Consider the following 144,179-nt stretch of genomic DNA (forward strand, 5'->3'; position numbering starts at 1 on the left):
ATCTTTTGTAGTAAAAAAAAATATTGTGTTCTCAAAACCTGCTATTCATGCTTCATCCCCCAAACCCTTTTAAATCCTTTTTTTCCCCCAGTCATCTCTTTCGAAACAATCATCCCTGAATTAATTAATGATTAATTTGCTGCCTGCTTACTATTCAACACCAGAGACACTGCCAGTTTCCAGAATTTTCTCTTAGGCTTTCTTTGTGAATTGTATCACGTTGACCTCCCAGAAGTGGGCAGGGAGATGCCTGGCCGTGCATGCTTCCCTGTGGGGACACGGCCATTCTGGAGCAGACCCCTCACCATCCTGGCACTGAACTCAGCACTTTTGATTTTAACTTTTGTCAAATCTGTTTCTTTTTTCTTTGTTTTCAAAGAGGTAGACACAGATATATTCCAGGAGCTTTTCCTCCTGTTCCTGTCTGTACATAAGATTTATTAATTTATTTATGAGATTTATTACTTTATTAATTTTGATGTATGTAAGAACTTTTCTGAATATTCTTCTAACAAAGGAAATGAGTGCAAATGTATATTCTGTGTACTTTTTATTTTCAAGCAATGTAACACTTTCCTTTTTTTTTTCATTTTGAACTCACTCAAAATCATGGACTCACTCAAAATCCTACCTCCCAAAACTGCAAAGGCAGCCCCTGTCACCCTTCACCCAGCATCCCCCAGGGGCACTGCTTTATATAGCAATTGCACTACATCAGAAGCAGGAAAGTAACACTGGTACATTAATCAGACAGCAGATTTTATTCTATTTTTACCATTTGTTGTCCTACATTTGTATCAGTAACATGCAGCTCTAAGCAGTTATATCTTACGCATGTGTTTGTGCATTCATCATTGACTGATGATATAAAACCTGCATCACCACAAAAACTCCTTTCATATCACTTCTTTAACATCCCATCCCCCAACCCTACCTCTGTCCATAGCATGTACTAATCTATTGTTCATCTCCACTGTTCTGCCATTTTGAGAATATTGTATGAATGGAATCATACAATAATCAATCTCTTGAGATTACCTTTTCCTGCAAAGAACACTGTCCCTGAGATTTACCTATTGTATCAATAGGTTTTTTTCTTTGTAATTACTGAGTAGCAATCCATAGTATGAACACATCAAAAATGTTAATCATTTGATTATTGAAAGCTTAATCATTTATTGAAAGACATGCATCTGGGCATAGTGGTGAATGCCTGAAATCCCAGAACTCTGGAGGCTTGAGGAAAAAGTATCTACAGGAGTTTGAGGCCAACCTGGGCTATATAAGTGAGTTCAAGACCAACATGCACTAAACCTTATCTCAAAAAAATAAGAGGAAGAAGAAGAGGAGAAGGAGAAGGAGGAATAGGTTTTTCTATTACAAATAAAAATGGTAGAAACGTATAGGTTTTCATGTGAAAATATGGCTTCCTTTCTCTGATAAAAAAGCTAAAGAATGCCACTGTTGAGTTGTACAGTGTTATGGCTTGGACCTAGATGGCCCCCAAAGCCTCATGCAGTCACAGATGGTGCCTTTTCAGAGATGGCAGGATCAAGAGCTTATGACTGACTCATGATACAATGCTAGGATTAAGGGTCCTAGGATTAAGGGTGAATGATTGCTAACTCAGCCCATGATTGGCTTGGCACTGCCCTAATCCTGGTAGCCTAGACAGAATACAAAATGGCAGAAAAAAGGCTGCTAAGGTCTCTTTATTTTCTTTGCTACCTTCTGTTTGCCATGAACTGTTTCCTCTCTGCAATACCTGTCTGCCATGCCAGCCCACCTTAAAGCCAGCAAATTATGGACTAACGCCTCTAATAGTTGCAAGACAAATAAACCTTTCCTCATTTAATTTTGAATGTAGGGGATTTTGTCTCAGCAATGAGAAAGGTAAGACAGAACTTGGTACTAAGAAATGGGGTCACTGCTGTGACTATTCCTGATCATGTGGTTCAACAGCCTCTGGGACTGGCTTCTGGGAAGAGTTAGAAACGATTGGATTCGGTACTTCCAGCTGTAAAAGTAGACCTTGAATGCCCTAGGCCATGCTTGAGGGGAGATTCTAGTCAGCATTCAGAAGCCCAGAAGGCTGACAGAAATCCTGCCATCAAAAACCAGGCTTAGGAGGTTTCTGCTGGGAAGATGGACTGCACTGGCTGTTGGATTCCATACAATGTGTGTTAGAGCCTGGTAGAAAGTATGTGTGTATTTTGCTTGTGTCCAGAGACTTTGCCTGAGACTGAGATTAAGGACAGTAGACTAATCTGACAGGAGAAACCTGAAAGGAAACTAATGCTGAAGTGGTGGCGTGACTACTGTTGGGGGCTTTTAGCCAGATTTATGTTGAGAATCAAGAGCAAAGAGCACACAGAATGATTCAAAATGTGAGTCTGGCCAGAAGGGAAAGTCCAGTAAAGTTGCACGTTGCAAAGACAGAACAAGGAGAAACTAGTCACTGAAAAGACTAGCAAGAAAAAGCCAAGTATTTCAGAAGACAATGGAAAAGATGGCCTGAAGACATCACAAGAAACAGCAGGACTCCAGTCTTTACAGTCTCAGCGTTACAAAGGACTTTGTTTTGAAAAAGAAAACCCCAAAGCACCATGTTCCAAAATGGGAGCAGCCATTTGTGCCTTGGGATTAGGTTCAGAGTTCTCAGCAACCCAAGCACTGGACTCCTGAGCATCATTTGGCCTCTAGCCCAGAAGATGGCTTGTGAATATTTCCATGTTGCACCAAACTAATGATAAATTATCAGTGGAAGGCTGGGAATCAAGAAATAAGCAATTTTTATTCAGCTAGCTGGGTGATATGGTCAGATCTCCACCATGACACACATCCACATAGTCTTTGTTATCCAGAAATTTTTATAACTTCCAAATAATGGTGATAACCTTATCACCTTTCTGGGAATTTGCAAGTTCCTCAGTTACCATGGCAACCCTATCATTGTACTTAAAAGTCTCAGGTGAGTCTCCTGAACATCTGGGTCCTTAATCAACCAGAATATAGACAAGGGTTACCTTGACCACCATTTGTCTTTTTTATGGTTTTATGACTAGTAGGGATGGAGATTCTCAGGAATGTAGGACAGAGTTCACTTAAAGGATAATGACAAACTAAAATGGAGTCTAAGAAATTGCCTCCACATCCATACACAGGGGAGCAACTGAGGAGCCAAAGCCTCAGTAGGAATCCTTGTTTGAGGGATTTAGGGAAGCTCTGGGTGGTCCAAGGAGAAGGCCACAGAATGCACAGTGGCTTAAGGTCCAGTAGCATCTACCAGTGTCCTCTAACAGACTCTGTTAGAGGATCTGTGTCTAGATATCCCCCCAGAGCCTCATGGTGTCATCAGTGGGCTTTTGAGAGGTGACTGGATCCACAGTGTGATGCTAAGATCAAGAGTGTGTAAGATTAGTAAATCAGTCCACTGATTGGTTTGTCACCGCCATAATCCTGGTAGTCTGGATAAGACCAAAGGCCCACAAAGACGCCATTAAGGCCCTGCATTCTGCCTGCCACAATCTGTTCTCCTTTGCCAAGCTACCAGGCATTGGAGCCAGCTATTCGTTGATTGAAACCTCTAAAAACTATATGCTGAATAAGCCTTTTGCTGTGGGGTTCAAGTATTTTCTCTCAGCAATGAGAAAAGTAATTAAGAATTTGGTACCAGGGAAGTAGAGTTGTTGCTGTGATTATATCTGACCATGTGGTTCAGAATCCTTTGGGAATTGCTGTGGGAAGATTTTTGAAAAATTTAGAGATGTTGGCTGGAAAAGTGTAGCTGAAATGCCTGAAGCTGTGCTCATTGGGAATTCCAGGCCGAGCCCAGAAAACCAGGAATCTGGTAAGACCAGTGTGAAGACGTTTGTGCTAGGAAGAGTTATAACATAGGCTGCTGAACTCCAGATGGTGTGTTTTATGCCTTGGAAGAAAGTTTGTCTGCATTTTGCTGATGTCCAGAGACTTTGTCTGAGACTGACATTACTAGCAGCAGACTAATTAATCTGGCAGGAGAAATTTCAAGGCATTTTAATGTTGAGTTGGTGGCATGCCTACTGTTGTGGCTTTTAGCCAAATTTGTGTTGAGAATCAAGAGCAAAAAAAACCCCAGAAGTATGATTTAAAAGTGATTTGAGTTTGGCTAGAAAGGAAGCTCCAGTAAAACTGTGGGCTGCAAAGACCGAACAGAGTAGACCATGATTGTTGAGAAGGAAAAAGAGAATATAAAAATGAGTACATAATAAGAAGCAGCAAGAATCTACCCTTCACAGCTCCTGGCACCGTATTTCAGAATGGCAGCATCATAGGGAAGTTGTTCCTTGAGATTTACTTCATAGGCACTTGATCCCTACAGAGAAAAGAAAATGTAGCCTGGCTACTGCTCCAGCTGGTAGCAGACCTTGGTATTATCCATGCCGTGCTGGTTTTAGGTGCATGCAGAATGCATGAATTGTGGGATCAGAAAGATTTTCCCCCAGATTTCAGAAGAAGGTCTGGAAAGCCAAGCAGTGTGAGATGGTAGAGTGTGAAGCTGTGAGTGTAGCAGTGAACACACAGGAAGTTTGAAGAAGCCAGGAACATGGGTTGCCTAGGAAAACCACAAGGAGAGAAAGAGCCAGTCCAAGAGAAAGGCTGTGGGAGCTACACACACAGGAAGCATGTAGTGGATTGATAACTGGTGGTCAACTTGTAATACCAGATGAACTGAATCAGTGTGGTGCTTGATGTGGATGGCCCATCTGAGAGTTGCTGCCAACATAAAAAGGGAGCACTGAAGAGGAGAAGCAGGAGCTTTTGGTTCTTTTGGGATTGCTGGTTCTCTTGAAGGAGCCAGTTACACTGGCTTCCCTGATATGAACTTGGCTGTTACCACTGCAGGAGCTTGGGATCTTGTTGCTGAGAATGGCTATATTTCACTTTGGAAAAACTCTGGTTCTTACTTTGAGCATTACTTCCTGGCTCCAGAAGGGGAGGTATGTGCTTCTTGGTCTCCATGAGATGCTTATTAAGCTGGCTTCCTGATATGAACTTAGCTGTTATCATCGGAGGAGCTTGGGACCTTGTCATCACTGAGGATGGCTGTGATATTTTTGGGAGAGCTCTGTCCGTACTTTTGAGTGCTGCTTCCTGGCTCCAATGCAGAACCCTCAGCCTACTGGCACAGATCCCTCATCTCACTAGCACAGATCTTCTGGCTTCCACCATTGACCTTTGGGCCTTTCCAGCACAGATCTATGAAACAGACTTGCATGAGTCATTGGTGTGGGCTCTAGGCCTCCAAGTGGACTCATGGGAGGCACTGTCATGGGCTCTAGGTCTTCAGTTGAACTCATACAGGATGTTTCCATGGGATCTAGGCCATCAGCTGGATTGTCTAGGTCTTTATGTGGGGGCAGATTTCCTGCACTCTTCTTTTTGTGTTTGATTGTGGGTGACTTTTATAAAATAACCTGTAAATTATGTCCTTTATCATCTTGCTTTCCTTATAATCCCTGATTACAACAAAGTACTTGTAGGAGAGGAACCACCAAAGCCCTTTGGAGTTTATGACTATCACATATTTCCTCAGATGCTGTACAAAGAACTATGGGACTTAATGTTTGTCCTGTTGGATTTTGGTCTTGCTTTGAGGCCATTCTTTGTATTTCTCTTTCATTTATACAGGGGCTCACAGTGAAGAGTTTGGCTTAAATCTCAGAGGAGACTTTAAGACTTAGACTTTTCAGCAAAGCTGAAACTGTTAGAATTTTGGTGACTCTTGCAGATGGACAAAATCCTTTTTACATAAAAAGATGTGCATAAGTCTTTGAAGGGCGAGGCATGCGTAAGTCTTTGAGGGGCCAGGAATGTAATGGCTTGTGTCTAGATATCCCCCAATGCCTCATGCAGTCATAGGTGGGATTATTCCAGAGGAGGCTGGATCTAGAATATGTTACTGATTAATGGTGCAATACTAGGCTTAAGGGTGTGTGATTATTAAATCAGTTGACTGACTGGTTTAGCACTGCCCTAATCCCAGTGCCCTAGACAGAATATAAAAGAGGCATAAAGACACTGCCAAGGCCCCTTGCTTGCTTGCTTGCCCTCACCTGCCAGCTTGCCATGGGCTGTTTCTCCTTTGTGATACTGCTCTGTCACATCACCCTGCCTGGAGCCATCTGATCGTGACTATGGACTGAAACCTATAAACTATGAGTTAAACAGACTTTTCTTCCTTTAACTTTGGGTGTTGGGTATTTCATCTCACCCACAACAACAACAACAACAACAACAACAAAAAAAACCTAGGACATACGATAACTGCATGCTTAGTTTAATAAAAGTCTTGCAAACTGTTTTTCCAGAGTGGTTTTACCATTTTTACATTCTCACCAGCCATATACAAGAGATATAATTTATACATTCTTGCTGGAATTTGATGTCATTTTTCTATTCTAGAAAAACAAGCTCTAGTGCGTTTGTACTGGTATATCACTATAGCAGTAATTTACATTCCCCTAAGGGTTAATGTAGATGAGTAAACTTTCCTGTTTCCATAGGTGCTTAAAAAAGAGAGAACATGCAGATATAATTTTAATATTGTGCATATTTGGAAGTATTTTACTTTTATCATCTCAGGTATGTGATGGTTTGCTTTGCTATAAAATTCTAGATCAGTAGCCATTTTTCTTCTGAATGTTTATTGTATTCTTATTTCCAAGATTACTATTGAAAAACCCATACTTATCCTATTCCTGGTCCTTTAATATGACTTGATCATTTTTTTCCACTTTTTTTTTATCTTAAGAGGTGTTTCCTTTCCACAAACTGTTCTGAGATTGGTTCACATGAGTCTGCTTTGATCAGCTCTTCTGTGTTCTGAGCTGTGGCTAGATATAAGTACAAACTTCAGGTCCCTTCCAGGAGGGCTAGGAATCAGGGTAGTGTTATAAATTTTCTGTAATGTGCTAAAGTCCTTAAGAGAACCCACCCTCCTACATGCAAGGGATTCTGGTTCTGCATACTGGCTCAGAGCTGAGAATTGCCTGAAGAGCTGTGATTCTGTTTTTTTGATTCAGCTTAAACCTTTGTTTTCCTCACTTGGATTGTTTTTTTAGTAGTATAGATCAAGTAAAAATTCAGGAGGATTTCTCCCTATTTTACTTCTAGGACCACCATGATCAACTAGTGACCACTGAAAGTCTCTGTGTGTCAGACTATTCTAACCACAGCTTTGGCCCTGCTGTCCATTGTGGTCATCTGTCTGGTTTGCCTGTGAAATCTAAGTGCTGACGTGGGGCCCCACTCAGCCACTTACCATCACGGGAATCCAGTTACCCACAGCATTTCACTTTTCACATTCTGTAGCTGGAGTTCCCTGGGTCAAGTCTGTGTACAGAAGGAAACTACAAAGGTTTTCAAATATGACAGGGCTCCCCCTGCAGATCTGTCACTGCCATGGTGAAAGGGGCGACTTAGAACTCTCCCAAGGTAAGCGAGCAGCTCTTGACAACTCTAATGTTCCTAAATCTTTGCATCCCTTCCTCAGTGTTAACCAACGCAAGTCACACACTTGTGATTCAGTTACACCTTTGGGGACATACATATTACAGAGATTTGCAGTCACTGCAATCTTTACCCTGAGCTGCATCCCCAACCTTTGCTTTTTACATTGAGACAATGTCTCACTAAGTGTAAAGTTGCTCCATGGGCTGGGCTCAAACCTGTAGTCCTCCTACCTCTGCCTCCAAGAGTGCCAGGATTATAGATGTGCAGCACCATGCCCATCCAGTCTATATTTTATCCAAACAAGCAAACTGTCAAAGCCCTCCCTACCTTTCCAAGCTGCAATGTAAACATAGAATTTCAGTTTAATAAGCCCACATCCATAAATTCCTCCTGATCCAACATTATACTATGTCCACAATTCTCCTTCACCCTTAGTATCCATTTGCACACATTCTCCAGATTCCTGTCTATGAATTAAAAAGTCAAGTCATTTTGTGGGTGTAACCCTCCTCCTTATGGGCCAGCCATTCAGTACCTCACAGGGAAGGGTTTTCAGGGCTCTGAGTCTGGTTATGGGTCTGGGAGCAAGGAGTGAATCAGCATTGTCTGACAGGACAGTTCCTTCAGGGAGCCTATCACAGTCTCTATGGGCAGCCAAGCAGTTTACACACTTAACACCTAAAATTCCATTCCTCCAGAACCTCTCTCAAAGCACAATATGCATTAGCCAGGCATCTCAAGAGAAACAGATGCACATTGTATGAGTGTGCAAACAGATGGATGGATGATGGACTGATGGACTGGCAGATGGATGGTTGAATGATTGGAACATGGATGGGTGGACAGAAGATAGGGCGGATGAACACATAGATGATAGATAGATGCCGGTTCATGGTGTTATACAATTCTTCCATTGCTACTGACTATATTATGACCCGCTAATTCCTTGTGTTAATGCCTTATGTGGTTGTATGGAGATGACGCCTTTGAGGCTATAAGGTTTAGGTGAATATAAGCATGGGGCCCTCCTGACGGATTGGTGTTCTGCTATGCAGAGACACAGGAGTGCTCACGTGTGCGTGTGTGTGTGTGTGTGTGTGTGTGTGTGTGTGTGTGTGTGTATTTGTGTCCCTATCCGCATGTCCACAGAGGAAAGGTCCTGCAACAGCACAATAGAGGCCCAGAAGAGAGCAGTCACAAGGACCTCAATCAGCTGGTGCCTTAATCCTGGGTTTCCTGTTCTCCAGAACTGAGGTGATCTGTTGAGTTTTTGTTGTTTTGGGGCTGACCCATCTACAGCACTGTGTTATGGTACTAAGCAAACTAAGACTCACCCTTTTGTTCTTACAGTGTTGTAAAGAGAGGGAGGGCACAGAAAGCCCAGCTGGCTGCATGAGGCAAAATACCTTTTCTTCTGTCTTAAAGGCAGACGTGGAACTCCACAGCCTCCATCAGGTCCCCGGGCTGTTCACATACAAAGACCTGGATCTGCTCACTAATTTTCTTTAGATTTCTGAGTCAGTCTAAGAGAGGGTAAAATCCCTGAGTAATTTCAAAGGGAACATTTAATGTATATTCATAAGGTAAATAGAAATTGGAGAGTTTATGCCAAAAGATGCAGTCAGTACCTGTCTTGGTAGGTGCTGTAAGAACGTTTGATGTTATTATTTTTTAAAATGTATTATACAGGAGATAGTGCATTACTGCTACTTTGGAGTAGTGAGGAATCAGGGTAAAAACCAAGAAAACACAGTTAGGAAAAGTTATCACACATAAAAACTTCGACAAGAGGGAACTGAGAACTCAATAGGTTCAGGAAGTTAGGCCTGAGGCTGTCTGACAAAAGAGCCGCCCCTGATTTTCTGTTTCCCTGGTACCCACTTACGCTTTCCAAGACATACCCGAGAGGGATCATGGATTTTATCGTCATCAGTCAGGAAAAAAGATCTAGGGTCATTGTTATTTTTAATTTAAAGAGCAAAGGGAAAGTAGATGTTAAGCAAGTGAAACTGGCCGTGGTTTTATTTTCTGGATGGGAGAAATGGATGTTTTTAACAGGAAGCATTTTAAACAAAAAGTTGAGAAATTTAAAAACAATGAAAATTGAGTATAAGTCACAGAAAGAATAAGAGAAAAAATACAAAGACACTTTCTCTGGAACCACCTAGCATGAGAATCCAAAGAAAGGAATCTTAACACCTTTGACTGCACCAGGGGACATGGTACGAGCACATAGGCCACCGTAACAGCCCTGGAAGCGCTTGAAATAAAATCTTGACTTGGGAACATTATTGCTATGGAAATATGTATTAATCCATAAAACACGTAAAGATGAGATCAATTCCTATGAAAAAAAGTAGATTTTCATAGATTGAGGGAGAAAAAAAGAAATCTAAGGATACAGAAATAAAAGTAGCAAACAGAGTCACTGATGTGTGAACAGGCCTAGATTTATGAGCAAGAAGCCAGGGATTTCCCCAGTTACCTTGAAATACAGAAATGGGGTGAAATAACTTCTGAACTAACTCAGTATAACATTTCCAGTGTTCTTGTTTAAACTTTAAATGCATATAGCTGATAAAGAACTAACTAACTAAAATCAACTTTGGAAATAATGCAAACAAAGCAAGGCAAAGCAGCTACCGTGATTAGAATGATAGGAATAAGAAAAATAACACCTATTGTTATTATTTTGATTAGTAGTACAATTTATTTAGCATCTACTATAGACCAGGTACTTTATTATTCACTCACAATAACTCAACAAGATAATTATTATTCCATATAGGAAATGCAATGTTTTAATAAATATGAAAGTTCATACAAATGTGTGAGTTAACATGTATCTTGGGTGAAATACTACACTAGTAAGTAAAAGTCTTGGAATTAACTCTAGGATTTTATGCTCCAAAGATGATGTCTTTCTGTGCATAACCAGAATCAGCTTGCATGAACTAAAGCATAATAAATAAATAAATAATAAGCATAACATATTTTCTACTGGTTGGACATCACATTCATAGGAGGAAAAAGAGCAAAACTGGACAAATGTCCAGAGCAAAGCTAACATAGACAGGATGGGGGCAAAATGGCACAGTAACAAGAATACTGGAGCACAGTGGCCCAACATCAGGTGCCTTTCATGAGGACGATCACTCTCAGGATTCTGTATCTGTGGAAAACAGAATTATAGGGTGGCATCCAGGGAAAGGAAGCTGTTAGACATAGGTGGTCTTTTTAAATGTACTAATCAGCAGGTATTTAAAAGCTGGTCACATCACCAGTTCAGTTAAGAAAAATCTAGTCCCAGCAAAAAGTACCAGAGGATGACAAGGCAGGACATGTGAATGAGATGCAAGTTCCCTCCTTCTCATCACCTGTGCTCTTGCAAATTGACAGCACAGCTCCTCCCAGGAGGATGAGGAGTCTATTTCCCTCCCCAACAAGTCTGAATTGCCTGTAGAATCTGCTTAAGCCAAGGGCACACTAGCACATGACTAAGAAAATTCTGAAGAGTGTTTGCAATTAGAGGTAGCCCAAGAGTCTGCCAGCTTCCACCTCCTCTATGGGGGCCATCTGTTCTGGTTTACATCTGGGTGCCCTCCAAAGCCTCATACACTCTGGGCTGGGGCTATGGGAAGGTACTAGATCACTGGGGCATGATACTTGTCAATGTAGACTAGCTACTGATGAGACTATAGGTAAGTTTGGTTTGAGAAATAAAATCTGATTAGAGGAGATGGGTCACTGGGGCTGTCACCTGGAAGGGTCTATCTCCCTTGCTCCTCCCTTGATCTCTCTCTGCTTCCTGGCGCCATGCCATGAGCTGCTTCTCCTCTGCTGGGTGCCTCTACCAGGCCCCTCAGCTATGCTGCCCTCTCTTGAAGCCAACTAATTACATAGACTAAAACCTCTATAATCCTGAGCCAAAATAAATCTCTCCTCCTTTAATTTGTGTGTATCAAGCATTCGACCTCAGTAACAAGAAAGTAACTCAGAGACCATCTCAATTTGTGTAGCTCCACCAGTGGCAACTCCACCAGTGAGCCCCGGACGATGATTTAACCTGGTAGAAATGAGCTGAAGAAGACTAGACAGGAACAAACCACATGTCCCATAAAAGTATTGACAAAATAAAATTGTGGTTGTTTGAAGTCACTGCATTTCAGGGAGGTCAGTTACACAGGTTAAACTACTTAAATTAGGTGACAAAAAAAAGTGACAGGCAACATGGATGTCCACTGTGTAATTCAAAAGCTGGCTAATTAGTTTTCTGATTTGAGATTTTCTCCTCTACTTGTTTGAAGATAGAAAATTGGAAATTATTCCGGCTCCCACTCACTTGAAAACTAAACTGCTTCTGTAAATTGTCTATTCCAATCTGGTCTGTGTAGCAGGAATGTGAGACCAGCAGAGGGTACAACTGAACTGAGGTCACAGTGTGTTCCTGACCAAACAAAAGCTACTATCCAGTGCCTCCCACCTGCAATTGTGGGTACCACTTATTAACCTTCTTGGTATCCTGACCCGTCCTGAGATTCTGTCACTCTGTGACTCTGCAGTTCTATCATTCCAAGCCAATGCATAACAATGCCCATGCTCCAGGCAGCCTTGGCATCAGACAAGAACATGGCCTAGACTGAGTACCAACCCCATCATCTCCTTTCAGCAAAACACCAGCTCTCTGCACCAGCATGGATTCCATTGCCACACAAAGTCCATTATTTCTAATACTTCCTCCAGAAATCACTGATATAGCATGTCAGTCCACAGAACTCAGAGACAGAAGCTATGAGTACCACAACTCCATGCAGAAATTCTTTACCACAAAACTGAAGACCCTAGGGGTAAGTAAGACTTGCCCCTCTGTATATTCTACTAAGGCAGGTGCAGGGACTGGGCCTTCATTACTCAAGTTCTTTGAACATCAACAACTCTAGATGGAGAAATATAGAAATGACAGAGTATCTCTACCTACATAGCAACCTAGAAGAAAAATTTAAAACTTACTAAATAAATGTCCCAATGTTGCAATGAAAGCAAAAATTAAAATCAGAAAGTCAAATATTTATGATTTTTCAAATAGAAATCATGGGAAAGTTGGCTACTACTTTTTGGATGTTGGGATCATGGGCCTTTAGAATAACAGAGGTGACTTTACGACTTCAAGCCTAAAAAGCTGATGATGCCAACAACAGAAATCCAGAAATTAAAAAAGACTGGATTTAAAGGTAGAAAGTGAGTTTGATTTAGAGCATGCAGAACAGGAGGTATTAGTGGAACTTTTGAAGAGGGATGTTTGACAAGAGGTAAAATGTGAATCTGGACTTGAATATGACATCACTTAGGAGTCACCTCCCAAACAGGTGACATTCCAATAGAAAAAGGGAGTTATTCAAACTGACAAGAGTGAAGTGAAAAGAAAAGGGCAGAGAACACATAAGGGGTGATCAACATATAGAATGATTGCCTAAAGAGAGCAAAAAGCACATAGCCATGTATCCCTCTGAAAATCCGTCCCCTCCCTGAGAACACACTATTCCCATCAGGACTGCCAGTTTCTCACACAGTTCTGGAAACGCTTTGTCAGCAGTGTCTTTACAAGGTGTGGTCAACAGTACAGTGAATGCTGCTACCCAGTGTGATCCCAGAAAGACGGGCTCATCAAAACACAAGGCTGTGTCCTCATCCACCTTATTCACCATATCTAGCCCTGTGTAACTCTGACTTTCCCCCAAAGCCAAAATGACCACGAAAGAGAAACCTTTTGAATCCATTTAGAACATCAAAGCAGCCACACCAAAACTAGAGATACTCACAAAAGAGGACTTTGAGACACACTAAAATAAATACTGAGCTGGAGTGTGCACCATGTTTTCTGATCACACCACAGAAACGCCTCTGCTGCACACCTTTTGTTGTTCTTCCAAGTCACTCCATTTGTCTTTCCCCGCACATGTCAACATACTGTTAGTGTTAAGGGCATCACCAGCATGACACTGGGAGAAACACAGGAAAACACCAGAAAGAAGGAGAGCTGTCAGCCAGCGAGCATGACAACACCTCTACAGGTTCAGAGGACCTGGTATCTCAAGAAGCTCAAGGTGGTACAAAAATGCAGTGCTCCTCAACCCTTGATGGTTAGGAGCTAAATAGCTGAGAGCCTAGCCAGATATAGTCTCACCTAAGGATTCCCATTCGCAAGTTTGGGTCAGCCCCCAACAACCAGTGTACTGAGCTCCCACGTGGGCCCCATGCCACCAGTCCCCAGACCATGTTCTCAGGAGCACTGGCTTAGACTGTCTTCCCTTTCACCCGGAGCATCACCCATGGGTTTTGCTGCCTTTCCCTTATTCACACAAGAGGGTAACTGCCAAGTCTTTCTAATCGAATGACCTGAGCAGAAGAGAGCCACCCTGTGCTCTTTCCTTGCCATGACTTTCTGAACCTCTATTTACAGGCTACCCAGATCATCCTTGGAATCTTGAACTTTTCCTTTGGAATTGTTTTCCTTTTCACCTTGGTACATCCATACCCAAGGTATCCCTTTATCCTCATTTCAGGATACCCATTCTGGGGCTCGGCTGTGGTAAGTACAGTCAATCCAGTTCCATGGGAAACTATACCAGTGGAGGTCAGGGAATTCCTAGTTATGATAATATAGTTGCAGATGTAAGATATGCTCTGAAAAGTGCAAAAACTATTAACTCTTCTTGCTGAAAACATTTCCCCATTAATTCATTTGAGTTACAGATGTTCCATTACTGAGTCTTGAAGCTCCTTTGGGAGCTTTACAGCTGTTCATTTCCCCACCGACTGATCCTAAACTAGGTGTTATGTATTCGAGCACTGACCCACAGGACAGCATAGTAAGGGTCTTCCAAAGGGTTCTCAGTCCATCAAGAAGAAAACACGTAGACAAGTCATTTCAAAGCAACGTGACAGAGATGACACAGAGATGTAGGAAGCGCATAGGCAACCAGGGACAAAGGAGCAAGTTATACATTGGAACAGTAGAGAGGCAGGGGTGGCTTCTCAGGGATCCCTTCTAAGGTCATAGAGTCCTGCATCTGAGCACATGTAATCATACGCAATGAACACTGACTCAGCAGCTACTTATACCAGAGGACAGGCAGGACTGGGGAGTCGGCTAAAGGCACTCTCTGACCACTCGGGTAAGTGCAGGATCAGCGACCACAGGGTGTGATGCATGATAACCAAGGACCCAGGGGCTGCCACTGCAGACAGGACCCCAGGGAACACTGTCCATACATAGCATGTCCAACTTGACTGAGCTTTAAAGGACATGTGGTTTATGAGATGAGGACAGAGGATGGGAATGGAGGTGTCTGGGGACAAGGAGTGGGGGTATTGGGAGAAAAATGAACAAAATACTGAAGGTTTAGGAGAGTGTCTGTTATTCTGTGAGCTTCAGAAGTCTAGCAGAGGGAATGAGAGTGGGGGAAGAGGCAAGAGCGATGCCAGAAGAGGAGCTAGAAAATCAAAGTGTGGGGGTGCTAAAGTTTCACCTAAATCACCATGTTAGCGTGTTTGCCTTTCCTCTGTAAAACTTCTTAAGGGTTCTCCACAGTTATAAGCAAGTTAGCTTCAATTCCACCTAAGAGGACACACTGGAGAGTGGTAAGACGGCATCCACTCCCAGTGGCTGTAAACTGCTTGGACACTAGTGTGTTCTGGTGTCAAAGTCTAGGCCCCAATAGCTATAAAAGGGAGGATGAGGACACAGAAGTATGATGAGTTGAAAGCATTTTTTCATAGTTAAATAAACAGCTAAACCTAAAGCAGATTTCCGGTCCAGTGTTAAGCCCACTGATTATTGCTGGACAGTCACATAGGCAGCTCACCCTCCCACCTTCCTGAGGACAGTGGGATTTGAAAGGAGAGCACAGGAGGGACAGGCAGAGCCCCATCCTGTGGGAAACCCTTGACACTGGTGTGACATTGAGATTTACTCTTTTTAACAGTTCATTGCTTCTGGAGCCTTCCACATTGCATTGAAAAGAAAAACCACACAAAAAATGGTGAGTTTCACATTGACATTGTTACAAATTTAAAACTTTGAAATAATCTATTCTAGCCTTGAGAATGAATTTGGAAAATCATGAGACCATCACAATCCCATACGCTGGCACCAGTCAATGACATTTGCTCTCTACTTTCATATAAACCATTAGGGCCAGAGAAAGGATCATGTTTATGTATGAAGACACTAAGAGACAGGATGGTTAAATGATCACTGAATAGCAGAACCAACAGCAGTGTTCCATTCTCTTGCTCATTCTTCCATTCCAGAAGTGTTTTTGGGACCCACTACATATCAGACAATTGGTCAGGCACTAGTGTGACTCACAGGAAGGGATAAATCAGAAACTGAGCTGTCCTGGGGTCACATACCTATGATCCCAGCACTCTGCAAGGCCAAAGCCAGGGGACAAGTTAGTGACTTAGCAAGATCTTGTTTCAAAAAAAAATTTAAGGGCTGGAGAAGTATCTCAGCATAAATGCCTTGGGATCAATCCTCAGTAACACACACAGGCATGTGTGCACACACGCACACACCACACACAAATCATAAGTGGAATCTGGCAATACAGAGCACATTGGTGACAAATACAACACTGTAATTATAAGTAAAATATTCTTTCTTTATTTGAAGAATCAAAGGTATTAGCTACTAATTTTTAGCAAAGAATATCTGTAGTTTTAGGAACAAATAAAAATAGCAGAGAAATGCAATGCTTAGTAAAACCCAATGTAAGCAGGTTGTGACTGCCCGCATCAGAATGCAATGCAAAGTAACCGCGTCTGTGTCTTCCTCTATCCCCCCCACACACCTCCTCCAATCTGAATGGGAAATCATGGGATAAAACAAGGGTGGCGAACCTATGGCATGTGCCATATCTTTGGAAGCTCTGCTACTGTGTTTATAATGTACAGGTCATTTTTTCTAAGCTAAAACTTCAGTATTCAGGTTTAATTGGCACTCTGCAATGAGTAAGTGGGTTTGAGGTTGCAGTGCGGGAACTTGGGTCTCTAACAGGTTCGCCATCCCTGGTCTACCAGGTGAGTGGCCTCTCTCTGTAGATCAAGGGCTGAAGCCCAGGGAAGTGAAGTGACTTGTGTATGACCACATAGCTGGCCTGGTTACCTTGGGTAGCTGTGGCTAAAACCCTGCTCTCCCATCTTCAACCCACTGTCCTGTCTACAACACAGGCCAGGCCTGAATCGCTGTGTTGTGTTCTGATTCTGCTTCAGATGAAAGCAAGCTGCATAATGAATGTCCTTAGTATCCTGATTGCCATAATTGGAATTATCCTCCTCACATTTGGTTTCCTTCTCGATGCAAACTACCTTTGTGGCTATGCACAAGACCTTGTTCCATGCCGTGCAGTTACCATCATATTCGTGGTGAGTGTGCTGTGCTTTGACAGTGGGAAGGTGGTTTAATCTGATGGATTTATTAGCACCCTCTGAGCTCCACTCAGTGATATTGGAGATATGCCTTCCTTTTACTTGTTTAGAGAACCCATACGATGTGATAGGCATCATACCAAGGACTTTGGAATAGAGCAATGCACACGTTACAACTTCCCCTTCAGGAATTCACATAAGTAGCTGAGAGGAATGATTGTGCAAATGATATGATACAAAGGGAAGGCACTAAAAGAAAATCACAAGCACAGCAGTGCGGCACAACTCTTGGCCCCAGATGGTCATGAGAGTCATTAGCAAAGTGTTGTTATGGATTTAATTTTTGCTATTCTAGACTTCCACTAAAGTGTGATGGGTTGAAAATGAACATTGACCTCTGCTCTCTTCAAAACACAATTTAATTTAAAAGAGGAAAAGTTTATTCTGGCTTGCATTTTTAGCCTACAGTTGCCAACCCTAAGACTGGAAGGTGTGGTGGACGAGTCTAGCAGAGGAAAGCTGCTTAGGAATCAAAAGAGGGAAGGGGTGAGCATGGGGAGATTTGCATCCTTCCAGGTCACACCCCTGGCAGCCACCTCTTCCAACCAGGCACACCTCTTCACCACATCGCCCCAGAACCCAGTCCTCTCTCACCATGAGTGCACGAGGGACATGGAGCATTGGCCATAAGCACATCACAAGCAACAGCAACAGAAACTTTTGGGGAGGACATCTTCATTCCAACTTGAGCAGAAGTGGTCTAGTTGCTGATGCTGAGGGGCCTGAGCTACTTATCAGTGGAACTACTTTTGGGAACATCTGCTTCTGGGGTTTTTCAGAAATTGTAGCTTGAGACATATATGAGGGGTGGAGGTGGTTTTAGTAACTTCATATTAAGTCTCAGTGGTAGGCTTTCTTTTAATGATGTTTCCAAAATAAGCAACCTTTTAACTATAAATGTAAAGAATTATCAGATTAGACATCTAGCAAAAGAATACCATCCACACCTATCAATGAGAAACACTGAAAATTTTATCATTTTAATTGTGTTATCAGAAGAAGGATGACTCCAAACATGCGCTGAGGTACAAACAGAATTTCTGAGGAGTCAGTCAATGATTAACAAGGAAGTAAGAAGACATTAGAATGGTCTTAAAAAATTCAACCCTGCCAACTGACACAAGAAAGCAGTGCCCTAGAAAGTGGATTGTGCGGGGGAAAAAATCACTCCTAAAGTCAATTTTGTACATATAAAGGCTGAACAAGTATTTTCTTTTAAGATTTTAAAGATATCAGTACATAGCCCAAGATAATTCACTCTAGAAAGGAGTAAAAGAAGAGGCCTTTTACTCATTAATATGTGAAGATAATTATAAAATCTGTATGGGAAGCCGGGTATAGTGACACCTGCCTGTAATCCCAGCACTCTGAAGGCTGAGGCAGGAGGATTTCTGTGAGTTCAAGGAGAACTGGGCTACAAAGTGAGTTCAAGGCTGGTCTGAACTGCAGAGTGAAACTCTGTCTCAAAAAAAATATACAGAAATCCTTCCCTGTGAATTTACACACAGAGAGAAACATGGGTGAGAGTTGGCATGAAGAAAGGATGATGGGCAAAGTGTCTGCCGAGCATTGCCACAGGAGGAGGACAGACGGATGGACCTGAGGCAATGATGCATGTGAGGAAAACCTTATTCCTAGGCAGACAAACTAAGTCCTGCTCATGGCAAGCGCTAGGCTTAGCCGCCCATCCACCTGGATGGCAAAGCCCCGCAGGGAGGATCCAAGCATCCCCTGAGCTGAGGTCAGGAACAATGAGAGCTCCTGGCCAGATCTCTGCAAGACTTCCACAGGGCAAAGCACCAACCCCATGACCACCAGGGAAATCTGTGACAACTGAAGGCTGGGTGTATTCAGTGCTGTACGAGTAGAAAAGCAGAGTCTCCGTTTAGTACCAATGGGGGAAATGCGTATGCTTTTAGGGTTCCATCAGCTGGAGTCAGTCAGAGGACATTTTAGGGCAGGCTTGCAGTAGGCTGGGCAGGAACTGGTTAGAATTTATAAACTGGAAGACTTCCATGGGCACACAATGGTCTTATTTCCAGAAAAGAGGAGAGGACGGAAAGAGGAAGGGTAGAGAGGAGAAGGGAAAGGGAAAAGAAAAAGGTATATATTACAAAGCTTCACAATAGTCAATAGCTAATTCTTGGAAAATGCTAATAAAATACAAGCATCTTATTTTTTCACTTCTGGCTATGAGCTTCTGCTTACTATATAAACTTGGAAAAAGAAATGAAAATATACACTATGTATTTGCCAACAGATCAAGGAGGTCAGAGCAGTATAGATCTATTCTTTAATTGGAATGTTCTGTGTTCTTCTCCAAAATTCAGATTTCAATGTCTGTTAAATCTTAAAGACAGAAAATTAAAGCCAAAAAAATAAAATAAAAAACACTAGATAAAGACAAGATCAGAAATTAGGATTTTTCTTTTTTAATTTTTAAAAAGAAAAGGAAATCTGGGTGTGGTGGCCTACACCTGTAATCCCAGCACTTGAGAGGCTGAAACAGGAGGATTGCTACAAGTTCAAGACCAGCCTGGGTTACAAAGTGAGCTCAAAGACAGCCTGAACTACATAGCAAGATCCTGTCTCAAAAAGACAAAAAATAAATAAACAAATAAATATAAAGGGAAGAGAAATGAAAGAAACACATAGAGCACTTATTACAAAGGATCAAAATAGTCAACATTGGTTCTTGAAAAATTTTAATAAAATACACAAGGCTTTTTTTCCCTTCTACTTCAGGTTATGACACAGTCATTTTTATCAGAACATCTTAGTGAAATTCACTTTAAAAGTTATTAATATATCAAAAACAAAAAACTCACTGGACTGTTTGAATGCAGATGAAAGAAACCACAGTGACCAGGATTTGCAGTGCAAAAAGGACATACAGAGTGATGAGCACTGAAGTGGGCTCGGAATGCCCCACCTCTTTCCGGCCTTGACCTGGGTGCTGATTCCTAGTTTCTGGGACTCGGACACCAAAAGGATCAGCAGAGCAGGCAGTGAGAGACAGTTGTGCATGTCGGTCCCCAAGCTGAACGGGGTTCGCTGTGGGTTGTAAACATACACTAATAAAACATTCCTTAAAAAGCCAAAGAAACAAAGAAATCTTTTCTCTTATTAAAAGAGACCGCCAAAGGGGAGGCATGGAGACTGATAAATACTGGAGAATGCCATTTGTGGAAAAGAAACTGTACCCAGAATTTAGAATGTAAGAAACAAGGCAGCCATCATGATACTAAAATTCATGCCTGAGTTATTTTGATCTATGATTGAACCAACATAACTTTCCCATAATATAATTGTAAGTCATTTCCAAAGACTGATAACATAATTTACATAATTCCTACCATTTTCAAATACTATGTTTATTGAGTTAAAAAAAAACACTAGTCATGCCAAAAGATAGGACTGAATGTCAAAAAACACTACAACAAAGTAACAGAAATAAAGGTGATCCAAATAGTAATTAGTCATAACCTAAACTTCCATGGCTGTCACATTCGGGAGGGGAACACATTGGAACTATTATCTGAGAATTAATTCAATGGAACTACAACACTGAAAACTGGTAACTGAAATCAAGCAGCAGTAAATGAGGTCCATAGCATTAAGCTTGTCAGAGGAGACAGGGAGGGACAAGAATCAGGACAGAGGAGGACGAGCTCAGTCAAGGCACATTACAAGCATGGGTGAGGATCCACTGTGAAAAAATCTGACACTGTGTATAATTGGTACACACTAAGTAATTACTAAATATATATCGATGGAAAACAATCAGTATCAAATATCAAGACTAACGCCCAGAGAGGCTGCAACGATGGAGAATAACATAAAGTACATGAGGGACCTATGAAGCAGAATTTTAAAATGTAACCTCTGTATGTCTTTGGAGAACCAGGAAAGAGAAAAGCCAAGACACAGTCAAAGCAATTCTTTGAAGAGAAGATGACTGATCATTTTTCTGATCAGGGCCAAATACAAGATGCAGATTCTAAGGTCTGTGAATCCCAAGCAGGAAAAAAAATTACAAAGGGAACAATTATGTGTGAGTGCGTAATAGTTATATTGCTGAGGAAAAAAAAAATAAAGCTCAAAACCCTCATCCAGGGGATGAGTGGATGGGTTGTATTACAACCAAAAAAGCAATGTAAACTATCAGTGGATTTCTTCTCAGTTACAGGTTGATAGAGGCCAGAAAGTAATGCAATGACATCTGTAAAGTACTGGCACAAAATTATGCCAATGTGGAAATCTATATCTGGTAAACACATCCTATAAAAAGCAAAACGAAAAAAATCTATATCATTATGGTTTGGATTTTTTTAAAAAGGCCAACCAAAAGTCTCAAGTGTTTAGAGGTGGCACTTTGGAGAGTAATTGGGTCATGAGGACTGTAAATTAACTCATCATTGGGATCATAATTTGATGGTATTGTTGGGATACCATGGAAATTTAGGAGGTGGCGCCTAGTTGGAGGTGGGTGATGGGAGTGTAGCTTTAGGGACTGTATCTGCCTCTTGGCCCCTTCCACCCTGACTCTCTCGTGCCAGTTCTTCTCCTTCACCTCCCCCTCCTTCTCCCTTCCCCTTTCCTTCCCCTTCCCCTCCTCCTCATTCTCTCTTTCCTTGCTGACATGCGCTGAGCAGTTTTCTTCCACCATGCCCTTCTACCATGATGTTCCCACATGGACACACTCCTAAACGTAATGCAGCCCACTAACCATGGGCAGGAACCTCTGAAACCAGAAGCCAAAATGTTCCTCCTTTAAAAGAAATGCAGTTGGTATTATCAGATCTGGACCACAAGTTAAAATAGAAGTTGCTTGGCAGGTACCAAAGAAAAACACATTACTTTCAAATAAAATTTTAAAAAAAAAGAAAAACACATTAATTCTGGAAAGAATAAAAGATATTGAAAATGGTAGAAATAAGAGAATGAAACTTGAAGATATATTTACTGTTTGGGAAGAGTCATGTTGTGAGGTTTTAAAGTAACACAGAAGTAGGAAAGAGAGTAAATAGAATTAGTCACTTGTTTTCTAGTATACTTAGGAATATTAATTATTATATTTTAAAGAGGCAGCTGGTAATTTCCATCATTACCATTAAGAAAACATTTTTAAAGTTTTGTTGCACAGAAATTTTTTCTTTTTTTTTCCCCGATATTATCAAACCCAAGCTCTTTTGCTCTTTAGGCAAACACTTTATCACTGAGCTACTTCCACAGCTCAAGAACACTTTTTTTTTGTTTGTTTGTTTTAATCGGTGCCAGGGATCGAACTCACGACTGCATGCTTATAAGGCAGGTGCTTATGCCGCTGAGCTAAATCCCCAGCCCCAAGAACACTTTTTAAAAAATATATAGTACTCTTATTTTAAAAAAAGGCTATCATAATGAATTCTAAAAGTTGCATTCTATGTGCAAGAGACACCTACACTACAAAGAAACAAGTAAACCCAGAGAAAAAACTTCATCAATTATAGGGATGGGGCTTTCCATAATGAATAAAGTGCTGACCCAAAGAAAACCATAATTACAAATTGAATACTTCTAATAATGGCTCAAAATCAGTAGGAAAACCTAATGTAACTGAAAAGTATAAGTGAACAAACTAAAATCATCTCAAGAAATTTTAGCACACATTTCTCAGTAATTGAAAGGACATACTGAAAGACTGTAAAATTTCAGGCTTCTTTACAACACAGTTGGCAAAATGGATACAAATGTCATATTTACAGCACTATACCAAAGGAAATAGAAAATATCATTGACTGACTTTTCCAGGCACTAATCAAAGTAAAAAAAAAAGTGAAGTACTAAATGCCAGCCTAGAATTCTATGTCCTTCTCAAAAGTGATGGTGAAATAAACAACTGAGGAAAAAAAAGCAGATATTCATCAGAGCATTTGCAACAACTGATGAACCACATAGCAAATCTCAACAAAATTTGAAAGATTAAAATCATGCTGTTTATTTTCTAAACTCAATAGGATTGTATTAAATAATAGCTCAGAAATGCTAAATTATGCAAAGGTCAAAGGATCTAGAAGAGAAATTTAAAATATATATTAGAAGCAAAGTTATAAATATTCATAGCACATTTTATTGGACACAGTTAATATACACTTAGAGGGAACACTAAAGCCTTAAATGCAAATACTGGAAAAGAACAACAACTGAGAAGTAAAGACTAAATATCCATGTCAAAAACTGAAGGAATAAAGATAAAGATTAGATAACTAATGAACTATAAAATAAACTATAGTCACATAAGGTGGCGCAGTCCTATAATCCTAGCACTCAAGAGGCTGAGGCAGGAGGATAACTGCAAGTTTGAGATCAGCTTGGGCTACAGGGTGAGCCCAAGGCCAGCCTGAACTGCCGAGCATGACCTTGTCTCAAAAATGCTAAATAAATAAATAAATAAATAAATAACTATATATAAGATCAACAGAACCAAAAATTCAATGTTTGCCTTAAAAAAACAAACCTCTGACAATTACTAAAGAGAAAATTAAAACTACTAATCTCAGAAACTAACAGATCTGTCACTAGGAACAGAGCATTCCTTACTGCAGTGCATTATGAAGACTCAATGGAATTAACAAAGACATTGTAAAACCCACCTCTGAAAACTATGCCAACCCATCCACCATGACTAACACAGAAGAAAAGCATGATATCTGATTAGTCTTATCTCTAGCAAATAATCCATGATTTAAAACTTTCTCTTAAAAGAGGAAAGCAACCCAGAAGATTAATTATTCCAAAAATTTACCAAAGAAATAAAACCAATCTTAACAAACAACATCCAGAAAACAAAAGAAAGAACATTTGCCAACTCACAGGTATCTGTGTGAGACCATCACAACTACAACACTAACACCTCAGAGACATAATTAAAGACAAGGAATTTAACAGATAATTCTCTCTTGGAAACTCTATGTATAACTCAGAGATAAAATATTGGAAAATACAATTCAGCAGTGTATATTAAAATGAATCATGGTCAAGTCAGTTGATACTAGAAATACACAGTTGATGTCTCATTCAAAAGTCATTCAATGATAGACCTAAATTTTCTAAACACTAATCAAATAGAGAAATCAAAATGTTATCATGTGCAAGTACAAATTCCCTATGATGAAAGTGATTATATATATATATATATATATATATATATATATAGTATATTATGGTAATATATACCATAGTAATATATCTATAATATACCAGTAAATTTAATTTTATTTAAAAATAAAATAAAAGAAGACACATGAGATATGAAAACCAAACACTAAACTAAATTGTGAAGCTTCTAGAGAGGGGAGAGGGGTAGGGAAATATTTTCATGTTTTGGAGATGGAAAAAAACCTATCTTAGAATAGACAAGGATCTAGCCTTAAAAGAAAAAAACCAATAAAATAGGCTAGCATAGAATTTTTTCTAAAATAAGCAAAAAAAAAAAAAAAGCTGGGCATGGTGGTACATGCCTATAATCCCAGCATTCAGGAGGCTGAAACAGGAGGATTGCCTCAAGTTCAAGGCCAGCTACATAGTAAGTTCAAGGCTGGTCTGAAATACATAGCAAGATTCTACTGCAAAACATAAATAAAATAAGATAAGTAAAAGAAAAAAATAAACTAAAACCTAAACTTCTTTATCAAGGAAATCATGAAGAACATGGAAAGTAAGACACTCTAGGGAGATTTTTCCCAGTGCATTTACCTGGCAAGAAGCTCTATCCTGTCTACATTAAACATTCTTGGAAATCAGTAGTAAGCAGGCACAAAAACAAGATTTGAACCAGTACTTTATGGAGGAAGGCTGGCAAATTATTAGTGGACACACTCAGCTTAGAGTCATCAAAGTAATGCAGGTTTAAAACACAATAATCCACTCCTGAATTCACACTGAAATGATTTTAATTAAAAGCACTGCCAACAGCGACTATGGGTGAGAATTGAAGCAGCTGGAACTCTGGCATGTTTGTTGGCAGAAGCCTAAGACGGTTCAATCATCCTGGCGAGCTGCTTGGGCAATTTCTGACAAAGTTAAGCACATACCTATTTTACACCTCATAATAGACATTTATGAAATTACTTCCTGTGAATAATTTAGAAAACATGCTATTTCCTAAGAATTTCTTGAATGACATAGCCTGCTGTCTTTCCGCCTTACCACAGCAGAAACGTCTGTGTCCTCAGGTCCTTCTCCGTGAAGCTGGCTCCGGGGCACCAGATCCCTGGGAGAGATGAGCAGCTCTTTAGTGCCTGCTTATCCCCTGCTTATTTCCTGACTTAGCACAGTCAGGAAAACCACTGTGATGCTGACCCATGGCACCTCACACCTCACTCTTTCTTCTTCTGTTACAGGGAATCATGGTGATGCTGCTGGTCTTCACCATGGCTGAATTATTCATTTCTCTGTCTTTCTCCATGGTGGCGTGTGACTTAGGCAGTAATCAGGCATGATGGTGACAGCACTATGGAAATAAAGATGTGATGTGACATTACCTCCAGGGGAATTCTGCATGTGAGGAAAATCCACAAGGCGCCCAGATTCTGGAGGCTGACAAAGAAGAGTGACTCAGAGGGGCAGGGGCTTGGGGACTCTGAGTGGGTACAACACACCTGCCTCTTTCTCTCTCCCTGAGAATCACCTGTGTCATCACCTCTGTTAGCCGTGCAGCCTTTCAACTAAAGTTTGGCAAAGGGAGGTTTGCTTGTATACATACAGACATGGGTCAGAGCTCAGGATGCAGGGCCAGGAGAGACAGACCATCCCAGGTCCTTTGTCTCTGACAAGCTCCCGTTGGTCTCTTTGAGAGACTCCACACAATGACTCCTTCTCCACTGGGGGAATACAAGTTGGGTGAGAGAACGGTCTGGGCCAGGACTGAGGGTATAGCTCAGAGGTGCAGTACTTGTATAGCATGCTCAAGATCCTGAGTTTGGTCCCCACCAACACACACGTGGAAATAACACACACAAAGAAGTTTGGTGTAGCCCCCAAACTTTACCCGCACTGGTCAGCTACAACAATAGTAAAAATGAAGGTGAATATCCCACAGAGGTGCTATTGTGTTCCAAGCATTAAGCTAAATGTTACACCTGCTACCCATTCAGTCTCACATGGACACTAACAGATGGATTTTATTTCTGTGCCTGAGAGACAGAAGCCACTGCACAAAAACGATCAATGATTCGCTCAAGGTCACAGCTCCCTGGGTCAGAGCCATCATCTGGCTCTAGAGGTCGAGGTCTTCATCCCTACACCAACCACTGTCACTCGAGCTTTTTGAGCTCAGAATTCCTTCATACCCTTAAAGATTAGAGGTCTCGATCCATGTTAATAATACAAGTCACATTTCCCTAAAATAAGTTTTCCAAAATAAAGCAGTGTGGACAAAGGCAGTGATTGCTGCACTCACTTGTTTCTATAAAGCACCAGTTTCCAACCTGGCACCTGAGGAACTTTCCAAACCCCAGCCCAACACAGGTAGCACCTTCCCACAGTTAAGCCCGAGCACAGGCAGAGTTGGGAAGTGGCACTCGTTAAGGCTTTATAATGGCTTCCAAAGCAGAGCAGAGCCCGATAGCTACTGCTTTCCTTTAACACAGCAGAAAGCAACTGGGTTCTCTCAGTGGCTTTGCACTCAATCTGTCATATCTGGTATTCTGTGCCTTCATCATAACGTTGCGGAAAGGGGAAATAAGTATTATTCTATTATTATCACTATTATTAAAATAATTTGACTTTGTGGGCCCCCTAAAAAGATGTCAAGAACCCCAGAAGATTCCCATACCATGCTTAAGAACCACTGCCTTATTTATATTACTATATTATCTCTGCAGGCATGAAACTGGAGCTCCAAGTAGCTAACTTTTCTGAACCATGCAGGAAGTATGATTTAGAATCAAGGTTTTAATCCAGATCCTTCACTCCAAATCCCATGCATAGAAAAACCAAAACTCAGCACACTGAAAGACATAGATTAACGTGCTCCCATTTCTGCTAGAAGGGGCTCCAGCCTACAGGTGCAGGTGAGAAGGTAGCAGGACACACAGCATGAGAAGAGGATGGATTCTGAATTCACCAAGGAGTGTGACTCCACTGAAAACCAACCATCTGGCAACCACAAGGTGCTCAGCTGTGTTAGAACCACATGACTTAACAGACTATGTAAACCTTGTGACTTTTAAATTCCTAATATGTGGTAAGAACATCTTCTATCTAATGGATTTGCTGTGCATCTTAAGTGAAATACGTGAAAGTGATCATATTAGCACCGACACCTTGAACCCACTTAGTAAAACAGTAGCTTTTTAAAATTTATAATTGAAATTTTATTGCTTTATAAACATTACTTATAAACATTACTTGCTAGCTGTGAGAACTGGTGAAAGTTCCCTTATTTCCTAAAGTTTAGCTTCTACAATTATAAAACAGAATCAGTCAGTACTGTACATGTTAGAGCACAGCCTGTGTGGGCAGTGTTAGGCATACAGGTAAGAATTCAACCAACCTTACTCTCCTATTGAAGATGCAAAGTAGTTCATCAGAACAGAACCATGAAACTCTCAAATACTTGACTGTGCACTTCCCTGAGGATGAGTTATTTATAAGAACAACATGGGGACTTTTTGTTCTAGATTAGTGCAATACTCGGCCTCACTCCTTGGGGGGCCCTACATCTCCTTCCCCAAGGAACTGGTGTCAGGAGCTCCCCAAGTAGTCAGTTACTAAGGTAGTCACTAGGCTGCCTACTTCACTGAACAGCCTGGTGGTCACCACCTGTGTAGAAAAAGAACCAAAGCAGGGGCCTGCTTCCTGTGGCGCTGTGGGGGACTTACAGACCAGGAAAGCTAGCCCTGCCTCTGAGACCTGTAGGGAGCAAGGGCTGAGGGCAGGAAGGACACAAAATAAATACAGCAGAATTCAACCTCCTAAGGAAGCCAGAGGGCTCAGGAATCTGGAGCATAATAAAAGACAAGTTTGCATCAGGCCAATGCTTCATAAACACTGGGGTACGGAGATGTAGATTTTAAGAGATTGTCTTGGGGAAAGAGAGGACCACTAGCTAATAAGAAATTATGTCAAAGATAAAAAATCGTTAAAAGTAGAACAGACTCAAGAAAATATCCTCAAACATTAAACAGAAAAGCAGAATCCAGTGACGAATCCTAACCATGGTGGAAATTTTGACACATTCAAGCATGAAAGACAATCAGTCCAACTCAGCAAAGACAAAGCAAAAGTTTATCTATATAAATCAAATTGAGTCTGTTTAGGAGGAATCACAGGTAGCCCAGTCTAAGTTATTTCACTGGACACAAAGACTAGAATAACAGTGTCCCAAGACTGGGAAAGCAGGACATAAAAAGATGCAAAGATCAGGATGTGTGAGTCCAGTCAAGCCTCTCTGACCTGCCACGTTCACACCAAGCCAGGGTCCCCACCTCAGACCTCAGGCCTCACAGTCTCCCACAGCTCACACCCTGCAAGCTGTGGCTTGGCTGTGTTCCCCACAGTTCCCGTGTTAGCAGTGTAACTGCCAGGGCAGCAGCGTTGAAAGGGGTTGAGTCCACAGGCTCCAGTATCACAAATGGATGGCTGGTGTCAGTGTACGAAGGCAGTTAGTTACTAGACACCTGGTCCTTGCTATCTCTCACACACACCTGTTCCTTCACCCTCTTCCACCATGGTATCACACAGCATGAAGGTCAGGGCCAGGTGTGGGGTCCCTGACCAGGCTATAAGAAAAAACGGTCTGTTCTTTATAAATTACACAGGCTTGAGAATTCGTGTTACAACAGCACCAAACAGGCTATGTAGTTATCTATGTATTACCACCAACCATTCAAGCCCATCAACAGACATGCACAGGCCAACGGTCGCAGGATGGGAGTGGACCTTCTGTCTCCACGCCCCTCCCCGCTGCAGTGTTTTTGGAGCTGATGAACGGCCTTTTACTTCAACAGCTCTACAGATGGTGCTATGGTTGTATCTGGATGTCCCTCAAAGCCTTGTGCAGTCATAGGCGGGGCTTTTTCAGAGGCGGCTGGATCTAGAGCCCGTGACTGATTCACAGTGTGATGCTAGAATTCAGGGTGCTAGGATTACAGGTGGGTGATTACTGAATCAGTCCACAGATTGGTGGCACCACCTTAACCCTCATCACCTGGATGCATTGTAAAGGACAGAAAAAGGCTGGTCTTCTCTCTTGCTAGCTTGCTTTTGCTGTCTTCTGCTTGACATTAACTGGTTTTCTTGCCCTCTGCCAAGCCCCACTGCCTTGGAACCAGCCAATTATGGACTAAAACCTCTATTGTGAGCTAAATAAACCTTTCCTCTTTAACTTTGGGTTCTGGGTATTTTGTCTCAGCAATGAAAGAAAACTAACAAAGACAGATGAAGAGCTTTTTGTTTTGTTTTGTTTTTACATTGCATCGAAATCTACTTCCCTGAAATCTCTTCTACTCACTGATTCTAACCTTGTAGTTCCAAGCTATCTTGAAGAAAGAAATAGATGGATTAACTTTAGATTGAGTAATGGAGCTGCCATAACTCAACTCTTTTGACTAAACAAATGAACAATAACTATGTAACAATAGATAACCATACTAAGCTTTTGTTGGTTTATCGAACAGAATAGTTGGTACTGTCATTGTTTGATTGTCCACTTTTAATGCTTTGATTTTGTAACTTGAACAGCTACTTCTAAGATAACAATATGTAATTTATCAGCTAGTAATTTCTTACTGTTTTTTTTTAAATTCTGTATTTCTACTTTTTTCCTGTTTTGCTTTTTTTTCTCTAAATTAAAAAAAAACGGACAAGGAGTCAAAAGTACAGCATTTGAACATGAAGGCTATCATCAAGGATGAGTGATCATATTTCTGATTCACCATCCTGGCACTGTGACCTCTCCCATTCCCTGCTGGATGCAGCTCTAGGCTTGATGGTCAGAGGACTCCAACCTGTGCTGGGGAGGGCACAGGGAAGTAGGCAGATGAAGGACAAGGTGTCAAAGTGCTAGTTCCACGTATGTCCCCAAATATAGAAATTGACTGTTGCTTGTCAAGCTTCTGCTTCATGTTGTGTGGCACTGTTATCCTTTTGGGCCATTTCTGCTAAATCTGACCCAAGAGATACACAGTCCACTAGAACCCTAAGAGCGAGCAGAAGTGACAGCACTTGGAAACCCTAGGTCCAACCCTCCTGAGTATACATGTGTGTGCTCAGTGATCCTTGCATCACCACAGAGATGCCTCCTCCCCACCTACTCATCCCTACCAGGGAAGCAGAAAAGTAGATGCCAGTCCTCACAGCACATCTCAGGAGAATATCTAGAGCCCTTCTTGCCCTTAGGGACCCACTATCCACACCTGCTTACAGGGTGGGGGCCGCAGAAGTTCCTATAATTAAGGTAGCATGAAGCACCCCAGGCAGTCCCCGGGGGTACTTTTCAAGAAGTGAAACCTCCTGGTGAGGCGCAAAGATTTTTGCATCTCCTTTGGCTCTGGTAAGTTTATATCAAACAGAAGTGATTGGAGCAAAGCGCAAGGTAGCAAAAACTACCAATTTCCTGTCACCTGGTATCCATCGGAAACACCAGCCCCAGGCCGGGTCTGTCGCATTCACACTCCAGGACTCCAGAAACTAAGACGTGTACCCAACTCAGAGGCAAACATCCAAATCGCCCCTCAAGCCTTGAAGCCTCAGAGACCCAGGTAAGAAATCTGCGGGCTGTGTTTTCACGGCTAAAAGGAGAGGGTGGATATGGAGCAGGGTTCTTTCAAGAGACTGGACAGTGGTTTAACTCTTAAAACTTCCCTACTCAGGACGCTTTCTCATAGAGTCATAATCTGCATGGGAGCAATTTCAGGGCTTGCTATCCCCCACTTCCTTGACCGCTGTCCTTTCAAGAATTACCCTGGATGGCCAGGCGCGAGCCATTCTGCAGAAGCAATGGGATCCAGCAGCATGTAGGTTAAAGTATGCTTTTCCGCTAGCTGTGTTCAAGCTGCAGCTCTACCATGTAACCAGCCATGTAACCAAGCCTCGATTTGCCTTGACTTCCTCACCCATGAAATGGGGCAATGGTAAAAGCCACTGGGAGAATTAAACAAATTTAGAGGCCTTTTGACCACCTGAAACCAGATAAAAACACACTCGTGGCCCCATGAAAATAATTCCAATCCCTCTGCAGTATGCACTCTCGCCTCCAGGGCCACACAGCTGAGTGTGAATGTACCGAGGTAATGCTGAGCCTGGCAGGCTAACATTCTGTATGGGGGGTTATCGGGCATCAAATTAACCATAAAATCCTGCCTCAGACCCCTAACCCAAGAAACTGACAGTGGAGACAAAGTTGGCACTGGAGATAGAAGGCAGGGCTAATGGCAGCTGCAGTAACTAATCTGAATTATGCATATGGTTTCCTGAAATCAGAGAGACAGCCAGATAGACAGATAGACAGAAAGATTCCCTCTTTCTCTTAGAATGACCTGACCTTTGCACTGCTGGCATAGTGTGATGAAACTATCACCTTTGGAACTGGCGTCCTCAGAAATGCCAGTTCACAAACCTGTCCAGAGGAAGGATCTGAGTTTGATATTCATTTGCACACTCACTGAACTTGAGGTATGCAGGAAACAGGCCCCTCATATAACCCCAAGGACACGCGATTCCCTTAAGGAATGTAGCCTCCATGAGGGGATTTGGGATTTCACAGAAGGAAGTCCTTGATGACAAGTGACAAATGCAAAGGACCGTAGGTGCAGGGGTTGAAAAAGAAGTAACCTGCAGTTACTTCTTTTGGAGATGGATTAACTTCAGATTAAATGAACTTCAGATTAACTTCAGATGGAGTGAGGAGGGCAGACCATGGCCCTGGGCAGTGTGAACTGAGGAGGACAGGAAGAGGCCAAGAGGAGGTGCGGACTCGGGAGTGAAAGCAGGGGACAGGGCCAGCCTGTGGCCCCGGAGGGCCCAAGAGCTCTGGCAGTATGCGGGGCTGGGGTGGGATCCTGAGAAGCACGTGGATGAGCTTCACCAGCAGGCAGTCACAGGCCAGCAAGATGTTCAAGCTCCAGGCAGAGGAGGACTTGGGATTTAGGATTTAGGGAGTCTGATCTGCAGTGTGCAGAATGGACAAGAAAATGACTGAAGGCCAAAAGGAAATAAAAATTTGAAGTTAAAGAAAAGATATTTGCATTAATCCAGCAAGATAATAAGACTAAAACTTTTGAGGTGACGCTGGGTGCGAGATGTATCACAGAGCTAGGAATCACATGACTGAACTGGTTGACTGTGGGAGTGGAGTTAGGGTGACATCAGCTCCTCAGCCTCTGCAGCCTGGGAAACACAGCTCAGCAGCTTGAGGCCCAGTGCCTAGAAAAGGCCGAGGCATTTGCATCAGTGTCTTTGAAACCAGCTGTTCCAGTTGAATGAGGCTGGCACTGGGGCGTGAGTGGGTGGTGAGGAAGTGGGGGAAGCAGTAGGGTGCAGAGTTTGAAGATGCTAGGGTAAAGGAAGGGAGATGGGGCAGCAGCTGGAGACACTGCAAGTTTGAGGGGGCCTTTGAGGTGGGGGGCATATTTTAGCCATAAAAAGGGCCCAGTAATAACAATTATTCTTTGAGTTTTGAGTACCTTAACATTTTCATGTTCTAAAAAGAATAGTTTGAAATGGGCAAGGCAACAATTTTCCTACATGTACAGAGAATGCAGACATAGAAAGCAACAAAACTGAAGTTTGTTGGAAGCCACAAATCGAGAGCCACAAAGGCCGGGGAGAGCAGGCCGGGTGGACAGAGTCAGGCCGAAGGGCACAGAAAAAAGGAAGTCAGGCCGTTTATCCCTAGAGACCAGTGTGCAGGAGGCAGGAAGGAGAAAAACGCAGAGCTATTCTGAGAGGTAGAGGCGGAAGTCGAGGTAGAGAAAGGCAGCTTTGAACTTCTCAGCACGTGATGGAGTTATTGGACCTAAATGTCATCATTCAGACCCAAACCATAAAGGCTGTCAGATCCTCAGGATGAGGGTAGAAACAGGGTGCCTTCATATAGCAGAAAAGATTTGCAGACATCACTGAATAAAATGGGATGGTGTGATCAACAGCATTCAGGTTTTATTAGCAGGGCTGATATTATCATCTGAATAACCCCTACTAATCTGCCACTCATCTTTGAGCATAATTGTGAGTTGGGCTTTATTTATGTCATTGCACACACATATTTTCTATCTTTTTTATTTTAAAGAGGAAAAAAAATGAAACAGACTCTCAAACAAGACAATAAAACAGTAACAATAGTTAACACACTGCATATTGTTATATTTATAGTAGTTACTCAGACTACAAGATATAGACATGAAATACTGTCCACATAATAGTAGCACAAGTCTTAAAAGTCGGATTTGTGCCACTATTATTTGGACATGTTTTTTAATTAGGCAAAGCTGTGAGAACCTACAATGTCCTTAGAGGTAGATGGGCTAGTTCTAGTTTTAGGTATTTCCGTGGAATGAAATTCTTTCTTTGTATAATCAGCCTAAAATGCCCCAGTAGAATTTCCCTACATTGAAAGGTTCATCTCACCAATAATCAAACCACCTTAATCAGACAGCTGATGAATAAGAAAAAGTAAAACAATGAGAAACCAATCATTTCCTTCGGTCTAAACAAAGGGTAGCCTCTGATCTTTAAGTTGTCTCTACTGAAGTTACTCTCCGGAATGAAGAAAAGTGCTTTCCAGCTCATTCTGTATTTGCTGAAAGACCTTCGGAAGACGAATGTCACTGAACCTCCCTTTCCAGTGACGGGAGTTTACCTGCACACTCCTTGTACACTCTTTGGTGGCACCTGTGCCATGAAGCAGAGCCTTAGGATCACGTGACATGGGGCAAGGTCACAGTTGAGCGAGGAACATCAGGTCAAATCTTCCTCCTCCAGCCTGTGTTCACCCAGAAAGTGAAAATAGTCATAGCAATAAAAACAGCTACTTGCCAGGCATGGTGGCACATACCAGCACTCAGGAGACTGAGGCAGGAGGGTCACTGTGAGTTTGAAGCCAACCTAACTGCATAATGAAAGCCTATCTCAAAAAAAAGCTACTATTTATTAGACATGGATGTTTACATATATTTATTATTCCCTCAGTTATACTTACTAAGAAATTACTAAGGCTAACCATTATTTCAAATATTGAGTAAGAGAAAACAAAATCTCTACTCTGTTGGAATTTATTCCATAAGAAAATCCACAACCAACAGAGTCCTAAGGTGATTGTCCTTAGAACTAGGTGGCATGGAGCAAAGAAAACAGGATGTCTGGGTGAAGAGAGCAAATAAAAGGGTGTGCTCTCGAGCAGAGCTCTAGGAAGGCTGCTCTGAAGGGCTGGCCTTGGGCTACACATGCATCAAAGCCTTACACGAACCCTCAGCACACTGAAGTCTCACAGCAACCTCTAGGACAAGTGTGACTGTTTCTGCCACGCTGCCATTGATGAATCAGAGGTTCAAGGAATGTGAAGCACTCATCCCACCTCTCAGAGAAAACTGAAGGATTTCCACTTAAACCTAGGCAATCCAATGCAGGCGGCCACTTGAGGAAGTCTCCTGAAAGTCACTTGCTCAAGGTCAGAGGTTAGAGGGACAGAGAGGTAAGAATGTGCCTCACCATGCTCTCACATGATGCCTCTGGCCCATACCAATGGTCAGGGTCAAATACACAAAAGAACAAATCAATATAAAACACATTTTCCTACATTAAATATAAGACAAACACCCAGGGATGGGAGGTGAGATACATAGTTGGGATTAGGGGTATACCTCTGTGCTAGAGCATTTGCCCACTACCCACAAGGCCCTGGCTCAATCCCTGGCACTGGAAAAGGAGAAATAAGAAGGAGGAAAAAATTAAAGAACACATGTGGATAGGCATGATCCATGGCATTTCTTCAAAGGTAAAATATGCCCTGGCATCACTGCCAAGAACACTGCTGGAGGCTCCAAACCCCGGCTCCTTGTCCCAGACAACAGTCCCCCTGGACTCCTTCTTGGCACCTGGCAGGGGCCCTGCCTCAGGTCAGATCAGAGGCCACCAGGAGGAAGCCATGTCTCTGCTCCGTGACACCCATGGAGGGACCACAGAGACCTACGAGGGTACACAACATGAGACTGTGAAAATCTTGTCCATACTCTCCTCATTCATCATTTTATTTCAGAGTGCTCAGGACAAGATGACGGCACCTCAAAATTCCACAAGTGGAGCTTTCCCCGTGGAGCCTTCAAAGGGTCCTATTTCCAAGCAAGCTGCTCCTGAAGTAAACTTCAGGAGGATGCTGTCCACGATGGGCCCCACGCAGAGCTTCTTTATGAGGGAGTCAAAGGCGCTGGGGGTAAGTTGGTCCACTTGTAGTTCCATGTCTCGGAGGTGCTCTGGCCCCAGCTGAGGCCGCAGGTTATGTAAGAGTCCAACCCAATGAGAACCACTGAGACCCTCCCTGGTGTTTCCTATGACTGACACCATAGGCCCACGCAAGGATATTCTGGAGAAATTGTCACCAGGATCACTTTGGAGTGGTCCTATGTCACCATCTGGTTTGGAGCCAAGTATGTTAGGGATCTTTCCCCAGCTACTACTAGAATCCTAGCCTATCTCTGCTCCTTGGAAATGACCATGGTGGGAGAAAAATGACCTTTAAAAAACCCACAAAATCCTCTCTCCCTTCTCCACTGGGCATTCTGCATGGGCTGAGTCAGGAGCCAGGGCTTCTGGCCTTGTCTTTCCCATCCAACAGCAGCAGTTCAGCCCCATGACCAGTGCCCTCTTCTCTCCCCAGGCCATCCAGATCATGAATGGGCTCTTCCACTTTGCACTGGGGGGCCTCCTGATGATCCCCATGGGTGTCCACGTGCCCATCTGTGTGGCCGTGTGGTATCCTCTCTGGGGAGGCGTAATGGTGAGTGAGGACACAATGACCACTACTGAAACAGGCAAGAAAAAAGTGCTAAAACGGCCCAGGCTCTTTCTGTGTTATGAAAAGCACGATGACAGGAAACAGATTATCTAGTTAAACTAATGAAGTGGGATGAGAGATTGACTTGTGTGTGAGGTTATCGGAGGCTGTGCCCCATGCAAACTCAGAGGTGCTCTGTGTGGATATGCCCAGGGGATGAAGACTAATCAAGGCAGGGTCTGTCCACAGCAAGCTTTGGTTGGGAAGGAGGTACTAGGTACTCACTACAGTGAACCCCAAAGTCCATTTTCATGCATTGAAAAAGCAAAACTGAACATAAAACTTATGCACTGACATTCTCTTAGCTGTGCTACTTGGGTACATTATTCCGAGTCACACTGTGAAAGTTAGTTAACTAGTGCTGGCAGAAAATACGTCCTCAAAGAGTAGGTGTCATCACGATTGTCCCATGCATCCTTATTTGATGTTATAGACTGCAGAGTTCTGGTTGCCTGGTACACTGACAGGCAAACATGGGCTCTGTCTCTGCTTTTACTGTATTCCCATCTATAGGTCTTTAGATGGTTGAATGTCAGAGATTAAATGTAGGTGAGCTTGAATAAAGAAATATACATGCTGAACTGCAAAGGAACCTGATAAAAGTAGGTGCACAGGTCAGAAAAGGGATCTACAGGCTTCTTCATGACCAGTTCTCAGGGTTCCAAAGTGATGCCCCTATCTCCTTCCCTTTGCCCTCTCTCTCTGCCCCTCCCTTCCCACCCTTCTTCCCTCTCTTTTTTACAGTTCATTATTTCTGGATCACTCCTGGTCGCTGCAGAAAAAACCTCCAGGAACAGTCTGGCAAGTAATCACATGTCCTCTTGTCCCACACTTGAAGGAAGGACTGATTTTCTCAGTTGAAAGTGGATAGGCATGATTTGCAGTCAGGGACTCTGTGCCACGAAAGGCCAAAGCTTCTGGTGGCTCTGTTGTGACCTGAAAGCCAGAGCCCTTGAGAAGGCACAGATGGTCTTGTCATGCGAGGTGAAAATATTAGACCTTTCTGAAAGCTATGTCTCTTCCCCCAGATAAACACTGGGAAAATCACCTGATTTTGGGTTGTGATGGATTTATCCCTAAGTTAGAACTTTGAATTACAACCTGGAGCAGACCAGTGTAGCTCTACAGACCTCCGCGTGTTCACCTGTGACACAGAGACAGTGACCCTGGCTATTGGGGTGACATCAGCCCAGGGAGGAGGGGAGTAATGAGGAGCTATGTTGCAGTAACTAGGAGCGATCTCATTTGCAGGACTCGGGCATATTCCCACTCCAGGAGAGGCTGTCCGCTGAGGTCCCTGGACTGGATGAGTTGAGGAAAGTTTACCAGCAAGTTTCTCCCCAGAAAGCCCTGTCCCAGTGCTATACATTGGGCTGAGTTACTCCTGCAGTCAGGGAAGGACTGAGTGGACCTGCTGGTTCCTCTCTAGAAGACACCTGGCAGGGAGAAACTGTTCCTAAAGATCAAATTGTTCTATTCCCCAAATACTGCCACCATGCCTAGCTTGCCACAAAACTGTTAACAAAGCCAGGGATGTATCACATGCTTCATAAAATACTCATCAGTAACCTTGTACTATTAGAATGCTTGTCAAACACATCTTCCTGCTTCAACTCAAATCATTCCTGCAAGGCACATCCACTCTGCCCCTCTCACCTGCACGGCCTGGAGACATCAGCCCTAGATACAGGTACAAATGTGCTGGGCTGGGGCTGACTGGGACCTACCGCAATACAGTAGGTGGCATTGTTACAGCTGCCACTTTTGTCTTTTCTTTCTCTTTTTAAAAAATTTTTTATTTAAAGGTGGCACGGTCTTGAGGGCTTCCAGTTGCTCCCTCCCTATCTATGCCTGCCCCACCATCCACTGGAGGGAGCATGGTATAAGAACCTCTTTTCCTCTCTCTGCCCTGCCTTCTTATGTAGGGAGACTTATACAGATTCCATTGTTTCTCGATTTACTCAACACCTATCTACAAGTTGCCTCATAGGATGCAGGATGCAAGGATCCAGCTTGAAGAAAGAAGGGCAATGCTAGAATTTGTGATTCATATACTAGGTGGATGGAGGTACCATAAAATTCAATAAGGAAGACAGGAAAGCAAACAACACATGAAGCTAAAGAATTTATAGTGAAAAAGAAGCTAAAACGCACAGAAGGAACTTAGATATGATTTCAGCGTGGCACCTCCGTGAGTCAGGATTCCTGCCTTAGCTCGCATCCTCCATGGGGAAATCAGAGCCTAACAAACAAATCTGCTTGTCTGTTTCAGGTCAGAGTGAAAGTGATAATGAACTCGCTGACCCTCTTTGCTGCCATTTCTGGAATAATACTCTTGATCATGGATATATTTAATATTAAACTTTCCCATTTTCTAAAAATGGAGCGACTGAGTTTTATTAAGACTCCCGTGACATATATTAACATATACAACTGTGAACCAGCCATTCCCTCAAAGGAAAGCCTCCCATCTACGCAATACTGTTACACCATACAGTCCGTGTTCCTGGTGAGTGCAAAGCCGGGTTTCTCTCCAGGAAGGAAGTACTAAGTGGCAATTTTACTCCAAGTGTCAATTCCAGACCCAACTCTGGGTCTGCTCTTTATTGCCTGTGTGGCTTTAGGCAAGAACTTTACCTACACACTGCCTCAGTTTCTTCCACTGTAAGACAGGTATATAACACTACTCAGTTTACAGGGCTGCTCTAAGGAATGACTGAGTTGATATACACAAAGTACTTGAACAGTATAATTAGCACCATGTTTAATATTATTATCAATGCTATTAATATTAATCACTCTTAAATCAGAAGAATATGGAAGAAACTCCAAAGAGAGAATGAACATCTTTTCCCTTATGGACTTTCTGTGTTGAGTTGGAAGGGGCAAATGCACGTTCTCCAGTTATGGAGAAGTCTCCTTGCTGTGATGCCACACCACGTAAAGCTGATGGATTTTAATTTCGGCCTCAGTACTCATGCTCCACAGAATTGATTCTTCAGCTGATTATCCCTACTTTACCTCCTTCAGCAAAGCGCATTCAGCACCCATTGTGTGCCCAAGCTGCGGTAAGGGCTCGGGTCGTAACAGCGCTGTCTTCTGCACTACCCGTGCCCCCACGACTCATCTCTTATTTAAAGGACTGTTTGTTGGATCCTTCCAGTTCTGTCCACAGCCATGCAGCAAGCACCAACCACATCCCCAGTGCCATAGCAACATCATCACCTGTTCTTTGCTGTGTCTTTCAGGGCATTTTGTCAGTGATGCTGATCTTTGCCTTCTTCCAGAAACTTGTGGCCGCTGGCATTGTTGAGAATGAATGGAAAAGACTGTGCTCCAGACCCAAAGCTGTAAGTAGAAGCCACCCTGTCCATTACCATGCATTAGATCATGCTCACCCACATGGCATCTTTCATGGAATGGGACTCTGGATGCTCTGAAATTAAGCAGTTTGAAGATGATCTTCCATTTTGCTAGAAGTTACAAAATATCAATAGCAAAGAAAATGTCTTGCAATTTGAAATGTCTAGAAATAGATGGGAATATAGGTCTACAACAGGTGAATCTTCTTCCCTTCCCTTCTCAACTCAGACATCCATCTCGGGTTCAAAATTCCACACTCTTCACGTCAAAGTGAAGCTGGAGGTCTGAGCCTGAGTGAAGTCACTGGTTCTTTGACTTCATTTCTCTGTGTCCCCTGTCCTCCTCACCCTCTCATCTAATTCCTCTCCCAAAATGACAAGTTCAAAGAGAGTCCAAAGTTGGGAAATATGGATATCTCAGTGACAGATCTGCTTACTGCTTCAGAGCTACTTAGATTTTTTAATTTTAATTTTAAAAACAAAAATGAAGAAAAATGATACAGAATTCCAAAACAAAGTAAAAGAAAATTAACACCGATTCATACATTGCATATTGTTATCTTCGAAGTAGTCACTGAAATTAGAACATACAGGCATTAAAAAATGATCAACTTATTTTGCTAAAGTAGTAAGTAGGATAAGAAGGATAAAATTATTTCCCCAGGGTCATAATCATTACCAAAAACTCAGAACTAGGATCTGAACTCCCCTGCTACTGTAGTGCCATGCAACCGTGCCAGGCAAAGGGGCGAATCCCGATGCCTTCAAAGACCGACTCAGATTTGAGTTTTGAGGAGAGAAGGATTTGAGCATCTGTGTAATTCATCCTGGAGGTATACTGTAAATAACAGAAGCAGCATAAATCCTAAGAGACACCTGGTAAATATGGGTAGAGATGATTGAGAAAGATGTCAAGATCAAAGTCAAGAAAAATGTGTTTGTGTTCTAGAGCATGGTTCTGCTGGCAACTGAAGAGAAAAAAGAACAGACAGCTGAAATAAAGGAAGAAATAGTTGAGCTAATTGAAGTGTCTTCCCAACCCAAAACTGAGGAAGAGATTGAAATTATTCCAGTCCAAGAAGAAGAGGAAGAAACTGAAGTAAACTTTCCAGAACCTCCACAAGACCATATACAGGAATCTTTTTCAGTGGAAAATGACATCTGTCCTTAAACTATTTCCCCTGCTTTCTGTTCTCTCTTTTCAAGCATTATGGTTTATAGCTTCCAAAAAAACAGCTAATATGTCTCTGCACTTCTCTCCATATTTGCATTTTTCATTGCCAAAGAGCCTCTGGTCTCATATTATTCAGAATGTAGAAAATGTAGCTGAACATTTTGTAATGTTTCTGGTTCAGATAATCTTTCCTATACTGGGGAGAGGTAGAAAATAAATGCTGCAGTAAATGATTTACTACTATATTTTTCCCTGGATGGGTTTTTTATTAGCAACAGCAGTATTGTTTTAATTTCTCCCAGCAGCAAATGGAAAACTCTGAACCTGATGGAGGTGGTCTGGGTTCTCTGTCCATCCCTAATTTCTCTGAACTCCTTCTGCATCTAAATTTCTGGTGAAGTCCTTTTGCCTCGTTGTTTTAATAATTATAATAATAAAGATGTGTGAGAAAACAGTTCCATATATCTTCCCATGGAGTTGATAGTGTGGCCCTTTCTTAGAGACCCACAGCCCATTCAGGGAGTTCAAAGTGGCCAGTACCATCCCTTTCTCTGTACAAGCACCATAGCTTATATTCAGGTCTATCTACCCCCAATTTTCCCAACTCCTGATTAGCTGTTGGTTGCACTATCACCTACTTCTAACATTTAAGAGAAGAATGACTGAATAAATGTGATGAGTACCCAGATTTCAATAATAATCAACACTTGTGTCTGTAGAATACTTTCTAGATGACCAAGTGCTCTATCAAGTAATTTGATTTGATCTTCTATGGTCAAGAAAGAATCTCCATCCTTCTTATTTTGCAAGTAATTCAAAGAGTTAGCCAAATAAAAGTAATCTGTCAATATTCATGGCTTGCAATCTTTATAATCTTTTTCATACCCACATCTTCATATTCAAATCCTGGTGATGTTTGAAGTAACAGACTTATATACTCAATGACTTCATAAACTGCCAGGGCCAAGTTAGTCAGTTTCATCAAGAACCTACTCTGACTCCCCTCCCTTAAACAGGTATTAAAAGTCTTAAAACATACAAAATCAGATTTTACCTCTTAGGAATAAAAACACTTAGAAATATAAAATATTCATTCATACTTCTATACAATATTCTCAGAAATAACTTCATGCTTGGAAACAGCATCACCAAAATGCCATATCATAGGAAACAGCATCCTACCTTTTCCTGCTTAAAGATACTAGTCTCTTACCTAGGAAGAATGATAACATAGGAAGACATCACTATAATGCTATAATCTGTCATCCAGACGCCCAACTATATCGACCACCAGCTTCCAAATTGGTCAAGTACCTGCACAATGTAATTTACACTCTGTGACACTGTTATTTTGCTAACAGTGGAAGATGGGTCCTGCAATTAGTAAAAAGGGGACAGATCTGTTCTCTAGGTTAAGTCTTCACAATTCACTCTAGCTGAATGAAATCTTGTGTTTTTGTCTGTAGCTGACGAATCCAACACGGGCATTTCCATTTCTTCTTTACACCTCTAATCTTTAAAATATGGGAGGCTTCTCCAGCCTCGAGCTCCCACTCCTGTAAAGCAGTCTGGGTTTGAACCACCTATGTCAGGCCACTAGTAACTGTGTCAATGTATTCTTACACACACACACACACACACCCTCAAGGAAACTATCCAAAGCGTTGGGGGCTAGTGACGTGCTTGCTCACTAGCAGCAGCCCATGGCCTGACCGGGGCATGTGGTACATGCTCTTGTCTTGAATTAGGCAAGATGAAACCTTCAAAGGCCAATGGCTGTTTCAAAATCAGAAACCTTCAAGATGCATGATTTAATTTCTAATTTATTCCACTGCTGAAACATATATATATGTATATATATATATACATATATATATATATATGACAATCCCATTCCAATAACAATTGTTTCCTTGGGAATTCCATTTTATTCATTCTTTTGATCTCAGCTATTTTTTGCCAACTCATATAACTCTTATGAGACACATTTTAATGTCTACTGAGGAAGAATGGACATTATGACTTGCTTTCAGGTTATCCCTTTATCATTATACAATCAAGTAACATTGGCCAATAGCAAATGTGCTTCATCCTGAAATGCAAAATATATTCTCTTTAAATTGGCTTTTTCCTGTAAATATTTATTTTTGTAACAAATTTTATGACTGCTCTCTCAAGTTGGCTGTGTCTGAAGGACTTCTTGGGATGTAGGATTTTCAGTGTTAACATCAAGACAGTTCCAGGTACGTGGGGTAGTTGATCATTCTAGCTCACAATACTGTAGAACTTCAGTCAATTGTACTCACTAAATAACATAACGTGCTTTTTATATATAACTATACCAAAGATTTTCTTTGTTGATGCATAATTTTCACATACATATCTTTAACTGCAACTTAGCACCATACCACATATGTACTTAAAGTATTTACTTTTTTCACTTTTTTGGTTTTAGGTTTTTCGCAAATCATTTTTGGGACTGTAGAAACTAGAGGAAAGATATGTACTTCCTCTTCTCATGCAAATGTGGCTTGATACTTTAAGCCTTCTCAAAGTCTACCACTAAGAAGGACTGGCATTTTGGAAAAAACAGGAAATTAAATTTTTATTTCATTATGACAAGTGACATTCAACAATTCAATACACATAAAAATGCTAGCTTCAAGTTGTTTTAGCATGAGTTCACCTATGCAGTTCTACTTGTTTTAAATTCTTGGTGAATAACCTGATACACTCATGGGGGTTCAAATACAAAATTATCTTGCATTGTCTGCAATACTTAAGGAAGTTTTCTTTCATTCAAACCATATTGTTTCCTGAGATAAAAAGAACCAAACCGTATAAATCAATAAGGTAGAATCATCCAATCCAAAGTCAAAGTAATTTATGATTATCCTAAGACAATACATTTGTCCCTAACTCATCTGTTCTACTATGACTGTTAAAAAAAAAATATATATATATATATATACACACACATATACACAAATGCTTTCTGCTGCAAGTTTAAAAATCCAAAGAAAGATACAAGTAATCACTGAAAAATCATTTATTCACTCATCTAAAAATATTTATTAATTTCATTCCATTCTGCATCACACAATGGTGAGCAAAGAATAAGCAAACTGCCTCCTCTTAGAGCTTATTTCCCGATTGGAGAAGGAGATGTTGGTAAAATCCATCTGGCACCACTACGATGTGTCAACTTTCCACTGCCATAATAAAATCTCTGAGGAAATAGACAACAGAAGATGAAAGGTTTGTATTGTTTCATGGTTTCCAAGATATCAACCATGATTAATGGCTCTACTGCTTGGGCACTTGTGGTGAAGTAGGACAGCATGGTGGGGGGAACTCAGTGGAGCAAAGGTCCTCAAATCATGGAGGCTGGAAGGAAAAAAGGAGACGAAGGAGCTGGGGTCTGCATGTCCCAGAATACCTAACTGCCTTACGCTAGAGCCTCGCGGATAGACTTTACCACTTCCTAACAGGGCCACTAGTGAACCAAACCTTTAGCATAATCCTTGAGTAAGAACTCCCAAGGGATGGTGACACTCCATTAGAAAAGTGCCCAGCATGCAGTCTCAGAAAACATGACCAGGTGAAGATGAAACTGGGGCCAAATTAGAAAGCAAGAAGGGCTCTTGGTGTGTGAACTGCCTCCAAGGCTATAGGAAAGGCAAGCGTTTCAAAGGTCAGGGAAGTTGCATGGCAGCGTGGTTGAGAAGTGAGAAAAATGAAAATACAGTAGAGGCTACTGAACACAGTGTTAGGGGAAATCGTTTCAAGATGAAATACCAAGGAGAAACCACTAGTAATACAATGGGAAAGGGGTGATGCATCAGCATGCCCACTCTGAAACAGACTTGGCTCCCAAGGCGTCTGACCACACAGGAAACGAAAGACCTGATTCAGAGTCCCTGTGAGACTCTAGGTCAGCACCTCAAGTCCAAGAGGGCCTCAGTAACTGAGATCTCAGTGTGCCAGGGCCACACAGCAAGAGTAACATACACAAAGGCCTATTGTTGCAACATTCCCACAATTCAGACACACTGGTCTCATCAGACCGGTGAGTGGTGAGAGAGATGACAGGAGGTTTAGATGCCTCTGTCCCCTCGGAGCTGAGACCAAACACACCATTCCAAGGTATGAGGAGTCCAGTGCCATCCTGAGGACTATGGTGGCCTTTACAGTGTTCTTGATCTTCAGACCAATCTGTCCTCAGTTTTGACGGAAGCAACCCACACAGCAAATGACAGAGAAATGCCTTTGTGGGCTGCAGCACCCATAAGAGAAGTAAATATTACTCCATGGACCCGGCAGGAGCGGGGAAGAGAAGTCCACAGCCCTCAAGTGCCACAAAGCTCTTGTCCTGTGATACTTGCGGCACTGATTTTCATCAGCTGTTACACTGAGACACCTACTGAGTGGTCTATCCGCAGCACTCAGGGCTTTTGTCTTTATGGGAAATGAAACTTGTTAAAGTTATGCTTCTGTGTTTGGCAGGAAGCAGCTGCGATGAATCTCAGTTTGGGGAGGAACAACTTTGCGTCACAAAACACTACAAAACTATTCAAACCTATTCAGTGAGACAGGACAGAATGTTTCATTTCAGTAAACTTGAACTTGGTGCTTGATAAAATAATATGCTAAGCTCTACCCAGTATGAATTATACATAGATCTTTGATATGCTGATACAAAACCACAAGAAAACTGAAAGAATAATAAGATGGGAAATGCACAAGAGCTATTGTAAAAATGAAAGGGAAGAAAGTGCTCTTCTTAAACTTTTTTTCCTGGGTTCATTTGAAAATTTTACAATCAGAAAAGCTCTGAGAAAGACAAATTCAAAATGGGCTCTCATCAGATGGGGTTGAAGAAACAGATTTAAGCTGAATTGTGTTTTGCGTGTGTAAGTTGGAATTCTAAGTACAGAGGTACAACACTTTGTAGAACGGATAGCTTCCAACTGTACCTAAGGAGACTTTAAAACCCCTAACATTTGTTTTCCAAGGAGTCTAATAACACTAATCTGCACTTCGTTGGGGAATATATTTTTTTAACTCCCACTGGACTCCAATGTGCATCATTTCAAGAACTGTTCTAAATTGCTCTGTAGCCTCCAAGACATAACAAAACACAAAACTAAACAAAATGGAAAAATGTCAATCTTTCCTTCCTTCTTTCCTTTGTTTTGCTTTGAGCTTGGTTTTTTTTAAAGAGGTACCAGCTTTACAGACAAGTGGATCATATAAGTTAATCTACGAAGAAATAGAATAAAGAGAATTTTTGTGAGATAATTTAATAAAATCAGTAAAATGGTGAGAGAAAAGATGCATGAGTTGAAGACAGCCTGATTAAAGTCTCTTAAAGAAAAGGGGAAATTGGTGAGACAATGTCTGAAAACCTCCCATAGCATTTTGTGGGAGATGATCACTGGCTTTGGGGACTGTCCCTGTGAAGCCAAACTACTTTTCATAATAGGTGAAGTGACAGTTACATGCACTGTGTTCATACACAGATATTCGACAAGTCGCAGAAGCTGGTGTCAATGGGTGGGAAGTGATCTGCGTAGCTAGTCACTGAAGCTTCATTTTGACTTGCACGATGGGAATGAGAAAGAACAAGGTGACAGAAGTGCCAAGATGGAGCTATGACAGGACAAGGATTCCTACTTCTTCAGCATCTGGATGTACAATTATGCCTATGTCTCACAGGATGGAAACAAGAGGGGATCCATTTAAATTAATACAGAAATCAATAAAGAAAAACTTTGACCAAAAGGAAAAGGAAGAGAAACCCATTTTGTCGCATACCATGTGACAAGTGTGAAGGCAGAAACACTATACCTAGAAAGCCAAGGCTACTTTAAAATTATATACACTGTCTTTTTTCCACTAACGACTGAAGGTTAGAACCTGTCTTCAGCTCCAGATGGCTCGAAGAGTCCTACACATGCTGCCCTCTTCAAGTTTGAATCTGGCTCAGATTCTCTGACTGTCCCTGGTTTCTTGCTCACCCTGCAGTCCCAGGAACTCAGCCCTCACCATTCCCCAGCCAGAAAGCCACACCTGACCCTGTGAGGATGCAGAATGGGCCCTGGCAAATGTGGAGTCCTTGTGTTTGACACAGGCTGCTGCTGCTCAAATCAGGACACACAACAATGCTGGAAGCCTCCCTTCCTTTCTGACTTTCTTTTTCATGAAAAGATAAATACAGAAAATGAGATCAAGGGCCCAATGACTTCTCACTCACTGAAAGGGTGTGGACATTCTGGGCTCTGGCCAAACTTGAATAATGTCATATGTGTGGTGTGAGCTTCACAGGGGTCCTGTTCTATGCAACCATATTGCAACATAAGATATGGGAAGCTTGGTTTGTCTGCTACAACCCGATAAATACTTACAAAACTTGAGATAATGCAATCTTTCTTTATGATGCTACTCATAGGGTACATCCTATTAACAACATTCGAAACAAGAGACTGAAGTTTGTATTTTATCCTGGGATGAGAAGCCTGTTTGGTCTCAGCTTCTCAGAATTGACTAGGACAAAACCTGCTTGTATAACATCTTCCATGACTTAATGATCTTAATAATTCCAAAGATACATTACATCAAAAAAAAAATCATTGGTTGGAGGCTTAGAAAAAATATTTGCAGGCACTGATGGCATATGCCTTAATTTAATAACCAGCAAGGAAATTATTGACTATTTTTACACTAAATACACACAAAACTAGTGTCAAGTACATTATAAGTTCCATACATCACCAAAAATAATCTAAAATTTAAAATTAACCTTTGTATAAAAAATTTTTGGTCAAATGGAAAAATTTGTTCTATATCTTGGAGTTCAACTGCTAACTAACTAGTGATGGACCAAAGATGTATTTGGAAAATATATCACTTGCCTTATTTTTGACAGAGTTTTAAAGAAATATCCTCTGTTTCTGATATTATCCTAAAGTGTCTTCTGTACTTGTCAACATACTTCTGTGATACTGATTTCTCTACTATGAGTATCGTTAAAAGAGAAACAAAAAATTTAAACTACACAACCTTCTGGCAGCAACATTGCTGTTACTTTTGAATGGGCCAAAAATAGTCCAGCTTCTTGTACATGAGGGAAGGATTGTCAAGTGTGCACCCCATAGTGGACAGTAAACAGGTTTGCTTATGGAACATCATGCAGCTGTGGCAATAGGAATTGTCAGATGGGAAAAGGAAAAAGAAAGTTTGGCTACTCAGGCTTCCAGTATTCAAAGGGTCAGACCCGTCTGACTCTGGTTGTCTCTGATATGATCTGCAGCCCCAGCTGTACAAACTTCTAATCTTTTGATATTTTATTTTGTAACTCTTTTAGGACAGTAGAATTGTAGATAACCAATGGGATGGTATATTGTTTATAGCTGAGTGGAGGGAAGGGAATGTCTCTCTCAGCTCCTTTGTTTCTAGTTAGAAACTGTACTATTGCCTCCACTCTAATTTAGATTATACAAATATATAAATTCAAAATAAGCTATTCTAAATGGCAGAACTTTAGTATCCCTGCTAGCCAGATGGATAATCCAAGCTCTGCCCAGCCCAGTGCAATTCATCAAGGCAACACCTAGCCAGCCTCACAGGTCACAGAGGTACTGAGCCGTGTGCAACCCAGGACGCTAGAGCTGTCTCTCAAGGAGCAATCAGCCTAGCCAATGGGTCCTGGAGATTTCAAGCTCCACCCATCACAGCAAAAGGTCCTAGTGCCATAGGTCAGCTAGCCTTGCAGGTCCCAAAGGTTCTGAAATCCACTCAGCCAGGTGTAAGCCCCCAGTGCCACACTCTAGGGGTGCATCACTGCTAAAAACACAGAGTATCCAAGCTCTGCCTAGACCAGCATCCTAACATAATCCATTGGGGGAACACCCAGCTGGCATCACAGGTCACAGAAGTACTGAGCCCTGCCCAGCCTAGAGCTCCAGAGCTGTCCATCAGCGAGTGACTAGCCTAGCCAACAGGTCCTGAAGACTCTGAGCTCTGCCCATCACAGCGCAAGGCTCTGGCACCATAGTTCAGGGGGGCACCTTGTCTAGCCACATGGATATTGGAGGATCGAAGCTCTGCCCAGTGCACTGTTCCAGTGAATCCATCAGGAGGGTACCTGACTGGCCACATGGGTACCAGAGGAAAATGACAAAATAAAAGATCAAGATGCAGTTTCAGTCCTTTAACCCAACAAGAACAAACCCATTGAAAATGGAAGACACTGGAAATCACACAGCTAAACTTTCTGAAATGATAGCAACTGAAATAAAGAAACAACTCCATGAAGCTATAGAGGAAATCAGATCATAAATAATCTCACAGGTAAAAAAAAGAAATGACAAAAATTATGAAAGAAATGTTGAGTGTTTATAAAGAAGATCTAGATGAAAAAAATAGAGAAACATAAGAAAATGATGGAAAACTTCAATGAACAATATAAGCCAGAATTCAAATTCATGAAACAGATTCAAAGAGATATTCAGGAAATTAAAAATTCCATTGAAAGCTGCCAAAACTAACCCACAAACTGGGAAAAAATTTTAGTGAACTGCCCCTCAAACAAAGGACTTCTGTCTAAAACATATAAAGAATTAAAAAAAACTCAGACCCCCAAAATTCAAAGACCCCTAAAATGGGCATCTGAGATGAATAAACAATTTTCAGATGAAGAAATACAAATGGCAAGTAAATATATGAAAAAATGCTCATCATCATTAGTCATTAGAGAAATGCAAATTAAAACCACATTGAGATTTCATCTCACTCCTGAAAGAATGGCCAAGATCAAGAAAACCAACAACAACAAATGCTGAAGAGGATGTGGGGAAAAAACTCTACTGCACTGTTGGTGGGAGTGTAGACTAGTGCAACCATTGTGGAGGTCAGTCTGGAGATTTCACAGAAAGCTGGGACTGGAAGTCCCATTTGGCCCAGTTATTCCACTTCTAGGCATATTCCCAGAAGAGCTGAAAGCATCATACCACAGGGATATATGTGCACCCATGTTTATAGCAGCACAATTTGTAATAGCCAGATCTTGGAAACAACCTAAGTGTCCATCAACTGAGGAATGGATAAAAAAGTTGTGGTATTTTTATACAATGGAGTACTACTCAGCTATAAAGAATGATCACATTGAGACATTTATAAATAAATGGATGCACATTGAGACCATACTCATAAGTGAAATAAATCAAACTCACATGTATAAATACCGAATTGTTTCCCTAGTATAATTAATGATAAGAATACATAAAAGTACGTGGTAATCAGGATTCCCAGTCACACTGGTTTGAAGCCATATAATGCTTTCACTCATTAATTGGAATGGTTTTAATCTGGGTTGTTTTATATTATTGCCTGCAATACTACGAATAGCTATTTTGAAGAAAATAAGACAGCGTAATAGTTACTGCTGGTTTGATATCATCCTGTTTTGAAGCCCCATCAAGTTGTTGTTCATTTGTTTCCATTGGTTGGTTTTAACATGTTGTATCTTATTATATTTTAGTGTATGCAATAGTATAAGCAAAAATTTTTATAGGCAAAAAGATCACATAGAAACCGAAGTTCAGTTTCTGGTAGCTGGTTCTAAATACCCTGCAATACTTTCATTCTCTTGAATGGTTTCTCACTGTCTTGATGGGTTTGATGCTATAGTATATGAAGTTAGACTCAAATGTTTCAAGGAAAGAGACACTATGGTAACTACTATTAATGTCGGGCTATCTGGTGGTGAAATATAGTGATGCTTAAACTGTTCGGTTCTGACCTGTGTTGTGCTATTGATATGCTCTTTTTTTATCTCAATCTCCACCCCCTTTTTTTCTAATTTAATTTATATCTTAGTATCTTTTAATTAAGGGAAAACTAAATTAAAAATAGCGGGATATATTATAGTACCTTGTTTTCCTATTAACCTGATTTGAACCCTTGTATTGGTCTCCACATCTTGTTCTGACTGATTTTATTATATTCTGTTTTGATTAATAGTATCAAATTTGAGGGTATAGGCAACCACTATTAAGGCAACCACTATGATGCCCATTATGGTTTGACTATTATCTTCTTTGGAATTAAAAGGCCTCCAATGTGGGTTTTACTGGTCTTATTCTGTACTGTTTTGTTCAATTCCTTTATACCAGCTGATACAGGCACCTCTTTGTAGGATAACAAGAGGCATAATGGTAACCATTGTTGATCACCTAGTAATCTCTTCTAGCATTATATACTATGTCCATCCTCCTGTTCTAACTGACTCTGTTTTGCTTTGTCACATTGTGGGGGTTTTTGTTCTGTTTTGTTTTGTCTTGTTTCCTGTTTTATATATATTTTTTTCTTTTCCTCTTTAAAGAAAAAGTTATAAGAACTGTGGGAGTAATGGAACCCAAAATGAGTGATTGTTAGTATAAAATAGGGAGGAAAGAAAGTGATCTAAAGGATACAACTGCAAGAGTATTTAAGAGTGTAGGATAGAAAACCGTATTACTGAGTTTTTGTTGGATCATTGAACAGAACTGTCTACAATCTCACTGTATTAATGTTCAATGTGTATGCTTTAATTTTGTAACCTGGATAACTGTTTCTGAGATGACAATATGTAATCTATTTACTAGTGAATTCTTACTGTTTTTTTTCTCTTGAAATTCTGTATTACTTGTAGTCTTTTACTGTCTTGCTTTGTCTTGTTTTGTTTTTCTCTTTAAAAAAAGAAAGCTGGCAAAACTGTTTGGAATGAAGCTGAAGACAGACACTCAGATCTTGAAGACAGGAGGGAAGCTTATGATTATGAAAGAAAAGATCTCTTAAAAATAACAAGGAACCAGGAAACAACAATTCAACAGCTATAAGATGATGCAAAGAGAAACAATATACTATTGATAGGTGTCAATGAAAAAGCAGGGGTCAACACAAATGACATACAAAGACAATTTACAGTAATAATAGCAGAAAAATTTTCCAAACATGGGAGGAGAATCTGATATGCAGATAAGTGAGGCATATATACCCCAACTAGGCATAACCAAAATAAATCTTCACCCAGACATACAATAATTAGGATCTCAGAAATTCAGCACAAGAACAGAATACTAAAAGCTGTCAGAAAAAAAAATAGATCACCTATGAAGTAAAGCCTATCAGAATCATGGCAAACTTTTCATCACAAATCTTCAAGTCAAGAAGAACTTGGAGTGAAGTATTTCAAGTTCTGAAAGAAAAAAACTACGATTGATGTGTGAAACATCAATCAGATTGTGAAAAACATTAGATTGATGTGTACTACAAAACTGTCTTTGAGGAACATGTGGTCCTAGGCCCAGGTGCCGAGCCTAGGCCAGCTAGCACAAGGCATAGAGTTGAGAAGACAGTTATGCTGTCTAGGATGCCAAGAGGGTACTCTGAGCCCAGGAGTGCCATGCCTGCTCAATTTTCCGTGGTTTTTTAAGGAGTAGCACTTCAGTATCCGGGAAACTGGATAAAAATGACAGTGCAAGTGGAAAAAGCTAAAGAGATCATTTGATCTTTATAATGAATGTCATTAATAACAGCATAGGGGATATGACCAAGAGAGCAAAGACAGCGGATAGATAACAACTACTACAGAAGCTCCCTGAGATAGTCAATTTAGAATTAGAAACATAATACAGAGTGGGGAGCCCCAAACAGAGGGAAATGAATTCTCTCATCCCAAGAAGAAATTAAGGCAACTTGCCGACCATCCAAGGGCCACTGGCTGACACTGTGACTTGCCAGGGTCCCCCCACGACTGGCCGAGAGGTCCTGCTGTGACTGGTCAAGTTCCCACCTCGACTTGCAGAAGCCGCATCACGACTGGCTGGGGTCCTGCCGTGACCTGCTGGGGGTCCCACCGCAACTTGCCGAGGTCCTGCCACAACTTGCTGAGGCCCCACCATGACTAGCCAGGGTCCCACTGCAACTTGCCGAGGTCCTGCCACGACTTGCTAAAGCGTTCGAGGTCCCACCGCTTAGACTTACTGGAGTCACAGTTACATTGAGTTCGGAGGTCAGTGAGCCAAATGGAGAGCTGAGTTGGCGGGAAGCCTACATCAAGCTGTGGTGAGTGATGGGAGTGGAACCATTCTATAAATAGGGGGGCCCCTGCAGATGACATTCTGGGATCAGGCAGAACTGGCAAGTACAAAGGGCAGCAGTGACTTCAATTGTTCCCTTCCTGAATGGTATGGGTGGAGTGAGCTAGACCTGGGTCATGTGACCTGGCTGAGACCCAGTAGGTTATAAGAAGTCAAGTCCCCACAGTGGTGTCCCACACTAACCACACTGGCCCAGTGGGGCCTCAGAGGTTTGGCTGGTCTGGAGGGAGGCAGCACAAAGTAATACAGTAGTGCAGGTCACAGCAGCTTGACTAATCTGGAGGGGAGGGGCCAGCATACACTGTCCCTGTCTGCAACTCACTAACACACTTCAGTGTGAAGGGTCATCTAGCCAGCATGATTCAGAAGAATTGTAACCAACAAAGAAAGAAACTGGGGCCTCCTGGAAGAAGCAAAAAAATATGGGAAGAGGAAGCAACAACAAAAAGTCCCCAGGCCCCAAGCCTGAGAACATTGACCCAGGACAGGTAAATACAAAGGAGAATGAGAACAGCAAACATGCAATATCAGACACAGTGCCAGTGGACATAAAAAAATATATTCGGGACCTCATAGATGAGTTCAAAAGTGAGATATTTAACCAAATAAAGCAAGATATAAGAAGATTAATAAAAGAGATACTAAGCACCCCTCAAGAAGACACAGACGGAAGAAGGCAGGAACTCAAACACAGGAGAGAATATATTTGGTGAGGAATATAAAAAGCAATATAGAATACATGAAGCAGATTCAAAGAGATCACCAGGAAATTAAAAACTCTGATGGCAAATCAGCTTGAAATAAACTAAGGATAGATTATCCAAATTGGAGGACAATTTTGCAATGTGGGAGTATGAAAGGGAAAACTTTTTAAAAATAAAAGGAAACAAGCAGTAACAATACAAAGGCTAGAAGATGACAAAAGGATATATAACTTGAGAATAAAGAATATAAATGAAGAAGCTGGGATATAAACAGAGGAACTACAAAGGTTATTCACAGAAATAATTAAGGAAAACTTCCCAAACATAGGAAAAGGAAATGATATTCTGATATATGAGGCATATAGAACTCCAGCCACCTATAACCAAAACAGAGCTACACCCAGGAATATAATAATCAAGATCCCAGAAATTCAATATAAGAACAGAATATTAAAAGCTGCTAGAAACAAGAAACATATAACCTATAAAGGAAGGCCCATCAGAATACTGGCAGACTTCTCAACACAAACCATCAAGTCAAGAAGAACCTGGGAGCAAAACATTCCAAGCCCTGAAAGAAAATAACTTCCAGCCCAAATTGATGTACCCTGAAAAACTGTCTCTAGAAATCAATGGAGAAACAAGATGCTTCCAAGACAAAGAGGAACTTGGGAAATTTGCAACCACTATAGAGAATATGCAGGGCATTCTAGAAAGAGAAAAGTACTAGGATTCCAGGAACAGTGGCAGAGAGGCCTCAATGAATGGAGCAGAAAACAGAATGAAGAAGATAAGCAGACAACTGATGGCAAAAAAACAGCATAACAGAAATGAGGCAGAGAAGGTTGGTTATAATCTCTAATATAGATGGCCTTGATACACTACATTTAAAAAAAAAAGAACCACACATGGAGTAGATCAGGAGGCAGGGTCCACCAAGATGTTATTTATAGGAAAATATAATTAACAAAAAAAGAGTACATGGACTGAAAATCAAATATGAGAAAACAATGCTCTATGTGACAAAGAACCAGAGAAAAATAGGGGCAACTAGACCAGTATTTGTGGATAGGTTAGAGAGACAGGCTTTAATAGGAAAATGAATACAACTAGAGATCAGGTTCAGGAGAGAGAAGGTTTGGAACCACTTAGGTAAATAGGAGGTTGCCCCCCGTAATTTAAAACCAAGGGTCTTGGTGAGACCCCAAAATGCACAGTGTACCCTGGGGAGGTAAAAAGAGAGGGAGAGTCTTAAGAAAGATGGCAGAAGGTATTGTTAATAGTGTATCAGGATTTAAAACCCACATTACTCACACCACTCTGCTTAATAGATTTTATTCTCTTTTTGTGATAGATTTTATTTTGTCCCCGTTTGTCATCATGCATTAGATTTGAGGGCACAGACAGCTATCCCTAAAACATTACAATATAGCGCAGTAATCATCTTTAATTTTCTATTATTTTAATCTGGAGCCCTGTATGACTTATACTGTTTTATCATGACTGATCTTAGTTAAATCTGGTTTGTTTGATTGCTGTTTGGTATTGACAGATTTTATTCAAAACTGATATGATTGGTAGTATCAAGTCTGAGAATATAGGCAACTACACTGAAGATGACAAGACTCTACAATATACATTCTGGTTTGATAACTGCCTGTTTTTGAAGTTTTATACTATATACAAAGTTGTGTTTTTATTAATACTGTTATGTACTGATATATTCAATTATACTATGTCTGATGATATAGCCAATTCTATTGAAGATAACAAGAGACAACACAGGAACTATGGTAGAATTCTTTGTATAAAGGTCTTATATATTTTCATTTCATGTGTTTATAGGAATATGTTTTGTCTTGCTTTGTTTTGTTTCTCCCTCTAACATACAAAGGATAGAAATACATGTTAAGACGCACGCATGTGTAGAATCTATAAACAGTTTATGAAAACTGAGTTTATGATACATGATGAACAGATACTTTGAAGAAAAAGAGACACTAAAGTACCCAGTGCTGGTCCTGGAGCGTCATAATGTGAAACCCAGCAATAGTATTATTTTTTGTTCAGAGTGATATTAGCCTGCTTGGGTTTATTCAATCTGAAAATAATTGAAGAGATGGATAACTGCATGTATGTTTAAGTGTATAGAACTGATAACCATATTTCTAAGTTTTTGTTGGATAGTTGAACAGAACTGGTTGCAGTCTCACTGTTTGAATCCCCACTTTATAGGCTCCACTTTAGTATCTTGCATAACTACTTGTAAGAGGAAAATCTGCAATCATCAACTAGTGATTTCTTACTGTTTATTTTTTCTTTGAAATTATGTATTATTTCTACCTGTTTTCTGTTTTGTTTAGTCTTTCTTTAAATAAAATTTTTTAAAAAGGAGTCCAAACTTTGTCTTATGCAAAAAATTAATAGTCACACAGATGTCTAATCACTGGGACACCAGCTACTGCTAGCCATCCACACACCAGCATCTTACTCCCCACCTAGGAAACAAAAGGGCGTGATGAAGAAAGCAACTGGAATCTCGAGAGAGAGTTCCACCCCGCTTGCACACTGGCATCCTGGAAAGGTTAACACTCACTTTGCTACAGAAATTGCCACTCAGACAACAGCCCAGTTTCTCAATAAACATGAAAGTCAGGTGCTGCAACCTATGCAAGAGAGGCATTTGTGGGGCTGCACTCTGGCACAGAATAACTGCACAAGGCTTGGAAAATTCCCAAAACTCTGCATGACTCACTTTTACAAGGTTAACCTACCTGAGTCTCAGAACTGGGCCTGTCAAATCACACATTCCTAACAAGTCTCTGCTAAAATAATCCTAACAGTAACAACAGCAGCATTTATTACACACCCTTGTTTAGTTGGGGGCTCAGTGACTGCTTGTGTCATCTCCATTGGGTCTCTGAGACCTTTTCAGACCTACATCAGCAGCTCCACGAGAAACAGCCAAGGGGATGAGGTTATTAAAGCAGTGGAAAATGTTCTCTAGAAACCTCATGGCCTGTGCTTCAGAGTCTGAATAAGGAGCCACATATAACATGAGAGAGGTATTCTCTTTTTTATAAAAAGGAACTATACATCTTATTTCAAAATCTATGTTTAGAGATACCCATCACCTAGCAATATCTAACTCAGATTTACAAACCTAGGCCCACACTAAGGACACTGAAGAGCTGGAAAACAGTCACTGCAACACCCAGTACTGCAAGGATACACTAGCCCACACTAAGGAGACCTGGAAAGGGAAAAGACAGAAGGAGGGTTTACTGTCAGGGCCACCAGGAAAAGACAGGAGATCACCACTCATTAAAGAGCACTGTTTGTTTTCAGCCCTCTCCCCCTGCTGCTTTACACAAAACTGACCCTTTATCTTTCTCAAGCAATGCTGTCTTTTCTAGGTTTAATTATGTTCGACCTGTGAGCAATGTCACTGCACAGAATCACCAGTTTCTTAAGCTTATAACACTATTTTTCCATTTTAAAAAATGCATAAAGAAATTAACCACAAGAGAATAAAAACCTTCCATAAACCACAAGAATAAAATGTGGAAAATAAATCTGCCCTCATTCAACATTTATGAGACCCTCTGAACTCAGAGGTAAGACAGAGGTGAGAACAGAAGGAGGCGATTTAACATACCCGCGAGAGTGAGGGCTGAGTGTCAATAAATGGATTGCAGCAAGGCACTTCCAAAATACATCACAGCATGCCATTAGTAACAATTATAATAAAGACAGATGTGAAAGGTGTTGATAAGATATTAAGTTTAAAAAGCGGACTAAGAGATATATACACATTAAGATACTAAATATGTGACTTTACAAAATCACATGTCTATCAAATACACTTATATATAAAAGTTTACACATCTAAGTGAAATACTATTAATTATATAGTGGTTTTAGGATAGCCTTCTTTAATTTTTAAACAATTATCTGTATTTTCTGATTCTCTTTACTATCTTTAAGAGGCATAAACGTGCAATCTGAAATTGCATTTATGAGCCTCAGAAAGCAGTAAGGAGCTGGAAAAACAAAAAAGGAAGGTGTGTGCTGGTGTAGGAATCAACTTCAGGTACAAGAAGGAAGTACAGAAGGACAGCATATCTCCAGATTCGCAGATGGGGCTGTCTATTTACTCGGGTGAACACGAGCAACCAATAAAAGGACTTTGGAATTGTATAAAGAAAGGGGAGAAGATGGTTTGAAGGAAGGAAATAAAAAGGACTTCTACAATCCAGGAAGTATGTGCATCTGGGAAAGAGCTTGCAGCTGAGGAGAAGACTCCACGGAGGTGCCCAGCAAACAGAGTAAGTCCATGAAAGAGCTCTGCTCCTCACAGCAGCTCTGTGCCTAGAGAAGGGCTCGTCTCTCTGGGTGGCTTCTTAGCTGCACGTCATCCTGCTACTGGAGGGGTGCAGCTGATTCTTGTCTATGTATCGGGACCAGTAAAAAAAAAAATGAGGGGAGAGAAACCATGAGGGAAATGAAACACAGAGGAAACTACACAAGAGAAGACTAGAAAAAGTGGGTCACTATAAAGCAGTTCAAAGATACTACAAGGAAAAAGCATCAAAAGCTAAAGCCAGAGGATAGAGGAAGTTAGGCAGAGGCCAAGAGTCCTAAATTGTTAACAGGAAATAAACTAAAATTTGAAATTTGAGTTAATATGCCAGAGGGTCCAAATAACTAGCACAAGTAGATAAGCCACAAGGAGGCTAATGCAGTAAGGGACAAAATACAGGTCCCTAGACAAATGGGAGAAGCCCTGGAGGAAGTAAGGCTGAAATGCAAATGAAGCATCCTGCTTTCCCATCAAAGGCACTTACAGCCAGGAGTGTCCCTGCACTCTGTCATAGTCATCCCTACCAAAAACTGTATAGGAAGTCAATGGATTTAAACACTGATGATGTCCACCTCCTTGAGAAGCGGCTTTTCCTTTCACTCTTTCTATTAAACATACACCTGGTGATTCCCCACTGCTTGCTACATGCTGTTCTGTTGACTTCAATCTTCACTGCCCAGAAACAAGAACCAGAGATCTACAGGGAACTGTGACATCTTTGGCACCCAATGTGGGGCAGGGCACTCAGCTTCTCTAGAGGCAATTCCGGCAGAATGGCCAAACATACGTACACAGCCTCTGTCTGTCCCTCGTAGAACTCTAAGAAAGAGCACTTACTCTGCCAGCTGGTTAAATGCTTTTAGAGCAGCTGCCACTCTTAAGGCAGAAGACAGGCTCCCCAGCACCTCCTGGTTAATCCCACACTGAAGCCAGTGGGGATCTCGGCCACACAGGAAGCTACAGTCCTTTGTGGACACAAATGTCTGATGGTGTGGAACCAGCAAAAGCTGACAGGATGCCTGAGGGGTCATGCTGGGGTTTAAGCCTCCTGAGTGGAAGCTGGGTGCTGACAGTCCAACTGGGTAAAAAGCAATCTCCACTTCTGTCATCCCCATCTACACACCTCTACAAAGCAAGAGAGAAAACTCAAGTGATCCCCTGGGATCCGCTGTCCCAGAGGGACCTAAGATACTGAGAGAGCCTGCCCTTAAACTTCTTCTAAGAGCTGCAGTACAGGTTTTAACTTTTCTCTCTCTGCTAGCATAAGACACACCCTCCAGATATGTCTTGATGAATTTACTGCCCAGAAACAGGTTCTCCTCAGTTCTGGCTAAGACAGCTTGCAAAACTCTTTATCTTTAACAACAGGAGAACAGATGAAGGATTTACACTTGTGCCTTGCATTTGTTCAGGGCAAAAAAAAGGCCTTTAGATAAGTGTGTGTCAAGAGTCACAGGGTCAATTAAAAGGGGCCACAGACACTGCTGGACACTTCCTAGAGACCCTCCAGTCACCACCACTGGCACTGGATGTGATCAAACTTAAGTGATACATAAAGGCAGCATCAAACCTTACCATTTAATTTCATTTGGTTCTCATCCAGTTCATACTGCAACCAATATGGAGAGAATTAAGTTCATGAACCAAGGTACCACTGTATTACTATAATTCAACTTGGCCAGTACCTATACACTCACCTAAAAATAGCTGTCTGTCTTTTTTCCTATAACTACCTCATATCTGAAAGTAACCATATTTATATCTGTACTTGTTGGTTCTCATGAGAGGACCATTACTTTTCTTTAGTAGGTGTTCTACTGATCCGTTGAGATGCTTCAGTGGCAAGTTTAGAAAAAATTCGAGTATGCCCAGGATCTTTGAGGGTGTAGTTTATAGGCCACTTAGTTAACTTATGTTAGTGAACTCTTATGTTTCATCAACATGGTCTTATAGCTTATTTTAATCATTTCTTGAAGTGGAGCTATCCTTTAAAGAAGTCCTGTTGTACTCAACGAAAGCTGCAGATGACATATCCAGGAAGATGTTTGTTGTAACAACTCTGCATATTCTAGAGCTCATAGCAGAAAACAAGTCAACACTTTTTAAAGTGGTAAATAGTAACTTCTTAGAGATTTTTTATCTGAAGACTTTGCTTTCTTTTTGATTGAATTTAAATCTTCTATGGGTTCACAGGAGTATATGGGTGGTTGGTCACACTTAGCAACAGTCAGTTTCCAGGGCTTGCCTTGGATGTGGTATACCCAGAAGTCTAGGTCTGTTACTTTGACAACCATGGAGGAAACAGGATCACAGTGTACAGTCCTTCCCAAGTGAGTCCTCCTGAAAAGGATGAGGGAAGACACTTTGCCAGCACTAAATCCCTGGGGTGGAATATGGAACTTCCCTTTTTTAGGCTTTTGTGAGCCATTGAAGAATCTGATAGAATTCAGACCATGAGGTGACATTTGTTAGAAAGCTTATCATTCGCTAGTTTGTCTAACAAAGAGAAAATCATTAGTGACAAAAGGACATCCATAAAGCATTTTAAATGGACTAAGGCCTAGAATTTGAGGTGCATTTCTTATTTTGATAAAAGCTGAAGTTAGTAAGTAAGGCTACTCTGAGTGGGTCTTGAGCCATTTTGCTAAGGTGTCTCCTTATGGTCTCATTCAATCTCTGTACTTTTCCCAATGTCTGTGGCCTCCCTCTATGCACAACGAAGGTGATGACAATGCCTGGTGCCTAGGATATAACTTATGTGATTGTCACTTAAAAGAAGACCCACTATCACTCTGTAAGCACTTAGGAACTTCAAATCTAGAGATGGTTTCTGAGGCCAAAACCTTTATCAACTCTTGTGATTTTCCTGTTCTTCAAGAAAAGGCTTCAACCAGTTTGTGAAAGTATCTATGCAGACCAGTGATTATAGCTCCTAACTCTCTGCATGTGAGTAAATTCAAGCTGCCGATCTTCTCCAGGATATTTATCATGTGTCTGCATATCTAGAAACCTATGGTCCAATTAAGAGGATTTTGTGGGGTAGAGTTCACACATCTTAACTACCTGTTGCAATGTCTGAGAAAGTTCCTTTCCCATCAGTAACTTTGAGGCCATCTTGTGGGTCTTGTTGCTCCCAAGTGAAAGATTTGATGTTAGGAGTTAATAATTTTCTACTGACTCACACCAGGAAGCAACGCTTTACCATCATCTGGTAAATCATAACCATCCTGATGGAAGACTCTGACACACATGGAAGAGAGCCCACTAGAATTCTGAGATCATATTTGGGTCAAATATGATCAAGTGACCCTTCAAAGATCAGGGGAGAATGTAGGGAGTCTGGGGCAGCTACACAGATGACAGAAGTTCATCCATCTCCTTATGATACTTCATGGAAGATACACTGTCAGATAATTTCATTTTTTATATGACTGTGTGGGCATGCAATACTAAGAAAGCATACTTTGAATCAGTATCAGTATTGACATTTTGTCCTTCACTGAGCTGTAAAAGCTCTGGTAGGAGCTATGAGTGTTGTTAGCTTGGAACAACTCCCATAGGAAAGTGAGGAATTTTTAGGTGTCTGGTGTACAATCACTACTGCATACCCTTCCCCTCTTGTCCTATTTTTCATGAAGGAATTGCCATCATGGAAGAGGGTCGAATCAAGATCAGTAAGGGATGTATCTTACAAGTCTTCTCTGGCTGTGCGTGTATGGAAAATTATCTGTTCAGACACAAATCTTTTAGGCGCAATTTCCACCTTTTTTGGTAGAAAGATTGCAGGGCTTGAGAAAGAATATGTCTCTATTTGAATGAATGGTCCTTCTAAAAGTGGAGCCTGGAATTAAGAGGGTGGTTGTCTGATAGCCATAGGCTCCCTCCATAAGAAAGAAGCCCTCTACGTAGTGAGGTATATACACAGTGAGATCTTTGCCTAGGCAGTTTGGATGCCAAAAGTACCAGGAGAACTATGAAAGCCACAGCCCTAAGGCAAAAGGCCATCCCTTTGCTGCAGTGTCTAATTCATGACTCAGATCCCAGTAGGCTACTGAGCAGGTTCTTTGAACCTACTTAAGCATTTCCAAAGCCATGCCCCACCTTTCCTCAACATATACACTGAAACAGTCTCCTGTCAGAGGTTCAGTGCCAAGGCACTCAGAAACGCTTGTTTAAGCTTCTGGAATGCAGTTTGGGAATCAGGTTCCCAGGTTAAAGTATGGCTATCTGCCTTTTGGACTTCTTGGTGAGCTGATAGAGGGGTTGTACAATTTTATCTTACCCTGCTACCCAAAGGCAACAAAAGCCTCTAATTCCTAAGAATCTCTTTAGCTATTTTAGAGTTTTGGGCTTTGGGAAGGAAACTATTGGTTTAATATTCTCTTTTCCCAGGCTTCAGGTTCCTTAGCATTTTACTTCAAGCTGCAAAGTTGTGCCTTAGATCCAGAGACCTTATAATCTCTGTCTCATAGAAAATTCAGCAGAGCACAAGTGCTTTGGCTAACAAGCTCTTCTAAGGGAGCACATAAAAGTATATCATCTATATATTATAAGACTGTGACTTTAGAAAACTTAAAACATGCTTAAGGGAAAACACTTGTCCAAAAAGATGGAGACTGCCTCTGAACATTTGAGAAAGCACTGTCTAGCCAGCTGAGAGGCCTGGTAGCTGGGATTTTTTAAGGGCGAAAAGTAACTGGGAATCTGTATATAAAGGAATGTAAAAGAAGGTATCTTTTAAATCTAACAATGAAAACCATTAAGACTCTTCCTAGACCTGTGATAGGGGAGTGCATGAGATAGGTGCCAGTGGGTAAATTGGCACTACTGCCTCATTTAAGATCCTGTACCAACCTCCACTCTATTGTGTCTGTAAACTCCCAAAATTAGAGCACTGCAGGAGCTGTTACAGACTTTAAATAGACCTATCCCTTTAAGTTTTTGACATAGGCAAGTGTACTCTTAACTTCAGGCTTTCGAGGGTATTATCTCTGGTGAGGGAAGGATAGGATCTTTCAGATGTATTTGTACTGGGAAAGCTTTTATTGCTCTTTCTGTTCTACCTTCAGTTGCCCATACTTTAGGATTTCTTTCTCCACAGTGGGGAGGCAATGTCCCTGACCTGGGTGCAAGTATATTGCAGTATTTAAGCAACGTAACAACTGGACGTTCAGACATAATTAAAAAGAAATGGGAAAGGGGGGAGCCATTCTAGTTACAGTCTAAGGGTTTTGAGAAATAGTGAATAGTTTCTTCTCAAGTGGCTCCTTTCCCTGAAATGTGATGGCTGGAAGTAAGTCCAGGCTTGAAAAGGACTGAGAGAATGTGCCAGTGTCCAGCAATTTCTTTTTCCTCTATGGTCACGATTACCCATGGCTTGTCTGTGGAGACAACAGTCCTGCCAGAGGGAGAAGGTGGACTGCAGAGAAGCCCTACACTCTTGTTAGACCAGCTACTATGATGGGTCTGCATCCTAGAACTCCATCTCAGGGGGCAGTCTGACTTCCAGTGGTCACCTATGTAATCCAGGCATGGGTCGGGGGGCCTCTTGTCGTAACAGTTTTTGTCACTGTCCCTCCTATGGTAGTCTAAATTTCTGTACCACCACCAGGTAAGTTTAGTTGTCAAGCTCTTCTTGGAGCCCAGGAAATCAGACTTAGAGTTTAGTTCTTTTAAGGCCACAACCAAGTCAGTCCTTTTTCTTGGTCTCTGTTTTTGCTCCTGAGCCTCCTTCTGTTCTAAACTATAAAATATTGGGGAGGCAATTCTCAGTAAAGTATCAAGTGAGCTATCAGGAGCAAAAACCATCTTTTATAGATTTTTTCCTAATATCTGAGGCTGATTGGATAATAAACTTGTATTTAAGAATAATTTGTCCAGGGTGAGGGATTTAGCTCAGTGGTGTAAGTACTTGCCTGGAAAACATGAGGTTGTGAGTTTGATGCCCAGTTTAAAAAGAAGAAGAAGAATTTGTCTATCAACTCAAGAGCTAAGAGGGTATGCTTCATCGATGCCTCTTGTAAATGATCTAAGACAGCAGAAGGGTTCTCATTTTTCTCTTGATGAATAATTCACAATTTAAAATAATCAAAGGGCTTAGTTTTTGTATAGACCTTCAAGAATACATGTTGAAAGATGTCTCCTGTTTCAATCTTCCGTGTGGTTGCTAGGTCAGTAGGGATCTTTTGTAGGGTCTCCAGCAGGACTCCAGCAGGAACTGGCTGCTCCCCTGGCTGCCTGTCTTCTGGCCTTCTAAAATTAATAATATGATATTCATCTCCAAATGTAAGAGCAGCTTGTAATGCTGCTTGTCCCTCATTAGAAGTCAATGTTTGATTCAAGAGTAATGTCATGTCATTCCAGGCTAGCTCATAGGTCTGGGTAAGACCCTTGAAAACATCAATGTTTTTATCAGGCATCTGAAACCGTTCCCAGATCTTGCTTAATCTGTTTGAGGTCATGGAGCACAAAGGACACATGGAGATAGTCAGTACAGTACTCTCTGTTTACCTCCTATGAGGAGTACTGTGCTTGAGGAGCTTGGACAAGAGCAGGTAACGATGACTAGGTGCCAATGGAGGCTTCACTTATGGCTGGCCTAGAAGTCTCACAAATGAGGGACCCTCAGTCTCAGTAACAAGGGAGTAAGGCTTTCATTAAGGTTGCCCTGGAAACCTGGTCCTTAGGACCCAAAGAGCAAGGGAAGGGAAACTTGAGCTCAGTAATAGTAACTGATTCTAAATGTGACTAAGGACTAGAGGTGGTATGTGGTTCTCCTGTGGTTTACAATTACATTTTGTGCACAAGTAAGTATCTCTCGATACAAAGAAAGCCTGAACATAGGGTAATTCTGACCATTTTCCCTCTATCTTAAGTGCAATTCTAGTTGTTAAATGGTATCATAATCAATACTTTCCTCTGCATTCTATTTTGTCCTAGGAAGTAGGAAGGCCATGTGTGGATGCTGCCTAACTAATTACTGAGGCAATCTTCTTTATCAGCAAGACAAGACTGTTTTTTACTCAAAGTCTACTCAAAATTTCTATGTCTCTCTATATTCAACACACTTAAGAAGCTCACAGGTTAAAACCATACTCATGTGCCAGCAGCCACAATTTACACACTGGTGAAATGTTTCCCTGTCTTTGGCATTATCAAACACTCATTTTCCATGGACTCAACCTAAAAGTTCTTAGTTGCTGGATAGGAGGGAAATGTTGAGATAGTTGAGTCTTTTCTTCTCTGATCTTCAGCAGAAACATGCCTCTAAAAAGGACAAGAAAAGATGAAAAGTGAGATCAGGAAAAGGAACCCTTTTCTCTTTTCACGCTGATGGTGAATTATTGAAACACTGTGCCCATGAGTCATCACTCTCAGCCTGGAAAGATGAGAGTGGGAAGTTCAGCGGCTAGGACTTCCCCTCACCAGCAGAAGGCCACTGGAGTTCTGACCTTATGAGGCAGAACAGGCTCGACATTCTCCTCTAGAGTGCAGAGTGAAGGTCAGGCCAGACCATCCCAGCGATACTTGTCCTCCTCCAAGTCTTAAGAATGACTGCTGGCCTACAGCCATTTACTGGAAGATGGATTCCGGTAATTTCTAATAGGTGTGTATACTTCCTAAATATAAACTAGATATCATTCAAATACCCATTTTACAGCATTTTATTAGTTCACAACTGGTTAGAATAAAAGTCAACTAGGGGACACTCACACATTATTTTCCCTAGTGCTATTGTCTAAAAGTCAAAAAAGATAAGCAAAGAGCACCGATAAATTCAGCAACTACGAAGTCCAAGTACAGCAGATACAAAACAGGAAACAGGAATACAAGACATTGCCTGCAAAAGTAAAATGTCCCATGTGATGTTAAGCTTCCTTACCATCACAATCTTCCCATGTTCTCAACTTAAATTTATCATCATTTTAAGAAAATAAAACAATGCATAAAAAGATGGGGCATAAATTCAATTCATAAGCAATTGACAAATAAGGAGGACAATTTTTGATTGCCTAAACAAGTCCCAATGCAGAATTCATGAAATGAAAGAAAACTCTGACCTCCTTCCAATTAGCTCAGGGGAACTTTCTAATGACATAGGGGAAATAAATGTAACTCCCAACCTGTCAAATGTCAGATACACTAAATCTGTATATCCCAAAACTGAAGAATGAATTGTAAGAAGCAATGGAGAGTAAGAGTAGTAAATATTTATTGAGAGAGAGAGAGAGAGAGAGAGAAAGAGCTCCTGGGAGATAGGCGAGGGCCCAGAAAATGGGCTGTCATGGATACCACTTTATAGAAGTTATATACAGTAAAATCATGAGGTGGGAGCAAAATTATGAGGTAAATGTATGATCACAAATGGGTGCAAGATCACAAAATGAATACAATTTGAGACAAAACTACCACCACTCAATAAGATTCAGAGTTTAGCTGATTAGGTAATATTCATCCAATGGGGAAGCTGCTTACATACTACATGTACCTGGAAAGAACAAGGACCTTCTTAGAAACCGATGAACCAAGGGGTTCCACCCACCCACTAGGGTGACACAGTCCTTAATCTATTGTTCATACCTCATGAGTTAAGTAGAACTCATCATTTTGTTTCTATCTTGAGGCCGGGCCCTCCACAGATGCACATTCAGCCACAGCTGTAATGTGTTCCCATTTTCTGTACTGACTTCTTTGAGAATTTAACCTGTATGACTGCCTGGAAGATTTTTGCCTAACTCAGCTGGCTATAATACTATTGAAAAATAAATTACAAGTTTTAAACATTTCTTATCAAATGTTTAACACAGACAAAAAAGATTACAATGATCAACATTAAAGGAGAAGGTAATGGAAACACATACACATAACAACTGTTTTATACTTTTTTAAAATTCAAAAAAAAAGAAACTTCTTCTTTGAATTGAGGTGTAATAGGCTCCATCTCTGTCTGTTTCTCTTGGCATTAACATTTGGAGTCAAATGTCCTATGCAGACTTTTGGCATGTGCATACCCTGGACTTCAAAGACAAATGATTTGCAGTTCTAATGGTAAAAGTACAGCTACCTTTTACTATGTTTCTGCCAGATGTCAGGAACTGTTCCACCATTACATAAATTATGGCCACTGGATCTTTTCATCAGCCCTTTTAAAGGTCATTATTTGTCACAGTACAGGTGAGATGCCACAACAGGCATTTAGTTAGGAAAGTGGCTCAAGGCAAAGTAAGTGAAGGGACAGAATGAAATTGGAAAGGACAGCTGGAATGATTCTGGGCCAAAGAAGTAGACCTGCACCCTTCACCTCATCCTCACACATTATCTGAGGAGTCAGGACAACAGGTGTAGAACAGGATTTTCCATAGAACCATTCTTCCTCATTTCAAATAGCCATTTGCTTGTGTTTTGGAAAAGTAATTCCTTTGTAATCTAGTGTATCGTAAACAATCTTCCCTCTTTCTGCCAAGTGTTTAGCATTTGTCAATTGTATCTCACATCTGAGTGTATTAGAGGGAGGACTGGGTATAGGGTGGGGATTCACTTCTCTCAGTGACAATGAAAATAGCTTTAGAACCAACCTTAAGGGGTTTTGCAAAAAGGAAGAGAGCATCTTGTTCACAGAGCATAGCAAGAGTCAAAGAGTCGAAGCAAGCAAGTGGGTACCATGGGTTCCAGAGGCTGGGCAGCCTGTATAAGGGCTCCCCGCACCTTCCCCCCCCCCCCGAGTCCAGCTAGTTTGGGACCCTCGCTCAGCCCCGGACAGGGAACTGTGCAGCTTCCTGGTGTGCTGGACCAGCTCACAGGTCCTGAGCAGGCCTGCAGCAGCCTCCCCGCTCCCTGTAGTGCTTGGCGAACTCTGGAATTCCAGGCAGGCAGGTAGGAACTGTGGGTTCCAGAGGCTGGGCGGCCTGGTGTAAGTGCACCATGCACTTTCCCCTGAGTCCAGCTAGTTTGGGACCCTCACTCGACCCCAGACAGGGAACTTTGAAGCTTCTGAGTGTACTTGACCAGCACGGCAAGTCCTGGGTGGGCCTGAGGTGGCCTCCCCGCTACTAGCTGTCCTTAGAGGACTCTGGAGTTGGGGGCAAGCGGGCACCACAGGTTCCAGGGGCTGGGCTTGGGCCGGCCTGCCCCACCCCCAGTGACCCTCTCTCAATCCAGGGAGCTGGGTGGCCAGACTCCCAGGAGCTGAGGGCATAGAAAAGGATTGCCAACAGACCCTGGGGAAACCTTGGGATAACACTTGAAACACAGAAATATAGGAAAATGACTAAGTGAAACAGCAAAATACAATCTCAAACCTCCAGCCCATCCCAAGAAACGTTAGGAGCTATGTACATAGAAGAAAATATATGCCATAAACTTGAAATATCGGGCATAATAGCAATTGAAATAAAGAAGCAACTCCAGGAAGCTTTAAATGAATTCAAACTAGAAATAATCTCCCAGGTAAAAAAAGAAATGATAAAAGAAATGAAGGAGATGCTGAACATATCCAAAGAAGGCACAGTTAAAAAATTGGAAGAACTAAACAAAAAGATAGAATCCCTGGATGAGCAATGTAAGAAACAAACCGAATACATAAAGCAGATGCACAGAGATATATAGGAAATCCAAAATTTCACTGAAAGCTGTAAAAACCTCCTCAATGAAAGTGAAGATAGAATTTCAGACCTTAAAAAAACACTGCAGCTAGTGAACAGGAAACTAAAATCTTTAAAAATAACAAGGAATCAGGAAATAATTCAACAACTGCAAGATGACACAAAGAAAAACAACAGAAGATTGACAGAGGTTAATGAAAAAGAAGAGGACAACATATAGGATGTCAAGAGAATATTTAGAGAAGTAATAGCTGAACTTTTCCCAAATGTGAGATCGGAAACCGACATCAAGATCACTGAAGCATATAGAACCCCAAACAGTCATAACTAAAATAAAACTACACCCAGACATATAATAATTACTATCCCAGAAATCCAACTTAAGAATAGAATATTAAAAGTTGTTCAAGAGAAAAGACAGATCACTTATAAAGGAAAACCTATCAGAATCACAGCAGACTTCTCAGCACAAACAATAAAGTCAAGAAGAGCATGGAGTGAAGTATTCCAGATCTTAAAGGAAAGTGATTTCCAACCTTAACTGATGTACCCTGAAAAAATGTCTTTCAAAATTGAGGAAGAAATAAGATACTTCCATGACAAAGAACAGCTGAAGAACTTCATGATCACCAAGCCCTGCAAAGAATATTGAAAGACAGTTTAGATACAGTTAGGAAAAAACCACTAAGCAAAGCAGACAATTAAACAGAACCTAAAGACAAAGATGCAACAGCAGAAAGATAACATGTCAACAAGAAACCAACATATAAGAGTTATAACCATTAATATAATTGGTCTCAATGCACCAATTAAAGAAAACAGACTGACAGAATGGATCAAGAAACAAAATCCAACCGTATGCTGTCTACAAGAAATCCATCTAACCCAAAAGGATACTCACAGACTGAAAGTCAAAGGATGGAAAACAATACTTCATGCAGCAGGAACACACAAAAAAGTGGGAGTAGCTATTCTGTTGGCAAACAATGTGAACTTTAAACCGATAATAATCAGAAGAGATACAGAAGGTCACTACATACTGGTTAGGGGAAAACTTCAAGAGGAAGAGATAACTATCTTAAATATATATGCACAAAATTCCAGAGCACTCAGTTATATAAAACAAGTAGTAACAAAAATGAAAAACCAAATTATCAGTAACACAATTGTAACACATCATTGGCACCAAGGGACAGATCATCCAGACATAAAATCAGCAAAAAAATAACAGAACTGAATCACACCTGTGAATAAATGGACTTGATAGACATATACAGAGTGTTCCATCCAACATCAGAATACACATTCTTCTCAGCAGTACATGGGTCATTCTCTAAAATAGACCATATATTAGCTCACAGAACATATTTAAATAAATGCAAGAGTTGAAATTATCCCTTGCATGTTATCAGATCATAGTACCATGAAATTAGAAATTATTAATAAAAGATACTGCAAAAATCCCACAAACACAGGGAAACTTCATAACACACTACTGAGTAATCAGTGGATCACAGGGGAAATTAAAGAAGAAATTAAACAATACCTACCAGGAAACAAAAATAAAAATACAACTTACTGGAATTTGTGGGATTCAATGAAAGCCATCCTCAGAGGAAAATTTATCGCACTGAGTTTCCACATCAGGAAAACAGAATGGAAATAAATAACCTGATGTTACACCTCAAACATATAGAAAAAGAAGAGCAAGTCAAGCCCAAAACCAAAAGAAGAGAGGAAATTATAAAAATCAGAGCAGAAATCAATGCAATAGAGACTAAGAAAACAATCCAAAGAATCAATGAATCAAAGAGTCGATTCCTTGAAAGAATAAATAAAATTGATAAGCCCCTAGCCAACTTTACTAAAAAAGGGAAGAAAAAGCTCAAATTCATGCAATAAGGAATGAAAAAGGCAAAATCACTACAGACTCTATAGAAATACAGAAGATCATCAGCACCTATTTCGAAAACTTCTACTCTCAAAGATTTGATAACACAGAAGAAATAGACAGATTCCTAGAAACATATGAAGTATCAAAGCTAGGTCAAGAAGATGTAAAACTGCTGAATAACCCAATTTCTATCAATGAAATTGAAAATGTAACTGCAAAGAAGAGCCCAGGCCCAGACGGGTTCTCTGCAGAATTCTACAAGAAATACAAAGAAGACCTACTGCCAACACTCCTCAAACTATTCAATGAAATTTAAAGGGAAGTAATCCTTCCTAAGTCATTCCTGGAAGCAAATGTTACTCTAGTACCAAAACCTGAGAAAGACCCGACTAAAAAAGAGAACTATACACCAATCTCCCTAATGAACACAGATGCAAAAATCCTCAATAAAATATTGGCAAACGGGACGCAGCAAATCAACAAAAAGATTATACACCATGACCAAATGGGATTCATCCCAGGTATGCAGGGATGACTCAACATGTGTAACTCAATAAATGTAATCCACCACATCAACAAGGCCAAATGTAAGAATCACATGATCATTTCCATAGATGCAGAAAAAGCTTTTGATAAGGTCCAACATTCATTCATGATAAGAACCTTGCAGAAAATTGGAATAGATGGTCTTTACCTCAATATAATAAAGGCCATATACAACAAACCAACAGCCAGTATCATACTAAAGGGCCAAAAATTGAAAGCCTTTACTTTAAAATCAGGCACAAGACAAGGATGTCCCTTATCACAGCTCCTATTTAATATAGTACTGGAAATACTAGCCAGAGCAACTAGACAAGAGAGAGAAATAAAAGGGGTAAAGATAGGAAAAGAAGAAGTTAAATTATCATTATTTGCAGATGACATGATACTCTACATAGAATACCCCCTAAACTCCATTGAAAGACTCCTAGATATAATAAATAAATAAATTCAGTAATGTAGCTGGATACAAAATCAATACTCAAAAATCAATAGCATTCTACATACTAACAACAAAATCACAGACAGGGAAATAAGAGAAGCTACACCCTTTACACTAGCAACCAAAAAATGAAATATTTAGGAATTACTCTCACAAAAGAAGTGAAAGACCTATACAGAGAAAATTATAATACACTGAAAAAAGAAATTGAAGATGATCTCAGAAAATGGAAAGACATCCCTTGCTCATGGATAGGAAGAATAAATATTGTGAAAATAGCCATTCTCCCAAAACTTTTATACAGTTTCAATGCAATCCCAATAAAAATACCATCAACATACTTCATAGATCTCGACAAATCACTCCTAAAATTCATCTGGAGTGAGAAGAAACCTAGAATAGCAAAGACAGTTCTAAGCAACAAAGGCAAGACAGGAGGTATCACAATCCCTGACTTGAAGTTATACTACAAAGCAACTGCAGTAAAATCAACATAGTACTGGAATTAAAACAGATCTGAAGATCAATGGGATAGACTAGAAGATACAACCACAACTACAAACGCACTCAACCACTTTATCTTTGATAAAGGGTCCAAACAGGTTCACTGGAAGGACAGTCTCTCAAATAAATGGTGTTGGAAAAACTGGCTCTCCATATGCCGAAAACTAAAACTAGATCCATGCCATCACCATGTAATAAATTAAAATCTAAATAGATCAAAGACCTTAATATTAAAACAGAAACACTAAATCTATTGGAAGACAAATTGGGTAGAGACCTTGAACACATAGGGGTAGGTAGAGAATTCATGAAATGACACCAAACAACATGGGAAATACTTCCCAGAATCAATAACTGGGACTACCTCTTATTAAAAAGTTTCTGCATGTCAAAAGAAATCTCCAGCATAGTGAAATGAAAACCCACAAGCTGGGAAAAAAAATCTTAGTGAGCTGTCCCTTGGACAAAGGACTTCTGTCTAAAACATATAAAGAATTTTAAAACTAAGACCCCCAAAATTCAAAGATCCAATCCAAAAATGGGCAACTGAGATGAATACACACTTCTCAGATGAAGAAATACAAATGCCAATAAATACATGCAAAAATGTTCATCATCATTGGTCATTAGAGAAATGCAAATTAAAACCACAATGAGATTTCATCTCACTCCTGAAAGAATGGCCAGGATTAAGAAAACCAACAACAACAAATGCTGGAGAGGCTGTGGGGAAAAAGGAACTCTACTACACTGTTGGTGGGAGTGTAGACTGGTACAACCTTTGTGGAGATCAGTCTGGAGATTTCTCAAAAAGCTGGGATTGGAAGTCCCATTTGTTCCAGCTACTCCACTTCTAGGCATATTCCCAGAAGAACTGAAAGCATCATACCACAGTGATATATGTGCACCCATGTTTATAGCAGCACAATTTGTAACAGCCAGATCTTGGAAACAACATAAGTGGTATTTTTATACAATGGAGTACTACTCAGCTATAAAGAAGGAACACATTGAGATATTTATAAATAAATGGGCACAGCTTGAGACCATAACTGAAACAAATCAAACTCACAAGTATGAATACCGAAGTTTCCCTAGTGTAAAAAATGATAGAAATACATAAAAGTATGTGGTAATCATGATTCCCCATTATATGGCTTTGAAGCCTTATAAAGTTTTCACTCATTAATTGGAATGATTTTATTCTGGGCTGTTTGATATTATTGTCCGTGATGATATGAACAGCTATTTTGAAGAAAATAAGACATCATAGTAGCTAGTGCTGATTTAATATCATCTTGTTTTGAAGTCCATCAAACTGTTGTTTTTCTGTCTCCATTGGTTTTATCATGTTGTATCTTATTGGATTTTATTATATGTGATAGTATAAATAAAATTTTTATAGTCAAAGAGATACTATAGAAATCAGTGTTCATTTTCTGTTAGCTGGCTCTAAATACCCTGTAATACTTTCATCCTCTTGAATGGTTTCACACTCTCTTGATATGTTTGATGCTATAGTATACGAAGTTATACTCAAATATTTCAAGGAAAGAGACACTATGGTAACTATTATTACATCATGTACTATGTCCAGCCTTTGTTTTGACTGACTGTTTTGTTTTGTCACATTTGGTTTTATTCTCTTCCAAAAAAAAGTATTAAGAACTGTGGGAGTAATAAAACCTAAAATGTGTAAATGTTATTATAAAAAGGAGATGAAAGGAAAGTGCTCTAAAGAACACAACTGCAAGTGTGTTTAGGTATGTAAGATAGAGGACCATATTACTAAGTATTTGTTGGATCATTGAATACAACTGTGGCAGTCTCAGTGTTTGAATGTCTACTTTGTATGCTTTAATTTTGTAACTTGAACAACTATTTCTAAGATGACAATATGTAATCTATTAACTAGTGATTTCTTACTGTGTTTTTGAATTCTGTATTACTAGTATCCTTTTACCGTTTTGTTTTGTTTTGTTTCTTTAAATAAAATTTTTTAAAAAAAGAGTCATAAGAGTGCCCGTGTTGGGCTGTTACTGGCACTGTTTAAGAACTTTAGACAGAGTAACTGCTTAAGGCTCAAAGTGACCCTGTAAAGAATTAGTGCCATTTTATAAATAAAAACAACAGCAAGGGCAAAGAATAGTTAACAAACTTGCTCAAATCACATAGCTGAAACCAAGGCCAGGATTTCAACCAAATTCATGCTCCTTTCTGAACAGGACATGCTTCAGCCCCTATGGTACTGACAGCTGATGTTTTGTGATTGTCAGTTCTCCAGATGAGTCTCCCAAGGGTGGCTGGGGAGAGTGTGGCTGACTTGATTACTGAGTGGTCAGCTGAGTCAGAGAGCCCTGCTCACAGCCTGAGAGGGCAGCAGGTTTGTGTGTATAGCGCAGGGACAGGGCTGGCCTGGGAGACCAGTTCTGCCAGTGTCCACAGGGAAGCTGCACTGCTGAAGCAAGGGACTTGGATGAGTCCACTGTCCAGTCCTCACCTGACGGCCACACCTATTTTGTGTAACCCTGACTGCCACACCTGTTCTTTGGAACCCTGACCCAACCATTTCCCTTGTCTTAGCTTCAGTCTCTGCTCTGCAGCTGAAAGGGATGAGACAGGATAGGCAGAAAAATTCTCCCCTAATCAAAATCACAGTACTTTAACAGAACATGGTCAGGACACGTATCCCTGCTGAGGCGCCAAGGGGCAGAGGCTGAGGTTATTCACACAATTCACACTTCACCCCAAGGACAAAAACACTCTGACATTTACTTCATGACAGTCATCAAGTACAAGAAAATGGCATGGTCCCTCTTGGATTCCAGACATCGGAGCGTGGTCAATCCTTACCTGCCCTTCTGCCTTGGATCCCAGACTTTGGGCTTGTCCCCCCACCCCCACCCCAGCTCTTGGACCTAGTACTGCCAGGAATCTTCAGCTGCCTCTCCTCCTTGGACTGCAGTGGATTAACCTTGCCAAGTTGATGGGAGACTCAGTAACCCTTCATCCAGAAGACCTCAGTAGTCTTCCGTTAGTGTAGTGAGTTTGCCCTTAAAATAGAGGACTTCAGAGGGTAAACAGGAGCAGTAGTGAAGTCCTGTCCAGCTGTAAGACCTTGGCAAGCCTGGAAAGAGTGTGGGTGAGTCCTTCCTCCATACAGAGAATATCAGGTAAGTTGAAGAGTGTGCCAATAAGGCTTCCCCCAACCTGAAGGAAATTAAAAAGGATTTATGAGTGACATAAGAGGGTCCCAGCCAAGGCAAACACTATAGACAGGTAGGTCTGGTGGCTTGGAACAACCTGAAGGTATAGTATAACAGCAGGAACTAAGGGTTGACTTACATTAACACTCCTAGGCTAGTCAGCCTAGGAAGAATAAAGGACTCACTCAACAGGCCCTGCAAGAGGAAGGTGACTGGCCCACCTCTTCATTGTGGTACCCAGTCGGACAAACATCAACACATAATAGAACCCTAAGATATGCACTACCAACAGTTGAGCCTAGTGAGACTGAAAGACCAAATATTATCCCGGAAGGTGAAAATGACAAAATGAAAAGGCAAAATGCAATCTCAAACATCCAGTCCATCAGGAACAAGTACAGGAGACTTTGAACAAGTACAGGAGAGGACATTAAAAGTCATACACCTGAAATGTTTGAAAATATTCAAGTGACATAAAGAAACAAATCCACGAAGCTATAAAGGAAATCAGATTAGAAATAATCTCAAACATAAAGACAGAAACGACAACCTTAATAAAGGAGTTGCTCAGCATAATAGAGAAGACATAGATTAAAAAATAGTACAGGAGTATGGAAAAATGATGGAAACCTCGAATGAACAATATAAAAACAAGTACAATGCATGAAACAAATTCAAAGACATATCCAAGAACTGAAAAATTTTACTGAAAGCTGGCAAAACCATTTAAATGAAGCTGAGGATAGAATCCTGGACCTTGAGAACAGGATTGCAGTTAGCAGTCATGAAAGGATAGAACTTTTAAAAATAACAAGGCAGCATGAAATGACAATCAAGAGAAACAATATAAGACTAATAGACATTGATGAAGATGCAGGAATCAACATGAATAATATCAGTAAACTAAGCAGAAAATTTTCCAAACATGGGAAAAGAATCTGATACACAGATAAGTGAGGCATATAGAATGCCCAACAGTCATAACCAAAATAAATCTGCACCCAGATATACAATAATTAAGATCCCAGAAATACAACATAAAAACAGAATATTAAAATCTGTTAGAGAAAAGACACAAGTCACCTATCAAGGAAAGCCCATTAGAATCATGGTAGACTTTTTGGCACAAACCCTCAAGTTAAGACAAGCTTGGAGGGGCTGGGGATTTAGCTCAGCGGCATAAGCGCCTGCCTTGCAAGCAGACAGTCGTGAGTTCGATCCCCGGTACCGATAAAAAGGGAAAAAGACAAAAAAAAAAAAAAAAAAAAAAGACAAGCTTGGAGTGAAGTATTTCAAGCCCTGAAAGAAAACAACTTTCAACGTAGAGTGATGTACCCTGAAAAACTTTCTTTGAAATTTAATGGAGAAAAAGATATTTCCATGACAAAGAAAAACTGAAGAAATTATGTCCAGCAAACCAATCCTATAAAGAATACTGAAAGACATACTAGATAGAGATAAAAAATTACCATAATTTCCAGAACAGCAACAGAAAGAAATAACCAGACAGGCCAAGCAATTAAACAAGGGGAAAAGCAGAAAACCAAGAGCAGGAAAGTAACATGACAAAGTTGAGCCAGTACATAACAGTTATATCCATCAATGTAAATGGCCTCAATTCACCTACTAAAATAGATTGACAGAATGGATCAAGAAACAGAATCTAACAATATGCTGTATACAAGAAACACATCTGACTCCAAAGGAAACTCACAGACTAAAAGTCAAAGGATGGAAAACAATATTCCACATGACAGGAACCCAGAAAAAAGCTGGAGTAGCTATTCTATTTGTAGATGTGAACTTCAAAAATGATCAAAAGAGTAAAGGAATAATTCAAGAAGAGCTAACAATCATAAATATATATGCACCAAATACAGGATCACACAACTATATAAGATGAATACATATGAAAAACCAAATAAGCAACAACACATTGTAATAAAGGACCTTATTACCCCACTGACATAGATCAGCTAGACAAAAAGCCAGCAAAGAAATAATAGAACTGAAACAAATCTGTGAGCAAATGAACATATTAGTCCTTTACAGTGTTCCGCCCAACCACATCAGAATACACATTCTTTTCAGCTGCACATGGAACATTCTCCAAAACAGACCATATATTACTCCATAGAACATTCTTAAGTAAATGTAAAAAGAGTGAAATTATCCTATGCATATTATCTGACCATAGTGCAATGAAATTGGACATTAAAGACAAAAGAAATTGCAAGACCTGCATAAGCACATGGAAATTAAATAACAACCCCTGAACAATCAATGGGTTACAGGTAAAATTCAAGAAAAAATTAAGCAATACCTACAATTCAATGAAAATGAAGATACAACATACTGGAATCTATGGGATGCAATGAAAGTGGTCCTAAGAGGGAAAAATATAGCAATAAACTGTCACATCAAGAAGACAGAACAAGCACAAATAAACAATCTAATGGTATATCTCAAGCTTCTAGAAAAAAAAGAGCAAGTCAAACCGAAAGCTCATAGAAGAGGAGAAATTATAAAGAGCAGAGCAGAAATTAATGCAATTGAGACTAAAAGATATACAAAGAATTAATGAATCAAACAGCTGGTTTTTTGAGAGAATAAACAAAATTGATAAACCTCTAGTGACCCTTATCAAAGAAAGTTGATCCCAAGGAAATTCAAGAGCTCATGAATATCTACTTTGAAAATCTTTACTGACATAGGTGTAAAACACAATGGAAATGGAAAGATTTCTAGAAACAGATAAACTACCAACGATCAATTGGGAACATGTAACAATTTTGAATAACTCAATATCAGCTTTGAAATTGAAAACGTGATTAAAAACTTACCAACAAAGAAAAGCCCAGGTCCTGATGGATTTACAGCTGAACTTTACAAGAAATTTAGAGAAGACTGAAACCCACTACTCCTCAAACTATTCAATGAAATTGACAGATAAGGAATCCTTTCTAACTCATTTCTGGAGGCAAGTATTACTTTAATACCAAAACCACAGAAAGACCCAACCAAAAAGGAGAACTATAGACAAATCTCATTAATGAACATTGATGCAAAGATTCTTAATAAAATACTGGCAAATAGAATGCAGCAAATCATCAAGAAGATTATACATCATGACCAAGTGGGATTTATTCCAGAAATTTAGGGATGGTTTAACAAATCAAGAAATGTAATACAGGGCCGGGGGTTTAGCTTAGTGGTGTAATTGCCTGCTTGGCAAACATGAGGTCATGAGTTCAATTCCCGGTACCGCCCCCAAAAGTAAATAAAAAATAAATGTAATACACCACATCATCAGAGCCAAAGACAAAATTCACATGGCAATCTCAATAGACACAGAAAAAGCTTTTGATAAAGTCCAACACTTGTTCATGATTTGTAAAAAACCTACAGAAACTTAGAATATGTGGTATCTACTTCAAACTGATAAAGGCCATGACAAACCAACAGCCAACATTATACTAGATGGACAAAAAACTGAAAGCTTTCACTCTAAAATCAGTGACAAGATAAGGATGTCCATTATCACCATACCTATTCAATATAATTCTGGAAACATTAGCCAGAGCAATCAGACAAGAGAGAGAAATAAAAGGAATAAAGATAGGAAAGGAAGAAGTTAAATTATCACTATTTGCAGATGACATGATACTCTATATAGAAGATCCCAAAAACTCCATAGAAAGATTACTTGAGTTAATAAACAAATTCAGCAGTGCAGCTGGATATATAGTCAGCACTCAAAAATCAATAACATTCCTGTACACAAACAATAAACTCACCAAGAGAGAAATTATGGAAGTATCACCTTTCACAATAACATCTAAAAAAATGAAATACTTAGGAATCAAACAACCTATATGCTGAAAATTATGCTACTCTAAAAAGGAGATTGAAGAGGATATTAGAAAGTGAAAAGATATCCCTTGTCCTTGGTTAGGAAGAACCAACACTGTGAAAATGGTCCAGAACTGTGATACAGATTTAATGCAATCCCAATCAAAATACCATTGACATACCTTACAGATCTAGAGAAAACATTTCTAAAATTCATTTGGAAACAGAAGAAACCTAGAATAGCAAAGGTAATTTTGGGCAATAAAGGCAAGGCAGGAGGCATCTCAATTCCTAACTTGAAATGATACTACACAGCCATAGTAATAAAATCAGCATGGTATTCACAAAGAAATAGACCTGAAGATCAATGGAACAGATTAGAAGATGCAAACACATCTACAAAGACACTCAGCCACCTTATACTTGACAAAGTGGAAGGAGGATAGCCTCTGTAATAAATGGTGTTGGAAAAATTGGCTTTCCATATGCCAAAGACTGAAACTAGACCCATGTGTATCACCATGGAGTAAAATAAAGTCAAAATGGACCATGGACTAAAATGGGTCAAAGATCTAAATATTAAAATAGAAACATTAAATCTACTGAAAGACAAGGTAGGTAAAAATCTTGGTAGGGACAGGAAAAGATTTCATGAACAAAACACAAACCATACAGGAAGAATTTCAAAGAATCAACAACTGGGATTTCATCTTATTAAAAAGTTTTTCCACTTCAAAAGAAATCACCAACGAAGTGTAAAGAAAACCCACAGGATGCGGAAGAATTAGCCAGTAGTCCCTCCAACAAAATACTTACATACAAAACATACAAAAAACTGAAAAACATCAAGCCCCCAAAATTGAAAGACCCACTCCAAAAATGGGATCTGAGATGCACACACATTTCTCAAATGAAGATATAAAAATGGCAAATAAATTCATGAAGAAATGTTCACCAGCATTAGTCATTTGATAAATGCAAATTAAAACAGCATTGAGATTTCATTTCACTCCAGAAAGAATGGCTGCCACCAAGAAATCAACTGATAGGAAATGCTGGCATGGCTGTGGGGGAAAAGGAACACTGCTTTACTGTTGGTAGGAGTGCAGACTGGTGGTGCAACCACTGTGGAAATCAGTATGGAGATTCCTCAAAAAACTAGGATTGGAAGTTCCATTCAATCCAGTATACCTCTCTCGGGTATTTTCCCAGAAAAACTGAAAAGGTCAAATCACAGTGTATATGTGCACTCATGTGTATAGCAGCACAATTTGTAATAGCTAAATCTTGGAAACCACCCAAATGCCCATCAACCACAGAAAGGATGAAAAAAGGTGTGGTATTTTTATACAATGGAATATTACTCAGCTGTAAAAAGGATGGTCTTGAGGCTTTTATAAGTAAGTGGAGGCAATTTGAGACTAGCCTTATAAGTGAAATCAATCAGACTCACATTTGTAAACATTATATTGTCTCTCTAGTGTAAGAAAAATAATAATGAACTGAAAGAATAATAAGGTCAAAAATGTATAACAGGGCCTGTGGGTCACGTAAGTCCAGTGGAGGCGTGGAGCTCTCCTCTTTGCCTGCAGGCCAGCCTCCTCCCGCTCCCTGTTGCTCCAGTAAGACCAGTGGAGGCAGGAAACACCACCCAAGGCCGGCTAACTGTTTTCTTCACCTGGGGCCCAGGATCCGGCTGCCTGTGGGTCATGTAAGTCCAGCGGAAGTGCAGAACTCTCCTCTTTGCCTGCAGGCCAGCCTCCTCCAGCTCCCTGTTGGTCCGGTAAGACCAGTGGAGGCAGGGAAGCTCACCCAAGGCCTGCGAACTGTTTTCTTTGCCTGGGGCCCAGGATTTGACTTCCTGTCCAAATCAGTGAGTAAGGAGGGAGCAGGGACCTCTGTCCCACCCTGGCTGACCTCTCTACCTCACTTGGAACAAAACTTGAAGCGCAAAAATATAGGAATATAGGAAAATGACAAAATGAAAGACCAAAATGCAGTCTCAAACATCCAGCCCATCCCAAGAAAGCCTAGGAGCCATGTGCATAGAAGAAAATATATGCCACATACCTGAAATAATAGTAACTGAAATAAAGAAGCAACTCTGGGAAGCCTTAAAGGAAATCAAACTAGAAATAATCTCTCAGGTAAAAGAAGAAATGATAAAACAAAGGAAGGAGATGCTGAACATATCTAAAGAAGACACAGTTAAAAAACTTGAGGAGATAGACAAAAAGATAAAATCCCTGGATGAACAATATAAGAAACAAACAGAATATTTAAAGCAGATGCAAAGAGATATACAGGAAATCAAAAACTCCATCGAAAGTTGTAAAAACTGCCTCAGTGAATGTGAAGATAGAATTTCAGACCTTGAAGACAAGATTGCAGCCAGTGAACAGGAAAGGAAAGATCTTTTAAAAATAACATGAAATCAGGAAATAACAATTCAACACCTGCAAGATGACGCAAAAAAGAACAACATAAGGTTAATAGGGATAAATGAAAAAGAAGGGAACAACATAAAGGATGTCAAGATGATATTTAGAGAAGTAATCGCTGAAAATTTCCCAAAAACGAGATTGGAACTGATATTAAGATCAGTGAAGAATATAGAACTCCAAATAGCCATAACCAAAATAAAACTACACCCGGACACATAGTAATGGCCATCCAAGAAATCGAACAAAAGAATAGAATATTAAAAGCTGTAAGAGAGAAAAGACAGACCACCTATAAAGGAAAACCTATCAGAATCACAGCAGACTTCTCAGCACAAACAATAAAGTCAAGAAGACCATGGAGTGAATATTTCAGATCCTAAAGGAAAATTATTTCCAACCTAGATAGATGTATCCTGCAAAACTGTCCTTCAAAATGGATGGAGAAATAAGATACTTCCATGACAAAGAACAGCTGAAAAACTACATGATCACCAAGCCAACCCTGCAAAGAATACTGAAAGACAGCTTAGACGCATCTAGGAAAAAACCACTAAACAAAGCTGACAATTAAACAGAACCGAAAGACAAAGATGCAACAGCAGAAAGATAATATGTCAACAATAAACCAATATATAACAGTTATAACCATTAATGTAAATGGTCTCAATGCACCAATTAAAAGAAACAGACTGGCAGAATGGATCAAGAAACAAAATCCAACCATATGCTGTCTACAAGAAACCCATCTAACCCAAAAGGATACCCACAGACTGGAAGTCAAAGGATGGAAAACAATACTTCATGCAACAGGAACCCCCCAAAAAAAGCAGGGGTGGCTATTCTGTTTGCAGACAATGTGAACTTCAAGCCAATAATGATCAGAAGGGATAAAGAAGGTCACTACATACTGGTTAGGGGAAAACTCCAAGAGGAAGAGACAACTATCTTAAATATATATGCACCAAATTCCAGAGCACACAGTTATATAAAACAAGTACTAACAGAAATGAAAAACCAAATTATCAGTAACACAATTCTAACAGGGGATCTTAACACACCATTGACACCAATGGACAGATCAACCAGACAGAAAATCAGCAAAGAAATAAAAGAACTGAATTGCACTTGTGAACAAATGGACTTAATAGACATTTACAGAGTTTTCTATCCAACAACAACAGAATACACATTCTTCTTAGCAGTACATGGGTCATTTTCTAAAATAAACTATATATTAATTCACAAAACAGATCTAAATAAATGCAAAAGGGTTGAAATCATACCTTGCATGCTATTGGACCATAGCACTATGAAATTAGAAATTAATGATAAAAGATACTACAAAATTTCAACAAAGACATGGAAACTGAATAACACACTCGAGTAATCAGTGAGTCACAGAGGAAATAAAAGAAGAAATTAAACACTATCTACAGGAAAATGAAAACACAAATACAACTTACGGGAATCTGTGGGTTGCAATGAAAGCTGTCCTCAGAGGAAAATTTATTGCACTGAGTTCCCACATCAGGAAAACAGAATGGAAATAAATAACCTGATGTTACACCTCAAACATCTACAAAAAGAAGAGCAAGGCAAGCCCAAAGCCAAAAGAAGAGAAGAAATTATAAAAATCAGAGCAGAAATCAATGCAATAGAGACAAAAAAAATCCAAAAAATCAATGAATCAAAGAGTTGGTTCTTTGAAAGAAGAAATAAAATTGATAAGCCCCTAGTCAACCTTATTTTTAAAAGGGAAGAAAAAGCTCAAATTCATGCAATAAGGAATGAAAGAGGAGAAATCACTACAAACCCTATAGAAATACAGAAAATCATCAACTTTCGAAAATTTCGAAATTTCAAATTTCGAAAACCTCTACTCTCAAAGGTTTGATAACACAGAGGAAATGGACAGATTCCTAGAAGCATATGAAGTACCAAAGCTAGGTCATGAAGATGTAAAATTACTGAATAACCCAATTTCTATTAATGAAATCGAAAATGTAATTAAATCCTTACCTACAAAGAAGAGCCCAGGCCCAGACGGATTCACTGCAGAATTCTGCAAGAAATACAAGGAAGACCTAATGCCGACACTCCTCAAACTCTTCAATGAAATTGAAAGGGAAGCAATCCTTCCTAAGTCATTCCTGGAAGCAAATATGACTCTAGTACCAAAACCTGAGAAAGACCCAACTAAAAAAGAGAACTACAGACCAATCTCCCTAATGAACACAGATGCAAAAATCCTCAATAAAATATTGGCAAATAGGATGCAGCAAATCATCAAGAAGATCATACACTATGACCAAGTGGGATTCATCCCAGGCATGCAGGGATGGTTCAATATACGTAAATCAATAAATGTAATACACCATATCAATAAAGCCAAAAGTAAGAACCACATGATCATTTCTATAGATGCAGAAAAAGCTTTTGATAAGGTCCAACATTCATTCATGATAAGAACCCTGCAGAAAATTGGAATAGATGGTCTTTACCTCAATATAATAGAGGCCATTTATGACAAACCAACAGCCAATATCATTCTAAATGGCCAAAAATTGAAGGCCTTTACTTTAAAATCAGGCACAAGACAAGGATGTCCCTTACTGCCACTCCTATTTAATATAGTACTGGAAATACTAGCCAGAGCAATTAGACAAGAGAGACAAATAAAAGGGGTAAAGATAGGAAAAGAAGAAGTTAAGCTATCATTATTTGCAGATGACATGATACTCTATATAGAAGATCCCCAAACCCATTGAAAGACTGCTAGATATAATAAATATTTTTAGTAATGTAGCTGGCTATAAAATCAATACTCAAAAATCAATAGCATTCCTATACACTAACAACAAAGTCACAGAAAGAGAAATAATAGAAACCACACCCTTCACACTAGCAAGCAAAAAAATGAAATATCAAGGAATTACTCTCACGAAAGAAGTGAAAGAGCTGTACAGGGAAAATTATATTACACTGAAAAATTAAGTTGAAGATGATCTCAGAAAATGGAAAGACATCCCTTGCTCATGGATAGGAAGAATAAATATTGTGAAAATGGCCATTCTCCCAAAACTGTTATACAGATTCAATGCAATCCCGATAAAAATAAAATCAACATACCTCATAGAACTCGAGAAATCACTCCTAAAATTCATCTGGAGTGAGAAGAGACCTAGAATAGCAAGGAAGTTCTAAGCAGCAAAGGCAAGGCAGGAGGTATCCCTGACTTGAAATTATACTACAAAACAACAGTAGTAAAATCAACATGGTACTGGAACCAAAACAGAGCTGAAGATCAGTGGAATAGATTAGAAGATACAACCACAACTGCAAACACACTCAACCACCTTGTCTTTGATAAAGGGGCCAAACATGTTCACTGGGATAACGACTGTCTCTTTAATAAATGGTGCTGGAAAAACTGGCTCTCCATATGTCGAAAATTAAAACTAGTCCCATGCCTAACACCATGTACTAAAATAAAATCTAAATGGATCAAAAATCTAAATATTAAAACAGAAACACTAATTCTATTGGAAGACAAATTGGGTAAAAACCTTGAAGATATAGGAGTAGATAGAGAATTCATGAACAGGACTCAAACCGCACGGGAAATACTTCTCAGAATCAATAACTGGGATCACCTCTTAATAAAAAGTTTCTGCGTGTCAAAAGAAGTCTCCAGCGTGGTGAGAAGAAAACCCACAAACTGGGAAAAGATCTTAATGAACTGCCCCTCAGACAAAGGACTTCTATCTAAAACATACAAAGAATTAAAAAAATCAGACCCCCAAAATTCAAAAACCCAATCGAAAAATGGGCATCTGAGATGAATAAACAATTCTCAGATGAAGAAATACAAATGGCAAATAAATATACGAAAAAACGTTCATCATCATTGGTCATTAGAGAAATGCAAATTAAAACCACAATGAGATTTCATCTCACTCCTGAAAGAATGGCCAAGATCAAGAAAACCAACAACAACAAATGCTGGAGAGGCTGTGGGGAAAAAGGAACTCTACTGCACTGTTGGTGGGAGTGTAGACTAGTGCAACCATTGTGGAGGTCAGTCTGGAGATTTCGCAGAAAACTAGGACTGGAAGCCCCATCTCACCCAGCTATAGCATTTCTAGGCATATTCCCAGAAGAACTGAAAGCATCATACCACAGTGATATATGTGCACTCAGGTTTATAGCAGCACAATTTCTAATAGCCAGATCTTGGAAACAACCTAAGTGTCCATCGACTGAAGAATGGATAAAAAAGTTGTGGTATTTTTATACAATGGAGTACTACTCATTGAGTCTAATTTTCTCAATAAAAAATGACCGCATTGAGACATTTATAAATAAATGGATGCAGCTTGAGACCATACTCACATGTGAAATAAATCAAACTCAGATGTGTAAGTACCGAACAGTTTCCCTACTGTAAGAAATGATAAGAATACATAGAAGTATATGGTAATCATGATTCCCAATCATATTGGTTTGAAGCCATATGTTTTCACTCATTAACCACAATGGTTTTAACCTGGGTTGTTCGATTTTAGTATCTATGATAGCACGAATAGCTAATTTGAAGAAAGCAACACAACATAAAAGCTAGTGCTGATTTAATATCGTCTTGTTTTAAAGTCTCATCAAGCTGTAGTACATGTTTCCACTGGTTTTAACATGTTGTGTCTTACTATATTTCACTATAAGCTCTAGTATAAACAAAATTCTTTATAGGCAAAGAGATAATAGAAACCATTCTTTGTTTTCTATTAGCAGGTTCTAAATACCCTGTAATTCTTGCATTCTCTTGAAAGGCTTCATACTATCTAGATATGCTTGATATTATAGCATGTGAAGTTACACTCAAATAATTCAAAGAAAGAGGCACTATGGTGACTACTATTACGTTAGATTATCTGGTGGTGAAACACAATGATGCTTGAATTGCTCAGTTCTGCCCTGCATTGTTCTATTACAATGTCCTCTCTTATCTCAATCTTCCCCCTATTTTTAAATTAATCTATTTTCTCTCATTTTTTAATTAAGGGAAAACTAAATTAAAGAATAACGGGACATATTATAGAAACTTTTTTGTTGTCCTATTAACTTGACTTGAACCCCAGTATTGCTCTCCCCATCTTGTTCTGTCTGATTATTATATATTCTATTTTGTTTGATAGTATCAAGTTTGAGGGTATAGGCAATCACTTTGAAGGCAATATGATATACTATGATGCCCACTATGGATTGACTATCATCCTTTTTTTTTTTTTTTGAAGTCCTATAAGGTCCTCAGTGTAGCTTTTATTGGTTTTGTTCCATATTGTTTTTATCAATTCTATTATACCTGATGATAAAGACAACTCAATTTGAAAATAGCAAGAGGCACAATGGTAACCACTTTTGATCACCTGCTATTCTATTTTTGCATCACGTGCTATGTCTACCCTTCTGTTCTAACTGACTCTGTTTTGCTTAGTCACATTTGTTTTTATTCTCTTCAAAAAAGTAATAAGAACCGTGAGAGTAATAAAACCCTAAAAGTCTAATTGTTACTGTAAAAAAGAGAGGAAAGTAAGGTGGACTAAGGGATATAACCACAGGTATGTTCGAGAGTGTAGGACGGAAAACCATATAACTGAGCTCTTTTTGGATCATTGAACGGAACTATCTCCAATTCCACTGTATGAATGTTCACTTTATATACTTTAATTTAGTGATACGGACAACTGTTTTGGGAAGATAATGTGTAGCCTGTTAACTGGTGATTTCTTACTGTATGTATTTTTTTCTAGAAATACTGTATTATTTGTACCCTTTTACTGCATGGTTTTTTTATGTCCTTTTTTTTTTGTTCTCTCTTTAAATAAAAAAAGAAGTGAGGGAAAGAAAGTGCTCTAAAGGACACAATTGCAAGTGTGTTTAGGTGTGTTAAATAGACGACCATATTAATGTTTTTGATTGGATCATTGAACACAACTGTTTGCAGTGTCACTGTTTGAATGTCCACTTGGTATGCTTTAATCCTGTTACTTGAACAATTATCTCAAAGATGATAATGTGTAATCTATTAAATGGGGATTTCTTACTGTTTTTTTTGTAGTTCTGTATTACTTGTACAATTATACTGTTTTGCTTTGTTTTGTTTTTTCTCCTTTTCCTTTTAAATAAAATTTAACAAATGTATAACAGATATTGTAATAATGAAAGGGAAAGAAAGTACTCAAAAGTAAAGAACAGCTTGTAGGTACACACACATAACTGTATATATGTTTAAGTGTACAAAATAGATACTATTAATTCTGTTAGTTCATCAAACAGAATAGTTTGTGCTGTCATTGTTTGATTATCTGTTCATCTTTTAAGCTTTGATTTTGTAACTTGAGCAACTATTTCTAAGATAATAATATGTAATTTATCAACTAGTGATTTCTTACTGTTATTTTTTTGAAATTCTGTATTATTTCTACTCTTTTTTCCATTTTGCATTTTTCTCAAAAAAAAAAAGAAAGAAAGAAAGAAAGAAAGAAAGAAAGAAAGAAAGAAAGAAAACAGCACAGAAAGTCCCAAAAAGGATCTGAGGATAGTGAAGAAAAAATTTGGGGTGCTTCGTGATTTTCCCAGGAACACCAGTGATTGGTACCCATGTCTTCTGGTGTTGGTTTATTTCCAAAATAAGACAGAAATGCATGAGAAATCTTAAGTCAGTTCTAAAAGCAGAGGCAATTGATGTGAGGGACCGTGTGTGAATGGTCCACTTGTCCCATCACTGGTAAACAAGTGCAGTCTTAGAAGGCCCTCTGCCATACAGTCGCCTTAGAAGCCCCTGCGCAGCTTTCTATGTGTAACACCAACAGACACGGCAGACTGTGCAGCTTAAGAACAACATAACACTGCGTGTGTTGGGCGATCCCGTGGGTCACTGGGCTGACACTGCAGAGCAGGCAGAGACGCCTTGCCTTGTGAGGCCAGCAGAAATTTCCAGGTCTGTGTTTCCTCCAGCTTCTCCAGGGTATCCGTAATCCTGGGTGCACAGGCCCTTGCTCCTTCCCTCTTCAGACTCCGCAGGCCACCATCCTCACTGTGTCAGAACCTCTCTTTCTCTGATGCTCCTGGGCTCTTCTCCTCCACTTTGAAGGGTCCTGTGATTTCACCAGGTCTAACCAATAAGTCAGTTCCAAGGTCAGCGTATTGGCAGCCTTCATTCCACCTTGCAACCTGAATTTCCTGTGGCAAAGAGCCCAACACATGCACAGGTGCTTGGGTTTGGGCCTGCAGCTCCTTGAAAGGAAGCATTCTTTTGTCTCCCACAATCACTTTCCCCTTCCTGTTGTCCTTCAGAAACAATACAGCTAACATGCACGCACACACAGACTACAAAACCCAACAGGAAGAATAGAGGAAAGGCACTTCCCGCTTCCCCTCCTTGCTGCATTCCAACCACAGGACACACAGGATTCCACAATCAGATGAGAATCTCGTTTATCCAGGTTGTCACAGCCCATCACCTGCTTACCTCCCTTTTTCCAACTGCCTAAAAGATTGACATTTCACACGATGTTTTCAGATTTCTTTTTTTTTTTTTTTTTTTTTTTGTAAATGTGTCACTTTTCTTTTTACTACTTAGGTCCTAAAGATGCTCCAGCCGTCAACCCTTCCAGTGCCTGAAATACCAAATGCTTACCAGCCAATCAGCTCCCTGTTTCCTGAGGTTCAGCAACCTGTGGAATTTACAAACCCAGGACAGGCTGCTGAAGTTTTTGTGACATCTCCAGAAGTCTTTCCTAGCAGTCAGCTGGGCCCTGAAAATGTGAAGGTGACAAATGCAATAACAGGGACAGCACCAAAAATCTCCAAACGAGCCATCAAGATACTTGGGGTGAGTCTATGTGCTTCCAGATACAGTCTTTGCCTTGCAGGGCTCTTACTACCTGTAAATTAAAGGGGAAGAGTACATCCCTTGATTATCAAAAAGCTCTGAACACTGCTCTGGAAACTGTGTCCCTCTGAGGTACTAATAATTAGTCTGCATCTGAATTCACCGTGAGTTCATTTTATTTTAAACTTCAGCAAGAATCCAAGAGGTCACAGAAGACTGTGTCAGTCAGGAGTTTTCAGTAATGCTGATATTGTGGGAGCACCATTATCTCTAACTTGAGCTTACATCTGCAAACACCATGTTAGAGCACGCCCCTGTCGTGGTGATGGGTTCGTTTTGTGAAGTTGGTACATGCATTTCACAAATCTTAGCAGGTCCAATCTCATCCTGCCATTTCTTCTAACAGTCTGTTTGATGCTTTTTCCATCTCCAGAAGTCCATCTCTAGGTTTCCTATCCTCTCCCTTTTAAATATATATGGATGGATTGGTGGGTGGGTGGATGGGTGGGTGGGTAGAAGGATGCAGCTTTAAATATAAGAGAAACTACAGAATATTTAACTTTCTGTGTCTGGCTAATTTCACCTAATAAGATGGTTTCTAGTTTCATCAGATTTCCTACAAATGAGAAAATTCCACTCTTTTTATAGCTGAGTAATGTTTCACACTTTCTTACCAGCATTCAGGGGTTTTTGTACTTTTGATAACAGCCATCCTGATTGTGGTGAAACAGAATCTCAATGCGGTTTTAGTTTGAATTTCTCTGACAGCCAGAAATGCCAAACAGTTTTTTCATATTCTTTGGGTCAAACAACCTCTTTCAAGTGGTATTTGGATCATTTGCTTGACTTTTTTATTGAATTCTTTGTTTTATTTGTTTAACTATAAAGTCCTTCAGATACTCTAGATGTGGATCCTCTGTCAGAAGAGGAGCTAAGCAAACATTTTCTCCCACTCAGCGGGTTCTGTCTTCACTGTTGGTTGTCCCTTTATGTAACGGGCTTTAGAGGCAGCCTCAGTCCTGTCTCTGGCCTGATGAGAAGCCTGACACTGGTACACAGGTGAGTTCCCATCAAATGAACACTAGCGCTGGCCTGGCATGGACAGAAAGCGGCATGGGGAGAGCTGTGTGTGAAAGGCTGAGTCCCCACATTTATCATGGCTCCTCACCGTGCCCTTAGGAGACCCTCACTTCCTGCAGCCTGACTTCTGCAAAGGGCACTTTCAAATGAAAGTCACCATTCTGTGAGCTTCTGGAATATGCTTCTAAGGTTAGAAGCATCTGGAATATGCTTCTTAAGTTGGTCAGGGTGAGTCCTCCTCAGAACCGGGAATTAGGAGTGAGCCAGGCAGAGATGAGTAAGCTACCTGCACAGGAGTTCTCAGATGAAAACACTGGTGATGTACATTAAGAACAGAGTGGAGACCAATAAAACAAAAAAAAATGTAAGAGACCAGGCAAGACCCCCAGGCTTGTGGAAAGGCAACATGCCATGGAATTTACTGTGCCTGGGTGTGGGTAAGCAGAGGGCAAAAAGCCCATTTGTAGGGAGCAAAAAGAAGCAAGACCTTCTTGTGGGGCTCCAAAGAAGGCCAGGGGCATTAGGCAGGGTGATCTCAGTAAACATCAGTGGTCAAAGTCCTCTGGGTGTGTCATGCCTCAGTGGGCGGAGTCCTTGAAGTGTCTAGTGTGAATGTTTGGGTGGCTTCCGATGTCCCTGTGCTTTACCTTACCTCTTTTAGGGCACCCTGTGTTTGCTGAGGGTGCTTAGCTGAGTACAGTGCCTCTGCCAGCAGACAGGCTGGTATTGGGAGAGTCATGTCTGAATTGAGCCTGACATTCCTGTCTTTTTGTGATTATTAACACAAAGGTAAAACAAAAAGAAATGGGATAAGGCCATCTCTTGTGGCTGCTTGCTGTGTGGCATGTGTGCTAAGTGGGCAAACCAGCAGGAAGGGAAACCTTGGGGAACCGTTTTGTATGGAGGGAAGGAGAAGACAACGGCTGCTGATCAGGGACTGTCTGGATGCAGAACAGTAACAGGAGTCTGAAAAGACTGGACCCGAATAAGAGAAGGGTGATTATACAGACCACAGTCCTGCTAGGAAAAGCAGCTACAAGGCCCATCTGAAAGATCTGTGAGAGGATGGTAGAGAAGGAGGCCATTCACATATGGTATGAGGTGGGAGACTGATGGACAGAAGGAGGGCGAATCGGGATGAGGGCCTGCTTGAAGCAAGGGGAGGAGAGGCTTATGTGAAGGGGTGTAAGGGAACAGCAAAGGTGGCATCTTTCAAATCTAGGACTGAGTCACAGGTGGTAGACGGGGCTGGGGAATAGAAGACAAAGGGTGTAGGGGTTAAGCACCACAGGATGGATAGGAAGGACTCTCTGGTTGGCAGTGTAGGAATCTGGCGTTACCCTGTAGGTGCCGTCCACTCTTTGGACAGGGAGAACTGGAGTGCTGGAGAGTTGACAGGACCAGAAGACCATGTTGGAGCAGATGAGGGGGAATTGGTGTCAGCCACACAGATTCTCACCAGTGACAGCGTACTGGTGCTGGGAGGGATGGGGTGATTGGCTTTAGTGAGATGACGAGGGGTGTTAAGAGAGCCAAGGAAGGGGAGGCGGTGTTTCAGACCCCAGGGTTTAGGTTGGAGAGGTAATGGGGGCTTGGGCGAGGCCAGAGAAGGAGAAAGTGAAAGACTGAACTGACTGAAGCTATTCCATGAGTTCTTCTGGTGACACTGATCTAATGGAAAGTAAGTCATGCAGGGAGCAAGCATGTAAAGACGGGAGAACTTTTCAGGCAGGTGATGATCCAGGGTCTCAGTTGGGTCCTGAGATGACTGACATTAATCTAGATTTTATTAGATGGGGTGTTATCATTTATCTCACTCCTTGAGGAGTCTGCAGGCCTGGTTTTTGTTATTTATCTTTAGGCCTGGCTTTTAACTGATGTATCTCTGGTCACAGTCGTGGTATAGACAAAGCCAAAGAAATAGTTACCTATAGGCCAAACAATAAAATCAAACAGACTATCATGAATATAACCCACAAATTTTTACTAGAAAGACTTGGTAATAGCCATCTATAAAGAGGACAAGGGGAAGGTCTGGGTAATTTTAGAATCTAATATGGCCTTACCCATCATCTATTATCTTGAAGAGCTGAAGAGATATCAGAAGGATCAGGAAAGTATATACAGCATCAAGTTTTTATAATGGCACAAAGTACCTCTTCTGCTGTTGTTACAATGTTTAAGGTCATCTGATTTCAGAGGAAAACTTGCCTTATTAATTTTTCTTTTAATTTAGGTGAGGGAGAGACCAATCAAGATGTCTTTTACATGGAATAACTGCAATTTTGGAGGGCATATAGACAGATGACAATGGATTAGCTATCTTTTTAATTATATTTTTTGCTAGGTATTTAAGACCAAGTTAAAACCAGACCTGTGTTATCCAAAATTGACCTCTTGCTGTGTATCATGGTTGGGTAAGCCTCCTTAGGCACTGCTCTTGGAACCACATGCAGAGCCTCTCAGCTCCTCTATCTGTGTCAGCTGCCAGGATGGTGATGCTTTTGCTTGACAGACTTTTTTCCTAGGTGACCCTCATTGGGCACACTGCACAGCTTTGTAGATGTCTGTTGTCTGGGGTCTAGCACAGGGAGACTGAGTGTCTCACCAGAGTTGTAGGATCCTATAGAAAAGATTTTATCATGTCCAGGCTCTCTGACCTTAGAAGGCCAGGGTCAAAATATTAGCTGTTCACTTAGCCCAGACATCTCTCTAGTTCTAGTCTCTAAACTTTAGTTGTTCAACACCCAGAAGATTACTTAGATCACTCTCAGTTAGGAAGCATAAGTGTAAATTGTTTCTGGATAGCTGTTGCCTACTGTTAAAAGGCAAACAAGTTGTTCTAAACTTTGTTAATTTAACCTCCTGGGGGGAAGAGCAGTCTTTAATCAGGGGGTTAAAAGTTAACTTTTGGCAAGTTGGAGGAAAACTAGAGTTTTAAGAGTCTGAAGTGAAAGAACTCAGACTCTGACTGACCTGAAAGAGGTCTGACAGAAGGTGGAACAGAAGGACAGAGGTTACCTGAAAGTGAGGATCACTGAAAGTGTTATCTTTTATCTTCCTGAGGAAGGCAGGTGAAATGACAGACATGTGGAAATTTTTCTGCTGATTCAGGGCTCTCAGGAGCTGGCTTCCACTGAGGGACCTCTGGGTATCTGCTGGAGAGCTGCCCCAGCCATGACCCCTCTGTTGCCCTTTCTGTTTTCACTAGCTCCACGTAGTCAGAGATCTGTCTCTCAGAAAGGAATCCAGTTATCCACGTGGTAAGTACTCCATTGGCCACTGGTGTCAGTTCGGACTCACCAGGGGTACTGGAGAAGTATGTCCTCTGCTTTGAAAATGACAGCAGCCCTAAAGACAGATGCTAGTTGGAAGAGTAACCACTGCTTGGTTTTAGCATTCTATAAAGGACAGACAAAAGCCTGAGCTGAATATAGACAAGATTTTATAGAAAGACCTATTCTACAGAATTATTTCAAACTCCACTAGATGGCGGGCTAACATAGCTCCTCCTTAGCGCTGTCTAAAGATTTTAAAAGGTAGCAGTCACAAATCAAACAGTTCAAGTGAATCTAAATGGAACATATATAAAACAGGAATTCAAGACCTGGTCCACAGCAGGGACACACCTCTTTAAAGAAACATCATACAGTGATTTATAAAAGGCATAAGCAATTGCAAACAAGTATGACAGTTATGATTACCTAATATAACTCAGCAATTAAGAAATAAAACCACTCATCTATTACTCATGTGTTAGTTTGCAAAATAGAAAATCAAAAATATCATGCTCTGGTCTTGTCTAGTCGAGATTTGGCCATGCCCTGTTACAGGCTTCAGATGGAGAGAAGAGGAGAGATTGGAGACTCTGTGGGAGACAGGCTTGGGGGACAGAGGGTGATAGAAGAGGCATGGTTCCCACTGGAGCAGAGAAATGTGTGTGGGAGACCGACCAGATTTCTAGTGGACCTCTCCAAGCAAGACTGAAGCTGTAAACAAGAGCAACTGAGCAGGGCAAACATCTTTGCAGCTGGTCATACACTAACAGGAAGCAGCCTTCCTGGGAGTGCTATTTGAGAGCAGTGCTGCAGCTTAAAAAGCATGAGAAACAGGATGAGCCTCTCTGTGACTTTATGGGTCAGAGTAAAAGGCAGGCATGAAAACAGGGACTGAGGAGATTACCCAATCCCAAATGCCCAGTGAGATCTGGGATTGCAGAGGTGGCAGGAGCTGTAGGAACCATTCTGAGGATGCTGCTGGGTAGTCTCAGCTGGGGAGGAGGTTCAAGAGAACTTACAGCCCTCTGGAGAGAGCCTGACTTCCTCCTGGGTTTGTGCTCCTAATGTAAGACATGAGACAAGGAAGGCAGAGACCAGGCAAGACCATCAGGCTTATGGAAAGGCAACATGGCATACTGTGCCTGGGTGTGGGCAAGCAGAGGGCAGAAAGCTCATCTGTAGGGAGCAAAAAGAAGCAGGACCTTCTTGTGGGGCTCCAAAGAAGGCCAGAGGCATAGGCAGGGTGACCTCAATAAACATCAGTGGTCAAAGTCCTCTGGGTGTCTCATGCCTCAGTGGGCGGAGTCCTTGAGGTGTCTAGTGTGAATGTTTGGGTGGCTTCCGATGTCCCTGTGCTCTCTCTTACCTCTTTTAGAACACCCTGTGTTTGCTGAAGGCAAGGGTGTTGAGCTGAGGACAGTGCCTCACTGGCAGACAGGTTGGGTATCGGATGACTCAGGTCTGAACTGTACCTCATCCCCAATGCAAGACGGAGAGAAGAGCAGGGGGCACAGAGGATGGCAGGGGCAGGCAGGTAAGGCCTGGGGAACAGGAGATTTATTCTGATATGAGTGAGGAAACATCCCACACTAGAATATTCTACCTGAGGCCAGAGATGCTTGTGACAAGATGCTTTGAGGGACAGTGAAGTTCTATAAAAGCCAAAGTGGGCGGGAGTGGGTTCCTCTCCAAAAACAGTTATGTCACAGGAGCCACTATGACAAGAGTATCCCAGCAGGGACGGGGACACAGAGCACCTCAGAGCATGAAGTGGTTCTGCGGTAGAATGCAGAACACACTGGAGGTACAAATGGTTAAATCAACAGCAACTTTGATCAGCAAAAGCATAGCCTGCTGGCTATGAGATCTAACTGCTGGGCATTGAAATGATGAGGAAAAGGAGGATGGGATATTTGTGGCCAGATGACTGAACTCTTGACTTGAAGAGCTTGTGAAGGCCAGACATGAAGTCTGACACAGTAGCTCTTCAACCACATGCTTAACTGAGAGGTTATCGGTCCAGAGAAGCTCATCGTGTGTATGCAAGGATGTTTGAGAATAATTCCTCAGGGGGAAGGTACATAGCTTTTATGACAGTGTTGAGGAACTTCATTACCCAAAAATTATTCATCTCATACTGTTATTTATTTATAAGACTGTGCTTTTTAAATTTTATTCAATTTAATTTCATAAAACAGCTACTTAAATAAAAAGATCCAGTCAAAAAATCAACAACTTCAATGAATAAACACTTTTCAGAAGAAGTACAAATGGACAGTAAGTGCATGAAAAATGTTCAGGAAATTTGGCTACTAGAGCAATACAAATTAAAACAATACAAAGATTTTATCTTCCTCCGGGAAGAATGGCATCTCCAAGACCTCAAAAAACAACAAATGCAATAAAGTTGTGGGGGGGGAGGGAATGAGTGCTTCTGTAATGCCGGTGTGAATGTAAACTAGTACAGCCACTACAAAAATCAGTATACATATTCCTGAAAAAACGAAGAATAGAAGGGGCCAGGGATTTAGCTCAGTGGTGTAAGCACCTGCCTGGCAAATGCAAGATCATAAGTTAAATCCCCAGTATGAAAAAAAAAAGAATAGAAATTCTACTGACACAAAGAGCCATCCCTCTTATGAGTATCTTCCTCAAACAGTTAAGCACACACTATGACATACAGAAATATGCATAACCATATTTATAGCAGTGTAAGTCCACATTAGCTACATCATAGAAGGAGCCTACATGTCCACTGACAGATAAATGGTAAAGAAAACATGGCATATGAACACAATACACTTCTGCTTTGCCAGACAGATAGATTTGAGGCACTTCTAGAAAATGGATGTGCCTTTGGATCATGATGCTAAGAGAAATAAACCAGACACAGGTCAAACATGCCTTCACTTATATGAGACATTTGAAGCATAAATAAGTTAAGAGTCTGTTAGAAAATCCAAGAAGACTGTATTGGACGTTATGCCACCGAGTTTCTGGAGCCTTCTCCTCGGGCCACATGGAGAAACCCCTCAAACAAGCCTTCCTCCTGAGGCCATGGCTGCCCAGTTGCTCCACTGTGTGTGGAAATCTTACAGGTCCCTCCGGTGCTAGAAATGATGTCTGGAAAAAACAGAATATGCACAGTTGTTTCATGGGCTAAAACAGAGAAGCAATATTTAAATGCTTGTTTTCTTCTTTTAGGGGATCCAGATTGTGATTGGAATCATGCACGCTGGGTTTGGAATTACTCTGGCTCTACTGAATTATAATTTTGATGATGAATCTAGAGGGTTCACCTCCCTCTCTGTTGTCACTGGATACCACTTCTGGGGTGGATTCTGTGTGAGTAGACAGTGAGGACATGTCTCCCTGCCAAGTCCATACACCAGCACCCAACTCCCAACTCAGGTCCAGATAAGCCCTGGGTCTGAGTGCTGGAGAACTCACAGAAATTACAGCACTCACTGGGCCTGCACAGGAGGACCTTTAGTTCCTTGTTTTAAGCTTTTTTAAGCTTGCAGCTAAAACCTATCCACTCGCATTTAATCTCACTAAATAATTAAGCCCAAATTCTAGTTGGCTGTGACATTCAGATGGAAAGGTATGCACTGGCTGCAGGAGGGGTCTGTAAATATGATGGAAAATATGCAATTGGGGTTGAAAGTGCATCTCTGTGTCTTTCATGATAGAGAGCTTAGCTGCCTCAACCCCCAGCACTGAAAAAATTTTTTTTAAAAACAAAAAAAAAATACAATTGCTAAGGAGACAAGATTGAGTAGGAAACTCAGTCTTCAATCAGAACAGGAAAAGCTTAAGGACAATGAATTCTTCATATGTAAGAATCCAAAGAGGAAAAAAGGAAAATTCAAGATATACCCTGAAACCAGGTATTTAGCTCAGGGGCATAAGTGCCTGCCTGGCAAGCACAAGGTCATGAGTTCAATTCCGGTTACAAAAAAAAAAAAAAAATACCCACACACACCTGAGAGCTACTCTAGAAAACTGAGACATTCCAGAGAATGTCTCTAGGTTTAGAGACAGAAAACAGATGAATACAGATTACCCTCCTGATGAGATATCTCAGGCACAATTCGAGAACCCTCCATCTCACCCATAATTTTGTCTATTTCTGCAGTTCATTATTTCTGGTGCAATCACCATATCAGCATTCCTGAAACATTCTCCATGTCTGGTAAGAATGTTTCACTCCTTAAACCCCTTGTACTGTGAATTTAACTTATGGGGAGGCAGATCAGGAAGGGGGAGGTAGAACACAGGATGGACACGCTGTCCCCTAAAGCACCTGCCGGTTGCCCCCAGACCTGTGTGCTGGTGGGGGAGTGGTCCTCCTCACCATGTACCACTCAGAAGTGCCAGCTCTGGGCCATAAGCCCTGGACTCACAGGCCAGGAAGCTGTGGAGCTCAGGGCGGTTCAAGCTTTAACCTAATGGGTCTGGTTCCAGAAGAATCCAGGAGCCAGGAAGCACCTGTAGCCCAATGTACTGACAAAGTCTCAGGAGTGTGTTTGACATATTTTATTAGCAAACATTGTCAGATCTAATTCAGACTGGGTTTTGTCAGCCATTCTCTAATTCACTACTGAGAGAATCTAGCTTACAACGTAAGAAGAGCTTAACAAATCACTGAGACAGGGCTTCAATTCTCAGCCTAACACCCACCTGGAGCAATCTTATGGGTCAATTACACACCAGGAAAAAGAAAATGATTTGTCAAAAACTAGACAACAGGTGATTCCAAGATTATGTGTAATAATGCATTAGTGGAGAGAATGTACAGGGGGGAACACAGACCTATGTTACTCTTACTCTTCCAGGCAGAACCACACTAAAATAATGAAGTGCTCTAAATCCTAAACAGCGAGGTATTTGAAATTTTTAACATAGTTACTGACACAGAATAATGCCCATTAAAAGCTTATTTCAGAAGGCTGAGGTAGGAGGACTACAAACTTGAGGTCACCTTAGGTAACACAGAGACACCCTACCTCAACAACTAAAAAGGGCTGGAGACATAGCTCAGTCCCCAGTTCCAAAACAACAGAGAGAAAACTCTACATGTTCTTTCTCTGTCTTAAAAAAGGAAAGATATGTTTTATATATGAAACTTTCATATTAATATGAGATGAGCTTCTGCCTTGTATGATTTATATTTTTCTACAGTTTTTGAAAATGTCTGACATCTTATTTGCATAATATTTTATGGTAACTACATGGAGGGGTACAAAGGAAAGTCACTTTGACTTCAAAAACTGTTTCAAGATAGCAAAGATTAAAAACAATAAACTCTCACTGATTCTTATTTTTTTTACCTTCTACCCCATTTGTTTTTCCTACTGTCTCTACTAGCTAAAAGGCAGCCTGGGAATGAATAGCATGAGCTGCATGGTTTCCATGATTGGGGTGATCCTGCTGGTGATGGATCTGTCCAACAATTACCAACAAGTCTACTGGGCTTTGGTGAGTTCCCCTACTTGCTACATGTCTGCTCTCTCTCTCCTCAACCCCACAGAGTGAATCTACCTTTATCTCCAATTGCTGCATAAGAACTCCAGGAAAATCCTTTTTTCTATTCCACCCTTATCCAGAAACATGCTGCAGGGAGAGTAACCCCTGTAGTGGCTTAGGGCTGACAGGTGCTCCCTTACTGTCCACGCCACTGTGAGTCATCTGAACAATGGGGAAAGGCTGGGATAGGCTGCCAAGACCTGGGCAAGACCAAGCGCCTGTGTGAGGGTACAGTGAAAGAATGGAGACAATTTATCAGTACATGAAGCGGTGCTGGAAGGTCAGTATCTCAGCAAAGGCAGAGACAAAGGCACTCCAAGCCAGCCACTAGGTACTGGGTATGTTCCACAACAGGAGGGATTAGCAGAAGACTCAAGGCTGGCAGAAGACTTGGAGGTCTGTGATTCAGCAGGCAATGGATACCTTGCAAGGACTCAAGAGATCAGAGAGAATGCTATGCTAAGAAGGAACTGGCCTGGAGTATTTCTTGATCTAGTGCTCTTAGTGTTAGTCTTAGTGGATGAGAGAGGATAGCCAGTGCCTAAAGAGATAATAGGAGGTCCCCAGCCTTCATTTATCCCTTTGAAAAGTATGCAAAGTTAGCCACTATGAATTTGGGGTTCCCAACCAGAAAGAATTCCTGCAATTATTTCTGTAAATATTTGAAATTTTAAATAAATCAGATACTGAAGAGACTCCGTGGTATTTTACTTTTAGATGAAGGACTGGATGAAAGGAAAATGGCAGTGACAAGGACACTGTTTTACTAGAGATGTGCAAAGAATGAGGGAAAGCAGAGTGCAGTGAGGGGCTCTGAATCTGTGGACACTCAGGTACCTTTTCATCATCACCATTTAGGCCAAGCAACAACTGTGACGTGGGAGAAAAGCCCCAGCCTGTGCCCAGCAAGACAGCCATGCACAGGGAAGCAGAATGCAGTAGGAACCATGGGTGGCCATCTTGATTCCATGGCCATGCACAGGTCTTCCTTTTCCTTCAGAGAGCAGAGCAAAGCCCTATAGAAACAGAAGGAGACAGCAGGAAGGAGGCGGGCTCACTCTTCTATGCACATCTGCTGCTGTGGGAGTGAGCCCACTCCTGAAAGCTCTACCCGCCCAGGAGACCAGCACTAACCCCTCCACCAGTGCTCACCACCACTGCCTCTCACCTGGTCCCACTCTAAACCTCCCCCACATCCTTATGTGCACCCTACCATGGAAGCCCAGATCAAGCACCGGGCACACAGCCTTGGGGGCCAATCTGTGTCTTGATCAGAACACAAAAGCTCTGGGTAAATCAGGTGGAGCTTTGTGAGAACATACAATTTCTGTGTCACATCAAATGAACAAAATGTATCCAAAATGTATCCAAAGTGAGTTTCTAACATGGCACCCCACAGAGAAGTAATGTGAAGGGACTCAGGGGTGGCTGGCAATACAGCTGCTGGCCCTGGCCCTGGACGCCAGAAACCAGACTGAGGGAAGAAGAAAGCTGCACCCACTCTCCCCTGCTGGAGCTCAGCAGACTGAGGAAGAGGTCAGGAAGAGCTCAGTGGTTGGAGACCTTGCATGGCAGTCTGTTGCTCAAGAGAAGGAGCAGGTGACGTGAGTCCAGTGTCCAGAGCAGCTTGCTGATGTACACGAAGCAGCAGAAACCAGAGGGACAGAAAACACCTGTGTCCCTGAGCAGCGCTTGATACCAGGCACTCAGTGGATGCTCAGGGGAGAGGGAGGGAAGTGGGCACACAGGCAGGTAGGGAGGTACATAGGTAAGAAGGGAAACAGAGAGACAGTGCTCTGTGAAGGATAAGACACAAATAATTCTTTAAAGTTCTAGGTACAGCCTGGGCATGGTGGGGCACACTTGTAATCACAGCAATAGGGAGACAGAGGCAAGAGGATAACCATGAGTTCTAGGCCAGTCTGGGCTAATAGTGATTCCAAGGTCAACCAAAGTACAGTGGGACCCTGCCTCAAAAAATGAAAACACTAAACAAAATGAACTTCTAAGGAGAAAGTCAAATTACCTATAAGCTTGGAAAAAGTCATTTGTGCTCCGTCTTCAGCACAGGAAGTTTCAGTGAGGGAAGACAACAGGGCAATATTTTTTAAAGTTTTCATCACAAGAAATCTTGATGCCAGAATATCACATCAATCAAATGTGTGTGCAAGCTACAAGGACACAAGATGTTCTCTGTAAAACAAGGCAACTTATGGGCATTCGTGTTTTTAAAATTTAATGCACCATTCAGCTGTAAATCAGTTAATTTTAATCCAGAGTCCCACAAGGCAGAGGGAACCTTGGGAAAAGACTGCTGGGCAAGCTCTAAGCCATGGAAGGAGTCAACTGAGATGGAAGAGTTCTGGAACTAAATATAAGGATCTCATGTCTCACCCCTAAAATAGTAAAGAAGAAAAACAGACACAGTCACCAAAAGCAAGGAGGTAAGAAGAGCCAAAGCAAGATGAAAAGGATGAGTGCCACTCGCCTGCTCTTCTCACAATGAACAGCCACTGAATACTGTCTACAACTGAAACCTAAAGGTTCACAGTGACTTCAGCTCCCTTATGGGTTTCATGAATATTTGTGGGTGGCAATGGAGGAATGGCACCAGGGACTGAGCCTAGCACCTTACACCGAGCTATCCTGGCTCTTTCTAGTTTTACTATTGAGGTATGGTCTCAGTAAGTCACTAGGTGTTCTGGGCTGGGCTCAAGTTTGATGTCCTCCTAGCTCAGAGTGCTAAATGACAAAGGGACAACCTCATGCCTGGCTGCAAAACATGGCTTCCTAAACATTAGCCTATTTAACTGAATACAGTGTCTTTCTCTCCTCTTTATAGCATGCAAATGTAATTCGAGTTTCCCATTGTAAAGGAAGTTACTATGTCTCACTCACGCTGTTTTTCCCTTCCTTGCTGCCACTCGTGGATCCATTCTGCATTCTGCCTGGTGCCCATGCCCAGGGACCTAGAATACGGGAATCAATATCAATTCTGAATGTTTTGGGGCAATAACATTTGAAATGATTTCTTAGTTCCCGTGTTATTTGCTTTACATTTAAAGAGTAATATTTTAATAAATACAAGAAAACTAATGCAAAGAAAAAATCTGATTTTCTGATATTTCTAATAGAACACTCTACTAGGCAGAAAAGAAATTCTTCTGGTATTTTAAAGAAAATTCAAAATAAATTTGTATTCGTATGAAATAAGCATCTAACGATAATGGAGAAACCAGCGTGAAGCAAGGAAAGCACGGCACAGGCCCGTGGGATGAGACCTTTCTGGTTTCAGGTATCCAGGAAAGGGATCTCAGGCACGCTGCTGCTCTTCTCTCTCCTGGAATTCAGCATAGCGTTTTCTAGTATCTATTTTGCCGCCCAAGCCATCAGAAACTCCTGCAGGGTAAGTTGGGCTCTCTGTCAAATAACTGAGCATGTGCTGGACAGATGCAGATGTGAGTTTGCTGCATCTCAGACGCATGCAGGTCCAAGGCTTCCCACTGTGTGCTCCTCTGGGCACTCCCAGTCCTTACTCTGATGGGGGGGGTGTCAATGCTGAGCAAGGCTGCACTAACAACATGACTTATCTTTCTTTGTGCTTTCTAGTGTGTTCCGGTTATTCCAAATGTATATGCAACCAAACATGTGGTGCACCAGTGTGCCCTACCTCTCCCAGGAAGTGACAGCTACCCACCTTATTTCTTTTAACCAAAAGAAAGGGACTCTGTTAGACAGCAGGAAGTGGATCTACTCTGCAGAAACTTCTTAAAAGCTGGCTCTTATTCTCCAGTGACCATTAATTTTTACATGTATTTCAAATCCTGTTCATGGTCATCATGACTGTCAAGCCAATCGCTGTCTCTAGACACTCACCACAAATGCACATCTGCAATGCGAAAACATGGGAAAATGACCCTGTAGCACTCATAAATTTAGCAATTTTCATCTTCATGGTAACTTTGGTTCAATAAAATGTCATGAAAAACATGAACCTTTTGGGATTTATTTTAAATTCACTTTGATCTGACACTGACTGTAGGGAAACAGAGCTGATCAAACTGTGCAAAACAAAGTTTTTGGTGATGATCTGCAGGGTGACCAAGTCACAAGTGTCCTTTCCTCAGCCACCTACTGCTCAGACAGCAAATGCCCAGTGGCCCTGGCTGGAGCAATAATGCTCTGCACACTGCTGCCCTCAAAGGCTTGTCCTCAGTGCTTTGGGTTCCTGCTGAGTTTTGCTATTTTACAGAGTATTTTCGTGTACATTAAAATTCACAGCAAAATTAACCGCAAGACAAAGATGCATCGATGGTGCCCTGAGGGGTTTGTACTTCAGTTTTGGTTTGTTTCTGAACTGGGAGAAACTCTGTCATGCTTCAAAGCTAGCAGGAAAAGACACTGGTAAGAGAGAAGGCTGAATAAGCGTGTAAAAGTCGAGAGAACAGAGCACATAGGGAGGTCAGGGTCTGAGTCATAAGAGGGCTGGTTTCTCTTCCTGAGGTAACAAAAAAGAAGGACAGGTTTTCAGGAAGGGCAGTGTAAGAGGAGGTCACGTCCAAGTTTGGGGGCACAGGTAGAATCAGGAAATGAACAGAACTGATGATGTTAAAGGACCGTGGAAATGGACAGTACACTGACAGGGGAGGCAGCAGGATCACCAGGCTGTCCTGAGGACACGTTTGTGAGGAGGATCAGAAACATAGGGATCCCACAAACTGCTCCAGCAGTACACAGCTGCTCAGATCTGGATCCATGGCAAGCACCTACTTGGTGTGACCTAGAAGTAGAGGCTTTCTATCGACGATAAAAACACAAGTTCAAGAAGGTACAAACAAAAATATTGTTAAAACAATTCTCCATGTAATTTAACCTGGGTAAGGAGAGAACTTAAAAAAAATTCAAGACAGACGACTGGATCAAAATCTGAGATATGAGCCTTCCGTTAATAGAACAGTTGAGAAGAACACGTGACATAATATTAGTCAAAACATGATCTGCAAACAGCCAAGTGTTACACTTTTGGAATTTTAAAATAAAGAGCATTCAAAGGAATTAAAATGAGAAAGAAGCAATGAGAAGGGAGTTTCTGCATCTGAGAAAGCAGATGCATGAGGTGACAGGAGCGGTGTCATCATGTGGCTTCCACTTATTTTGGTAGCTGGTGATGGGGAGTGCACTGTCCGGCAACAGGAGACTGAAAGGTCAGCAAAAAGAAGCAACCACCTACACATATAAAATAAACAGCTATAAACATAACACCTCCTCTAGGAACCACAAGTACAGCAAACAAATTTTATGTTTAAATGAATTTCTAACAAAGTTATTTTATTTTAATTGGCTTTCATAACACCAACCATTCAGCTCACCCAATGTGCTGGCCACACTCCAAACTCCTACCTACACTCACCTATTTGCTGTAGCAACCCTGGATGGGCGGGATGGGCACTACTTGTGAGTGTCATTTTCAGAGGAAGAAACTCTGGCTGGGAAGGTTAACCCTGCCCTACACATGTATCTCACAAACAGAGAAGCAAGGATTTGAACTCTAGAAGGCTGGCACCTAAATCCAGGCAGCTCCCCAGACTCTGAACCCTCTACTCTTACTGTCTCAGATACATGTAAACTTGCAGTTCCAAAAGCAATAAATAAGCAAACATGCCTGTCTGTGGAAGGCTTGCAGGACACTTGGAAGGAACCCATGGTTCCTGTCAGTCTTGACTTGGGCATGAATCTCCCAGCACCCAAACTGCATGTCAGCAGCAGGGGCCTCACTGTCAGTGAAGACACTGCTCAGCACCTGTGCTACCCTCAACAACACAGGATTTTATAAAACATGGTCCATGGAGTCTCCAGCACCAGGCCCCTGACATCCAAACACTTATACGAGACACTTCAAGGACTTTGCCCACTGAGACACCAGTCATTTAGAGAACTGCCCACCACTGATGTTTACTAAGATCTTTACACCTAATGTTTCTTGCCTTCTTTCAAGCACCATAAAGATGGTTGCTTCCCTTTGTTCCCTTTTTGCCCTGTCTGCCTGCACCCAAGCACAAAAACCCAGTTTACCCCAGGGTGCCTTTACACAAGCCTGACGTTTTCTGCCAGACTAACTCACATCATTCCTTATTTTTGGTGCCAAAACCTGACAGGGAGCCAGGCTCTCTCCAGAGGGCTGTAAGCTCTCTTGAACCTCTGCCTCAGCTGAAACCACCCAGCACCATCCTCAATGCTAGGTTCCTACAGGTCCTGCTATCTCTGCTGTCCCAGATCTCACTGGCCTGAGCCCCCCATTTCTCGCTCCCTCTTCCTGTCTCCATGCCTGCCTTTTACTCTACCTCAGAAAGACTCAAAGAGACTCATCCTGCTTCTTGTGCTTCTTAAACTGCAGCACTGGTGACTGCTGCCCTTGGGCATCTGACCAGCTGCAGAGATGTTTGCCCTGCTCAGTCACTCATGTTTTAGCCCTGTGAGTCTCAATCAGAAATACCCACCAAAAAGACCCTGCTACTCTCTCACACCTGTCTCTGTACTACAACTGGGAATCATCCATCTTCTGTTCTCCCACGTTTCCCCCAGCCATGTCTCCTGCAAGATTTCAAACCTCTTCCCCTCTCTCCAGATCTGAAGCCCAAACATCTGTCCTTTTCTGTGACATGGCATGGTCAGGGTGGCCGCTAGACAGAGACTCTCAGCAATCAGAGCACAGTACTTTCAATTTTCCCATTTTGTATGAGATAATTTTATTTCTTGATTGAATCAATTAGGTAATCATAACTGTCATCCTTGTTTGCCGCTGTTTATGCCTTTTATAAATTACTTTATGCCTTTAGTTTAAACCCCTTTGTAAAATCATTATGATGTTCCTTTAAAGGAGTATTCTCCATTGGGTGACAAGGTCTTACATTCCTGTTTCATGCACAGTATGTTCAGACTCACTTGACCTATCTAACTTGCGGTGGCTATCGTTTTTAGTCTTCCCTGAGTGCTGAGGAACAGTAATGTTAGAGCACCCTCTAATAGACTTTGATATAAAATCCTATCTGTATTTAGCTCAGGCTTTCCTCTGTCCCTAAACAGCAGTCGGTTTCCCAGATGCTCATCACCTTTAGGGTAGCTGCCACCCTCAGAGCAGAGGACAAATCTCTCAAGTACCCCTTGGTGAAGCCCCATGACCAATGGAATACTGACCAGATGGGCAACTGAGCTCCTCTCAGGAGGCAGATCTTGACTTGGGCAGATGTGGCAAACACTGAAAGGATAGCTAAGGGCTAACGGCTGGGGCAGCTCTCCAGTGGACCCAAACATCCTTCAGTGGAAGCTAGATCTTGACAGCACTGAGTGGGTAATCAGGAGACAACCTCCACTTACCTATTTTTCCACCTGCATTCCTCAAGCCAGGTGAAACATAACCCTTTCTGTGATCACCAAGTATCCCATCTCAGAGTGACCTGAAACTATGCTGCTAGAACTCTCTCTGAAGTCTCTGTCAAGAGTCAAATTACAGGTCTAGACTTTTCTCCCTCTACTAATACATTATAAACCAGTTTTTCTCCTCCTTTCCCTTCCATCCCTGTTCCCTCTGCTTCCCTCCATCCTCCCTCCACTTCCCTCCTTGCCAATTCTTCACTGACATTTCTGCTGCCTGACTCCCTACCACTGCCACATTCACCTAGAAACACATCCTGGTGGGTTAAACCAGCCAATCCATCCTGTTCCCGTCCTGGTTCAGGGGTTTAGGGCTGCATGGACCTAGCACCAAGTACCAGCACCTGGGATGCACAGCCTGCCCTGGCCAATGCCTCTTTACTGCCCTTACAGCACTAGCAACATAGCATAGCAGGCACATGGCACTGCCATAGGGACCAAGGTCCAAGCAGCACTCATACGTACACTGAGACCACAGCACCTACACACCCAGCAGGCCATCTGCATGAGTGCCAGAGCCCAGGCTGGGTAAGGAGACATGGGCTTACATGGTACAACCCCGTTGCCCCACCCCTGCCAACAGACCTACATGGCTGCACCTGCTATCATATTGACAGCCATGGCACCCTAGCCACCTCACACCTTGCCACCCTAACCTCTGCAACCTCTGCAGCCACCACATTGCAACTGCAGTATGGCTACATCAGTGAACTGCACACCTGATCCAGACTACAATTTCTGAGTCCATGTTCCTGTCTGTCAGACATCTCCCAGGTCAGACACCATCTGAACTCTTTCTCTTCAGACTCTTAAAAGTCTTATTTTTCTCAACTCACCAAAAGTTAACTTTAAACCCCTCAATTAAAAATGGCTCTTCCCTCCAGGAGGTTAAGTCAACAAAGCTTACAACAGGGAACAAAAGCTATCAAAAAGCTATTTATTCTTATGCTTTACATCTGTTAAAAGTGATATACTGATACTAATCTTCTCTTCTAAGTATTCAGCAACTAAAGTTTAGAGACTACAGCTAGAGAAATAACTGGGATAAAAATAAAATAAAATAAAATGCAGCCAATATTTTGGCTCAGGCCCTCCAAGGTCAGCAGAAACCCAGGACATCAAAGAATCTTTCCTACAAGACCCTACAATTTTGATGAGTCACCCCATCTCCTAAGCAGGAAAACTACTAGGGGACAGAGATCACACAATGTGATCTACTAGACCTGAGGGGACAAATACACAATGTGCCACAGGATGGTAATCAAGAGAGGAAAATCTCCTATGCTTTCACAGAAAGCAACATGATTAAGCAAGACCATAATGACCCATCCTACCAGCTGACACTGACAGTGGAGTTGAGAGGCTCCGCACATGGTTTCCAGAGTAATGTCTAAAGAAGCTTACCTAAACTGGATAGCAAGAGGTCAGTTGTGGTTAACACAGGTCTCCTTTTAATTTAGTTTTAAACACCCAGTGGAAGAATACAATCAAAAGGGAGAAATAACCCTTTGTTACCTGTAGCAGTTATTTACTGTAAGACATCTCAACTAGTTTCTCCCTAAATAAAAGTAACATTCTCCTAAATAAAAGTAACATTAATGATAAGCTGTCTTCCAAAATCAGATGGCATTGTGCATTCTGACAGCAACAGAAAGGCTACTTGTACCATTATAACAACTGAGTGCTATGTGCACATTCCTGAACCTTCTGCTAGTATCTTAATGGCCATGCAAGACAGCAGATGACAGGTTAATGCCACATCGAGTTCTGACACTCCCCAGACTATCTCTTTACCCACTTTGTGGAAGGCTATTACTGAGTCTTCTAATGAAAATATTTGTTGGTTTTATTGATAACAGCCTTGTTGATTTTATTGTTTGGCCTATGCTTACTTAACTTTTTCTTAAGCCTTGTCTCCTCCAGACTGAAGAGTGTGCACCTACCCAACACCTCTGTCAAGAACCTTTTAGACAGAGCCTCCGGAGAGTGTCTCTGGCTGCTAATCACAGCTAAGACCTCCTTCAGCCTGAAGCATACCACATAACGGTCACCAACCCTACCCCTCACAGCAGCCTGAGATATCCTTTCAGACCAAGGATACTATAGACAGTTAAGTTATGTAAAAATATTATAGATATTCAGGAAGTACTGGGCCCACCAGACAGTCAGGAGGAGACCCAGCCTGTCATCCTCACCACAGGTGGGCTCAGACCTGGGGAGGCAGCAGTGAGCATGGAGAGGATGCCACACCCCAAGGATGGGCCAAACTTGCACGCTCATGCTGCTGCTTTAAGCCAAAGACCACTTCTGAGCCCCGGTGGCTTCTCCCAAGTCAGATTCAAGAGCATTGGCTCTCACAATGCTTTCCCCGCCACGCACTTCCCGTGCCCCACTGATGGACCCGGGGGGTTTCAAAGCAGAGTCAATCTCTGTCATTACAGGGCAAGCTTCTTTGTGGTGGTAAAATCCATTTTTACTTCCTCTGTACCCCATTCCCTGCTCAACCAACACTCAGGAGTAATTTTTTCAGACTTTGTTAAGAACCCAAAGAATCTTGCCCAACAATTTTCATCAGCGACCGACACTAAGACCCTGAGACTCTCAAATTAGAACACATGCCCATTATCAATCCTCTAACTTTACTTCCCTTCAAATGAAAACCGTGTGAAGGTATTAGGTATCCTTGCAGTGGGTTCCAATCACCTGACCACACTTACAGCAATGGCAGGAAAGAAGGAAGCATCAGGGATCTGGGATGAGCAGTCTGTCTATGGGAAACAAAAGGCCATGAGGTATCGATACATTGGTTTTTATTCATGGAGGAAAATGGTGAGGCGGCTGAGGCTGAACGTGCTAGATAAGAGGTGAGGCTGGTGAGGCTTGCAACAAACTGGAGGAAGCATCCTGCAGAAGGAACAGGAGCAGCCAGATTTACAACTAATGAGTAACCTGCTTTGTCGGCAATTCTGGAAAGGAATTTTTCCCTTGGAGTCACACAGGCCTCAGCAGAGATTTGATCTGATATCTTAGCCCCATGATATCACAGCTCCTCTATCTGAGCACAACCAAGGCCACTGATAATGAACTATGCTAGCCCATCATCAGAGGCCTGCTTTCATGAAAACATGCACACAGCCTTGGCCAGACTCACTGAGCAGAAAGCCCATGTAGGGAAGTCACCTCTGTACAGCCTGTACTGCTCCTGAGTAAATCCTGAACATGGGGTCTGGGGGCTGGCAATGTGGTTCTACTCCACCCACCCAAGGGGCCAGCTATGCTGATTAGCTTGGTGTAGTCATGTCACAAGCTGAACATATACCAAAATCACATGTTGCACACCCCAAATATATGCAATTTTTATTTGCAATTAAAGTAATTGAATGTTTAATCCAGAGATCAATTGCAAGTACAGTGCTACTCAGTTCACCAATATAATTCCACTCATGGTTCTGGGGAAAACAGCAGCAGTGCTGTTTGACATACAATGTGGAACAGATACAAAATCCTGCCAAATGCTTCTGTTTGCACACTGAATTGTGCCCAAACAGAAACATCTGTAAACAGAGGTACTACTGGACTTAGATTTTCAGTCTCATAGCTCAAACTCTTGGAACAGGGAAAGAAGCTCAAGTCAGGATTTGTAACTGATACTCTAATCTGTACCGTCCTAAAATTCTCTAATCTCTTTCTAAGAGTACACAGCCCCCATCAGCCTGCCACCTCTTCTCCTACCTTTGCTTCTAAAAGTGGGTTAAATCTCAACAACTTCCCTTGGCTCCTCACTTGCCCTTGGCCATACTTCCACTGTAACCCCAGATTGAAGGTTCTTTCTTCAAATCCCTAAGAAAATAATGAACATTTCCTGAGGCCTCCCTAAGGAGCAAAGGCTGAATTAAGTGGTTTCATACTGATGGTAAAGCACCCTCTCAACAACCCCACTGCTCTTTCCCAATTTCAAAGACAAAAGCACAGAGAGAGACACTTGCTGGGGTCACACCTGGGATTTCGGGTTAGACTACCAAATTACAGTATTTTTAAGACATGAGTGTGTTACTGCATAACAAATTAGTAATTGATCCTCACTGGTGAAATAAAGATATCAATGTATTAAGGATACTTCCCACTGCAGCACAATGCAAGTAGCCAAAGGTCTGCAGCCTTTTCCTTAGACCTAAACTTAACACTGGATGTTCTGTGAAGCTGTGAACTTGGGGAATCTGAGAGTAAGGTGCTACCTTAGGAATCTATTCACCTGCCCATCAGAAATGTCCAGGTACAAACCAAAAAGAAGTGCACCTGAGAGACACAGAACCTAGTGTATGGAAAGACTTTCTGACAGGTTCACTTACCAGAGCCTAAGTCCTCACCTGGCACAGAGCTCACACTCAGGGGACATTTAATGACTGTTAAAATGCTTTCTGCTCAGCCATTCATGGGCTCTGGGAGAATAGAACAAGAATTCACCAAGAAGCAAGCCTTCCCTGCAAACCAGCACCATGTGTAGGGTGCTGCCAGGGGACAGCCAGACCCCAGCCCTTTTTGGCGCAGGCTGGGATAGAAGAAGAGCCACCACCCCCACCTACCCTGTAAGCAACCAGCTGATCTGGAAAAACACAGGCTGCGATGATAGCTGTTCATGTGAAATGCATTTTGATGCTTGTGATGTTTCGGTGTTCACTGACTTTGCAGGTCTAGGGTCAGTGGCCTGATCATCTATTCAGAGGATAACAATTTGCAATGTGGCATCTAGGGGGATCTCCTTCTGAAGGTGGTAGCCACTGTTAATTCTCTATTACCTTATTTTTAAGTCCTATATCATCTCCATTGTTTTGCTGGGTTTGGTTTTATTCTCTTTTGACTTCATTATATCCGATGGCATGGTCAGCTATTTCAAAGATAGCAAGCAATATTATGGTGGCCATTTTGGATTTACTATTGTTTTGTTTTGAAGTCCTGTATTGCATTTATTGTTTTGTTTTTATTAGTTGTATCCTGTTCTGTTTTGTTTGATTTTTTACTATGTCCAAAGGTATCTACAGCTATTTTGAATCCAACAAGAAGCATTATGATAACCATTGTTGATTTTGCAGTGTTCTGGAGTCCTGTGTCACTTACACTGGTTTGCTTTGATTAGCTTTATTCTCTTGTATTTTGCTTGGTTTTATTCTCTTTTTAAAAAATGTTCTCTGCTTTTTGGTAGCTTCTCTGTGTTAGCCATGATCCCAGAAACAATCACTTCTTCACTAGTAGAATTCAGTGTCTTCTCTCAGTAGACAAATATTTAAATATATAACCCAGATAGACATACCGTGTGACCATTGTTACAAGGTCCCCAGCTATTTGTTACTTCCTAAAGTTGCATGGCATGAGAGGAAAAGTAAAGTGACACATTTTCTTGGCTTTCCAAAGGTAACTTCCAGATACCTCCAAAGTACAAAGAAAAACAACACCAAAGTGAACATCAAACATATAGGACACTTAGTGGCAGAATCTGTCACCAACCTGTCAGTTTTTTCTTGGTATCACACTGCCAAACCCCTTAGGGGCAGCACACAGTTTCAAGCCCCTGCAGAACCACCCAGGAGCCTGGTGGCTTCCTCTGAAAGTGTCCTCTGGCCAAGCCCAGCCATCACTGGCTTATGTTTACCTTTGGACACGGCCAGACCCACCCTGCAGGCGTCCTGCTTACAGGAAAGTATAGGCTTACTCAAAAAGCATCTGCCTTGGGCTCAGAAGCCTCTGCTGGGAGGTTTTGTTCCTCTGTGCCTAAACCAGGAGCTGTGGGCTTTGAGCACTGTAATGCATTTAAAATTGAGCAAAAACCAGATTCTAAGTAGAGAAAAACTCAGGGAAAATATTTTTTTCTGTATCATAGGCCCTTTTAAATTGTGTTTTCTAATTATTTCCCAATTGTCAATATGCACAGTGCTTGTCTGAGGAAACCACAAATTATATTTGGCTGCCTGTTACAGAACTTTTAACTCTTTTCGTGGCACATGATCCACTAAGCATTTACTGCCCTTTCCTCACCTGTCAGGTCAAACCACTTTTGTTCCAAAAACCTCTGGGGGAGATAACTCCGACACCTGCGGCTGTAACCTTCTGCAGTATACGCTGTAATAGAGTCAAAATTTATGTGATTTACTCCATGTTTTGTTCCTGGAAAACTGAGTACTTTTCACAGTTGGAAGACTCACTTTTTTCTTCCTCGTGGAAGACTTTTTCTTTTCCTCTCTTTTCCGGTGTCCCAAGCAAAGTTTCTTGCTGTAAAAGCCTTTTCCATCTCAAATACTTTTGACTCTGCATGTACTTATTCAAGTTAAAAATCCTAGTCCAAGGATTCCAGGTCCCTGCTCCAGTAACCAGTTTATCAAGGTCTTTGCCTAGCCCCAATCTCCTAAAGCGGTGGATAGTGAATGGCTTAAATAAAAGACATGAGGGGTATGGTTTTTGGAGCACACAGAAAGGTCAGAATGGCCTCTCAGGAGCAAAAACAAAGTACTCCACTGAACAGCCTGTATTTATTTGGTTTTCAAACAAAGGAAGGGGATACGGAGGCAAGCACAGGAACTGTGCAGGACCTTTAAAGTGAATTGAAAGACTTCTCCAAGTAAACTTTGCCAAGTGAGAGAATTATTTGATCCCTGAGATTGGCAGATTTGTTGCTCTGGAATATGAGGTATCAGAACCCATGTCCTTGACTTCTTCAGCTGTGGTATTATCTTGACTTCATAACACTGTGCCTATGCTCTTTCCACCCGAGCCAGAAGTCCCTGTGTTCAGTAATTTAACCTTATAAAGTCCAGTCCAAAAATACAACTCACACAAGAAGAAAAAGATTTTCGAATCATATATATGAAAAGGGCCCAGACTCCAGAATATATAAAGGAAAGCTTATGTTAGAATGATAAAAATACAAATAGCATGATTTTAAAATTGAAAGGCTTTGGCCAGAGGTTTAGCTCAGTGGCACAAGCAACTGCTTCACAAACGTAAGGTCATGAGTTTGATCCCCAGTACAAAAAAAAATAATAATAAATAAAACAATAAACTAAAATCAAAAGGCTTTAAATACAGATTTTTCCAAACAAGATATATGGATACCCAAATCATGGCACACTTCTCAACAAAAACCTTCAAGTCAAGAACAGCTTGGAGTGAAGTATTTTAAGTCCTGAAACTTCCAACCCAGATTGATGTACCCTGAAACACTATCTTTCAAAATTAATGGAGAAATAAAATACTTCCATGACAAGGAACTAATGAAGAAATTCATATCCACCAAACCACCTGTAGAAAGAGTACTGAAAGACATTCTAGATAGAGATAAAAATGATCACAAGTCCCAGAACAACAACAAAAAGAAACCACCAGGCAGGACAAGCAAATAAACAAAAGAAAAAAGCCGGAACCAACAAGAGGAAAATAACATGACAAAGATAAGCCAATATATATCAAATATACCTAGCAATGTAAATGTCCTCAATTCACCAATCAAAAGAAACAGACTGGCAGAATGGATCAAGAATCAAGATCCAATAATATGTGATAGATAAGGAACACCTTTAACTCAAAAAGAAATTCATAGACCAAAAGTCAAAGGGTAGAAAACAATAATCCATGCAACAACAACAACAACAAAAAAAAAAAAAACAGAAGAAAAGCAGGGGTAGCTATTCTGTTTTTGGACAATGTGAACTTCGAACCAAGAATGATCAAAAGAGATAAAAAAGGTCATTACAAACTTGTAAGGTGAAAAATTCAAGAGAAAGAGATAGCAGTCATAAATACAAATGCACAAATATGGGAGTACCCAACTACAAAATAAAAATATTAACACGCATTAAAAATCAAATAAGTCATAACACAGTTATAACAGGGAAACTTCATATCCCATTGTCACAAAGAGATAGATCAACTAGACAAAAAGTCTGCAAAGAAATAATAGAATTGAATCAAATCTGTGAAAAAATGGGCTAAGTAGACATTCAGAGTGTCCCACTCAACATCAGAATATACATCCTTCTCAGCTACCGACAGGACATTCTCCAAAATAGACCATACACTAACCCACACAATATGCTTAAGTAAATGCAAAGGAATTGAAAATATCCCATGTATATCATATGCCCATAGTGCACTGAAATTGGCAATTAATGGTAAAATAAACCACAAAAACTCCATAAACACTTGGGAATTAAATAACACCTTCCTGAACAACCAATGGGTCACCTAGGTGAAACTAAAGAAGAAACTACACAGTATCTACAGTCAAACAACAGTGCAACTACAACTTGCTGGAACCTGTGGGATACAATGAAAGCACTCACAAGAGAGAAATTTATAAGCATTGAACTGCCACACTAGGAAAACAGAACAAGCACAAATACATACCCTACTGCTATACCTCAAGCTTCTAGAAAGAAGAAAAGAAGAGCAAGTCAAGCCCAAAGCCCACACAAGGGAGAAAATTATAAAGATCAGAGCAGAAATTAATGCAATTGAGACCAAGAAAACAATACAAAGAATTAATGAATTAAAGTGTTGGGTTTTTTTATAAAGGATTTTATTTAAAGAGAGAAAAAAAGAAAAAAGGGTAGAAGTAATACAGAATTTCAAAAAAAAGATAGGTTTTATTACTCTTACAGTTCTTATTACTTTGTTTGAAGAAAATAAAACCAAATGTGACAAAGCAAAATGGAGTCAGTTAACACAAAAATAGACATACTATATGATGTAAAAACAAAATACAAGGTGATCAACAGTGGCTACTCTAATGCCTCTTGCTATCTTCAAAAGAACTGCCCATATCTTAAAGAGGGTAAGATTAAACATACCAAAAAAAAACAAAACAGATCATAAGGAAACAATTTTAAGAAACACTGATTTCAAAGCAAGTCCAATGGAGACCTTCACTGTCTGTCTTAATGTCTCTAGTTTTCTTCCAAATAGTTGTCCCCATTCACACACAGTGAATACACACTGAACATTATAGAACTAATCTGATCATAACAGAGTGATGAAGGCTTTTTAGGTCTTCAAGATCTGACATTGGAGAAGTCAATAGTGACTGCCATAATGTCCGTCATTCTCTTCATAGTAGCTGTCCTTATCTTTACATATGCTGAAATTGAACTTAAGAGATTAGACTAATATCACTCTGAACAGTGCATAATAGTTTTGCTAGATTTTATATCATAATGTTACAGAATTAGCACTGGGTTTCTTAGTGTCTCTTCTTCAGAGTATCTATTCATTACATCATGCATTATATAATCTGTGTTCCTGTAAACTGTTTAGAAATTCTCCCCATGTGTGAATCTCTACATGTTTATCTATCCTTTCTGTATTATAGGGAAAAACAAATCATAACAAGACAAAAACCAAATTCTTAGAAAAACATGAAAAAGACATACAAAAACCACATTATGAGGTGATCTACAGTAGTTACTATGCTTTCGCTTGTTATTTTCAATAGAGTCGTCCACATCATTAGACATATAATAATTGAACATAGCATTACATAGCTATTTTAATAAAAACACAACTTTGGAGACATTTCAAACCGGAATGGATATGTTATTACACCTTGTCATCTTCAGAGTGGTTGCCTCTACTCTTAGTCATTATCAAGCAACCAAATTCAAGTAAGATCAGTCAAGGCAAAACAGCAGTTTAACAAACCAGCTTCAAATAAGATCAGTCATAGTAAGACAATGTAAGTAATACAGGGCTTCAGTTTAAGTTAATAGGAAATTAAGGATAGTTACCATGGTATAGCTATCTGTACTTTCAAATCTAGTATGAGTAGACTGACCTGAACAAAATAAAATCAAACTAAGCAGAGCTTTTAAATCCTGATAACACTATTAACAATGCCCTCTGCCTACCTTTTTTAGGCATTTGCTCACCTTTCCCATTCTCAGGATGCTTTGTATATTTTGGGTCCCACTAACTCCTTTAGTTTTTAGATTAAGGGGGTAACCCATTATCTATCTGAGTGGTGCTGAACCATTTTACCCCTGAGCTTGATCTTGAGCTGTACTCTTTTACTTACTAAAGCCATAAGGTTTCCTTCCTTCTAGCTTTGTAGTTCTACACTGCACAAAAATGTCATAACTTTCCAACTTATCTGCGGCTGCTGGATGAGTTGTCCCTATTTCTCTCTGGTTTCCTGTCACTTACAGATTTGTTTTCTTATCTTTGACTTTTAGTTTATTAACTTTCTTTTAGGTTGAGTATATTTGCTTTTCAGAGCATCTCGATGGATCCTGCCTCCTAATCTACTCTGCCTGTGTTTCTTTTGTTAGTGTATCTAGGCTATGTTAAAAATTATAGCCCACCTTCTCTGCCTAAACTCTGCTATTCTATTTTTCTGCTATTATTTGTCCATTTTTCTCCTTCATTACACTGTCCTCTTTGTTCATTGAGGCCTCTCTGCCACTGTTGATAGAATCCTGGTATTTTTTCCTCTCTATCTCTCTAGAATATCCTTCAGTATTTTCTGTAGGGTTGGGTTGGTGGTCATAAACTCTCACAGTTCCTCTTTGTCTTGGAAACACCTTGTTTCTCCATTAATTCTGAGAGAGAGATTTTCAGGGTACATTAATCTTGGTTGGAGGTTATTTTCTTTCAGGGCTTGGACTCTTCTCGATTTAATAGTTTGAGTTGATAAGTCTGTTGTTATTTTGACGATTTGTCCTTTGTAGGTGATCTGCTTATCTTCTCTGCCCACTTTTAATATTCTATTCTTGTGGTGGATTTCTGGAATCTTGATTATTATATGTCTGGGTGTAGATCTGTTTTGGTTATAGTAGGCTGGAGTTCTGTATGCCTCATTTATCTGGATATCATTTCTCTTTCCTATGCTTGGGAAGTTTTCCTTAATTATTTCCTGTGAATAGCCTTTGTAATTCATTTGTGGTTACTCCTGCTTCTTCACTTACATTTTTTATTCTTAAGTTATAGATCCTCTTGTTGTCTTCTAGCCTTTGAATTGTTATTTCTTGGTTCCTTGTTATTCTTAATAGGTCTTTTCTTTCACAATCACACATTGTAAATCTCTCTTCAAGTTTTGAAAGGCTAACTTTTGTTTCAAAAGTCAATGCATTTTGCCAGCTTTCAATGAAGTTTTTAGTTTCCTGGTAGTCTCTTTGGATCTGTTTCATGTATTTTAGATTTTGTTTATATTCGTCACCAAAGGTTTTTCTTCCTTTTCTGGGTTCCTCCCTTCTTCCCTCTGTGTTTTCTTGAGAGGGGCTTACCATTTCTTTAATTAACATTTTTATTTCTTGTCTCACTTGGGTTAGAATTTCAGTTTTAAGTTGATCTATGAAGTCACGAATGTATTTCTTTATGTCTGCTGATGTTGTGGCATTTCTTTGTGGCTCCTGATGTGTCCAGCATGATTGCTGGACTGGTTCTCTTCTGTATTTACCTCACCTGGGCTTATTTACCAGGGTCAGTGGCTGGAGGTTTTGTCTTATCTTTTGCTCTTGTCATGTTTCTGGTTTCTTTCAGACAGATGTGTGGAGGAGGTCTCAGGCCGCCTCTGTATTACTTACAGTTTTTCTAAAGCGTGCTGCCTGGGGGCTTGCTGCTTTCTCCAGTTTGCTGATATCTGAGGGGGACGCTGCAGGTTGGCCCCTCCCTTCTGAGCCAGTCAACCTGCAAGTGCCTTCAGCACTTTACACTGTGTTGTGGCGGACATCACAGGGTCGGAACAATTTCGTCCCTGGCTATTAGTTCCCGATCAGCAGCATGATTCAGCCCAAACTGCTCCCACCAGTCCTCTCTGGGCCAGGGATGGTTGACTAATGCCACTGCAGCGCCGGGCTCTGCCCTACTCCAAGATGTCTTCCAGTCAGCCTCCCACGCCACGGGACCCAATTTCCAGCACTCACTGAGAGCCAATAAAGCTCTCTACCTTGGCTCTACTCCACACTGCGCTGTGTCCTCCCACCAAGAGCCCGGGACTCACCAACTCCGGTTTTTGGCAGCCGCAGCTTCGGCATTACCTTGAATCCTCCGACTCTACAGCACGCCCAGCACAGCATGGAATGGGTCTCAGTGAGCTTGTTGGGCTTCAGCCCCCCCACCCGCCCTTTTCCGTGGTCTTCCTAATTTTATTTTTCTTTTGGTTTCCTCCTGGGTTAGTGATCATTCTCCAATCATCTGGCCCTCTCCATGTTGCCAGATTCTAGCATCGGGGCTGTTTTCCCCTGAGAAGTTCTCTATCCAGCAATAGCTCTTGATAAAGTCTAGCAATCATTCACGATAGAAAACCCTACAGAAAATCACAGTAGATGGTCTCAATCTGATAAAAGCCACCTATAGAAAACCAATATCCAAAATCATACTAAATGAACAAAAACAGAAAACTTTCATGCCAAAATCAGGAACAAGAGGACAAGGATGTTTACTATCAACAATCCTATTCCATACAGTTCTGGAAATGTTAGCCAGAGCAATTAGAAAAAAGAGAAACAAAAGGAATAAAGATAGGAAAGAAAGAAGTTAAATTATCACCATTCACAGGTGACATGATACTCTGCCTGGAAAACCCCCAAAACCCCACCAAAAGACTTCCAAAATTAATAACCAAATTCAGTAGCATAGCTGAAAACAAAGTCAGCACTCCAAAATCAACAATGTGCATGAACAACAAGCTTACTGAAAAACAAAGTAGGGAAATCATAGCTTTCACAATAGCATTTAAAAAAAGAGAAACACTTAGGTAGAAGTTAACAAAGGAAATAAAAGATCTATATTGAAAATTACACCACCCTAAAAATATCAAAGAGGATATCAGAAAATGGAAAGATATCCCTTACTCATGGATAGTAAGAACAACATATTGAAAACCATCATACTCCCAGAACTGACAGAGATTTAACACAATCCCAACCAAACTATCATTAACATACTTCACACATACAGAGAAAAAATTCCTAAAATTCATTGATAATGGCAATCCTGGGCAACAAAGCAAGGCAGAAGGCATCACAATCCCTGACTTGAAATTATACTACAAAGTTACTCTGATAAAATCAGCTTGGTACTGGTTTAAAAAAAAAAAACCGGAGAACCAGTAGAACAGAATAGAAGATATACACACAACTACAAACACAGTCACATTATCTTTGACAAAGGGGCCAAACATGTTCACTGGAAGAAAGACAGCCTCTTTAAGAAATGGTGTGGGAAAACTGGCTTTCCACATGCTAAAGACTAAAACTAGAACCATGTCTATCACCATGCACTAAACTAAAGTCAAAATGGGTCAAAGATCTAAACATTAAAACAGAAACACTAAAGCTACTAGAAAAGAAAGTAGAAGAGACAAGGGTAGGCAGAGAGTTCATGAACAAAAACCAAACTACACAGGAAGTATTTCAAAGAATCAACAACCAGAATCTTATCTTATTAAAAACTGCTTGCTCATCAAAAGAAATCAACAACACAGTGAAAAGACAACCCACAGGATAGGAAAAATTTTAGCCAACTGACCCCCAGACAAATGACTTCTAATCTAGAATGTATAAAAAACTGGAAAAAAATCAGCCTTTCAAATTCAAAAACCTAATCCAAAAATAGGCATTTGAGATGAACATGCACTTTCTAAGATGAAGAAACATAAATGGCAAATAAATATATGAAAAACCATTTAACATCATTTGTCATTCAACAAATATAAATTAAAACAACACTGAGCTTCCATCTCACTCCTGAAACAATGGCTATCATCACAAAATCAACAAATACCAAATGCCAGAGGCTGGGGGGTGGGGGGAGCCCTTCTCCACTGTTGGTGGGAGTGTAGACTGGTGCACCCACTGTGGAAATCAATGTGGAGATTCCTCAAAAAACCAGCATTAGAGATCTCATTTAATCCAGCTATTCCCTTTCTGGGTATTTGTCCAGAATTAAAAATATCACGCCACAACAATACATGTATACCCATGTTTACAGCAGCACACTTTGTAATAGCTAAATCTTGGAAACAACTCAAATGTCCATCAACAGCAGAGGCACTGGATACAGTGTTAGGGGAAATCATTTCAGGACAGAAATATTGAAAAGAAACCACCAGTAATCCAAAGAGAAAGGGGTAATGCGTCAGCACACACACACTGAAGCAGACTTGGCTCCAAGGCTTCTGATGCAGGGTCCGTGTGAGAATCTAGGTCAGCAACTCAGGTCTGAGCAGGGCCAGAGTAACTGAGACCTCAGTGTGCCAGGGTCACACAGCAACAGTAACATACACAAAGGCCTGTTGTTGCAACATTCCCACAATTCAGACACATTGGTCTCATCAGACCGGTGAGTGGTGAGAGGATGACAGGAGGTTTAGATGCCTCTGTCCCCTCGGAGCTGAGACCACACACACCATTCCAAGGTATAAGGAGTCCAGTGCCATCCTGAGGACTGTGGTAGCTTTTTCAGTGTTCTTTATCTTCAGACCAATTTTTCCTCAGTTTTGATAACAGCAACCCACACAGATAATGCTGAAGAAATGTCTTTATGGGCTGCAGCATCCGTAAGAGAAGTAAATACTACTCCATGGACCCGGCGCGAGTGGGAAAGAGAAGTCCACAGCCCTCAAGTGCCACAAAGCTCTTGTCCTGTGATACCTGCGGCACCGATTTTTATCAGCTATTACACTGAGACACCTACTGAGTGGTCAATCCACAACTCTTAGGGCTTTTGTCTTTATGGGAAATGAAACTTGTTAAAGTTATGCTTCTGTGTTTGGCAGGAAGCAGCTGTGATGAATTTCAGTTCAGGTAGGAACAATTTGCATCACAAAACACTACAAAACTATTCAAACCTATTCAATGAGACAGGACAGAATGTTTCATTTCAGTAAACTGAACTTGGTGCTTGATAAAATAATAAACTAAACTTTACCTAGTATGAATTATACATAGACCTTTGATGTCCCAATATAAAACCACAAGATGCTTCTTCATTTCTTCCTGGGTTCATTTGAAAATTTTATAAGCAGAAAAGCTCTAAGAAAGACAAATTCCAAATGGGCTATCAGGTAGGGTAGAAGGAATAGATTTAAGCTGAATTGTGTCTTGTTCATGCAATTTGGAATAAGCACGAGGTACAACACTTTAGAACTGATAGCTTCCAACTGTACCTAAAAAGAATTTAAAACCCCTAGCATTTGTTTTCCAAGGAGTCTAATAGTAACACTAATCTGTGCTCGGTATAGGCATGTATTTTTTTAACTTCTACTAGACTTTATAGTGTATCATTTGGAGAACTGTTTTAAATTGCTCCTGCAGACTACACAAAACCGATCAGAAGGGAGAAATGTCTCTCTGTCCTTCCTTCTTTCCTTTGTTTTGTTTTAGGTTTGGGGTCTTTTTTTTCTTTGTGGTTCTGTTTGTTTGTTTGGTCTTTTTTTTTATTTAAAGAGAAAAAGAAAAAATAGAAAAAGAGTACAAGTAATACAAAATTTAAAAAATAAACAGGAAGAAATCACTAGTTAATAGATTACATATTCTCATCTTAGAAATAGTTGTTCAAGTTACAAAATTAAAGCATATAAAGTGGACTTTCAAACAGTGAGAGTGCAAATAATTCAATGATCAAAAAAAACCTCAGTAATATGGTTATCTATCTTATACACTTAAACATATATGTAGTTATACCTTTAGAGCACTTACTTTTCTTTTGTACAATGACAATTACACATTTTGGGTTTTATTACTCCCACAGTTCTTATTACTTTTTTTGAAGACAGTAAAACCAAATTGCAACATATCAGAACAGAGTCAGTCAAATCAAAAGGATGGACATAATAGATAATGTAAAAACAAAATACAAGGTGATCAACAATGGTTAACATACTGCCTCTTGCTATTTTAAGAAGAATTGCCAGTTATAATAATATTGAACTAAACAGTGAAGAATAAAACCAAAGCATTGGAGACATTACAGGACTTTAAAAGAAGATAATAGTCAACCAGAACAGGCGTCATAATGATTCTTATTGTCTTCACAGTTGTGCCTATACTTTCAAACTTGGTACTACCAAGCAAAGCAGAACAGAGGAAAATCAGTCAAAACAAGACAGTGAGGGCAGTACAGGATTTCAAATCAAGTTAATAGGAAATCAAAGTAGATTACTATAATGTATCCTGCTATTTTTTATTTATTTTTCCCTTAATTAAAAAGATAAAAATAAAAAAGTAAATAATTTTTTAAAAAGGGGGATGAGATAAAAGAGGGCATAACAACAGAACAGCACAGTTCAAAACATAACCATTTAAGCAAAACAGTGTTTCACCACAAGATATCCTGACATAAAAATAGTTACCATAGTGTCTCTTTCCTTGAAATCTTTGAGTATAACTTCATATACTGTAGCACCAAACATATCAAGACACTATAAAACCATTCAAGAGAATGACATTATTACAGGGTATTTAGAACCAATTAACAGAAAATGAACAATGGTTTCTGTATAATCTCCTTGCCTATAAAAGTTTTTGCTTAGGGGCTAGGGATTTAGCTCAGCGGCATAAGCGCCTGCCTTGAAAGCAGGCAGTCATCAGTTCGACCCCTGGTACCGATAAAAAGGAAAAAGACCAAAAAAAATTTTTTTTAAGTTTTTGCTTATATTACCACATATACTAAAATCCAATAAGATACAACCTTTTAAGACTGATGGAGACAGAAGAATACAAGTTTGATGGGACTTCAAAACAAAATGATACTACATCAACACTAGCTATTATGATGTCTTATTTTCTCCAAAATAGTGTTCCTATCATCCGATCTTCTCTGCCTCATTTCTGTTGAGCTCTTTTTCTGTTGTTTGTTGTCAGTTTGTCTTCTTCATTTTGCTTTCTGCTCCATTCATTGTGGCCTCTCTGCCACTATTTCTGGAATCTTGGTATTTTCCTTTTTTAGAATATCCTGCAGTATTCTCTGTAGAGTTGAATTGGTGGTTGCAAATTCCCCTAGTTCCTCTTTATCCTGGAAGCACCTTGCTTTTCCACCAATTTCTAGGGACAGTTGTGCAGGATATATCAATCTTGGCTGGAGGTTATTATCTTTCAAAACTTGAATTATTTCCCCCCACGCTCTTCGTGATTTGATGCCGAGAAGTCTGCTGTAATTCTGATGGGTGTTCCCTTGTAAGTGATCTGTTTCTTGTCTCTGATGGCTTTTAATATTCTGTTCTTATATTGGATTTCTGGAATTTTGATTATTATATGCCTGGGTGTAGCTCTGTTTGGGTTGTAGGTGGCTGGGGTCCTGTATGCCTCATACATCTGAGTATCTTTACCATTTGCTAAATTAGGGAAATTCTCCTGGATTATTTCTGTGAATAGCTTTTGTAGTCCATTTGTTTGTATCCCTACTTCTTCTTTTATGTTCTTAATTCTTAAGTTATAGATCCTCTTATCATCTTCTAGCCTTTGTATTGTTGCTGTTTGTTTTTTTTGTTATTGTTGCTGGGTTTTTTTGTTGTTTTTAAGAAGTTTTTCATTTCATGCTCCCATATTACAAATCTGCCCTCCAGTTCAGATAATCTATCCTTAGTTTCTTTCAAGCTGTTATGCCAGTTTTCAATAGAGTTTTTAGTTTACTGGTAATCTCTTTGAACCTGCTTCACATATTCTATGTTTTCTCTATTTTCTCCATCAAACAATTCTCCCCTTTTTTTCTGTTCTTCCATTCCACCATCTGTTTTTTTCTTGGGCAGTGCTTAGCATTTCTCTAACTATTCTACTTATATCTTGCTTCAGGTTGTTAAAAACTTCATTCCTGAACTCATCTATGAGGCTCTGGAGATAGCGCTTTATGTCTATTGGTGGCCGTGTCTGATATTGCATGTTTCTCAGGATTGGGGGCCAAGGACCCTTTCTTGTTGCTCCCTCTTCCCATATTTTTTGTTCCTTTTATACAAGCATATATAGGAGGCCCAGTTTCTTTCTTTGTGGGTTACAGTTTGTTTGAATTGCGCCGGCTAGGTGTTCCCGCCCACTGCAGTGTACTAGGGAGACATACACCTGGGCAGCCTATGCTGGGCCCGCCCCTCCAGGTCAACCTACCGAAGGCTTCACTGCTAGGATGCACCTCCAGGCACTGGGACCTGGATTGAGCTAGCTTACTGGGTCTTAGTCAGAGGCATCACCCAAGCCAGGCACTCCCCACCAGTCCCACTTGAGAGGGGAATATGAGACTGAAGTCACTGCAGCATCCTATTCCAGCTTGTCTGTCTGGTCCCAGTGTGTCCTTTGCTGAAGTCTCCTACTCTATGGAAGGGTCCCTGATCCACTCACTCACCGCAGGTCAATGCAGAGTTCCCAGCCAGTCCGGCTCTCAACTCCATTCACCGCTTCCCACTCTCAGAGCTTTCACGCCTCTCTCCTTGCCATGCTGATTGGGACGCAGCAGCAGCTGCAGGAAATTCAAATCATGGCTTCCAGTGGTGCGGGCTCCAGCTTCTGAGCTGAGACCTTATCTGTTCCTGTTATATCACTGGGATTGCATTTCCAGTTGGTTTCTCTTAGTTTAGTTCGTTCCTGGGTCAGCAAAGTATATCTCCGCTTGCTTAGGACTTCTCGCCTGGCACCATTCCTGGATTCTAAGTGTGGTTTCTCAGAGAGCCTCCAAAGCTGCTGCTATCTATCTGCCATGTTCTCCCCGAATTCTCCTGTTTGGTCTTTTTGAGACAGGGTCTTGCTAATGCAGTTCAGGCTGTCCTTGAGCTCACTTTGTAGCCCAGGATGGTCTAGAATTTGCAACAACCCTCCAGCCTGTCTTGAGTGCTGGGATTACAAGCATGTACCACCACACCCAGCTTGGTTTTTTTTAAGAGAACATCTTTACAGAAAGTGAATCAAATACGTTAATTTCTGAAGAAATGGAATAAAGAAAAAATTTGTGAGGTAATTTAATAAAATCAGTAAAACAGTGAGAGAAAAGATGCATGAGTTGAAGACAGTCTGACTAAAGTCTCTTAAAGAAAAGGGGAAATTGGTGAGACAATGTCTGAAAACCTCCCATAGCATTTTGTGGGAGATGATCACTGGCTTTGGGGACTGTCCCTGTGAAGCCAAACTACTTTTCATAATAGGTGAAGTGACAGTTACATGCACTGTGTTCATACACAGATATTCGACAAGTCACAGAAGCTGGTGTCAATGGGTGGGAAGTGATCTGCGTAGCTAGTCACTGAAGCTTCATTTTGATTTGCACGATGGGAATGAGAAAGAACAAGGTGACAGAAGTGCCAAGATGGAGCTATAATAGGACAAGGATTCCTACTTCTTTGGCATCTGGATGTACAATTATGCCTATGTCTCACAGGATGGAAACAAGAGGGGATCCATTTAAATTAATCAGAAATTAGTAAAGAAAAACTTTAGCCAAAAGGAAAAGGAAGAGAAACCCATTTTGTTGCATACCATGTGACAAGTGTGAAGGCAGAAACACTATACCTAGAAAGCCAAGGCTACTTTAAAATTATATACACTGTCTTTTTTCCACTAACGACTGAAGGTTAGAACCTGTCTTCAGCTCCAGATGCTCAAGGAGTCCTAGACACACTGCCCTCTTCTCATTTGAATCTGGCTCAGCTTCTCTGACTATCACTGGTTTCTTGCTCATTCTGTGGTCCCAGGAACTCAGCCCTCACCATTCCCCAGCCAGAAAGCCACACCTGACCCTGTGAGGATGCAGAATGGGCCCTGGCAAACATGGGGTCCTCATGTTTGACACAGGCTGCTGCTGCTCAAACTGGGGACACAGACGAAAGCTGGAAGCCTCCCTCCCTTTCGTACTTTCTTTTTCATGAAAAGATAAATGCAGAAAATGAGATCAAGGGCCCAGTGACTTCTCACTCACTGAAAGGTTGTGGACGTTCTGAGCTCTGGCCAAACTTGAATAATGTTATATGTGTGGTGTGAGTTTCACAGTGGTCCTGTTCTATGTGACCACTTGTAACATAAGATATGGGAGGCTTGGTTTGTCTGCTACAACCCGATAAATACCTACAAAACTTGAGACAATGCAAACATTCTTTATGATGCTACTCATAGGGTATGTCCTATTAACAACATTTGAAACAAGGCACTGCAGTTTATATTTCATCCTGGGGTGAGAAGCCTGTTTCATCTCAGCTTCTCAGACATGACTAGGACAAGACCTGCTTGTGTAGTATCTTCCATGACTTAATAATCTTAATAATTCCATGCAAAAAAGGTAGGTAATATCAAATAAAAAGCAAGTGTCAGAGGCTTAGAAAAAGGGTATTTGGAGACACTGATAGCATATATTTTAATAGCTAGCAAGGAAATTTTCAGTATTTTTATACTACATGTATACAGAATTATTTTCAAGTTATGTTCTGCCAAACTCACATGTGTAAAATCCACGTTGTCTTCATAGTGTAAGTAACTTAAAGAATAAATAAGACCCAAAACCTACAATAGATTTGTAAAAGATCAAGAAACTGCTCAAAGGGGAAAAATCACTAGGATAGGGGAAAGAAAAAAAGGAAGGGAAAAGGAAAAAGATATAAATTTGTGTATAAATATACATAAAATAGCTAAGTTCACTATACTACCAATTCTATTAGTTTTTGGAAAAGAACAGTTAATACTCATATGATTAGGTCGATTTGCATGTCTATATCTGGTAATCTAAGCAACTCTTTTGAAGATAACAATATACAACATTACAACCATTGTTAAATTGCAATCATCTTATTTTGAAAGCATATATTGCTATTGTTTGGGGGGTTGTTGTTCTTGTAGTTGTTTGTTATGTCTCTTTTTTTGTTTGTCTTTTGTCTTTTTCTCTTTAAAGTAAATTTTTAAAAAAGATTTATACTCTAAAATTGAAAATTAATCTTTCTAGAATAATTTTTGTTCAAATGGGAAAAAATTATTAACTTTGGGAGTTAAACTGCTACCTGAAATTTTTCTAAAATGTCTCCTTTACCTGTCAGAATATGCCCAGAGCAGGCTATAAGCAGTGCAGCCTGTGAAGAGTTAACCACACAATTGGCTTGCTTTAATAAATGACTCAAAGTTAAATGGAGAAGTGGAATCATTTGTACTGAGCCAGAAAAGCACATGAAATATCCAGATCCATGGTATTTACGTTTTATACGATCAATAGAATGGGGTGAGAATGTCACACGTGGTCTAATAAATGACCCAAAGTATTCCTGACTCATAAGTGCACTGCAGATGACATACCACAATCTCCCTGCCAGGGGTCACAGCAGAGACCAGAGATATGGTCTGGAAGGTGTAGGGCTCTGATATGAGATAACGTAGCAGCCGAGATGAGCAGCAGTTTGCAAGTTCATTGCATTTGAGAAATGAGTTAATCCCTAGCCTTGACCTTCTCCTGGTTGTTTGTTTTTGATGCAAGAATGTGTTGTTCCCCACTTTACAACCCTACCTGCATTGGCATCTTTTCCCTAGAAACTACATGTGACATTCTCACCCCATTCTATTGACTGTATAAATCGTAAATACCATGGATTGGGATATTTCATGTGCATTGCTGGTTCAGCACAAATGATTCCACTTCCGCATTTAACTTTGTTTCTGAGTGTTTCTTTTTGGTCTTGTATCATAGCACCAAACAAGAGGTTGGCAAATCTCAATACTGTAAGACCAATTTCTCAACAATAAATATTATTAGAATAAAATGAACAAAAATTTAAAACTACATTACCTTCAAGTAGCACTGCTGCTATATTGGAATGGGCCAAAAATAGTCCAGATTGTTGTGTATGATGAGGAAATGATGACCAAGAACATACTCCATGGTGCGTAAACAGCTATGCTTATGGAAGGTCACAAGACAGCAGCTGCAGGAACTGGCAGCAGGGAAAAGGAAAAAGAGACTTCTGTAACTCAGTTCACCCATATTAAAAGGGTCAAACCACTCTCACTCTGGACATCTACGGTACCCATGATCTGCCACGTCCAGCATCACAACCTCATAAGGATTTGATACTTTATTCTGTATTTCTTTTAGGACAGTAGAAGCATGGATAACCATTGGGGTGGTATAGTTTTAACAGGTGACTGGACAGAAAAAAGTGACTCTCAGCTCCTTTGACTCTAACTGTACTATTGCAACTAATATAATGAAGATTAAGCAAATATATAAATTCAAAATACACTAAATTAAACGACAAGGCTTTAGAGACAAACACAATATCCCAAGAATATAGAGATTTAAAGTAACAAATCATTATTTTCTTCAAATCTTATGTTTACTTAACACTCATGAAAAGGCAAAAACTATGCATAATTGTGATTATATCAGCTGCCTATCTACATATCCTGACTCGTAATTCTTCTCAATTTTCTGGAATTAGGCTTGCTCAGATTATACTTATTAAAATGCAATCAAAGCCAACTGACTAACCATGGGGCACTGGCCGGAGGTATGCATGAGACAGATGTCCAGAGGGAAAGGACCTTTGGAGCCACAGGCCCAAACTCCCTGGAATGCATTGTTAGAGACTGAACTGGAGCCCCTGGGCCCACAAGGCCAAGCAGGTCAAGGACACAGACAGAAGGAATGTATGTTCTGGCCCTCTTCCGCCCATACTCCGATTTATTACTGAGACTGGCCCTGAGGCCAGGTATGTAACAGAATGCACCAACTTGTCCATCCTCGCCTCTTCTGCAGTCCCCTACATGAGTTCCTACACTGACCTCCTCCCTCTGTCCTGTATCCATGCTTCCTGGTTCCATCAATAAAAAGCCACAGAGACTTCGGTTCAGGGTGGTCTTTATCAGACTCCAAAACTGAGGCTCTTGGTTAAGGGCCATCCCTCAGGGCCCCTGGGGACTGAATTGGACAGAGTCCCAGTCATCTTTCATCCCCGTGCCAGGCCATGGCCATGAGCTGTAACAAGTGCTACCACATGTGAAGAGTACCTTGGTGCCTCTCATCACAGAGGACCGACCTCCCAGTGCCTGGAAGAGGAAGAGCAGCATCTGACTTCACATCCTGGTGAGGGGATGAAGGTGGCTACAGCCTGAAGCCTGAAGAGCCTTCAGCAAGGTCACAGGTGAGGTTTACTGACCGAGAGCTTTTACCTGTCCAGGTACTAGGAGTGAGGACAGTTCACTTGTTCTTTTTCCTCTTTTACCTTCAGTCATGTAGTAGGGATCAAACTTCATCCAAAGAAGAAAAAGAATTTAAGCAACATTAACAATGTGCATTAAAGGTATCAGGATGTACACTTTCTGAACATCTACTTATTAAATGATTAATACTCCCACAACAGCATCCATAGTTTCCCCTGGAGTTGGAGGCCTGGGAACTTACTCAGTCACTGTCTTGTAAAAGTTGCACACTTTGCTGTCAGGCATATCTGAAGGGTCACGATTTGATCCACTCCATCAAACAAAGTTCACCTGAAAATCCTCCTTCCTCCTCTTCAGCTCCCTCTGAAAGCCTCCTGTCACCTCCAACCACCTAGAGGGACTGGAGAGGTGGCCAGCGAGGAGGGGCATTTAATCATACTACCATGGGCCAACCAGACTTATTTTGTAAACAAAATAGAAAAATAAGATGAGAAAAATAGAAAGACTAGGAAAAGAAAATAAAAATAGAGAAATAGAAAAGCAAAGAAAAACAGGAAAACTAATGTTGGAGAAAAATAAGGGCAGACAAAGAAAAAATAATTGAGAAAATGGGACATTAAAATTACAAAAGCAGAAAAAGGAAAACTCGTAAAAAAAAAATGGAGATAAAGTTGAAGACAACAAAAGTCAAGCCAGAAAGTTATGCCAAACTGAGAAGAATTTATCTGGCAAATGAAACCCCTAGCACTGTTTTAAAGAGGTTCAAGCACAGAGATATGTGAATCCAAAACTATAAAGCTTAAAAGGAGCATCAGCAATCTGCTCTAAGATTCTCTATGTCTATCTCTATCTCTATCTCTGTCTCTCTGTGTCAAGGTTGAAAACAGTCTTTCAGGTTCTGTGACTGCTCGTTTAATTTTTTGCTTGCAATGCCACTGGAATCAATTGCAGCTCTCCTGCACGGGAAGCTTGTGCTAAACACTGGGGATCACCCAGGGAAGCTCTGGGTCTTGGTTCTCTCTCCCTTGAGATGGCTGGGGGTTGGGGCTCCAGGGAGATGCTCTGCTCTGGGGCTGTTGTATCCCAGGAACAGGTTTCCAGGGTGGTCAGTTTCCCCTCCTTGTCACTGTGCCACAGGGGAGCCCACCTTGACTTCTCTCTGGGACATTGTCTTAAATCTCATCTTGATTTTGCTCTCAGATTTCACCCTCCAAGAATAAATGTCAATGTTTCTGGCCAAATTTATCAGCCTTTCTATCCTTAGGCAGAATTGGAAATTAAAACTCCTTTCACTTCCCTCTTCCTGCTAGAATGCTGCTCCTTGGGGCACACAGATTGGTTTTTACAGCACAGATGTGTCCACTGATAAAACAAAAGCCTTCCTTGGGATCCTCGTGATTTCTGAACACTTTGAAACAGAAACAGGTCTGTTCCTGTCAGATGAACCATCAGCCTAAATCCTTTCCTCTTTGCTTTCACACATGTAAGAAGTGTTTTTTCTTCTGATCTATATTATAAGACATTTCTGCCAACTGATGACCTACAGGAAAGGTTCTGACTAGACTTCTATAGTTATGAACCAAAAAATTATAAAACAATTATTGTAATTCTACATGGCCAATGTATGCAAGAGTGCACTCTGGTTGAAAAACAACTATTTGTGTATTTTTGTATTTGTCTCTCTGTTCCTTTAATGTATATTAAAAATGGGTAAAAGCATTTGCAGCTATCCTGAAAAAATAAATTCTTTGATCTCATCAACTTTTTTAATTTTTCTTTTTTCCATTTTTTTGGTGGGGTCTTTTTAAGCTTTGAATGAAAACATCATTTCTACAGGTTTTCAGAATAGCCAAACTTATTTAAAAGCATTACCATATAAACACTCACAGGCTTGAGGTCCACACAGGAATAAAGGTCTTAAAGTTTAATCCCATAAAGTTTACCTATGATTTAAGATGAGATGTATATGTTTCCTAGGATAAAATTGACATACGTATTATCTTCTGAAAGTTATGTCCTATTATAGAAAAATCACCACTCAAGGCATTATTTCAAATGCTTGTGCTTAAATAGCTTAACAACAGGCTAAATTGGCCGCGCCTGGCCATTGGTGTGCAGAGGAGGAGCTGGGCAGATCTGGGGTGCCCTCACCAGCCTCTCTGCGTGTCTGGAGGACTCTGGATATCTCTGCCCAGACTGCTGGAGTCCCCCCAGGCTTCCAGGTGCAGTGAAGGGGAGAGGTGGGTTTGAGGCTTCCACATCAGCCTCCCCATTCCGGTTACACTTGGAGAACTGCTGAGCTCCCGACGGGTGGACCGGCCCACACTATCAGCCGAGCCCAGCCTGTTTTGCGGCCACGCCTAGCCATCAGTGTACAGAGGAGGAGCTGGGCGGATCTGGGGTGCCTGCATCGGCCTCTCGGTGTGTCTGGAGGACTGTGGATATCTCTGCAAGCAGGGAGGGTCCACAGGTTCCTGAGGCACCGCGGCCTGTGGTGAGTACCCTAACCCGGCTGCAATTGAAGAACTGTGGAGCTTCCAAGGGGCAGGTGGGCGCACAGTGTCCCTGAGGCCCAGCTTGTCTGGAACTGCGGAGTTCTGAGCAGGCAGAGGAGGGCCACTGGTTCTGTAGGCCCAATGGCTTGGGGTAGCGCGGTGCCAGAGTCTCAGTAGCTCCAAACATAGAAGGGGATTTTCAACAGATCCTGAGGAAGCTTTCAAATAACACTTGAAACACAGAAATATAGGAAAATGACAAAACGAAAGACCAAATTACAACCTCAAACCTCCAGCCTATCTCAAGAAACCCTAGGAACGATGTATATAGAAGAAAATATATCCCATCCACCTCATATAACGGTCACAATAGCTACTGAAATTGACAAGCAACTCCAGGAAGCTTTAAAGAAATTCAACCTCGAAATAATCTCCCAGAAAAAAGAAGAAATGATAAAAGAAATGAAAGAGATCCTAAATATATCTAAAGAAAACACAGATAAAAAATTGGAGGAACTAAACAAAAAGATAGAATCCCTAGACGAGCAATATAAGAAACAAACAGAATACATAATGCAGATGCACAGAGATATACAGGAAATAAAAAACTCCACTGAAAGTTGTAAAAACCACGTTAATGAAAGTGAAGATAGAATTTCAGACCTTGAAGACAGGATTGCAGTTAGTGAACAGGAAAGGAAAGATCTTTTGAAAATAACAAGGAATCAGGAAACAACAATTCAACAACTGCAAGACGATGCAAAGAAGAATAACATAAGAATGATAGGGATTAATGAAAGAGAGGGAGACAACATGAAGGATGTCAGGAGGATATTTAGAGAAGTAATAGGTGAAAATTTCCCAAGCATGAGATCAGAAACTGACATCAGGATCAGTGAAGCATATAGAACTCCAAACAGTCATAACCAAAATAAAACTACACCCAGACATATAATAATCACCATCCCAAAAATCCAACACAAGAATAGATCATTAAAAGCTGTCAGAGAGAAAAGACAGATCACTTATAAAGGAAAACCTATCAGAATCACAGCAGACTTCTCAGCACAAACGATAAAGTCAAGAAGAGCATGGAGTGAAGTATTCCAGATCCTAAAGCAAAATGATTTCCAACCAAGACTGATATATCCTGCAAAACTATCATTCAAAATAAATGGTGAAATACGATACTTCCATGACAAAGAACAGCTGAAGAACTTCATGAACACCAAACCAACCCTGCAAAAAATATTGAAAGACAGTTTAGATACACATAGGAAAAAACCACTAAGCAAAGCAAATAATTAAACAGAACAGAAAGATAAAGATGCAACAGCAGAGAGATAACATTCCTACAATTAACCAGCATTTAACAGTAATAACCATTAATGTAAATGGTCTCAATGCACCAATCAAAAGAAAGAGTAGCAGAATGGATCAAGAAACAAAATCCAACCATATGCTGTTTACAGGAAACCCATCTAACCCAGAAGGATACTCACAGACTGAAAGTCAAAGGATGGAAAACAATTCTTCATGCAGCAGGAATCCAAAAAAAGGCAGGAGTAGCCATTCTGTTTGCAGACAACATAAACTTTAAACCAACAATGACCATAAAGGACAAAGAAGGTCACTACATACTCATAAGGGGAAAACTCCAAGAGGAAGAGATAACTATCTTAAATATATATGCACCAAACTCCAGAGCACCCAGTTATATAAAACAATTATTAACAGAAATGAAAACTCAAATTATCAGTAACACAATTGTAACAGGAGACCTTAATACACCACTGACACCAAGGGACAGATCAACCAGACAGAAAATGAGCAAAGAAATAACAGAACTGAATCACACCTGTGAATACATGGGTTTGATAGACATATACAGAATGTTCCACCCAACAACATCAGAATACACATTCTTCTCAGCAGTACATAGATCATTTTCTAAAATAGACCATATATTAGCTCACAGAACATATTTAAGCAAATGCAAAAGAGTTGAAATCATCCCTTGCATATTATCGGATCATAGCGCTCTGAAATTAGAAATTAATGATAAAAGATACTGCAAAAATTCCGCAAACACATGGAAACTGAATAACACACCCTTGGGTAATCAGTGGGTCACAGAAGAAATTAAAGAAGAAATTAAACAATACCTAAAAGAAAATGAAAATGCAGATACAACTTACTGGAATCTGTGGGATGCAATGAAAGCCGTCCTGAGAGGAAAATTTATTGCACTGAGTTCCCACATCAGGAAAACAGAACGAATACAAATAAATAACTTGATGCTACACCTCAAACAGCTAGAAAAAGAAGAGCAAGTCAAGCCCAAAGCCAAAAGAAGAGAGGAAATTATAAAAATCAGAGCAGAAATCAATGCAATAGAGACTAAGAAAACAATCCAAAGAATCAACGAATAACAGAGTTGGTTCTTTGAAAGAATAAATAAAATCGATAAGCCCCTAGCCAACCTTATTTAAAAAAGGAAAGGAAAAGCTCAAATTCATGCAATAAGAAATGAAAAAGGAGAAATCACTACAGACCCAATAGAAATACAGAGGATCATCAACACCTATTTCGAAAATCTCTACTCTCAAAAGTTTGATAACACAGAAGAAATAGACAGATTCTTAGAAGCATATGAAGTACCAAAGCTAGATCAAGAGGATGCAAAACTGTTGAATAACCCAATCTCTGCTAATGAAATTGAAAATGTAATTAAGTCCTTACCCACCAAGAAGAGCCCAGGCCCAGATGGATTCACTGCAGAATTCTACAAGAAATATAAAGAAGACCTAATGCCGACACTCCTCAAACTATTCAATGAAATTGAAAGGGAAGCAATCCTTCCTAAGTCATTCCTGGAAGCAAATATTACTCTAGTACCAAAACCTGAGAAAGACCCAACTATAAAAGAGAACTATAGACTGATCTCCCTAATGAACACAGATGCAAAAATCCTCAATAAAATATTGGCAAATAGGATCCAGCAAATCATCAAGAAGATTATACACCATGACCAAGTGGGATTCATCCCAGGAATGCAAGGATGGTTCAACACACGCAAATCAATAAATGTAATCCACCATATCAATAAAGCCAAAATTAAGAATCACATGATCATTTCTATAGATGCAGAAAAAGCCTTCAATAAGGTCCAACACTAACTCATGATAAGAACTTTACAGAAAATTGGAATATATGGTCTTTACCTCAATATAATAAAGGCCATTTATGACAAACCAACAGCCAGCATCATACTAAATGGCCAAAAATTGAAAGCCTTTACTTTAAAATCGGGCACAAGACAAGGATGTCCTTTATCACCACTCTTGTTTAATATAGTACTGGAAGTACTAGCCAGAGCAATTAGGCAAGAAAGAGAAATAAAAGGGGTAAAGATAGGAAACGAAGAAGTTAAATTATCATTGTTTGCAGATGACATGATACTCTACATAGAAGACCCCCTAAACTCCATTGAAATACTCTTAGATACAATAAATAAATTCAGTAATGTGGCTGGATACAAAATCAATACTCAGAAATCAATAGCATTGCTATACACGAACAACAAAATTACAGAGAGGGAAATAAGAGAAACTGGACTATTCACATTAGCAAGCAAAAAAATGAAATATTTAGGAATTACTCTTACGAAAGAAGTGAAAGACTTATACAGTGAAAATTATAATACACTGAAAAAGGAAATTGAAGATGATCTCAGAAAATGGAAAGACATCCCTTGCTCATGGATAGGAAGAACAAACATTGTGAAAATGGCCATTCTCCCAAAACTGTTATACAGATTCAATGCAATCCCAATAGAAATACCATCAACATACCTTATAGATCTAGAGAAATCACTCCTAAATTTCATCTGAAACCAGAAGAGACCTAGAATCGCAAAGGCAATTCTAAGCAGCAAAGACAAAGCAGGAGGCATCACAATCCCTGACTTGAAGTTATACTACAAAGCAACAGTAGTAAAATCAACATGGTATTGGAATCAAAACAGAGCCGAAGATCAGTGGAATAGATTAGAAGATACAACCACAACTACGAACACACTCAACTACCTTATCTTTGATAAAGGAGCCAAGCAGGTTCACTGGAAGAACGACAGTCTCTTTAATAAATGGTGCTGGAAAAACCGCTCTCCATTTGCCGAAAACTAAAGCTAGACCCATGTCTATCACCATGTACTAAATTAAAATCTAAATGGGTCAAAGATCTGAATATTAAAACAGAAACACTAAATCTATTGGAAGACAAATTGGGTAGAAACCTTGAAGACATAGGAGTAGGTAGAGAATTCATGCACAGGACTCAAACCACACGGGAAATACTTCCCAGAATCAATAACTGGGACCACTTTTTATTAAAAAGTTTCTGCATGTCAAAATAAATCTCCAGCATAGTGAAAAGAAAACCCACAAACTGGGAAAAGATTTTAGTGAACTCTCTCTCAGACAAGGGACTCTTGTCTAAAACACATAAAGAATTAAAGAAACTCAGACCTCCAAAATTCAAAGATCCAATCCAAAAATGGGCATCTGAGATGAATACGTAATTCTCAGATGAAGAAATGCAAATGGAAAATAAATACATGAAAAAATGCTCATCATCATTGGTCATTAGAGAAATGCAAATTAAAACCACACTGAGATACCACCTCACTCCTGAAAGAATGGCCAGGATCAAGAAAACCAACAACAAATGCTGGAGAGGCTATGGGGAAAAAGGAACTCTCCTGCACTGCTGGTGGGAGTGTAGACTGGTACAGCCTTTGTGGAGATCTGTCTGGAGATTTCTCAAAAAGTTGGGACTGGAAATCCCATTTATTCCAGCTATTCCACTTCTAGGCATATTCCCAGAAGAACTGAAAGCATCATACCACAGTGATATATGTGCACCTATGTTTATAGCAGCACAATTTGTAATCGCCAGATCTTGGAAACAACCCAAGTGTCCATCAACTGAGGAATGGATAAAAAAGTTGTGGTATTTCTATACAATGGAGTATTATTCAGCTATAAAGAAGGATTGCATTGAGATATTTATCAATAAATGGGCGCAGCTTGAGACCATACTCATAAGTGAAATAAATCAATCTCGCATGTATGAATACCGAATAATTTCCCTAATGTAAGTAATGATTCAAATATATAAAAATATGTGATAATCATGATTCCCCATTATGTGGCCTTGAAGCCTTATAAAATTTTCACTTATTAATTAGGCTTTATTCTGGGCTTCTTGATATGGAAATATTTGAAGCTATAGTATATGAAGTTTTATCCAAATATTTTAAGGAAAAAGACAGACACTATGGTAACTACTATTCTTTAAAAAAATTATTTAGCTATTTCTTATGTTTATTTTAATTAAGGGAAAAATTAAATACATTAGGATATATAACAGTAACTCTTTTCGATCTCCTATTAACTTGTTTTGAAGTCCTGTAATACTCCCACGATCTTGTTTTGACTGATTAGACTCTGTTCCATTTTGTGCGATAGTAGCAATTCTGAGGGTATAGGCAACTAATTTGAAGGCAATAAGACTCACAAAGATGCCCATTCTGGTTTGACTATTGTCTCCTTTGGCAGTCCTATAATGTTCACAATGCCTAAGTTTTATTGGTCTTGTTCTCCACTGTTTTGTCCAACTTTATAATATCTAATGAGATAGACAATTCCTTTTAAGGAAACAAGAGACAACGTTGATAACTATTGTTAATAACCTTGTACTCTGTTCTACATCATGTGCTATGTCTATCCTTGGTTTTGACTTACAGCTTTGTTTTGCCATATTTGACTTTATTCTCTCCCCCCCCCAAAAAAGTAATAAGAACTAAGGAGTAATAAAATCCAAAATGTGTAAATTTTGTTGTAAAAAAGAGAGGGAGGAAAAAAAAAAGAGCTCTAACGGATATAACAGCAAGTGTGTTTAGGGGTGTTAAATAGCTGACTATATTAATGTTTTTGGATCATTGAACACAGCTGTTTGAAGTCTCTCTGTTTGAATGTCTACTTTATATTCTTTGATACTGTGATTTGAGCAACTATTTCCAAGATGATAATATGTAATCTATTAACAGGTGATTTCTTACTGTTATTTTTTTTTGTAGTTTTGTATTATGTGTAACCTTGCACTGCTTTGTTTTGTTTTATGTTTTTCTCTTCTTCCTCTTAAATAAAAAAAAAATTGTGGTAATTCTATACAATGGAGTATTATTCAGCTATAATGAAGGATCACATTGAGATATTTATCAATAAATGGGCGCAGCTTGAGACCATACTCATAAGTGAAATAAATCAATCTCGCATGTGTGAATACCGAATAGTTTCCCTAATGTAAGTAATGATTCAAATATATAAAAATATGTGGTAATCATGATTCCCCATTATGTGGCCTTGAAGCCTTATAAAGTTTTCACTCATTAATTAGAAAGGCTTTATTCTGGGCTTCTTGATATGGAAATATTTGAAGCTACAGTATATGAAGTTTTATCCAAATATTTCAAGGAAAAAGACAGACACTATGGTAACTACTATTAAGTCGGGTTATATAGTGGTGAAGTACTAGATTGCTGAAACAGTCATGCTTTGACCTCTATTGTTATATTGTTATGTCCTGTTTTATCTCAATCTCCCCCTTATTCTTTTAAAAAAAATTATTTAGTCATTTCTTATGTTTGTCTTAATTAAAGAAAAAATTTTAAAAATTAGGATATATAAATAGTAACTCTTTTTGATTTCCTATTAACTTGTTTTGAAGTCCTGTAATACTCCCACGATCTTGTTTTGACTGATTAGACTCTGTTCCATTCTATATGATAGTATCAAGTTTGAAGACATAGGCAACTACTTTGAAGGCAATAAGATTCACTAAGATACCCATTCTGGTTTGACTATTGTCTTCTTTGGAAGTCCTGTAATGTTTACAATGCCTAAGTTTTATTGGTCTTGTTCTCTACTGTTTTGTCCAACTTTATAATATCTAATGAGATAGACAATTCCTTTTAAGGAAACAAGAGACAACGTTGATAACCATTGTTGATAACCTTGTACTCTGTTCTACACCATGTGCTATGTCTATCCTTGGTTTTGACTGACAGCTTTGTTTTGCCATATTTGACTGTATTCTCTCCCCCCCCCAAAAAGTAATAAGCACTAAGGAGTAATAAAATCCAAAATGTGTAAATTTTGTTGTAAAAAAGAGAGCGAAAAAAAGAAAAAAAAAAGAAAAAGAGCTCTAACAGATATAACAGCAAGTGTGTTTAGGGGTGTTAAATAGCTGACTATATCAATGTTTTTGGATCATTGAACACAGCTGTTTGCAGTCTCCCTGTTTGAATGTCCACCTTGTATTCTTTGATACTGTGATTTGAGCAACTATTTTCAAGATGATAATATGTAATCTACTAACAGGTGACTTCTTACTGTTATTTTTTTTTTGTAGTTCTGTATTACGTGTACCCTTACACCGCTTTGTTTTGTTTTGTGTTTTTCTCTTTTTCCTCTTAAATAAAAAAAAAACAGGCTAAATTAAAACAGCTGGTGATAATAAATATATCATTAAATTTGGCAACATTTCATCCAAGTCCTTAGCTAATCAAGGCAATATCAAAAATCAGATGTATAAATGCAATGTATATTATGATCTGTACACAATATTTTAACGTTTCTTTTTCAAAAATTATATATATGTATGTATAGATATATCTGTTATGATGAATCATCCATATGTTATCTGTTATAATGGATCATCCAAAGTAACTGTTTTTGCTGTGATTTAAAGGTTAAATTTTCTATGTCTAACACACTATGGCTTTCTAAAAATACTAACATGCCCTTGGTTAAACTCCCAAAACTGAATTTAAAAGCAAGTGTTCCATATCCCATTGAATTAAGTATCTTTGGTTCTCATCATTAGGTTTTTGGCTAGAAAAAGTGAATCTTAAGAGTTAACCAGTATTTGAAAGTGAACATATAAAATATGTTCAATCATTAATTCATGATTGGTTTCAATAAACTATTATTTTAGTTTATGACATAATATATATTTGGGCATATACGTAGGTACACATCTAAGAACAAGCTACTCTATGAATCTAAAGTTAACTTTACAGAGCTAAGACTATGTAAGCTTGATACATACAAAGTAAGTCACAGATGCTCTCTTTTACATGACACATATTTAGACACTGAACACACATAATGATCAAAAATTCACATCACTTTACATTTACACCTCACCTTTAAAGTTGACTCACATCTACTGGCTTTGAGGAAACAAGCATTTTGTTACTGTGTAAGTGAGATGCACTTGGATGTCAGTTAAAAGGCCATTTGTGGTTGTTCACAGTTTCCTAACTTTTTCAGAGCTGCAAAGATGTCCTTAACTCTTGCCAATGCATGGAAACCTTATAAAGGGCATTAAAGGAGTCTAAACTTGCTCTTATAAGAAAAATTAATAGTCACACAGATGTCTAATCACTGGGACACCAGCTACTGCTAGCCATCCACACACCAGCATCTTATTCCCCACCTAGGAAACAAAAGGGTGTGATGAAGAAAGCAACTGGAACCTCTTAAGAGAGTTCCACCCCGCTTGCACTGAGATTTACAAACATATGCCCACACTAGGGACACAGAAGAGCCGGTGAACAGTCACTATAACACCCAGTACTGCATGGGTAGCACAAGGCCACACTAAAGAGACCTGGACAAGGAGAAGACAGAAGGAAGGTTTACTGTCAGGACCACCAGGAAAAGAGAGGAGAACATCAGTCATTAAAGACCATTGTTTGTTTTCAACTCTCTACCTATGTTTGTGTGTGCAACACAGGATGAGAGCTGGCCTGGGAGATCAGCTCTGCCAGGGTTCACAGGGAAGTTCCATGGCTGTTCAGCCCTCACTCACCGGCCACACCTATTATGTGTAACCCTAACCCAATGGTTTCCTTTGTCTCAGCTTCTGTCTCCATTCTACAACTGAAGGGGCCTGAGACAGGATAGACAGGAAAGTTCCTTCCTAATCAAAATCACAGATCTCTAGCAGCAGTGGTCAAGGTACCTGTCTCTGTGGAGAGCCAAGGGTGCAGAGCCTGAAGTTATTCACACATTCACACTCCACACCAAGGACAAAGACACACTGACCCTACTTTATGACATTGGCCAAGTAAAGAAATTGCTTGAAAAGATAGTCCCAAAAAGGATCTGAACACAGTGAAGAAAAAATTTGGGGTGCTTCATGATTTTTCCGGGAACAACAGTGATTGGTATGCAGGTTTTCCCGTGTTGGTTTATTTCCAACATAAGACAGAAATGCATGAGATATCTTACAGTCAATTCTAAAAGCAGAGGCAATCGATGTGAGGGACCGTGTGTGAATGGTCCACTTGTCCCATCACTGGTAAACAAGTGCAGTCTTAGAAGGCCCTCTGCCATACAGTCGCCTTAGGAGCCCCTGCGCAGCTTTCTATGTAAAACCAACAGACACGGCAGACTGTGCAGCTTAAGAACAACATAACACTGCGTGTGTTGGGTGATCCCGTGGGTCACTGGGCTGACACTGTAGAGCAGGCAGAGACGCCTTGCCTTGTGAGGCCAGCAGAAATTTCCAGGTCTGTGTTTCCTCCAGCTTCTCCAGGGTATCCGTAATCCTGGGTGCACAGGCCCTTGCTCCTTCCCTCTTCAGACCCCGCAGGCCACCATCCTCACTGTGTCAGAACTTCTCTTTCTCTGATGCTCCTCGGCTCCTCTCCTCCACTTTGGAGGGCCCTGGGATTTCACTGGCCAAACCAATAAGCCAGTTCCAAGGACAGTGCATTGGCAGCCTTCATTCCACCTGCAACCTGAATTTCCTGTGGCAAAGAGCCCAACACATGCACAGGTGCTTGGATTTGGGCCTGCAGCTCCTTGAGAAGCATTATTTTGCCTCCCGCAATCACTTTCCCCTTCCTGTTGTCCTTCAGAAACAATACATTCAGTGAACACACACACACACACACACACACATACATACACATACACACACGCTACAAAACCCAACAGGAAGAATGGAACAAATGCACTTCCCTCTTCCCCACCTCGCTGCATTCCAACCACAGGACACACAGGACTCCACAGTCAGATGAGAATCTCGTTCATCCCTGTTGTCACTGCCCATCACCTGCTTACCTCCCTTCTTCCAATTGCACAGATATTGATACTTGACAAGATGTTTTCAAATTTCTTTTTTGGGTGAATGTGTCACTTCTGGAATGTTTTTTAATACATAGACTGTAACAATTTCATCGAAGCCATCAGTGCCGAAAACACTCAGTCCTTCCCTACAAAGCAGTTTCCTGGCTCCTGAGGCTCAGCAACCTATGGATTTCATGAAGCCAGAACAGGGAGCTCACTCCCCTTGATGACATCTCCAGGAGTCTTTCCTAGCCATCCTCTGGATAAAGGAAATGAGCAAGTGACAAATCCAACAACGTGGATAGCAGTAACAAACTCCAAAAGAATCTTCAAGATACTGGGAGTGAGTCTATTTGCTGGCAGAATTCAGTGATTGGCTTGCAGGCCTCTGTCATATCTGTAAGTTATGGCAAGGAGAACATCCTTTGACTATTAAAAAGCTGAACATTACTTTGGAAATTGTTACCCTCTTAGGTAAAAACAGTCTGCCTAAGGATTCTACCCTGAGTTGATTTATTTTAAATTCCAGCAGGAATCCAACAAGTGATAGAAGACTCCAAAGGCAGTTGGTTCAGTAATACCAGTGTGATAGGAGCACCACCTGTAGTTTTGATTCTCTTCTGCCCTTGACCCCACATTCTTAACTGCACTGTGCCATCCCACTTTCCTGTTTGGATGTTCTCATATAGTACTGGAGTCCTATGCATGGTTGTCAGATTTATCCTTTTGCCAATTAAGTTCTGCTGGAGGATACTTCCTTTCTGCAACAAGATTTTTAAAATGTAAGGTCAAATTTAAGGTAAAGTTAGCAAGATCTAATTGTGCATGTGAAGGTAACCATATTTTTTTTTTGTAACTGTGTATTAAAGAAAGGTGAGGTGTGGGTCTATATAACCAGGCAATCTATAATATTCCTCCTCTAATGAAGTATCCCTAATGGAAGTTGGGGGATAACTTATAATACAAACATCATAGAAGCCCCATTCTTCTTAAATTATTTTTTGACATACGATCTCATGTTGGTTTGAGATATCTCTTAATGCAAGTAACTGGAGCACAAAAGAAAGGCGAATACCTGAATCTAAAAGAAAAAGCTTATCACTATAAACAATCCCAGTTTCACATTTTAAAAGCCCTGTACATCTAGAAGGCTTAAATACATTTAATACACCATGACATTAGCATTAATTAATTGTCATACCATGGGAAACTTGTTTCTTGATTTAGTACTTTACAAGAGCATCTTCCAATGAAAAAAGTGTTTCATTTGTAGAAAACCTTTTGACACTCACCAATGTAAATACATTACAATATTATGTTTAACATTCTTTGTCTCCCATAAGGCTATGGAGGTTACTGGGGCCCCCATAATGAACAAAGACTGGAATATTATTTTTTTCAGGAAACTGCTCCTTTATTTACCAAACAAAGTTCTGTCCAATAGTTCCCCCAAGCCTAAAGGGTCCAGATTTAATTACCTTAATAAATTTTGAAAACCTATGAGAACCAAATCATAACCCTTAACACATTATTTTGACCAATGAAAAATTCGTGAACATGAACAACAATATATATTACATGCATAAAACCAACTTTAACCTCATTTTGACCAACGGCAATTTAGGTGAAAGCATGTTTTTAATTCTGATGGCATCTATCTATAAGCTAACTTAAATTACATACAAATCTTTCAAAAATTTAAAAATGCTCAGAGAAAAAAATGTACGACCTAAAATAAAACTGCTGTATGCAGATTAGACAGAAAGACAATTACACATAAGAAAACTTGTTTTTAAAACCAGAGTACACTCAAGTAAATATATGGCAAATTTGGATTATGCTATCTCTTTTATAATTTTCAAGTTTGTAATCATAAGTAGACTAGTCAGAACTTTTTGTAGGTCAATTAGAAGAGATCTCTTATAA

At 40.4% G+C, this 144,179-nt stretch overlaps 3 protein-coding genes and 1 long non-coding RNA gene across 7 annotated transcripts; 3 read left to right on the plus strand and 1 right to left on the minus strand.

Annotated features, from left to right (window-relative positions):
• The first annotated feature begins 11,999 nt into the window (after positions 1 to 11,999).
• Ms4a5 (membrane spanning 4-domains A5) lies at positions 12,000 to 25,510 on the plus strand. Its single transcript, XM_003465857.2, has 5 exons — positions 12,000 to 12,341; positions 13,955 to 14,083; positions 15,480 to 15,536; positions 16,771 to 16,923; positions 25,371 to 25,510. Exons 1-5 carry the CDS (start codon positions 12,189 to 12,191, stop codon positions 25,467 to 25,469), a joined length of 591 nt encoding a protein of 196 aa, XP_003465905.1. The 5' UTR covers positions 12,000 to 12,188; the 3' UTR covers positions 25,470 to 25,510.
• LOC134471219 (uncharacterized) lies at positions 25,133 to 52,713 on the minus strand. The gene is made up of 3 exons (XR_010040523.1): positions 52,583 to 52,713; positions 25,346 to 25,480; positions 25,133 to 25,240 (listed from the first exon to the last, which is right to left on the minus strand). It is a non-coding gene; the product is annotated as an uncharacterized LOC134471219 (long non-coding RNA).
• Positions 30,509 to 41,009, plus strand: Ms4a1 (membrane spanning 4-domains A1). Of its 3 annotated transcripts, none has more exons than XM_063228178.1 (7): positions 30,509 to 30,731; positions 35,225 to 35,398; positions 35,843 to 35,962; positions 36,764 to 36,820; positions 38,292 to 38,528; positions 39,307 to 39,369; positions 40,331 to 41,009. In XM_063228178.1, the coding sequence occupies exons 2-7, from the start codon at positions 35,240 to 35,242 to the stop codon at positions 40,550 to 40,552; spliced, it is 858 nt and encodes a 285-aa protein (XP_063084248.1). In that variant the 5' UTR covers positions 30,509 to 30,731; positions 35,225 to 35,239; the 3' UTR covers positions 40,553 to 41,009. The 3 variants fall into 3 exon arrangements, with proteins under 3 accessions (XP_063084248.1, XP_063084249.1, XP_003465906.1); XM_003465858.4 differs by having other exon boundaries at positions 30,516 to 30,731; positions 39,268 to 39,369; XM_063228179.1 differs by lacking the exon at positions 35,843 to 35,962 and having other exon boundaries at positions 30,514 to 30,731; positions 39,268 to 39,369.
• Positions 52,714 to 57,588: 4,875 nt separating the features above from the next.
• On the plus strand, positions 57,589 to 103,019 carry LOC134470983 (membrane-spanning 4-domains subfamily A member 12-like). Of its 2 annotated transcripts, XM_063228180.1 has the most exons (7): positions 57,589 to 57,730; positions 88,891 to 89,142; positions 96,705 to 96,845; positions 97,639 to 97,695; positions 98,871 to 98,981; positions 102,325 to 102,435; positions 102,639 to 103,019. In XM_063228180.1, exons 2-7 carry the CDS (start codon positions 88,900 to 88,902, stop codon positions 102,738 to 102,740), a joined length of 765 nt encoding a protein of 254 aa, XP_063084250.1. In that variant the 5' UTR covers positions 57,589 to 57,730; positions 88,891 to 88,899; the 3' UTR covers positions 102,741 to 103,019. The 2 variants fall into 2 exon arrangements, with proteins under 2 accessions (XP_063084250.1, XP_063084251.1); XM_063228181.1 differs by lacking the exon at positions 97,639 to 97,695.
• Positions 103,020 to 144,179: the final 41,160 nt, after the last annotated feature.

Source organism: Cavia porcellus, unplaced genomic scaffold (genome assembly GCF_034190915.1).
Source record: "Cavia porcellus strain 051 isolate PalLab524CR breed Dunkin Hartley unplaced genomic scaffold, mCavPor4.1 scaffold_17, whole genome shotgun sequence".
NCBI lineage: Eukaryota > Metazoa > Chordata > Mammalia > Rodentia > Caviidae > Cavia > Cavia porcellus.

Bases quoted from the DNA above. Each gene is read 5' to 3' on its own strand.
- Ms4a5 (XM_003465857.2), top strand. From the start codon at position 12,189: ATGGATTCCATTGCCACACAAAGTCCATTATTTCTAATACTTCCTCCA. The intron at 14,084-15,479 runs GTAAGTACAGTC...TCTTTTTAACAG, and splicing joins CATTCTGGGGCTCGGCTGTG to TTCATTGCTTCTGGAGCCTT. The intron at 16,924-25,370 runs GTGAGTGTGCTG...CTTCTGTTACAG, and splicing joins CAGTTACCATCATATTCGTG to GGAATCATGGTGATGCTGCT.
- Ms4a1 (XM_003465858.4), top strand. From the start codon at position 35,240: ATGACGGCACCTCAAAATTCCACAAGTGGAGCTTTCCCCGTGGAGCCT. The intron at 36,821-38,291 runs GCAAGTAATCAC...TGTCTGTTTCAG, and splicing joins AAACCTCCAGGAACAGTCTG to GTCAGAGTGAAAGTGATAAT. The intron at 38,529-39,267 runs GTGAGTGCAAAG...TGTGTCTTTCAG, and splicing joins CCATACAGTCCGTGTTCCTG to GGCATTTTGTCAGTGATGCT.
- LOC134470983 (XM_063228180.1), top strand. From the start codon at position 88,900: ATGCTCCAGCCGTCAACCCTTCCAGTGCCTGAAATACCAAATGCTTAC. The intron at 97,696-98,870 runs GTAAGAATGTTT...TGTCTCTACTAG, and splicing joins TGAAACATTCTCCATGTCTG to CTAAAAGGCAGCCTGGGAAT. The intron at 102,436-102,638 runs GTAAGTTGGGCT...TGTGCTTTCTAG, and splicing joins CCATCAGAAACTCCTGCAGG to TGTGTTCCGGTTATTCCAAA.